Raw genomic sequence first — 144,179 nt, forward strand, 5'->3', positions numbered from 1 at the left:
ATTAATTACATGTATGACCAAGTTCACCTAGAAATGATATTTTTCCCTGAAGGCAACATGAAAGCTATAGTTATATGAAAAAGGAATATGTAAGAAAATGTTGGTGGTGACTTTGACTATAGTGCACAGCAAAATAATTAAAGTTAGAACATAGGCCGATGTAATGAAATCTATCAAGAAACAACATGAGACAAAACAGCAGATACACTTGCAAACAAACAACGTGATTTTATTCAGGAAGCAATATTATCGAAATAAATATTAGGAGAAAGACACATAGGTAGATTGGGAATGCATTTAATGTGAACTTGTGATTAACATTTGTTTTGATCTCTGTCCTTTTCCTCCTTGCTTTAGACTTATCCTTTGATGTGTTCTATTAACACAATTTTGTTTAGTTAGATTTCACCACAATTGCTAAACAATTGAGAGAAAGAAAAAAGAAAAGTAAATTGACAACTAGTTGCAGGTAGATTAGGTCAGAGATTACTAAACGTGAACATTTTGTGGCATGTTTCCCCTGTAGATTATCATGAGTATGAAATGTAAAGGTTTTTTGAAGGGGTTACTAAATATTACCCAAAATATGATAACAATAACGTTTAGGGAGATTTGTGTAAACTTTTGTATGATTCTTTTCTCTCTTTTAGCATCAGCAGAATAATATTTTAAATATGAAGAAGATGTTTTAAAGTGATACTATTTCTCTCAAAGTATGTCTACAAGTTGTCAGAGGTAGATTTACTAGATTAGGACACAGGTTACTTGGGTTGAAAAATATTCATGCCATATCTTGTATGGCAATCAGTTTTAGCTTGTTTTGTTTAAAAACATAAAATATCAGGAAGAGCAGAATTCTTTTCATCATAGTCTTTTTGTTCTGTATTTTTTGCTTCTCTGGGATAACCTTGAACTCTTCTGGTATTTATTTATTGTTTTAAATTGTTAATTGGTCATAATGAGGACAGAGACCTTGTAACGCGATGTCATAAATGGCTTGGTGCCAGCATATTGCTTGTGTTGGGGTTGCATCAACATTGTGTTGATTTTTTTTTCAGAAGGAAAGAAAATTAGAAGCTGATTCTGATGATGTTGTCTTGAATATCCTGACATTTTTTTGTTTACATATTAAATGGGATTTTGAATGGTATGAGACTAGAGGAGAAATAGACTGATTGTAAAACAAAATCTGCATTTTGAGCACAGGGATGTAAGAAACATATCAATATGATACATTAATATGGAATATGGACTACTCTAAATCCAATTTCTAAAATGATGAAGTAGTTACAATATTTTAAAAAGGAACACAGTTTAATGGGACTTAAATGATACTCTACAAGACTATGATACCGATACGTGTTACACAGCATATTAGATAGTAAAATTTGAAGCATAAAACTGGGGATGCAGTAAGCAAAGTGCAACGATGATCCTATTGGATGAAATACAAGGTTTTTCCTTTGATATAGTTAATTTTCCACTTATTATTACTATTTCATAACATGATGAGGGGACATTAATTTTCAATCCTTTTCTGGTGTATTTTTCTTAACCTTAATTCCCTTGCCTGATTTCAACCGGAATGAGCACGCTTTCCTCCTCAACTCTTCTCAAATTCCCCCTATGCTTTCACTGTATTAACAGCAAATGTTCTCTCGCCCCTACGGTTAATAACCCATTTCTTCCATTTCTAAAAATCTCTTTGAAAAGACTTTTTAATAGATTTGATATATGAATGAAAGAAAATGATCCAAATGAGAGAAATATTAGATAAGAAAGAAATCAGGTCTTAGAAAATTGTGTAATTATTTTCTCTAATTATGCAGAGCTAATATAGATATGTTATATTATATTTGTATGCATTTTGTGTGAAAGATGAATATCTTTATGCAGGGAAATGAAAAAGTTTGATCCCTGTGACATTATTTTATTCTGTTACCATGGTAATGTCAACAAACAATTATGCGACTTAGCTAGCTACTCAGAGGTCGTGATCACGCAGAGCCATTTATACCTGTAATGAATGATTTATTTGCACCACAATGTATGAAGGGTAACATTTGGACACCACATGAATGCTTCCAATAATTGAAGATAAATTGGAAGCAGGGCCGTGTACACTGTGGCATGAGCATAAATATGTGGCGCAACATATATCGCATATCAGACATAACTATAATCTAAAAACAACATGAAACTGTTACAAGATACACAGAATAACAAGACAGGAAAATAGTAAAGAAAGGGAAACCAAGAAATCAGAGTTCTGAACTTCCTGATTTTCTGAATTCTCATAGCTTTACCCACTATTGTATATGTTCACACTTCTTGAAGATTAGAATTAATAAACTTTGGAGGAAATATCGTTTGATAACTAATTTATCTTTTTATATCTTTATCTGTAGTAAATTCATTTAACCAAGGTCTCTTTTTTTAAATGACCTTTAAATTATTATTACATGAAATATTCTATGATATTCTTCTTTTATTTCCTCAAAGGACAAGTGTTTAAATGAAGCTGAAACCGTTTAAATGCACTTTCCTCTCTCATGAATCTCTCCTCATCTTAACCAAATTGACAATGATCTTCCCTTCTTCACCCCTTCACCGGCCTCGCCTTCTTTTCTGCCCCCCTCTCTCCCACCCCCTGACTGGTTGCCCCACCCCTATCTCTCCAGTTGTAATAACCGTGGTACCTGCACCATCCACGCCACAATGCAATTATTCGGCGACCCTTGTCCGGAAGAGCCCGCTAAATTCCTTGAAGTCAAACTACGGTGCCGAGTGCCCAGTGAGTAACGAATGAAACAGGAATGAAAACCTCGAAAAAGAACGCTACTAAAAAATGCATGGGGAAGCACGACCTGATACACCTTAGGAGCCGCCTCCTGCACTGACAGCATGCACAACACGTGGAACGTTTCGATCGTTAGATTGCATGGCACGTCGTTTGAACATTTAACGACAGCTGCACGAATTGTGGTTTAGCTCACTGTAACTAACCCAATTACAGCATCGTCTCTTTCTCTCATAATCTCACTAATTCATTGGTACAGGCTTCTTATGAACGTCTCTGCATGCAATATAACTAACTACTAATATTTTTTCCCCCTCAATTAGGTCTAGGCTCTGCTTCTTTCTCCTTCTGTAGAGGATGACGAAGATCACATTTAAAAGAAAACAATAATATTCAGTCAGAAGTCTACACATTCAACAAAAAGTTGATTTCTCTCTCTCTCTCTCCCTCTCTCTCTCTCTCTCTCTCTCTCTCTCTCTCTCTCTCTCTTCTCTCTCTCTCTCTCTCTCCATGCCCTAAATTTCACTCTTTTAAAAAAAAAGGGACTTTGTATTCTTGTAGCCCACAATTAATTTTAACGAAAAACAAGAACAGTTAATAGGTTCTAAACCGGTTGAAAATACACCAAGTATAGAGATACTCCATGCATAAACAAAATAGAATCACACCAAATGATGTTTCAACTTTCTGTTGATTGACTGTAGTTAAAGATATCAACTGAATACTACAAGACATTGACTGACATAATAGGAGTAGAATGTCCTGACACTTTTAGTATACAAAAACAAATTATGTCCTTCGAAGGGCCAAGACTAGACCAAGAACAAAACAATACCAAGAACAAAACAATACTACACATTCCATTTTGGTCCAGACCTAGTCTGCAGGCTCATTGCAGACTCTCTTTTGACATCACTTTGACAAAAATTCTTTCAAGCCTTGAGCCTAGCCAAACTTTGGCAGTCTGTGGCAGGGGCTGCTACAGTACAGAGAGTATAGAGTGCAGTCAACATAGTCTAACTGTTCAGACCCTCTATTATTTGCAAAGACTGTAGGGTCTGTTCATGCAGACTAGTTCAGTTCTTCCCTTTCTACATGGAGTAACTTTTAATTGTTTTCTGAGACAGACAATATCCAGTTAACAACTACTAAATTATTCATACCCTTAATAATTGTAGTAATTTGTTCAAGTATGACTAAGTTCATTTGTCCCAATTAATGTTTTTTTGATAATGGGACACATTTAAATTTATTCAACACATGCCCTAATTCAACGGGTCCACCTTTAATTGTTCAATTACGAAAAACACACAAAACATCAGATTTAGAGGGGGTATGAATAATTTAGTTGTTAACTCTATATACTGAACGGCTTAGCAAATCAGCATTAAATATTGACAAATGGTGTTTTGTTGAAGGTAAGTATGATTAGCACAAAATTAATTTCACTCACCCTACTTTTAGTATATAGGTGCGTAGAAAGATACATCTATGAAAAAAATGAAATAAAAGTAGTTTATCATCATGTTATTGTAGTAATGCTGTATTTGATAGATCCTATGGAATGCTTTGTTAATTTGCATGTCTCTTTTTGTTTCCTAACAACTTAATTTTATAACTCCAAACAGCTGCGACAAGGAGCCCTCATGTTCCATTCAAACAACGGTCGAGATTTTTGGCGACGAGTGCCCTCCCGGTACCCAAAAATATCTTGAAGTTTTGTTTGCCTGTTTAGAAGTTCGTAAGTATCTCCTCATGGTCAACACGACTGTCCATGTTTGTATTTTATGTCCATGTGTTATACTAGTTTTCCAGTCCTGTTCTAGTCTTCCCTCAATTTCTTTTCTCTTGTATTTGCAGTATTTTTTTGAAAAATGATGGTCGACTAAAAGGCTATAGAAAACAATGATAAAAAACAAATTTCAATTTCCAAATGCCATCAGGTGATTCTTTCCGAAGAATTAAATTTTAAAGGACCTGGTTACATTAACTTTTATCAAAAACACAGTAAAAAGAAAAAACAAGCCTCAACAATTTTGCCATGAGGTTGTTTTGTGAAACATCTCAATCGACAGGCCTGTGTTTTATAATACTCTTAAATTTTGCTTACTTCTTTCTTACATAATGTTTCAGTTGGTTCAATAATTACATAGATGGTATACATGTCATGGAGCTTGTGTGATTACAATGTTTAGTCTTTATGTAATGAAACAAACTTGTCTTGTCTTAAAATCAAGACATCTCTTTTATCTGATAAACATTCTGATTTATAGAAGAAGAAAAAACCCATGCAAAACCTTTGGAATCTGTTGTGTAATTATTTCCAAAATGTAAAATATCAATCAACTTAATATGAGCATGTATATTATCTGTTCAGTGCCATAAAAGTGTTAACTGATATACAATTACACAGAGATAACAGTCTTTTGGTTCTCAACGGATGATATCATCTGAAACCTGTTGAATATTTTCATGTGTATACTTTTAGAATAATGTTTGAAGGAATTGATGTAATTGATCTGTCTTTATCTTGTGATGATGATTCCTATTGTTGTCTATGTTTTCCAAAACTACTCTTGGAGAAAATTGTTTAATTGATCTATATCTACATGTAACACTTAAGGCCATGGTTTGCTGTTTAATAATACATATATTATATTTCAAATGTATGTTTTAACTTTGCTAATATCTGTTTTGACTTACAGTACACTATAGTTCAGCTTTTTGAAAACATTTTTATAGCATGTCTTTATACATGTAGTCGTAGTATATATGTACATATACTTTTTTTCTAATAAGAGCTTTCATACCTGTACTTTTAATATCATTGAAGTATTTCAAACTTTCTGTATACTTGTTTATATTGGATGTATTTGTCATTTAGCTGTGAAAAGAGATATTAACATAGTTTTTGGTGTAATTGTGCATGTTTTTAGTTTTAGTGCATACATGAATGTGCATGTTTTAGTCACTGTTTGGTATTTATATTTTCTGGTGTACAGTATGTTCTTTGCATGTTATTGGTGGTTGTACTAAAACTATATTCATGTATAAAACTTTTTGAAAACAGAATTAATGTTTAGAATACTATGGGACATAATATATTTGTATGTAGAAACTAACTTTTTTTGTGGTAAAACGTTGAACATCATATTTACCAGTATACATATCAAATAATCGTGGGGACATTTTCAAACTTGATTTAAAAACTTTTACCAAAATGTATAATATCATCTGTTTGGAGCCAGTAGGGTGTTAACTCATATACTTTTACACAGAAATAATAGTAAGTAGGGGATGATGCAGTCAAGTCTATCGTTTACTAGGTGGTAAAAAAAAGTTGAAATGTATGGAAATCAATATATCTTTGGAAGCTGCTATTCAACCTTTTTGTATCCAAAAGGAGGCAGGGGTTTCATTCATTTTAGTTTATCGTTAACTAGGTGGTTAAAACTGGTTGAAAATGTTTAAATCAACATTTCTTTGGAAGCTATTATTTAACCCTTTTTTTTCTCCAAAAGGAGGCAGGGGTTTCATTCATTTTAGTTTATCATTTACTAGGTGGTTACAAATGGTTGAAAACGTTGAAATTAACACATTTCTTTGGAAGCTGCTATTTACCTTTTTTCCAAAAGGAGGCAGGGGTTTCATCCATTTTAGTTTCTATATAACTAGATCTGCTTATGGGCAATAACAGGTTGTAGGCCATTTCTATTTTGTATTATTTCTTAACATTTGCCCCATTTATAGACATTTGGTGAGGGATATTACTGACAATAACTAGCAAAATATAAAAAGTCTTTTGAATTATGAATCTTACGTTTCTCCTCTGCTTTTTCTCAAATCCATTGCCTCTTTGCGAACAATAAATCATGTGGTGAGTAAAATGCCTACAAAGCTGTTTAAACCAAAAAAATGTATCCAGCTACTTTGAATACTTAAAAAGTATAGAGTCCAGAAAAGCTTAAGTAGTAGATTACAGTAATAACATTCATTCTGAGGTTAATATGATGGAAATTACTTTTATTTCTAGTAAATGTTCAAACACAGTCAGATTTTTTTTTTACTTGTGTTAAGTGTTTCGATCTTTCTTTTGTTCCTGTTGTAATCTCTTTCTCTATGTGTTCATTAATTACTTTTTTAGCTCTCATAGTTTGAATGATTTACTTGTTGTTTTCATTAACTTCTAGAGGTTAAAAAAAATGTTCAAACATTTTGTTTATTTTGTTTAGAATTAACATTTGTCTTGTTTGATAAATGAAAGAAATCCAAACATTTTCTGTTGTTTTGTTGGAATTGTTATTTTGTGAGTAATGATAATATGACAATTCAAGCGTGATATTTACATGAACATCTTTCATGTAATGTGATATATGTGTCCAAATGGATTAAAAAACTTTGTTATGGACTGTTTTAAGAGGTTTTTGTTCTTTTGCAATTAGCTTATTTCATATTTGAGAAACTTTGAGGCAATGACATACTCTGGGTTGTTGTTGTTGTTATTGTGTGAATGATAACGAAAATGACCATTATAAAACGATACAAATCAGAAGGTGATTGTTATTAAAATATGGAAAAGTTACATCATACTTTAAAACCAGAACCAAAAGTTTTATTTTACAGTAGTATTATATATCCTACATGTAGATCCTTATCATTTGTTTTCTTGTTCTCTACCACTTCAGCAACCACAATAGCACCACCTACCACTCCTCCACGGGAGACAACAACAGTAGCTAAAACTACTCCGAAGCCACGTGAGAGGACGAAACAACCAGTGGTGACGCAGTTGCCTGAAGGAGCAACCACTCTCCTACCAGAGGATGCCACAACGACGCTACCACCAACAACAACTGTAGCAGCAACAACAACAACTCGGCCACCTACAACAACAACAGTACCTTCTACAACAGGTTTGTATCTTCCCGATGTGGCATGTATTAACCCTTTACTTGCTTTGTTTGACAAATGGCACAAATGGCACAAATGGGACTGCCATAGATGACTGTTGGCACACATTCAGTACACTCCAAAGTATGAGGATTTTTTTTTTTTTTTAAAGAAATACACATATTTATGTAGACGGTATTCTGTGATTGCTCACTCACACGATATTCATTTGATGATAAAAAGTGTGGTTTGCTGAAGATAACTTGATTCTGGGTTCATGCAGGGGTTGAATAATCTTTGTAAGAAAGTGGGATACCCGTAGACCAAAATGCGGCAGAAAATATTATACACTACCTAGAGTGAAAGTACTAATCCAGAGAGGGAAGAAAATTTCAAAAATGTTTAGTCAAACTGCCTAAAAAAGAACAAGAAAAGAAAATGTTCTGTTGGAGGATCTTTATCAGATCAGCAGTAGTTTGTGGAGAACTGTTGTTCAAGTGACACCAAAAGATATAGCCTTTACAGTAGCTCTTCATGGGCATACAGTCACTAGGTTTTGATGTTTTATAGCAAAACAATGTTCAGAATGAAAATGATTTTAACTTTTCTTTTGTCTTTTTGTTTTCATGGCAGTGGTCACAACCCTAAGAGACCAGAGTTCTGTATGCCCGTGGTCGTTAGAGGGGTCCAATGGGAACACGCCCCAGCAGACACCATTGACGTGCAGCCATGCCCTGATAATCACACTGGTAAGTCCATGGATGTGTTTATACTATGCCCACTTAATTAGATTGTGTTAACACTTGTCCACTTTAGCATTTAAGTACGCACATGTATGTAATCAATGAAGCAGGGGGAGGGGTTCTGTCATGAGAATATTAGCAATTCCTGCCCGCACCATGTTCATGCAGCAATGCTTACGCTGTCTATGAATGATGAGCGCCTGGATGGGTTCACACTGTAGATAATTTTCTTAACCTTGTTTAAATTTGTTCCTGCAGTTCTGTGTGTGTAAGCTTCAAGTGCAAACAGTTAAAAACTTTTTTCTTTTTTTTCCATTCACTGGAGCTCTTTTTTCTTCTTTTTTTTCTTTAATTGCTTCTGCAAAATAGAGCTTTTCTGGCAGTCATCTTAACACTGGTTTAGGCTTTTTGTTTAAAATGGGGTTTAACATAGGAAATTACTGTGAGGTCTATAAGTTTTCTATCGTGTTTTACCAGCTGAGCTCTTTTGGAGTCTTCTAGACTTTAATCATTGTCAGCCCCATCTAATGTTTCACTGATATCACCACAAGAAGGAAAAGTGCAAAGTTTGGAGGATTCCAACAAATCCTTCAAGCAAGAAATGATAATCTGATGAAGGATTTTGTGATACTGAAAGTGGAAAAGACAGTTTTAGATGATGCAGAGATTGAGTATGTGATCAATCTTACTTTGCCAACTGTAATTCTGTGCTGCCCCAGATACGGAGTAGAAATTAGTTTCTTTGACCGACCGACCGAGCAGGCGTTGCTGGGTAGATGATAACATGAAATGCCAGGAAACAGGTGTCATGATGAAGTATATTACCTCGGTAAGCTGTGGAGGGCTATTAATGTGCCGCAAGATGGAATCTTGGTGATGTTTGTATATTTTGTCATTTGCTGCAGCAAGTTTTCTTCTTGATATACTTATCAATATTGTCAGGAGTAGAGGCTTCTCCATTTCTCCAAAGTTTATTTCATTCTGATAATGCCTTTAAGTTTAATGTACCCTGTCATTTAAGAAAAACTACATTCACTTTCGCATCCGACCGGGTACCCATTTAACACCTGGGTGGAGAGTGGCAAATGTAGATTAACAGTCTTGCCAAGGACATTGGTGCAGCAGCAGGACTCAAATCGAACCCCATACCTTGGTATCTGCAGTCGGTGACTTATCCACTAGACCACAACACCTCTACCTTCACAACTAAATAGTCGATTTTCTAACCAATGATTCAAATTACTCAATTGGAACACTGAGGTGTTTTGTCGCAGCGTCTATATATCTGGGGCAGCAATCTAGAATATACACCCCCGCCCTAGGATTATGATGATGTTTTTATACAATATCCTAGTTTTTGGATATAAACAGCCAAATATTTTAGAATCTGAAATAAACAGATGTTTTTATTGACTTAGAAACAGGAAGTTGGATAAGGATTTTGCTGAAACACTTGCCAATAAAAAGAAATCTCCCAATCACAAAGCTAGTCAAAATTGATGAAATTTTAGTCAGAGTAATGATGATTGACAATGAAAGCCAAGGACAAGAAATTAAAATTTTGGTCCAACTTGATTATCGACAATATCGCTGTTGAAGGACATATAGGCAGCCACACAAAATAATGAAAAAATGTAAAAGAAAAAAAAACTACAATGTTTATAGGTATTTTTGAGCATTTGAAGGCTTTTTTATCAATCTAAAAATATTATGGGTATCAAGAATTGAAATTTGTAGATATGACAGGAATTTTTTGTCTACATCCATTTATCAAACTGTCAATTTGAAGACTAAAAATTAGAAAATAAGAAAACAAGAACTTAAACCAAGGTTTTATTTTTGACATCAAGGAAGATCGATTGCCTTTTGCAGTACATCAATTTGTGAGATAGATCATGCAAAGTGGAAGTTTTCCTTTTCAATTAAACATTTAAATGTAATTCAGTACAGGCAAGCTAGGAGAGCTCATAAGGCAGCACACAGACACTCTCCATTTATCCTGCGATAGCTCCAAGGAGTTTCATTTTTTTTCAAGGTTCAAGTTAAAAAATGGAGGGAGAGAGAGTCAAATCCTAAGAAAATGCTATAGTTTTTATCTTTTAAAAACTTCTGCCTGAATAATAAACCCTGACAATAATCTCTGACTACGTCACCCCTCTCGTCTTTGATTTCTAAACTCTAATCTAAACACACATAAAACCTCTATCCATTCATCCTGCAATATAGCTCCTAGGAACTGCTGAAAGGGATTTTAATTTTGTCAAGGTTCAATTAAAATATGGAGAAAGTTATATAGTTCTTCATCTTTTAAACCCTTTTGCCTAAATATTAACCAAGACAAGAATCTCTGACTACGTCACCCCCTCTCTTCTTTGAAACTCTAATCGGCGAGGGTGACGTCTGGAGGAGGCTTCTGGGGTGCTGGTAATTTCCCGTCATTAAGGAAGCTTAGAACGATTACAATCAATGAAGGCAAAGGTGGAGGCTTCGATACTTTTAAGAACTCTTCAAATTGACTCTATCTCGATTCCTACGCTAGCAATCAAGTGATATGTCAGTTTAACCCTGAGAAAGTTGGTATTTTTGGAAACCGGGAGATACAGATAAAACATCTTTGTTGGAATGAGGGATAAATTGTAATTACTTAAATTTACCATTAATTAAAGATTAAGTGATGGAGAATAAATGAGAGGTGATAGAATTTACGTAAAAATCATATTTTCAGAGAGTCTGAATATAGATCCAATTTCCTATTTAAAAAAGAGAAATGTCATATTGAGGAATATTTGAATCCCATGAAACCCCACTTATTAAACAGTTTTACCTTTTGAAATACTATTTATTAGACATCTCTTTTTAGACGTGATTATATCCTTTCAAATTTACAAAGTTCCTGGCAAATGGAGGGAAAATACACCCTTACCAAGTTTTGTGTTTCTTGAGAATGTGACGAATTAAAGCTTTTCAACAAAGTATTCAACAAATGCCCTAATTCAACCAGTCCACCTCTTCATTCTTGTGTTACAAAAACATAATAACATCAAATTTACTTGGAGTATGAATAGTTGAGTTAATAATTGTATTTGGCTACTTGCTTAGGCCTGAGTTCAGAAACTGAACACTGAATCAAAGATTTTTGTTCACTTAAGGAGCAAGTTTGTTCCCCAACTTTGCTTAGAGGTCTTTCACTTTCTCTTCTCGGAGGATATAATTCATCAGCAACAATGTGTGAGTAGATTTAATATGACCTACGTTTAGGATGAGCATGTTAGAGATAACTTGTCTGAAATCTCCTTTACATAACCCTGGCTTTGGTGCCTAAGCAAGGGTGCATGCCTGAATTGTACAGTAAAAATAACTTTGAGTAACTCATCGTTCACATTCAGTTCAGGAGTTAAGCACTTTAGCTCAGAGGTTTATAACCTCCATAAGGAAATGCAGCCTTGTGAGTCGTTGACATGGTGTGTCTCTGTACTCCGTGGCGTAGTGGCAGAGGGCATGTGCCTTTATTAACTGAAGATAATTGAATAAGTAAAGAGATAGATATTAATGAAAAAAAGAAAAAGGAAAGAGACAGAGAGAAAGGAACAAGAAAAGAAGATGATGGAAAGAACTCTCTACCACATGGGCTGTTGTAAATTTGCATATTATTCAGAGAGTAATGCAAGTGCCCCTCCCCCATAAATTCATCCCCTTCCCTCTCAGCCACTCATTCCCTCCTTCTCTCTCTCTCTCTCTCTCTCTCTCTCTCTCTCTCAAACTGTCTATGTCCCTATTCCTCTATCAAAACATTTGGAATACAATTTGGCAACAAAATAAAATTATAAATAAGGAACATTTTTATCATCTTGTGTGAAAAGTTCATCCAACAAGGATATACAGGGAATGAAACAATGTCAGTTTCCCAGTCATAAGCCAAGAAGAAAGGTGAAAAACCTATTACTTTGGGGTTACCCCCACTTCAGCGCTGCCTAGCTGCCCTTCCCTTACATAAGCTGTTGTCTTTCCACTGCCTGCAAACGGGAGGAAAGCACAAATCATGTCAAGAGGCAAGAAAATCAGGAGAGAGGGGAAAAATTAAAAGGGTGTAAGACAAGCCGGAGCGGACGTGGGATGTGGATTTAGAAACATAGGGGTGTATTTTTACGCGCTCCTGCTGATTAATAGCCTAATGGGCCATGTCGTGTACGTCAGCAGCAGTGCTGTTAAGACGAAGGCAATTCACGTAGGGGTATTACGGACGGGCGTAAGGAATGATTAAGAGGGTCGATTAGAGAGCTAGGGCCCCCCTCTGGGAGTTCTAGAGATCCCAGGCACCAATTGAAGCTTGATTGCTCTATAGATGTGCAGAGTACATTAACTCATTTAGCTCTCTACAATCTGCATGTTAAACAAGTTTGTAGGTATTAATCATGTATTTCATAAATTATTGAGTATTCATTAATTTCTTGATTATTAAAGTAGTTTCTTGCAAGCTTCATTGCTCTATCTATATGTTCACAATACATGAACTCATGGTGCTACCTGCACGTATCTGCCTGTTTATACCCTTGAAGTCTTTATAGAGAACAAGCTTACAGATTACTATTTGTTTTAATATCAATTTTGACTACCGGTAGATCAGTTTCATTTAAGCAGATCAAATTTAAAAATCCTCTCCCAGAAATTTGCCGACAATTTTTCATTTATTACTTGTAATTAATTCCCCTATGAATGTTCCCTTGAACTTTGTGTTAGAAGATTTGAAGCTTTATCGAGCCAATGTGGCTGTGAACGTGAGCATGTTGCTAGTTTGATAGAAGAGTTTGAATACACAGTCATGATTATGAAGAATGGATTTCTGGGAAAAAGTATTCACAAAAGAATTGTACCTTTAACATAACTAATAAATAGAGAGAGAGGAAAAGCAAGACAATAAATTATGATAGTATGAACAATACTTCAATTCTCGAAACCAATGGAAATAGAAAGAATTAATTGCCCAAAGAAGGCACACTTGGAGACTGTAGGCACCCTAGGTGCGCCGAGCCCAGCACAGAGCCAAGCTAGTCTTCATTTATTCATTAGGAAACGCCGTCAATAGGTCGAGGAAATTTAATTGGGGAATACCATGCAGGGTGTTTACATACAAGGTGTTTACTCCACGTTCGCCGTAGAGGAATTAGATTAAGGGGTTCGGATATTCACTGATGATTGATGGTGTCATAAAATATCATATCTCAGAATCCATTCTTCTGTTTTTCTCAACTTCGTAGAGTCAAACAATAACAATAATTTTATTTTTTATCATAATCAAGGACTGCATTATAGTCATGAAATTTTAATATATAATAATACTCATAGTTGGGTGGTCCTTTGTTCTGTTTGTTTATTTCTTCTTTTTTCCCTTTCTTCAGCATGGTATACACGTGCTTTAATGTGGATGTACTTGAAAACAGATGAATACAATACTCAAGCACTCTGTGAAACTTTCCCTCCCTCCCTCCCTCCCTCCCTCCCTCCCTCCCTCCCTCCCTCCCTTTCATTTTCTTCTTTTGGACATAGTTTAGCTCGATTTGATAAAGAAGCGTCTCAGAAGAAAAGATCATAAAGGCTTTGTGAAGCATATGTGCAGAGTGTAGTTTGGAACCAGTTAACAATTACAGGGACTTTATAGGGAGATGTAATTCATCAATTAACAGTTTGTGAAGAAATGTAGAATTCTTTTGTCATTACTATCAACATTAATCAACATCAATGTTGTCATTTTAAAGATCACTACTCGTTTGATATATATATATGGCAACATAGCTATCTCTACTAGTACTACTGTCACATATGGAGATTTATTATTCCTGTCATTACCTTCAATTCTTTATGATCCATTTGTTCAGTTGCCATGGTAACTACCTTTCTCAAACAGCCAAACCTTCGAATTATGCAAATTACCGCCAATGATTTTCAGAGATCCATATCATAATAAGTGGAGAAAGATCTTTCCATTTCAACTTATCTTGTCTCAATCAGATTGACCTGTAATTATTTGACATCGGAACAGGTCCAAATTGGCAACTCAAGTTACAGATCTTTCATTGATGTTAAAACCCTGACTTTCTTTGATGATGCATTCATCCTTGACCTGAGTATCTCTCTTCAGGAATGGAACCCACCTACTTTTCCACATTTCCAAATTTAAACCTCATATTGACTTCATATATATATATGCATGATAGTTGAAAATTGCAAAGAAAGGGGTCATTTTCAGGGATTTTTGCAGATTTTGCCAAGAAAATGGGTACCTGTGTGCTTCCTGTAGAAGGGAGGGTTGGGGGGGGGAATAAATAAAATACAATAAAATATTTTATTACTGCAAGAAAGTTGTACACAACACCAAATCCTAAAGGAGCTCCTGCAAACAGAAATGTATTTTTTTAAACCAGGGACGCCATCAAATATCGAGTATCTTATTTATACTGTGTTTAGACTTCCCTATAGATGTGAGGGGGCACCTTGCTTGTGGGCCTATCCTTTTTGCCCTTGTGTTTGCTTCAAGTCGATGACGCATTGATTTCATCATCACAATTCAAAGCTACATCATCCATCACCTATCCTGATCAATCTATCAAATACAAAGAGAGGAGAATCGAGCCAACGCCACCGCCAAGAATTGGCTGAATTTGGCCAAAATTGTTCTTGATGAAACACTGTTTCCTGCTGTTGGCCGTGATTTACTTTGATTTGTGGGTTGTGTAGCTACACGTAGGCAGGGGATAAGATCGCCTTTTTTTGCCCCAAAAGAGGAGAAACGACCAATATACCCAATCTAAAGGTAGCATCTAATATGACTCATTACAAGCTCCAGATGGGGATTTAAAGAGAAGGTTGATTTCTTGTAAAAATGAAGAATAATTTGTGTGATCTTTGCCTTTTTAAATCCTTTTGATATATCAGTTGGGAAGAATATTATAGTAGAAATGTCTCCTTTATATGAGTCGCTCTTCAAATGCCCTTTTAATTTGAAATATGATGAAAAAATAGCAGAACAGGGAGTGGAGGGGATCTAACCAGTGGCTTTATATTGCATAGGAATGTACTTTGTACTTGACTCAAAATTTGACAGATGTAAAGTAGACATGTAAGTTTGGAGAAAAACTATTGTGGAAGGCTACTATTTCTTTGGTTACAATATGATCAGAAAACAAGATTTGAATTAAAAGGACAAACAGGTGGATAAAAAGATGATAGATGAAGAAGAAGCAGAAATAGGAAAGTGGAGAGTGCAAAGGAGGAAAAGGAAATGAGTCTTAAATTGAAAAGAAATATATACAAAACTTACAAAAAGACAATGGTTCCAAAACTAGCAGCTTGAAATAAGAAAAAAGTGGGTGAATGATTATCTTTTCTTGACGAATACTCTTAAGAAGTACAGCTAGTGCACAAAGAATAGACACAAGAGAAGAAGGTGAGGATAGTTGTCACTGTTATAATCAACAGTTTCCAGAAGCATTAGTTCAATTAAAGCCAGTGGCTAATCCGTTCAAGACAGGAAGAAGACAGACAACGAGGGGGTTCACCTTGAACGAATCAAATAAACCAGTCGATGAACTGAAATCCGTCAAACTCCTGAGCCGTTTCACAATTCCGGATACTCCTGTTATATGGAGATTCTTCATCAAGGATCGGGGTAATCTCATCATCCTTCTGATTTCACAAGAATAAAATCGTTCAGTCACAAAGATTAGGCATTTGCCTAGTCTGTCTGACAAAAGGGCACTATCTGCGATATTGTTCTTTTGCAAGGAACAGGATGATGCTATTTTGTTTACGACTTCACTTCAACTCTTGTAGAAAATTGCAGACTTAAATGAGAGCAAACAATCTGCCAATTGAATTGACCACCAGAACAGATTGAGATTAAAGGAATTTGTCTTCTGAGTGAAGGTACTTTCTATATGCTGACTATGAGCTTTATTGTACTTTTTAAAAAGTAGGTGGAGTTGTCGAGAATGAAAAATTCAGCCCCTTCAAACCCCCTCCCTCTAAAAAAAAAAAAAAAAACCCCCCCCCCCCCCCAAAAAAAAAAAAAAATAAATGAACAAGTAAACATAATACTGCCAGTTCTTACTTTCATACTATGCAGAACATTTGTTTTCACATCTCTTTATCCTCTTGTGAAGCATCAGTGTACTTGCAGAAGATGACTTGTCTCATATCCAAATAAAAAGAAAAAAACACATTGAATTTCCAATCTAGTGGGATTCCTTCATTAATACACAGAGCATCCTGAATCTTTCGTCTAGACTTCAGACTCTATTAATGACTGCTAACTTGCTTTGGGTTTAGACTGCTTTAATTTGTGATTGACTCTCTGATTCCTGCGGGGGAATTAAACTGGCCTTCTTGTTCATTACTCAGTAGATAGATAGGAAGTTTCAGAAGGATCTCCCCCTTCAGACTATATAGAGGAAAGACAATATATACATAACTCTCTAAAAGAAACATCGTGTATGTAGGGGCAAGAAAAGTAATGATATAACCATGTTCTTTCAGTAACCTGTTTTTATTTGTCATCGATGTTTCCAGCACAAGCTTTGCTCTCCGTGTATTCATCTCTTGTATTCTGAATTACTTACTGTACTGATCTCTGTGTTTATTTCACTGTACCGATAATGAGAAGGAATCGTTTGTGACTTTCAATCTAAAGTTAAATTTCAAAAATGATCCTATTGTGAATAGGGGGCTAGCACACTGGATGATAACATCATATAAAGAAACTAGTTTTGAAGAGATCAGTTGACGCGACAGCTGACCAATCATCAGTGTGCACTCACGATAAGCCCCGCCCAGTTTCATGATTTCTGTGAACGGGACTTTGATTCATTATTGACATTTTATTCATTTATATTCAAACGTACGTTTTGCTATACAATTTTTCATTACATGATATTCACACTAGAGAAATTTAATTACGTATTGTATTTATGAATGTTGGTAGTGTGAATGGGACTAAACCTTAGCATCAAGCTATCAATATACTCTCTATAGGTTTGTGGTTTTATCATGAAGCTCTACATCACCTCTGGACTTCCGTTTGTAATTTAGATTTCTATCTTCAGTATATCTTGGCTTTTTCTTTGTCTTTGGCTTTGATATATGTCTTCTTGGAATTATTCCTTTTCTTTCTTCTTAGATTCTACTTTTCTGTCTTCTAAGACTCCACTTTTCTTTCTTCTTAGATTCCACTTTTCTTGTACATACTACATGTGCATCTGTAATTGTTATGTACTTCATATTCCAAGTGATATTCTATTTACCCATTTTAGGTTTTCAACAATTTTTTCCCCTGAACTTTATTGGTATATAATCAACCTATCAAGTTGGCTCGTTGTCGTGGCAATATATGCAAATCACAACAAAAGATAATACTACTAATAATGCAAACTGTGATATTGGATTTTTGATAGGGCATATATCCACCATGCAATGTACTCAGAGTCACAGCATTCAAGGAATGTCTTCCCATTGGTAGCCATTCAACCCATGGGTGGAGAGTGGCAAATATAAATTAATGTTGGTGCAAGATTAAACCACTTTCTTGCTTATTTCATTGCAAGAAAATTTAGTGAATTGGAAAATGCAGTGTAGTAATGAAAAGACTTTGCAGCACTTTACAGTCCCAAATCAGGATGGGAATCACAAAAGTTTCATGCATGCTGAATTTTGCAGTAATTTTTTAGAAGTGAAAGTTTCCCATGACTTTGAAATGCGCTACTACAAATCAAAACTTGTACTGAAAGCTTAGAAACATGAATTTTGAAATGCGCTACTACAAATCAAAACTCGTACTGAAAGCTTAGAAACATGAATTTTGAAATGCGCTACTACAAATCAAAACTCGTACTGAAAGCTTAGAAATATGAACTTTGAAATACGTTACTACAAACCAAAACTCGTACTGAAAGCTTAGAAATATGAACTTTGAAATGCATTACTACAAACCAAAACTCGTACTGAAAGCTTAGAAATATGAACTTTGAAATGCATTACTACAAACCAAAACTCGTACTGAAAGCTTAGAAACATGAATTTTGAAATGCGCTACTACAAATCAAAACTCGTACTGAAAGCTTAGAAACATGAATTTTGAAATGCGCTACTACAAATCAAAACTCGTACTGAAAGCTTAGAAATATGAACTTTGAAATACGTTACTACAAATCAAAACTCGTACTGAAAGCTTAGAAATATGAACTTTGAAATGCGTTACTACAAATCAAAGCTCGTACTGAAAGCTTAGAAACACGAGTCAGGTGAGCAGGCAAAGGTAGGGGATATCAGAGCTTTACCTAGCTGGGTTTACTCAAGGGGGGAAACGAGCGTCCCTGCGATGCGTTACGTGCCTCCTCTTGAGCTCGCCCCGTAAGGATGTGAGTCACACCCCTGTCCAGACCCGATGCGGTCCAAGATACCAATCACAACTCAAAAAGTTTCCTCTGCCATTCTCACGGCAACGTTTTTTTTCTCTGTACTTCAAGTTTTCGGTGCCTTAGGAGCCAGGCTTTGAAATTGTTGTCCAATCCTGTCACAGTTTGGGGTCGGCAGGCTGAGTTTAGCTGTCAGTTAGAAATGAGATGAGGGGAGGCAGAGGGAGAGAGAGAGAAAGATAGAGAGAGAGACAGACAGACAGAGACAGAGACAGGGAGAGAGAGAGAGAGAGAAAGATAGAGAGAGAGAGAGAGACACACACACACACAGAAAGATAGAAAGAGAGAGACAGAGACAGAGAAAGGGATAAGGAGCAAGAGACAGAGAAAGGGATGGTGAGAGAAAGCTACAATTCAAGAAAGTTGGAATGATGGGAGATGAGAGAGAAAGAAAAAGAAAGTAGTAATAGAAAAGTGAGGAAAGGGGTGGGGGTAGCAGGACAGATGACAGGTAAGGTGAAGAGAAAAGGATAAAGATATAGTGGTGAGAGGAGAGAGGAGAGGGGAGGGGAGGGGAGGGGAGGGGAGGGGAGGGGAGGGGAGGGGAGGGGAGGGGAGGGGAGGGGAGGGGAGGGGAGGGGAGGGGAGGGGAGAGGGGAGGGGAGGGGAGGGGAGGGGAGGGGAGGGGAGGGGAGGGGAGGGGAGGGGAGGGGAGGGGAGGGGAGGGGAGGGGAGGGGAGGGGAGGGGAGGGGAGGGGAGGGGAGGGGAGGGGAGGGGAGGGGAGGGAAGGGGAGGGGAGGGGAGGGGAGGGGAGGGGAGGAGGAAAAAGAGGAGGGTGAAATAAGGGGAGGAGAGAAGAGTCAAAATAGAAGTAAAAAGAAGAAAAGAAAAGGGGATAGCATGATTGAGAGGGAGAAATATGGGGGAAGGAGGAAGAGTGTTTAACAGAGGGATTGATAGATTGGCTTTGGAATGCCGCCAAACTTACCTTGTTCAGCAGGAATGCGGGACTCGTTGGTGCCTCTGCCTTAGGAAGATTGTGGTATATCTAGACACATATTGAATTATGGGAAGTCTGCAGAGTTTCAAACCACCTGTCCAAATTGATTTTTCACCATGGAGATATTTCTGGTTTGCAGATTCAGTAATGTATACATATCAAGATAAATCAACTAACTAAGTTTTGATGGAGTTACAGACACGGAGGAAAGTGCACACATAGTCATATGATTGTATTTTAATATGGAGATTAATGTGAAGGATTTACTTACAGAATTTGAACTTGAATTTGAATGAGGTGTCCAAGCTAGATATAACCTGGAATGCCGCCAAACTTGGAAATACTTGAGTTAAATTGAATTGAATTGTTAGGGCTCACAATTAGACATGAAGCTTGTATCTTTGGAGCTCAATTTCTGTTAGAGATAAGTTTCTGCTTGCCATATTTGTAAATTAGATATATACTTAATGTACATGTACTTCAATTCGGACCTTAATAATTGACATGAAATTAATTGAATTGAAAAATAGAATGAAAATAAAATTATACCTTATACTCTTAGACGAGATTAATTGAAGTAGAGGTATTTTTACTTAATCATGTGAAAATGTATATGCTTTCACTTTCATTTATTTTGATGATTGATAGAGAAAATAAAAGTCCAATCAAAGTGTGCTTTCTGATTCCTACCAAGAATTAATTTCAACATAAAGTGAATGATGCTGAAATCAATGCATGTTGAAATACTGCGGCTTTTCTCTCAATTCCTCTCATAGCAGTTTCTTTATCATGCGAATTGGAATGCCTAAAATAGGTATTATGCAGCATTTTTTTTATAATCAGTTGATTACTTTAACCTCTAAATGAAAAAATCATGTTCAGATATAAGCATGTTGTCAATTTCAGTTGATCAAACGCTGAATCTTTGATTGAAGTATAAATGTCCTTGTTTAGAAACTCTTGGTGCAATATCTAGGCGATCATATGTGACTTTCATTTCTCTTTAAGAGTTATCACATATAAAATTTCTATTTTGGGTCAGAAACTTGCAGATCGAGCCTCATCAACTTTATTTTTGAAGCGGGAGTGTCATGAAATGACTCCTGAATTTGGAGCTGTATGGCTGAGAGAGATAAACACATATCTTCTACGCTTCTTTTGGTAGCGATCAAACCCTTCAAAGTTTGGCATAAATTGAAATGGAAATTGAATATGTCTGCATGCCTCTTCTTGGAGATGGTAATGAAGTAATTTGCTATTTAGAGCACATCTTCAGCACCTAGCTCACAGCAAATTGAAGATTACTTCTGCAGAAACGTACATCGGATCTTTCTCAAAATCTATACCCCCCCCCCCTTTTCATGATCATTTCTTTGCACTTTTTCAAGGAATGATGATATGGAGAAAAGTGCTTTGGATGTGATCTTCATGCCATTTTTGTGTGTGAAGTATTTTGGGGTTGTAAAATATGCTGAAAATTCGCCACCGATTGATGTGATTGCTTTGATGCAAATGTGAACTATGGAATTATTTGTAACATAGTTACAAAGCAAACACAAAACATTTGATGATTAGTTGCCCCTCTTAAGTGTTGGGGCCCCCAAATTTGCCAAAAAGTTGATGGCAACATTTCACTTAAATTTTATCACTTTAGACTTGATTTCAACCGCGACAACGATCACTGAATATTGTAGGATCGCATATGCTTCAAATATTTTCATTTGAACCAAATTCATGACCCCATACCAGACTAGTTTTGGAAACGCCCCCCTCTCAAAAAATGAAATGGAAGCTCTTATATTACCGATCATTTGAAAGAATGTGTTTTGACTAATACGTGATCATACAAATTTTGCAGAGAAACCGCCTACTAATTGATATATTTGGTAAATTATATCTATTTGGACCTGATAGATATAACGCACGTGTGGGGGTAGTCCCATATACATTTTTCTGTGTACAGTGCTTGTAACTTTATCAAGACTGGGCCAAATTTCTTATCATTTTGATGATTCCAGAACCTTGCAGTACACACCAATACTTATATGCTAGATGATCAACCGTTTCTGATCGATTCCACAATGTTTCTTTCACAATGCAATCGCATGACCAGAACTCAACTTCATCTTTAACATTCAATATTTGACTCTTGTGTTTTGCAGGGCAAGCCGAGTGGAGATGTGAGACCCCCCTGACCGGCCCTACTCGTTGGGATCCGTCTGGTCCAGACCTTAGCGACTGTGTCTCATTTAAACTAAAGACCATCACAGAGCAGGTAGGGCATTGTGGCAGCCATTCCAAACTGATAGAAAAGATTTACTAATGGCACAAGTTCATTTTTACTAGTTAACAAATCAAAGCTGTATCCATGAGGCTCAGAAATATCAGAACCAAAGGAGTCTATTATCCAAGAATTTAGTTTACAAGTTGTTTTTTCCTTGAAATGTGCTAGAGTTGCTTGTTGCCCATTTTATCCCCAATTTTGTCCCCTAAAATTGTTATTCATAATACATGTACATGTACAAATAATTGTTAATTGGAAACCTGTGGTGCTTTCATCTAGACAAAGATGACAAGTTGTTTATCTTGGGGAAACCTCTCCTTCGGCTTTTGGGGAAAACTTGTCAAATCCTTCCAGTGAGGCCCCACTTCATCTAAAACCAACTAAGGTATAATAATATTTATGTAATACAATGTGAGCAATGTTCTTTAACTTATTACTGAATTTTTAAATCTATTGTTTTTAATGCATTTTTATATGATACATTGTAAGCCAATTATTGTTAGTCTTTGGACTTTTTATTTGGTATATTTGTAATAAAACCGAAATTGAATTGAATTGAATTGAAAAAAAAGGTATAATTTAACCCTTTGTCTACGGGAGCCGGGTGGTCATTGTGATAACTCTATGGGAATGAGTGAGTTCAGTAGTCAACAGGTTAAGGAAACCCTTTCCCCAAAATCCCTGCCTTCAAGTAAGTCAGCATATATATAAATCTGATCCCATTTATTTTAACCCTATGATTAGCTGGAGAATGGTGCATCAGTTGCCGTCATCTCAGAAGAGCTCGCCCAAACTATTGAAGAAGGGGAGGAGCTTTATGGTGGAGACATCGTCGCGGCAACCGATATCCTGACGACATCCCTTGGGAACCTAAACAGGGAGCTGGAGAATGCTACGGCTGCTGAGAGGACGGAAAAGACCAAAGAAGTCACAACGGTATGTCAGAAGTTAATCCGCTTCAGAACATAGATTGACTCACTTCCGGTATTAAAGCGGGACCGCACTACGTGTAGCTACTTGCGCCCTCTATACAGCCAACAATGCCTAAGTGGTACCCGTTGATCCCCCAGGGCTTAAATTAATCCAAGGCCACCAAGGCCATGGCCGTGGATGCCCCTTTGTATATTGTTTGTTCAGAGCAAAAAGGGTGGTGAGTGTGTGTTTTAGTGTATAAGTTAATGGCTCAAGAACCAATATGTGCTTCAGGCCTACAAAATTATATCTGATGATATTTTGAGAAACTTCAAGCAAAAAGTATTGTAGGGCTAATAATATCTTTTACTTTTCGTAATGGTTTAAACAGAATTATTAGAAGGATTAGAGTTATAATATCAAATTTTCTCTGTTTTCCTGATGCAGAATTACCTGAAGGTTGGAAGCGCCATCTTGGAGGACACGAACCTGGATTCCTGGGACGACCTTAGCAAGGAAGACCAGACAAAGACCGCATCCACCCTCATCACCTCACTGGAGGAGAGTGCCTTCCTCCTGGCAAACACCCTGGAAGATGATCAGACCTTCATCGATCAGGAGGAGAATGTTGGTAAGTGATCCTCATGCACCCCCCCCCCCCTCTCCTGATATGTTTCATAGTAGGGATCAATGTTGTGTGTGGAATTGTAGTTTAGAGTGGCTGCTTTAGTTTGTGTACCCTTTCATTACTTGGTTCAATATTTCCATGAAACAGGAGTATTGTAAGATGATCATATATATTTTCTCCCCCTGAAGGTGTCCTTTTTTGTTGTTAGGGGCGGGGGGGGGGGGGGGGGGGGGGGGGGTAATGTATACTGAGGTAGGGGAAAGGAGAGAAAGACAAAAATGGGAGAAGGACGACTGATAAGAGAGAGATTGAGAGAGAGTGAGAGAGAGATTGAGTGAGAGAGAGAGAGAGAGAGAGTGAGAGACAGACAGACAGATACACAGAGAGAGATAGAGAGACAGAGAGGAGGGAGGGGGCAGAATGTGGGGTAGAAAAGTAACACTGATTTAGAACAGAGGCAATATCAAGGAGACAATACATAGAGACAAAACTAAATGGGGGTCAAAGTCATTATAAAATAGTTTTTGAGAGATACAGAGTTGTGGGGGGGGGGGGGGATTTTGTAAAGAGTTTGGGTCGATGGTTTGTGGCATGAATTACTGTTTGGCATAGTGCTCTTGAATGTTGGATAGACCTGAACTTTTTTTGTCCAGTTCATCACGGTCACAACAGGCAGTGAGTCGGCAGATTGCTAGGCTCTTATACCAGTCACTAGTTTCCTGTAGGGGATAAGTGAGGTTGGGCTTCAGAGCAGAGAGAGAGAGAGATAAAGAAGAGAGGAGAGAGAGAGAGAGAGATGGAAAGATAGGCAAACAGACGGATGGACAGACATTTACCTGTACATACAAAGATAAAAAAGGGTGTCTGTGAATACGTGGGAATCTGAAAGGGGGAAGTGAAAGAGGGGTACATGTACCTGGGAAAGAAGAGGAAATGGTCTGAAGGAAAGTTGGGAATGACATGTGTAGTGAGGAAATATCAGCATTTAGCCAAAAAGGCCAAAAAGAGAGAGAATCACGCTGAAATACAACAATTTACAAACCTCTTTTTTTTTTTTACCATTTTCAAGGAGGCATTCATGAAGCTTGTTTACTATCTCTCCAATACCATACACTCCCACATGACATGGGAGTTGAACTCCTCTCCAGCTCAAAGGCAATGGTTTCCTAGTGGGAGTTGCCCTCGGAAATTCATCATTTTTGGGGGATTTATGGTGTTTGAAGATGGAAACATTACTTTTTACTCCTGGGAAACAAAAAACCTTGCTTCTAGCCCAGATGTTTCGGTTAAACACTTCATAAACGTCCCAATGAGGGCAAATTTTAGAAGAGAAATTGGACACTTCATCATTTTTGTAAATCTGCAATTAATTAGCATATAATCCTCCCCCTATCCTCCTTTCTGTACACCTAGTTTCAAATACTTACAAAGTGAATTTGGCTTGTCATTTATAAAAATATTTTCTTCAATACAATTCCATATGAGAGGGCAAAATTTCACATACATGTTTATAGTCGAATGTGACAACTCATCATTTGTTTTTGTTTGTTTTGTACCTCTGCATTCAATTAGGGTTTAATCTTCCCTTTAAATTCCTCTTTTTGTACAGTCTTAAATAGTTTATAAAAAGTAAAAAGTTATATATGTAAATACGTTTTTATGTACATGTGTACCGATATGTTTTCAATTAGGTGATTGGTAGAGTTTATAAAAGTGTAAATTTTCTTGCGGAGGGTATGACAAAAATTGAAGCAGAGAGTTTATATTATTTGTAAGAGAGAGAGAGAGAGAGAGAGGGAGAGAGAGAGAGAGAGAGAGAGGGGGGGGGGGGGATAATTGCTGTTATCTAAATGCAATTTCTATTGAAGGGTTTCAATAGAAGTTCTCATTTTATAGTCCTAGAATATGCATGTTATATGCCAAGTTTGAGACACGAAAGTGATATTTTGTGGTGTTTTTTTAACCATTATAAAGATTGCAGATTGCAAATTCATGATATCGAGGTACGTGCACTGTTGTCAAATGGCCCAACCCCAAAACATAATAGCCTAACCCCAAACAACATTTTGAATACGTGCCAACTTTGAAATACAAGCATACATCAGATTCGGATTTAAGTTTATAGATTTATTTTATTGTCCCTATCAAACATATATAGATATGGCCTCCACTGGCTTACCGTACAATAAATGGTTTGAATGAAAGGGGACGACAGCTTTCAACAACAAAAATGTTGTGTATATACATGGTTGACGAAAAAGATTACAATTTGGACCCCTGGGTATACCATTTGTGATGTACAGGTAATAACACATTTGGTCAGGCTATCCAGCTGGATATTTACAAAAGTTGCAATTCTAAAGATATGTTTTTGTTGTATGACCCATGGTATCCTCATACAAGAAGAAGAAATATGAAATATACATAACATATATATATATATATATACGCATTTTATGTGAGTGCATATACGTAAATTTGAATTCAAAATAATTCTTCATAGTATTTGGAAATAACGGTCATAATCTATCTGACTGACTTGCCTGAATTAAACAACAACAACACCAACCTTTCAGTCATCCCATTCGTCTTGTACATTACCTATCCGTATAAATTGCAGTTTTGATAAGTCACAATTAAGAATATCCTAGACATACATGTTCATGTAAGGTTAATGTATTCCATGTTGAAACAAGACATGATCGACAGCTGGGTTATACACGCTGAGAGCTTGAGAGCTAATTAGTTACTTATTAAAAAACTTGCCAGTCACATTTGATTTGTCGAAGGATGTTACGCTGGATTTAAAGCCACGCCGTATGTACTAGATTCACTACCGCAAAATCCCCTCTAGCGTCGTCTCGGGTCAGGTGTAGCAGTATGATCCCATAACTCTCTGCGCTCTTAGTTCTAGCATCAAGTCCTCTGTCCGCAAAGCAGAAATTAGGTATTCCGTAACGCATTGTTGGCAAGTTGTCATGGGATGGCGCAGAAAGTTCATCAGTTCAGTATCGCCTTAAGGGATTAGGTCATCTGCATGAAGATGAACATCTCATGCATATATACTCAATGTATGGATTTATAAATGCATTGATAAAACCAGACAAGCAAACAAATCATATACTAAAATAGAGTGAAAGGGTATTAAATATCTAAAAACCCATTTCCAAATTTAGTAAATGCTAAACAAACAAATTTAGGTAATTCTACACAAGCTCTACTTTTCAGGATTTTTAATTATTTATTTACTTTTCATAATAAAGCGTATGTTAAGATTGATTGCAATAGTTTGCAATTCTCTAAAAACTGGGCCATGAAATCATTTTCAAGAATGTTATCAAAGGTTGTCATGCAAAGACTTGATTTTTCTGTGCAATTCTTATTCATCTTTGGGTGTGCTATTTGTTGGGGGGGGGGGCAGAGTGTAGGTAGGGCTTATGAAAATAGGGTTAGATTATGGTTACACAGGTCATGGTGTAAAGTTCTAAGTACATGCTTCAAATTTTGCCAGAACACATAAATCAACGCATTTCCTGGTTTGTCATGACATTTACAGCACATTCCCTCTCATTAGACGGAATGTTGCAAGCACCTGTCAAATTCGTTGACAAAACCCCTGTAAAGAATCGAAGCCTGTAAATGAGATTGAGTCTTTTGGATACATTTCCCAGACCTCAGGTGGCAAGATATATAACTGCCTCAATTCATTATAGCGAAATACACCATTATATACATTTTCAAGGAGTTTTCACTTTACCCAACAGGTGATGTGATGCATAGTAGTAGTTGTAGAGTAGGTATTACTGGCTGTACATGTGTTTGCAAGAAATTTACAGTCCCTATTGAGTTAATGTGATGTAGAATCTCTTACATAGAGTCACTATTTGAATATTGATGAGATATGTTGAAATTATATATCCTTACTTTGATTTCTATGGCTAGGTTTTTAACTTAACTTTAGCTTGTGGTTTTGAACTTTGAGATTGTCTTGTAGTTTAGGACTGTGTGGTTTTTTAACTTTAAAGATAACTTGAAGTTTTATTTAAACCACAAGTGATTTTATGGCTCAAACCAGACTATATAGTGACACTGCCTAGTCTTTAGTGCTTGTTGGTATTTTTAACGTTTGTCGTTGAATGGTTTGCTGGTCTCCGATCAAAAATGGTCCAAAGATGCCCCTGGGTAACATAATATAGTTTCAAACTCTTACATCTTAATTACTAGGATTTAGAATTCAGTCCCCACCCCCCCCCCCTGTTGCTTTTAATGGAAAGTTATTTCTATTGTTGCTTCTTTGTCGTAATGAATGAATTAGGCTAGGCATAGACATAATCATTTTCCCTCCGACATCTAGAGGTGTCATGTTGTATGAGGTGAAGTGACAGAATATCGGTCAGGAGAGAGATGCAGAGAAAGTCCGTTCTAATTTCTTGGGGTCACCTGTCCCCCTCCATCGAAGCTTGCTTGTCTTGATCGGCTGTCGGTTTGGTCTGGGACTTCAGGAGTATTAGGATATCTTGAGTGAGAGAAAGATAGAGAATAGAAAGATTCTTAGGGGGAGAGAGAGAGAGAGAGAAAGAGAGAGAGGGGGTGACAGAAAGAGAGAGAGAGAGAGAGAGGGGGAAGAAGGGGAGAAATATATGTATGTGTATGGGAGATGGTCTAAAGAGAGAGAGAGAGAGAGAGAGAGAGAGAGAGATAAGAGTTGAGAGCTACTTTATTTCACAAATTTATATAGAGAAAGATGAGATAGAGAGAGAGGGGGGGGGGGAGTAGGGGAAGAGTAGGGGAGGAAGGAGAGACATAGACTTTGAGAGAAGAAGAGAGAGACGGAAAAGAATGATAAGAAGAGAGAATTAGGGCGTGTGTGAGTAAATGCAATACAGGACGATGAAAGAGATGAATTTGTATGGGAGTTACATACAGAGAGGTATATGAGGAGTCAAGTTGGAAAAAGGTGATAGAATCATATCAGGTGAGATAGAGGAGTCGATATGTAAAAGAACTTAAGTTGTCAAAGGGGCTTGAAACAGAGAGGGATAGAGAAAGATAGTGACAGATGAAAGCAAGAGTTGAATGTTGGTTGCTCATTAATATTTTACCAAATTATATGCATCATGTCACCTGTGCAAAGCTGAATGTCAAATGAATGTCAAGTATACCTTGGTTAATATCAGCTAAAGAGCAAGATGAGAGAGGGGACATGCAGGCACCAGGGGTATCGATAGGAAAGGGTGTATCCATTCTGTAGCATGGATTCATGCAGCCTTGCAGGAAACCTGGGCATTCCCTGGCGTGTGGACGTCACGTCTTAATCCAGGTGTCGTCAGTTCTGTCTACCACTCGCAGAGTCCGTTTCCTGCAACTTATTCAACAGGACCTTTAGCCTAGGGCAGATTGGGCGCAGAAGTTTGGGAAGAATGTTGGGCTGCATGTGTTATGGTCAATATGGAACAGCCTTGCTTGTAATAGTATGAGGATTTCTAAGGATTGAAATATTTATTATTCATTTAACATGGAATCATTCTCAAGAAAGTCATGTAATTATGGTAGAGAGGAATGAGAGAGGGGGGAATCATTGAATTTGAATAGAGAGAAAAAGAAAAAGAGAGAGAGATATACATACATACATACATACATATAGACAGACAGACAGACAGAAACAGACAGAAACAGACATAGAAAGAGGAGCAAGGGGAGGGGGGAGAAAATTTGTTAGTTTTTTTCTGGGGGAGGGGAATCGGAAACATTCATAATACAATGCCCCTTTTTTTAATCAGGCAAAGGAGATAAATATGGTTCTTAATAGGAGGAATGAGAAAGGGATAGAGAGGATTAATTGAAGAAAAAGAGGGAATGATTTAGGGAGGGGGCAATAAGATAGGGGCACTTCCCTGCCCCCTTACTGAAATCAAACCTCATCTATTTAAAATGACCAGGAAAGGGCCAATTTGTCAATCGAGTCTGGCCTTCGCTTCATCTCTGAGAAACCTCAACCCTGTCTTGAAGCAAAGGACAAGGTTTTACTTCTGTGGCATTAATCAGACAGCCTGCCCTCTCCAGGAAACCTGCTTGTCAAACCAATCCAGTTAATAATTAAGGAGATTGTGGACGAGAGATAACATGTTTTAAGGTTCCCCTGATGGTCCCCATGAACACCTTGTACATCATCAGTGTCTGCAAGCCTTAGGAATGATGTCTGAAATTAGCTTCTGTGGTTTTATTTAAACTATATTTAAAACGGTTGCATTTTCTCTGTAGAATAATTCCAGTCCAAAGTAGAATATTGTTGAAAGATAACAGTTTGAGGCTACATGAAACTCAGCGTGTCCACACACAAAACAGTTCATCCCGAAACTCTATAACGAAACGTTGTATAAAGAATCATCGTATAAATTTCAGAGTGTCCACACACAAGAAACATTGTATAAATAATAATCGTATCAATTAAAGTTATCAAAGTAATTAAAGAAAGTAATCCTGAAACTCTACAGCGAAATGTCGTATAGGTGCGCAGTTTGCTACTGCAGTCATGAAATGGAAGCGGAAATGAGAGGTCCGGTCTCCTTTCGCTCGAGGTCACGTTAAGCCCTGCCCAGTTAGTTACACTAGTTACACTAGTTACACTAGTTACGTCCACACACAACACCTTCCGTGATAAAGCGTGATTCTTTATTGAGTTCTAGTTCGAAACGATGCCCATACCTGCGTTTCGTTATACAACGTTTCGTTATACGAGGTATCGTTAGTGAGCGTCCACACACACAATTTCATCGTAAAACTGTATAACTATCGCGAAACGGTATAGCTAATCACACCTAATCACGGAAAATGTTGTGTGTGGACACGGGGACTGTTATACATCATTGATCAAGAGCAAAAAGAGAACTGAGCTTTTGGAGATACTATAAAAGACGACAGCTTTTGGTCGGTTTAAATGTAGTCAGAATCATTCAAACCAGTCAACTAATAAATAAATTAATAGTTGTAGAGAATAAAGACAATGAGGTTTGCAGGATGACCACATTAAACTGGTAGCAGCCACAAGCCTTTAGAAACCAAATTTTGTGAGAACTTTTTTGTGAATAAGTTGATCAGATGTAAAAAGAATGTATTAATGTTTAGTGCATTTTTGTTTGTTTCAAAAATTGAATTTACAACTCATCATTGCTGTCTTTTCTTTATTACTTGCAGTTATGGAGGTAGTCGTACGAAATCAGGATGATGACAGTGACCTCATCTTCCCTGACCCAAACGGTTTGTCAGGACAATGGAAAGGTATCACAGATTCCATTACTCTCCCTGCAGATGCTATCAAGGAAAGGAACAAAGATGGTAAGATACACCAGTCTCCTGTTTTCACTGTAGGACATACAAGTCAAACAGAAATATAAATGAAGTTTAAAGTATCATGAACAACTATGCGATTACAAATGCTATTTCAGTTGTTTTAAAAGATGTCATTTGTATTTCTGTACTAAAGTCACTACAATGTAAAAATGCCCACTGATACATTTTATTTTTAGTGAAGGCAATTATTAAAAATACATTTATGGAAGAAATAGGACAGTCTTTGTTTCTTTGGTGAGATCAGGATTTCTCTTGTGGGAAGGATTAGGAATGTACATGCGATCAACATTGTATTGCCCTTTTAATTTTCAAACAGGAAAAACCAAGATTGTTTTACTGGCGTACAATAACATTGGACAGTTCCTGGGCAATGGCAACATAACAGAAACATCGACTGCCCGGACGACCATCAAACCAGCGGCGCAGGTGGCCCGTCGCCCCTGCAGTGACGAGCCTGTGATGGTCTATCAGGACCTCGGGCAAGCAGTCAACTCCAGGGTCCTGTCGGTGTCCATCAATGACCCCTGGGAGACCACACCTCTCGCAAAGCCGGTCAACCTGACCTTTGAGCATGCTGTGACCGGCGACAACGCTTCGGATCCCGTTTGCTCCTTCTGGAAGTTTGATAACACGTGAGTTTTACAGTTATCTCTTAATCTGTTATAAAAATATTGTGCCCCCCATGAAAACATTACTACATTTGTAACCGTGTCACCTGATTCCAGACTTGGACTACATCTTGCAGTGCGGCGGAACAGGTTGTACAGATGAAGACCTGGCCCTTGTAAATGAGACGGCCTTTGCAGCCATCGGGCGATGGAAGAACTTAATTTAATTTAATTTAATTTAGGAACTTTACATTAATCTTGATCTAAGGAGACACTAACGAACGAACCTGGTTCCAAAATTATCAACCAGACCCTCTCATTCCAGTGTATATGTGTATTTGTCAATTTATTACCTTTTGTGCCCACAAGAGCAACATATGAAATAATACTTGATGCTTTGGCGCACAGCAAAGAAGTTTCACAGATAATATTGAATTCTGCATCAAGGGTTTTAGAATACCCCCATCTTGCCCTGAGTTACGACTGATAATAGCCTTTCAATCCAGTGCAACCTACAATTGCCTACTGTAAATGTAGACCTTTTTGTGTGCATGAAATATTTACAAACTCTGTACAAAAAGTCGGCCATGGCAGCCAATGAAGTTCCGTCGGGTTGACCAAGGCTGGTAAAGAGTTAATTATCTACATGTATATTCACTATCTAAATCAGAAGGCGACGATTCACAGTGACTCAAATTTCTACCGTATTGTTTTTATTTTTTTCTCTCTCACTCAGGTCGGGTGAATTCCATAACGGAGAGTGGTCGGACAGAGGCTGCAGGATGGTCCATAACAACGAGACACACACCATCTGCTCGTGTGACCACTTGACAAACTTTGCAGTCATCATGAATGTCAAAAGAGGGGTTCCTGTAAGTCAAAAATTCAACTTTCATGAAAGTGATCATTTTGTTTTATTTATCCATTTTAGATTCAGTATTTTGGGAAGCATTATTATTAACCTAAACGTGTGTGTTTATATTTGACTATGTCTCAGAAATTCATGGATTGCAAAGTTTCCCTGTTGAATTCAACTATTTTGTGACATGTAACTTTCAGAATCTTACTGGCTCACAAACATGTGACAAAGTTTCATACATGTTTCTTATTTTTACAGTATGATACCTTTGTATTGTATAAAAGACAATAAGAGAAATGTCAAAAAGTCAAACCCTACAGACCAAGCCAAGACCACATGGAATAGATTGTAAAGGTCACAGGTAGATGTCAATTCTACCTGTATTTAAAGTCAAGATCTGGTCTTGGAATTACATTGTGAAAGAACTGTCTGAAAGCTAGCTTTTGGAAAGTTGTTTATGAACTGAAGTGCACCGTAATGGTTTGGAATGTGAACGTGAGATTAACTTTGTCTTGCTGACAGTCACATGCTCTGCACAAAGAAATTGATTTATGGGACTACATACACATAAAGTTTGGTCCAAACTTTTTGTATTTTTTCTTGTCATTTGTCTTATATGAGGGCCATTTGAAGGGCAATCTTTTTCACGGGATATGACTTCTTTTATGATATTCCTCACTGACGTGGAAAAAACAAGAAAGATTACAAATTATTTGTCTACCTTTACCAGGACTGGACATACAGATATGGCTTGAAAGTTTGGTCCTCAGCTAACTTTTAGTAGTTTTTCTTGTCATTTGTCTTATATCAGGGCATTTGAAGGGCAATCTTTTTCACTGGACATTTCTTCTTTTACGATATTCCTACCTCCTAGTTGATGGGGAAGAAAAAAAAAGAGTTTCACAAATCATTTTCCACCTTCACCAGAACTGGACCTTCTCTTTAAAATGCACCTGTAGTCCCACTCTAAACAATGTCTGTTTTGTTCTTTCTTGTCTCCCTACAGCTCCAGAAAGGGCATGCCTTCGCTTTATCCTTCATCACATACTTTGGTTTCATCATCTCGATTCCATGTCTCATCCTAGCTCTCATCACCTTCTGTATATTCAAGTAAGTTCATCTGAAGAACATTTAAAAATGGATGAAGTATCCTTTAGAGGGAGAGAGAAGGATGTTATATCTTTGGGCTTTGAATTAACTTCTCAAATCTCTATCCTGAAACCAGTGACACAAAATTTACCGATGATAGAGAACAATCATATCGTATGTTCAGTGAAATCATCTTTCCAAAATGTACTATGGTGTCATTTTTTTTAATATCATCAAATTGATTGTATTGGATGATAATCAAGAGAAGGCACTATGAGATTGAATTTGAATTGAATTTGAATTTATTAACAACAACACATCACAATAATGACAGATAATAATAATAATACTGATACATGTATACATAACATAAGAGTAATGCCGATTGAACAGTAATGGTTCTAAAACAATATTTTGTAGACATACATCTGCATACTATTAATCATTATTATGATTCATATGCTATCCCTTACTTCTTGATTTCAGGAACCTTCAGAGTGACCGTACGACTATCCACAAGAACCTGTGTCTCTCACTCATCATGGCGGAGGTTATCTTTGTAGCTGGCATCACCCAAACAGCTAATAAGGTATGTCTCAATAAAGATAATACAGAGAAACCTGTCTATAAAGACCACCCAAGGGAGACAAGAAAAGTGGTATATATAGACAGGTTGTCTTTATGTACAGGTGCCTATAGTACTTGTTTCAATTAGAAACCATTTTCAAGGGAAACAAAAAATGTGGTCTTTGTAGACAGGTTGTCACTATTAAAAGGCAGGTGGTACTATAATAATAATAATATTTAAGATTTATATAGCGCTGGTATACAAGTACAGTTTCTAAGCGCTTTACAAAACAAGTGAAATGAAAAGTACGGTTAAACTAAATATGTAATAAGGATCAACAAGAAAAGTGAAATGAACAATGCGCTTAATTTTGACGAATTACTTAACTAACAATGTATAACAATAACATGATAATGAAAAATGAAAATGTAAATACAATAATTAAGTATCATTACTGAAACTGCAATAATTATGTACATTAGACAATAAATAGATTACAATAAGATAGGACATGTGGTTATAAATACGGTATGATGATGGACAATTACTTCATGTTGAATAGATAGGTCTTAAGTCTACGTTTAAAAGTGTCAAGAGTTGGGGATTCACGGACAGAGACGGGGAGATTATTCCAGAGTTTAGGAGCACATACAGAGAAGGCACGATCTCCATAGTGGGTGTGAGTTCGAGGACCAGATGATAGTTGAAGATGAACAGATGATGATGAGCGGAGCCTGATGGAGGAGGTTTGCACCTTTGGTGAAATGAGTCCATTGATGTATACTGGAGCAAGTCCAGTACTGTAGCTTGAAACCTGCTTAATTCACCACCTGTATAGAAAGGCCACCTTTTTGTCTACATTCAGTGGCCTTCATAGAAGGATTTCATTAATTCTGATTAAGTTGTAGAAGGAAAAATTATATTGTTAAGAAACTACTGAAGTATAAATAATAATATTAATAATAATAATATAGATATTTATATAGCGCCGGTATCCGCCAGCTCTGACACTCGTAGCGCTGTACATATTACAATCTCGAACAACACTTTCTTAACTAAAATCCAGGTAGACTAAAACAACACAAAGTATTATGGTACGCCAAAATTATAATTGTCCTAATTAAATAGCAAGATGCAAGGGAGAAATACATGTATTCTAATGATTTTGCTCCTTTCTTTCTTTCATTCCAGACGTTCTGTGCAGTGATAGCGCTGCTCCTGCACTACTTCTTCCTCTCAGCGTTTGCCTGGATGTGTCTGGAGGGTATTCAGCTCTACATCATGCTGGTGGAAGTCTTTGAAGCAGAGAGCTCAAGGAGAAAATACTATTATCCATTTGGATACGGTAAGCTGGAGGAATCGTGTGGTTGCTTTCTCTGCAGCCATGAATGCGCTACCAGAACATGTGTGACACAACGTTTAAAGCGGTACTGCACTACTTGTAGCTAGTTGCGCCCTCTATATAGCAAACAATGCCTAAGCGGAACCCGTTGGTCCCCCATTATCCCCTTTTTATGCCTCCGTTACGAAGTAGCCGGAGGCATTATGTTTTCGGGTTGTCCGTCCGTCCGTCCGTCCGTCCGTACCTCCATACGTCCGTACGTCCGTCCGTCCGTCCGTCCGTCCGTACGTCCCGTTCTCGTGATCGCGTTATCTGAAGAACCGATTGATGGATTCCTGCCAAACTTTGGTCATGTATGTTACTTGCAGAGCCGATGAACTGATTAGATTTTGGGGTCACGAGGTCAAAGGTCAAAGGTCACAGGGCTTATTATGTATGCAAAAACAGCTCGTGATCGCGTTATCTGAAGAACCGATTGATGGATTCCTGCCAAACTTTGGTCTTGTATGTATCTTGCAGAGCCGATGAACTGATTAGATTTTGGGGTCACAAGGTCAAAGGTCACAGGTCACAGGGCTCATTAGGTATGCAAAAAGAGCTCGTGATCGCATTATCTCAAGAACCGATCGATGGATTCCTGCCAAACTTTGGTCATGTATGTATCTTGCAGAGCCGATGAACTGAATAGATTTTGGGGTCACGAGGTCAAAGGTCAAAGGTCACAGGGCTCATTATGTATGCAAAAATAGCTTGTGATCGCATTCTCATTAGAACAGATTGATGGATTCCTGCCAAATTTCGATCATGTATGTATCTTGCAGAGCCAATGAACTGAGTAGATTCATGGGTCATGAGGTCAAAGGTCATGGGCTCATTATGTATCCAAAAATAACTTGTGAACGCATTCTCATTAGAACTGACAGATGGATTACTATTTAACTCAGGACATCTTGCAGAGCCAATGAACTGAGTAGATTTTAGGGTCATCAGGTCAAAGATCAAAGGGTCATATATGTATATGAGAAATTGCTTGTAATCACGATATTCTGAGAACCTCTTAATGGATTACAATTGAACTTGAATTTGAAAAATTTCTTCTGTTTTGGTTTGTAAAATTGCTCTATGACGGAGGCATCATTTTCGACTGCGCGCAGTCGAAGTTCCATCTAGTTCTTATTTTAATTGAGACCTGATTTGACGAAATAACCACCGGTCAGTGACCATGCAGGGAGGACTAATCCCTCCTGGCCAGACTAGTGCAGATAGGCTTTAACCCCTTCGGTGTCTTTGGTGGCATCCAGTCGAGAATTTGAACGCTGTGTTTGGATTTAGAAGGTCTACTTTTTTCTTTCCTATCTAGAAACAGAAATAGCTACCTTGGCTATAACTTATAAATCCATGAAAAATGTTCTTCACCCAATATATCAATGAAACAACGAATTTTGAATAAAACACTAAACTTTTAAACGTTAAGTTATGACAATAATCCAAACACATCGTGGCCCAATAGGGGTTGATAAAGATAATGGTTAATTGATGCCTTGTTTAAAAAGTAACATTGATATAAATACTCTGGATACATTTTACTTCCTTCACAAAATCAAATCTTTACACACTTTTGTATCTTGATAAAAAGTAATTCTTTTAAAAGTAATTGTTTTTATATGATTTTCATTTTAGTTTTACCTCTAGTGATTGTTGGTATATCAGCAGCGGTGGATTTTGAAGGCTACGGTACACCAGATTAGTAAGTACATTTCTTTCTTGATTTATAATTAGCACCCCTTAATAATTTTCTCTAAAAGTAATTTCAGCCATGTTGGTCAGAATGTATGTTTCGGTATATTCATTTTTGGGCCTCGGCTTTGCAGCAGTTGGTAAAATTTGTTCTTAACAGACAAAAAATATATATATTCAATGCAAATTCTCTTGTTGTGAAAACTTGATACAGCTCTTTATCTTTAATATTGAGTGCTATATAAATGAGATTATTATTATTATTATTGTTTTTATTCACTTTACCCCTCACAGATCGCCTTTTAAAACAAATATAAAACTATAATATCTTACCCTTTTCTCCTTCTTGCAGTTGCTGGATGTGCGCAGAGAGCAACTTACAATATGCATTTATAGCACCGGTCTGCCTCATCATATTTGTAAGTATTGTGACAGCAACTGCTGCTCTATAAAGTACTGAAGTGTGATGTCATATTGGCCAAATTGTCAAGGTTGCTGGTTCTAAACAATGGTGCAGTGAGCACACCAGCACCAAACAATGAATCTGCCCTGCTCCATGCAGCCTGCTGCTTGAATGATTGTGCGGTGAACCTCGTGCAAGGCTTTGTTGTTTAGAACCAGTAATCTGGACGACAAGCCAATATGACGTTAGCACTTTGGTACAAAAATTTTTTTAATTAATTTTGTAAAAGAGTGATTGATCTGCTAGAAGCTAGATTCCAAATAAACTCTTGATTGTACTGTTAAACTGAGCCTTAATAATACTTCAATTTTGAGACATATACATGTTTGTAGTCATATTTTGCGATTCAAGATGAATTTTTAAAAATATTTTAACTTTAAGTTTGTGGGACACTATTATCTCAAGTGAAAATTTGGCATACATTTGCTTCTGGAAGGGTAAAACTTGGACACAATACTGTACGATATCAATAAGAAATCACAGTCTATATTTTGACATATAATCAAATTTTACAAGACCTTAAGTCTAGCTTGAATTTGTCTGTCTCTTGTTATACTGTACAGGGAGGGCTCTCTTTCATTAAACTTGTTACCAATAACAAGTTACAATAACTATTATATAAGCTACTGAAATCGTGGCACTTGATTGGCTGAGAGCAAATTTGTCATAGAATTAAGCATTTGTCATTGATAACAAGTTTTATGAAACAGGCCCCAGAGCCTTTAAAATGTGTATATGAACAGAGTTGTGTTTATTTGCTTATATCCCAGTTTTCACCTGTTTTTAGTCTTCTAATTCTTACCATCATTTTTCCATTCATGCAGGGAAATATTCTATTCCTGTCCATGGCCCTCTTTATTATGTGCCAGCATAGCTCACTACAGACCAACCCAAAAGAGAAAACACCAAAGGAGAAAGCAACGTAAGTTCTCTCCATCTATCTCTCTATCTATTCATCTACATGTGCTCTCGCCCATTCTTTAAAATAGAAATTTAGCAAATGACACAAATTCTTATTATTATCTGTTTTCTACTGAATTATCTTTTTTCGTTTACCTAGGCAGCTTAATACAGGCGCCACCTGATTCCCGAAGGCGATATGTTAAATGAATATATCTATTAATTCCACACCTTTTCTTTCACAATGCAATCGCATTACCAGAACTCACCTTTATCTTTAACCATAGCTGTTTTTACAAGTTGAAACAAAATTGCAGCATTGAATGACCCCTGTACCTCAGCTCCTCCTTAATCAGATAAACCCAATGTGATGATAAGTTTTATTAATACGGGGGAAATTGGAAACCTGTGTTTGGCCGGGCAGAAGAAAAGGCAAGAGTTGACCACATCATGACATACAGGAAACTAGAATCTACTTTGCTATCAACACAACTTATGAAATGGCAAGAAAACAAAGTTTTGTTTTGGAGAGTTTTGGGCATGTAAGTGATATGCTTATCACTGTCTAGTATCAATAGTCTCCATGGGCTTGGTCAGTTGGCAAAACATTACCCTTTAAGGCAGTGAAGTTTGGTCAGTTTTAAGCAAAGTCACAATATACACTTTTAAAAATGGATAATCTCTCTTTGATACACTCCAAAAATGAAAAAAGGGGAAGAAAAAAATAGATGATCATGAAATACTGGGATTCAAATGGGAAATTACAATATTATTATATTAAGGAAAAAGAGATAAGAGTAACATTACAAAAACAAAATGTAAATCTTTGATCTTTTTTATCATGAATTCATAATGTTGGATCCAAGATTCTCTGATTTTTTTTTTTTTTTTTTTTTGGGGGGGGGGGGGGGGGGGGGTGAAGGAGCAAAGGTGTCAAGAAGTGAAGATATGCTAATTTTATAAACAAAACAAAAACAACAAAAAATTGCTTCCATTCTTACCTCTTGTCAGAAGCATTATCTTTAATTTTAAATTTTTTGGTTTATCCCCCCTGTGTGCCCCAAATTTACCTGCCACTGATCCCAACCGTTTGCTATCGAGGGAGTGTTTCACAAAGACTAAGATCGACTACCGGTAGTTCCTCTAACTATTCCTGGCATTGGTTTGTCAAGGGACGTACAAATCGTGGTCACAAATCACAGAATTTACCTTTTTTGATAGTTCATTATTGAAGTTAAAAATATTATCTATAGAACATATTTGAGAGACCAATAGTGAGAGCAACCAGTGGCATGAATGACCTGCTGTAGTTAGTCCAACTTAAAGTTGATCTTAGTCTTTGTGAAACACCCCCCAGCTCTCAATATCCCACTTCAGGGATTGGTTTCACAAAGCCTTTTTTCAATGACAATTGACTAAAATCAGTGCCAAATCTGATGATAACCAATCATTTGTGAAACACCCCCCTGATCACACACAGGTGGTGGATAATAATTCAAACCATAGAGAGAACTAAAAGAAAGACAAAAATTAACAAAAAAATTGGGGCAATTTGAAGTTTTTGTGTTCATTCTGACAGATACTTGCTTCCTCCCACGACGAGGACGGTCACTCGACCCCTCTCTTCCTGTATATTCATATCCAGCTGTATGATGGGGGAAATGGGAGAGGCAATGACCTTTGACCCCCCATGAGACCATGATTCAATGGTAGTCATACTGAATGGAGGATAGGGACCTCTAGACCTATCAGAGTGAATTGTTTTTAGTCTGGAACGGGAAGAGTTTTGAAGATGGTGGGAAGATATAGCCATGACCTAAATTAACCCCTCCCCATCCCCTTCCTACACAATTCCTGACCAGGAAGAATTGTCCATGCGTGATGGGTAGCCCTATATCTCAGACCCTATAGGTAAAAGGGTGTTTGATGGTATCTTTGAAAACCTTTGTATCTGTTCAAAACATATTAAACAACACATATAAAAACAAAGACATGTTTGAAATAATGATCCATGTTTCAGGGTTTACACTCCTTATCTTCAGCCTAAATTACAACAGAATTTTACCTCTAGTTTTGTTACAAAAAATATCTGGTTTGTAGTCTACCTTTAGCTAATCTACCTTAGACTGCCTGAATTCAAAGTCTGATAAATTGTTTCTCTCCTTAGTCAATGAAATATGTTCTCTTTGAAGCTCCTGATCCAATCTCTAAGCTCCTGATAATCTGGGATTGAATCCATTAAAAATGTGCTTTAGTGAAAATTAATCCAGCTTGTTAATGTGATTATAATGCAATACAAAGCAACTGACTTCAAAAATTAACTGTAAACTTTTATATTACAAGGCTTTATAGACCGGTATTAATACAGCTGCATGTCAAATATTCCTCCCCCTCCATTCCCTCTAAACAGTCGCAAATACCACAGACTCTCGGCATCGATAGAAAAACGTCTTCGTCGATCATCCTCCATTTTCTCCAAGCATGGCAGAAAGAGATCAAAGTTTGTATTAGTTCCTCTTTTATTTGCTTTAATCCTTTCAGGACTTGATTGGAATCCCTCCGTCTCTTCATCTTTCTCTCAGCTTATCCTCTCTTCAGTCATTAACCTCAGGAATACGGTCTTGTCATGGAAACCCTCCTCTATTTCTTTCTTTCAGTTTATTAATGTCTACTCTTCTCTCCATCATTATCCTCAGGGATGTTTTCTTGTATAAGGAAACTCTCCTTCACTTAATCTTCATTTAATATCATTTCTTCTCTCTTTCTTTAACCGCAAGGATGTGCTCTAATGGAAACTAGCTCTCCTCCTTTTTCTTTTTCTTCTTTTCATTTCCATTAACTCCATGGATTTTTCCTTATATTTTGGTGCAATGTACTTCAGCTGTTTACTAATCAAATAACCTCTTTTTCCCTAAATAGATATCTCTGCACTTGAGTGGAATTGTACATACATTTTTTTATTGGTGAAATGAATGAGTTTGAAGAAATGTTGTACAAATGTAATCATTGGTGCCCTATAAAGCTCTAGGTGAGATTTATCAGTTGTATAAGTTTTGTACTTGTATTAAAACTCTTAATGAAATGAAATTACAAGTTAACACCTGTCTATTTACCAGTTCACAATATCCTAATATATCTGTATTTATTTGTTGGTAAAATATAATAATCTCTTACGGTTTTATGGTTGTTTTTATCTTTATGACAGAATCTTAATCTATCTTGTGCTTTGGGTCTTCTTTTGGTTCTTTGAGTGTAATGGATTTGCATGTTGTCCGTTAAGAGCCTGTTTAGAGTCTGTTTTATGGATACAGGTTGGCGAGTTCATACTCGTCTGGCTCCGTCACAGCATATAATAGCTTCCGTGCAGTGAAAAAAATACTCGGGGGCTCGGGGCGAATTAGCCCCCGAAATGCCTAAAAGAGCCCCCGAAAATCAGAAAAGAGCCCCTGTAAATTTGCATACAGTTCAATGCAAAACAAATTTTAGAATGGTATTTTCATGCAGGCAAGCTTGAAAAGTAGCCCCTGAAAAATAAATATTAATTTTTTCCCTGCTTCAGTGATATTACTCCCATTGTAATTACATCATATTTGAATATGACAAGAGCAATGGTTTACCTAAGTTTTGTTTATCAAAATCAGTAGATGGGTACATAGGAGGAGATTACTTGAATTTATGAGCGTTATAATCTCCTGACATCAAGATGACTTTAAAAAGTAGCTGTGTATTTATTAAAGAAATGGATTCTGTTTCAGAAATATCTTTTAAAGTGTGGGAGTCACGAATATTCAATTTTTAAAATATCTATGAAGGAGTTGGCAACTCTACGATTTCCTTGACAAGCTTTTCTTATTTTGTTTTGTATAGAATTTTTCCTTCGCAATTCCAGTTTTGAGTTTTGATGAAGGGGATGAATATTTATTACATTAACGATGACCTATAATGATTATGCATTCAAAAATATAATTTTGGGTCACATTTTTTAGAAAACAATTTTTTGAAAACAAAAACAAAAACTAGAATGATTCATGTTTTTAAAAAAAGGGTAGCTCTCACGACAGAAATCAAAGATTTTGCAACTTCATGTAATCTTAAAAAGGTGATCTTGAAGCATTTGTAACTTTCGTATTCTTCAGCAGAATTTCTTGAAAATTTGTTTTCCAGTGCTTTATCATTGATATACTTGATTACTCTTACATTATTTTCTTATGATTTTAATCTTTCTAGGGAGGTCGATCCTCTAGATTATTCCATGGATAATTCTGACAAACTAGCGTAAGCGAGTATATTCCTGTTAAAATGTTTCTTCTTTATGCCTGTCATTCCTCTTCATATTTTCAAACATTAAGGGCCCGTTCAGATATGATGTGGTAATCCGCAAAAAGGCTGCCACATTAAAAACAAAAAATTATAAATGAGTGGCAGCTGCGCATAATAATAACTATTTCTTATATGGCGCTTTTTCAGGAGGGCCCTATCAAAGCGCCTTACAGATATATATACTATTACCCCGGTCATCGGATTCAAGGCTTACCCGCACACAATGTATGCACATTCTCCACTCCCTGGGGAGCATTCCAGCCAGGCGTCATTTTTACAAGCGCACACTTGCTAATCTAAGCACATTAGCTTTCGCATCCTACCGGGTACCCATTTAACACCTGGGTGGAGAGTGGCAAATGTAGATCAATGTCTTGCCAAAGGACATTAGTGCCGCGGTGGGACTTGAACCGCGGACCTTGTGATCCACCGTCTGGTGACATATCCACTTGTCCACGACATCTCTAACAAAGGTCTTACTCGTACTCACTGAGCTCTGTATTTTAAGATACAGACATATGAAGCGTATTACTCTGTTCGTCATCGTTGTAGAAAAACCCGCAGCGGTTTTGCCGTCTCATATCTGAACGAGGCCTAAATATGTACAAGTGCATCAGTGGATATCTTCTTGGGTCTGTGAATTTTGTGGATCACTCCTTTCATATTTTGCCTGCTGCTTTCAATGAAGTGTTACACCTTACCAGTAGTCATCAGCTCCATATTCATTTCTTGAATGAGTAATGAGTAATAATCATTGATTGAAGTATATGCATGATTGTGTGTTGATACAACATATACATGCACATATGTGTTTTGTTTTGTTTTCCACTTCAAAATTAAAATTTCATTATAAAAAGTCAACAAGGTATGAATTCTGAGGCATTATGATCATTTAATCACTATTAGAGGTCATAATGATGATCAACATTGATTTTGCAGTGTATTTTTTAATGTTGAAGAGCGAACCAATCGGTTTCGAAAAATATCACATTGAGGCATCTGTTTATAAGGAATTTTCATAATAGTACAGGATATCATTTTTTTGAATCCAGCTATTCTGTTACATGAAGCAACATGTGAAACTTTACACTTATATTTGAAGTCAAAGATGATATAGGACTGTCAGAATTATTTTCAATCTACAAAAGCCTAAATATCATACTATGACGTATACATTTTTCCATAAAATTCTATTTTCTATGTTACATGGGTTCCTTGCATACTCATACATATATCTCACAACATGAGAACGTTTCAGACAGTTTTCATTATGCTTTCTATCTGGCAAAATATTATTGCTGTTTCTACAATGTAGCTACATATACATGTAAAAACATACATATATATATATATATATATATATATATGTAAACTTTGAAACCAGAAACCTTTGTGCATTTCTTAGGTCATAACATAGATTTGTGAAAGTTTAGTGAATAACAGTATTAAGTTTTTGCATTTTTCCAAATTTTCTGGCCTTTTTGTTGACAAATTGTGAAAGTTTCTGGTTTAAATAGTAAATCAAGTTCATATATAAAGATATTCATTCATACAGTTCATTCAAACAAGATTTTGAAAGAAAATAGTTAATAGAGTGGTAGCTTCTTATTGTCTTTTCTTTAATATAGCTCAGAAGTAGAAAACATTCATTTTACAAAAATCACAAGCCAGAAGTTATAAATACGGTTTAATAGTGCATGCTCATAAATTCATGTTATGGAAATCGAGACATCAGTATTCAAAACATTTTCATATTCATGGTTTTCATAGTTTTGTGATATCTTGTGGATGTGTGATACATGTTATTCAAATGAAACATACACTTTGATGTGCATGGGTGTTTCAGTGGTGATATATTCCTATCTTTGTGAAATAAGTGTGTTGTGAATGTTTATTGGTTTTTGTACATTTTTCAAGCTCATAGAATGTTTTTCTTCTCTCACATATTATGTGTTAATTGTCTTGATTTTATTATTATTTTTGCCTTTAAGATTGTGTTGAGGTTGTATATGCCCACATGTTCACTGTTTGTACAATTGGCTCTCTGTCTTAATAAGATTTCTAGTTTTATATGTGATTTTTTTTTTCTCCTAGTTTTTCTTTGAATGTCATTTTTTTAATTTTCATGTATAAAGTAGAGTTGTACATTATTGGAAGACAAAAAATCTGAACAGGAAACTATATTGTCATTCAGATGATCATGGAATGACAGGGCATGAAAAGGAAAATTGAAAAATATATAAATAATTTGTAAGGCCTGTATGGAAGTTTTTTCCTTGCACACCAGTTTTATACAAGTGCTTCAACTATTTAGTTTACTCACACCTTGCTTTTACCTATACTATTTAGAGTGTGATTTGGTAATACCTAACAGGGAAATGGTCCTATCTCTTTACATAAGTAATCGAAAGCTGATGTTTTGAAAGTAGAATACTAAGCAGTGCAATCTAAATTAATATGTGAAACTCTTGATTACATAGGGGCCGGGTAATAATGATAATGTAAAATGCTTTAGACATGCAGTAGATTGAGCGCTATAACATGTGACAGTTATTATAAGGGGAAAGTATGTCAGAACACTTATCACTCTATTTGATGCTCTGATAGCACTTATCTGGGACATATTTACACTCGTTATTATAAATAATTCACACTTGGAGCTTTTAACCTTGCTATTAATGTGCTAACAGAACTAACATTTTTCTCCTTTTAACACTTCTATTTGCATGCATGCTAACACCATATTATAGTCTGGGAAATACCAAGGGCGAGGCTCTCAAGTGAGTACTGGTCAGACTTCCAGGAATATTAACAAATAATTATTATTATGATGAATTAATTGCAGCATCTTTCGTAACAAATATTTATTTTTATGATGAATTAATCTTACTAGCATGTGTAGTACAGTGTATAGACTTGATGAAATGTATTAAGATTTGTTGATTTGCATTTGCACTTCAGTTACCATTTGCTACAAACGAGTCCGGCATAGCCCAAGATTTACACATATGTCAATATTTGAAATTGGCAAGAGTATTCTCTTTTATAATGGTTGTGTATCACTTTTGTAAAGTTTTCAAACATCATGAAATTTGGCATGGAACAGGATCATTTCATGCCAAATGCAGATAAAGTCCTACAGTCAAAGGATTCGCAGCATTTTTAAGAAAATGAAAGCCAATGAACGGCACCATGTGTAACAAATTTTAATATACCGGGTACACGTATATACATGTATATTTGTATATATATATATATATATATACAAATCAACAATCTTTCATGAAATTAATTTTACAGATGCTTTCATGGACAAAATCAGTCCCAAGGCTGACTTTGAGGACAAAATGAATTTGCAAGATTGGTTTCATCAGAGAATCTGTGATTTTTTAGAGATTTATTTCTAAAAAAGTCAGCGTAATTCCTATATTTGGAGGGGAGTTCCTTTAACAAAATGTATTCTACATGTATATACATTTACCTAAGGTTGCATCCATTCAATGCTATATTTTTTGGCCCATAAAAACGATACCATACTAAATGGTTCAACCAGACAGTGCCATTGATAAGAAGAGTTTGGTCTACCCGGTTTGAGTTGGACACAATATGGCGACTACTGCTTTGTTGGGCAAGCGCAAAACAAAAGAATGTACGCTATGTTGTGACCCAGTGAAACCAAGTTGGCCAAACTATGTGTATAGATGGCTCTGGTACCAGATACTAACTACTGCCCTCTGTTGTCTTCCATGTGTGTACAGGTCATTGGTACGAGGCGCATTGGTCTTGCTATGCCTGCTTGGAGTAACGTGGGCGTTCGGTCTGCTCTACGTGAGTGACGACCTTCTCGTCTTTGCGTACATCTTCACCATCACAAACTCATTCCAAGGCGTCTTCATATTTGTTTTCCACTGCTGTATGAATGATAAAGTAAGTTATAGAATGAAGTTGTATAATTGTATTAGAATCAATATCCAGTAGAGCTCAAATTAGGAATAATACCTGAGGGGTGGGTGGGAGGAGGGGGGGGGGGGGAGGGTTCTCCTGTAAAGATTGATAAACACTGCTTTACGAATGATGACATAAGTTATATATGTTGTATAATGGTATTAGAAGCAACCCCATAGAGCACATATTAGCAACAATAACACTTAAGGTGGGATGGTTGGGCAACAAGGTTTCCTCCTATAAAGATTGATAACCACTGTTGTATGAATGATAAAGCAAGTTATATGAGTTTGAAAATTATATAAGAATCAACTCAAAATAGAGCTCAAATTAGGAACAATAACAATTGGGAGGGGTGAGGGCTTTTCCTGTAAAGATTGATAACCACCGTTGAATTAATGATAAAGTGGGTTGTCTGTTTGTATTAGAAGGTGTATGAATCCAGTTAATCTTACCTTGGAATCATAAAGTGACTCGGTAACATTGCCTCAGATTCTGAAACAAAATCCTGGATTTAGCTCATGCTGCAATCATAATTATAAACCTTTAGGTCAGTCAGCAATCCCATGTCTTTTACAAGCTAATCGCCTGTCTGATTATCAAGATGTTTATGATTGGTAATCAAAGTTTAATTTTTCGTTTTCGTAACAGTTTTTATAGCACTACAGTCTATCAGGGGAAATGAGTATTGTAAAACCAGTCACTCAAAGGATTTTAGCTTTTGAGGCACTTCATGGTCATTTTGAATCGCAATTTTTTTAGGGCTTCAATATTCCACCATATCACATCATTTAACATTGTTTAACGATGCCTTTAAGCCTCTTCCGATTAACTCCTAATGAATTATTCTTCCTCTGATTTCAGGTAAGAAAAGAGTACAGACGCTACGTTCGTAACAGTACATGGATACCCGACTGCATACGAGAGCAGTACGGAGGAACAATCCTCACAAACTCCAATCAGCAAAACTCATACAGGTCTAGCAGTGCTGCAGTAAGTCATCTTCATCAGTAGGATCCAGGGAAAAAATTATTTGAAAATTTTTTGGGGCTACTTTTCAAGCTTGCTTGCATTAAAATTACACTCCTTCATTTGTTTCGTATTGAACTCCATGCAAATTTTTTGGGCTCTTTTATGACTTTCTGGGGCTCTTTTTGGCGTTTTCGGGGCTAGTTTGCCCTGCTGAGCCCCCGTTTATTTTTTTCACTGGTAGGATCTTTCATAGCCCTTTAACCACCATGCTCCAATAATAATTCAAATTATTCCGCTTTTATAGATATTAATTACCCCGGTCTTTGGACTCAATACTTGCCTGCACACACTTTGTGCACAATGTCCACTTCCTGGGGAGCATTCCAGCCAGTCTGAATGGGGTGATGATAATAATATTTGTGAATTAATTTTGCACAATTTCTATACAAATGTACTCTATTTGGCATTGTGATATAACGAGAATAGATACAGAAAATGATCTTTATTCCTTGATGAGAAGATATTTATAATAACAAAAACACAATAATAGTTAAAGTGCTCTTTCTTAGATATGAAATTGAATAAAAAGATATGCAATAGCTTACAATAAATTGTTTCTGTAATTAAGATTATCTCCTAAATAGGTGGGTCTGTAGAATATTTTTTTTTAAAGATGTTGATTAAGGATGCATATGTCATTGAGGGAGAGAGATTGTTTTATTAAAAGGTAGGATGTAGGACTTGGAAATTAATTACAGAATTAAAGTTTATTTCACATCTCTTTTTATATTGTTGCACCTTGCTATTAAAATAAACCAGAAATTATCTTTCTCAATCATCATCAAGTTTTTCAAATTTCTGTTTTATTTCACCTACAGCAGAAGAGACCAGACAGTAAAAGATTCAGTAATACAACAGGCTCATACAGTGTGGACAATCGTAAAATGTCAAATTCATCAGTGTACAGAAATTCAGGTAAATTAAACTATAGTGTATGACATTTTCTCATAAATGGAATGTCATTAAAATTGCTTAATTATTTCATACTGTATTTTCCATGAGTGTGAGAAGCTTTATAACCTAACCAGGTATTCTTTCATTATAAAAAAAAGCTATGATCGATTCTATTGGATATTCATCCTAATTTTCAAATTTGACTGAAGAAACAAAATGATTTCGTTGTTGTTAATGTATTGCAATTTGTTTGAATCCTTTTTTTGACAACAGAATGCAGTATTCCATGAATTGAAATATCTGTATAATCTATATTCACAAGAGATGAATATGACCAAAAAAGTTGAAGAGTACTAATGATTTACAAATATACTTAATACTGGAATAAATTTCCAAATGTGTAATGTTGTCAAAAAGAAGAAGAAGAATAAAAGCAATCATACTTCATTACCTGGTTGGTTCCATGCATGCTCATACATCTAATGTCACTTTTTTTTTCTTCTTCAAAATTGTACATTATAATTGTCATTCTTCATGTCCTTATACCGTTTTATGTCTTCCCTGTTACATCTCCATGTTATGTGTATGCCTGTGAGAAAAGAATCATACTAATCCATGTACGTGTCATACCCTGAGAGTCAGAGCGCCATTTAACCCTTTCGGTGCCGTTGGCAGGAAATTCCGCCAAAGAAAATTAGTGTTCAACAATTGGTTTGGACCCAGAACTACTGCTTCTGTTTTCCCTGGCTGAAACAGTACCGGTAGCCTTATTTTATAGTTTATTGGCATGGAATATATCTCATGCTCAATTAAACAGTAAACAAGGATCTATGGTCAAAATTCCAACACTTGAACGTTCATCTACGCCGATTGTTTGAAAAGTTGGTGGTGCCAAAGGGGTTAACATTATGTCATATGACATGAGTTTATACGCCTTTCTGGCTTTTAACAGCTATGAATTCTCTGCCTTCTGTGTCTTTCTGTGCTTCATGTTTCCCTCCCATCTACATCGACAATGCTTACATCTTCTTTTCTTTTACTCTTCTCTTTCTCGATATGTGTGTGCTCTTCTTCTCCTTCCTCCTCTTTGTAAGTAGTTTAGAATCTTGTCTTTAATCGATTGTAGATGTATAAAGTAAAGTGGAATTTGAGAACCTATTTTATTGAATTATTTCATTCCTATTTTTTAAAGTTATTAATTTATATGGCGTGATATAATTGTTGAATTGTGAAGGTATTGGCCTTATATCAGTGTGAAGTTTATGTAGCTACAGTTTTGAAAATTATATTTTTGCAATGCAAGGGAATATACGTACCCAATTATATATCTCTCACTTCTCTTTGGTTGAATTAAATTCAGTATATAAATATATATTTATATGGTTTAACATGTTTTAATTGGTTAAGTAAGTTAAGTAATGCAAACAAGAGGATAAAAATAACCTAAAGGAATAGAAGATTTCCTTTTCACCAGATCAGAAGTTAAGATGTTGAAATTTTATTTGTTGTTGTATTACATGGTAACTCTTTGAGGTAATTTATTTTTTACTGAAGTTTCTCTCTGACAGAAAGAAGCAAATGATAATGAAATTGAAATATATGTAGACAGATACAGATAGAGTATTAATACTTGAAATTGAGTAAAATAGATAAAATTACCTTTTATTTCCTTCTGTTATTTTCTTTTAATGATACACATGTTTATTTGTTTATTTACATTATGTTTCCATCCTCTTCTCCTTCTTTCTCTCCTACCATCTATCCATCCCATCTCATTCTGGTTACAGTCCAAACGGGCCAACCTGTAGGGGTGACATACACATCTCCAGTTTAAAATCATGCACACCTTCATTCATCCATCCAGCAAGAGTTTTCATTCTTCATCTTCTCAAAGTACACACAAAGTTCCCTGATTTCTGCTTTTCCAATCATATATATACATATTTATTTACACTTCATTTTTGCTTTTGCTTCTACTATATATTCACGCTTAACTCTATGAGTGGCATTGACGTGCATACTTATCATTCGTAAATGGGGTGGGGTATATTGTCATCGCCCCCTTCTGAATGAATAGAAAGTGTATGCATGTTTATGCCACTGATGGGTACTACTACAAAGACTCACATGATAATGCAGCTAACTATACATCATGTATGCTGTTCTGAGAGGAAGAAAAAATAGAGATTGGGACTTTTTAGTTTCAACTGCATGGAATAAACTAAAACTCCCTCATTTAAAAGATGTTCTACTGTATTTATCTGGGATATTTTGACTAATAATGAGAGGGCGATTTTCAAAATAAATGATTTTTTCAAAACTTTCTATGGCTCCTTCACCAAAATTACTGCATGAATAAAAGCTTTACAGTTTGATTAACTTTTGAAATAATATTCAATTGAAATGAAATGTTTGCCTTTGAATATATATAAGTCAAGTCTGAATCAAAGTTTTGCCAAAGTGTTTACCATACTTGCAATCATACCGGTAATTATTAAAATTATAGCGACTGGTTTTATTTGCAGCAACATTTTCTTTCAATAACAAAGACTAATAGTCTGTATGCTACAGTACCTTTGTAGTTCTTCCCAAGGACCCATGACACACATATATATAAAATCCCAACTAACTATGACTGAAATATCCTTTTAACAATCAAATAAAAATGCTTTAAGTCCAGAGTGGAAGTCCACAAACTCAATCTACATAATATTCACAAGTTTATTTTTGCACTAGTGTTATAGTTATAGTTAAAATGTTTAATTTCGCAACATTATTTCTAACTCAACATTGATTTGAGAGTGCGCTTTTGATGGAATTGTGGATGATCTGTTCTTGTTGTGCAGGTTTTGTGACAGTAGTAGTGGTAGTCGATTTGGACGCACCTATGGCACTGCCTGTGTATTTACCATGATGCTTGGCAGAGCGAGATATGGGCTGCACATAGAATAGGGTTCATGTTGGCAAAGGTATTCAAAAGCGCATCATCACGTTTCCTTTTCATGCTTTTTCGCTCATCTTTAAGTCTTCTTCAGATATGATGCAGCAAAACCAAGGTGGTTTTTTGGTGATGTTTGAAAAGTGGAATACGCATTACATCGCTGTGAGCTATATAGCACAGAGCCAGTGAATATGCAGTTACCATTCATGTTTATGTAAAACACCTGTTTTTTTTTTTTTTTTTGGGGGGGGGTGGAGGGGGGGGGGGGGTGGTTTTGCGAGTCATATCTGAACAAGCCTATATAGGTAGTGTCAACCATTTGCCAGGAACGGGAAGGGGCAGTAGAATAGATGTATCACCCTCAGAAGAAGATGATTTAGTTGCATGGGCCGGATCTGAGTAGATAATATCCTATACCTGGGTGATTTGTTAAATTGTAACTCAGAATCTTTTTGCGTAGAATCCCTCTATGAAATTTAGTAGCCTGTTAGAAAGGAACAGACAGACACAAGTAATAAATCCTGCTAATACTGATCTTATAAATTAAAAAGAATAGATGAATTAAATTCATGGATTTTACCAAACCTAGCTTTTTGTTAGATGCATATTTTGATCAGGTCATGCAAAATATTAGTAATATATAGATACAAAATTTTCAATTTTTAAAACCAAGCGGTTATTTTTTTATATGGAGAAGATTTATATGCCACTACCTCACCTATGAGCAGAACTGGTTAGAGAGAGAAATTACCTAAATTAGGAATATGCAAATGGTTGATGCGACCTTTAAACCCAAGCATTTCTGAACCACACCACCTTCATGCAGCATGAGAGACAATGGATTGAAATCATCAAACCTTATCATGCCTTGCCTACCATATCATCACCATTCTCTACCCAACTTTGAACCCTGACTTTTAAAAGTTTTATATCATCTCCATTCTCTACGTAACTTTGAACCCCGACCTTGAGAAGTAACTTTTATTTTCTATCTCACTCTCGTTGATCTATATTTCTTGTTCCACTGTAGGATTATCCCCAAAGTATTGTTCAGATGTTGTTTTTTGTTTGCATTTTTGCAGAATATCTTTAAAGAATAGATTTTTACCAGGATAAAAATGCACTGATATTGTTTGATTTGCCAATATATTCTTTTCATTTGCTCATTATGATTTGCGCTATTAAAATCATTTACATTTTTATTTTTTGATTAGGTATCGATAAGCTCCTGCATGTTTATTTGATACCTTCATTCAATCTGCCTTAAAAAATGATCTTCTCTAACATTATAGGAAAAGAATCGGTTGGATTTCCACAAGAAGAGAAAACCCAAGAAGTTTCTCCTAAAAGAAACAACAAATAGTTTTGAAATATCTTTGAAACAGTTTTGAAATAGGTTTGAAACATGTTTTTAACTATGTGATAAATACAAAATATGAATATACAGATTAAAGTTCACATCTTAGATTGGTGCTATATGAATTCAGTTTACTTTCTAGATATCATCATTTTCAAGATGGTGCTCACAATGTGTTTGTAGAATGAAGTCCTACATCTAATTTTTTGTTTAATTCTTTAGAGCTCACTATATTTTGTTTTGCATTTGAAATTATTTATTTTCTGTATTTGCATGGTTCCATTTTTATTTTGTTTTCCTTACATTTGATAGTACTTTTTTTACACCCTGCATTGTTTGTGATTAATTTGTCCAAAATGTGTGTTCTGCATGTTTGTCACTTGTTACTTCTTATAAAAGCTGAACACTGTTTCTTAGAATATGAGATCATTACAAGTAGACATTATTAATTTCCTTTTGTATAACAAATTATACAGGTTCTTTGGATTTGCTCATTGTACTTGACATAGGCAGCAAGTTACAGTTACAAATAGTCAAATATTTTTCCCACTAGAACAAAGTGTCACACCAAAACATTTTTGTAGGAATCAATCAATTTCTTAATTTGAAATTCAAGTTGTGTATATCATAAAAGTTCTTGCCCAGTGTGTTTTTTGTTCTGACTGAGATACTGTATGAAGATTTCACTTGTGATACACGAAAAAAGCCCAAAACCACCCTAAACTATCCTGATGTTTGTAACAAGAATTTGAGTGCAATAATCTGTATGGTCTTCTCTATTGTGTGTACAGGTCAATACGAACATGTCAAATTCAACTCCGAGATGAGCGTTCCTGAGGAAGAGCAGGTAGACTTTGGTGCAGCGAAGGTCATCGCTGACGAGGGAATCAGCATGGATTTTGAAGAACATCCTGTTCACGAGTCTACCAGAGTCGACGCCGCAGAGGGCGATGAAGCACAGGACAGCAAGCGCTTGTCCGTCAACACTAATGAATTCCTACCCTTGATCCTTGACCTGGACATTGATGATGAGAAGCATGCCAAGCTGATTAACGTGGGTGCGGCGGAGGAGCGAGAGCCGTCTCCGATCGAGATACATCCTCTCATCCGGGAGTCTGGTATCGGGGGATCACGCACCAGTAGTAGCGGAAGCGAGGACTTTGCTCCCGCTTCGCCGTTGTCGCAGGACACGCCCACCAAGGCCCACGTCTTTCCCAACAGCGGAACGTTCGGCATGACCGGCAGCATGCCCGACCTCATCAACCCGCTCACGGCCCACGCCCGCAAAGCCAGGATGGATCTGGTACCTGTTGCGTACAACAACACAAACAATATTGCAGATGTTGCTGCGAGTGATAACGTACACAAAGGATACCACACGCTACCGCACACGGCGCCCTCAACGAAATCTCAAAATTCACCCACGTATAGATACCCGCCCACCGACTCTGAAATGAACCCATCACCTTGGCATAAGCGAGCTTCGAGAATGGACGATATCGATTCGAGTGACAATTCAGAAAAAGAATTTCTCTCGTTAAAATCGCCAGCATCTCCACAGTCGCCCAGATCAACGAGGTCCGCTCTGGAAACTGTGATATAAGACATGCTTCTCTTCTGGAAAGCAATCGTGTTGTTAGACAAAGACTATTAAAGTGACATGTTTCTTAATATTTAATTACCACCTTTTTCTTGTATTCGAAAGAAATTGTTTGAAATATTTGTTCTCTTAGAGTCAAGCCAGCTGTTAGTATTGATAATGAAAGTAGTTTATGGTCTTTCTACCCTGTATTTTGGGGAGGAATGATAAGTAATTGATATTGTAACCTGGTGAATGTGATCTCATTTTGAATGATTGTGCTTTTCCACCGTGTGTGAACACATGTATTTTCATCCTGAATTATTTTTTTTGTCATTTCCGTCTTGAGTCCATGCCCCTAACAAGGGAAAAACCACTGTAGTGTATTACAGTTAGAATTTGTATCGTAATATTTAGGCTGCAATATATGAAGAATTATCAAACATTAAAAAAGGGTTTTTAAAACCTTGTCAAGCAAAGTCGTGTTATAAGACTTGCGGTCACTTTTATGACTAGTTAAAGAAAATTACCAGTATGAATGTATTCATCATTAAATGAATACTGTTTTTTAATGAATATATTAAACTGTTCATCATATCGGTATGTCAAAACTGAAGAATTTTGGATATAGTTAAAAAGTAGTGGAACTGAAAGATTAAATTACTGAAAAGATAAAATGGTGAACAAGTCTTTGCTTCAGAATTCTATCCTTACTGTTTACATTAAACTTCTTTTCATCCAGTATTTATTTATCCAAAATGGCCCTCCTATTTACTTGAAAAATTATACTGGAAGAAGATGTATGATAATTTTTTTGGCTTATAAATAAAATTGATGTCTCCAAAGTTCCCAAAGTAAAATCATCATGATCATGCCTTTTGTATAGCAAAACACCATGGACAGAATTGGTTAAAGGTTAACAAAATATACCTCTTAAATAAAAATAAAAATTGTGCCAAATTGTATGGGATTCAAAAAAAATCTTAGTTGTAAATAAAAAGTGCATACATGATGCAACCCTTTTCTATAATGTGCTGTTTTTATCACATTGTTATAATTTTCTTTATTTAAGGTAAAAAAAAAAGATGCAGCATTAAACAAATTCAACAACCTTGTTTAAAGGAAATTCATAGCATTATAATTCAGTTGAGTTTTATATTGATCTAAGAAATGTTAATCACCATATTCATATCTAGGATGTCAAGTAATGTTTTGCAAAATCATAGATATATGTCATAACTAGTTAATACTGTTCAGTCTTCTCATAGAGAGGAGGGGGGGGGGGGGTGAATAGGGGTACTGTTCTGTTGCCACCCTATGGGGTTTGTGTGAGTGGCATTATGCTAAAAACGAATATCCACCAAAGAGATGAACAAATAATTGTGATGATTTATATCAATAATCTGTGTGCCTGTACTGCCTTATTTTTGTTAATTTTGTATTTTCTTCTTAATCCTCGTGTTAAGAGATAATTGGGATCCAAGATGTTAGAATTAATATTTATGTTACTGACTTTTGAAGAGAAAATCAAACTTTTTTGGGGTAATCTTTTAAAAACCTCATTCTTGAAGATCAAAATCATCAGTTTTGTTTTTAGTTCCTAAAAAATATATTAATTTCATTATCATTTATTGAAGTATAAACCTTGAACATTGCGATCCACCGCTCTTAAATTCTTAATTACTTTCATTAATTAACTATGATTATTATGAAATTCTACATCTTTCCTTTACTTGGTTTTGGTGCTTCTTGTTATGCGTATTCCTCCTTTTTGTGGGACATCAAATTGGTGCTCAATGTTAAATCTATTCACGTTTCTCCTCTTTGTACTTGATGGCAATAATGTAAACCAAATCTTTTTAATGATATGGCCTTCATTTTGAAAATGAAAAATCATATTTGCTACAAGTTTTAAAGTAGTTTTAAGAAATATATAAATTTTTTGACAATCTATAATCTACAAGAAGCAGATTTTATTGTTTCTATTATATTCCATGCATCACAATGCAGATATCTTTGCACTTGATATTTTTTTGATCATTCATTTTATCCTTTGAAGTATTAAATCAAATTTACACCCGGACATTAATGGTTGCACTTTTTTTTTCATTTGATAATAATTGGGTTATTAATTAAAGGCAGTCATACTGCATAAAATATAATTGCATCTGTTTTTATTCATGCCTTTGTATGACAGTGGCAAAATTGGCCGATCTCTCCACATTATCAGCCGTGAAATTGGTAAATATACAGAAATTATTAAAGAAAGGGAAAAAGAATGATTTACATGTAGGTGTATAAATATTTCAAAGTTTTGTTACAAATGTGTAGATATTGTAGATATAAGGTAAGAGTATATGTATATATGAATCTATCCACACTTTGTAAGTAATGATTTGTGTACAAAGAAAACTGCTTGTTTGTTTTATAAAATGATAATAATGGCAATATGTTAATGAGCTTATAGTGTATGATTGTCACACAGAAAGGTTATGTAATATGTTATAGATTACCAGTTGCTGTTGGACTTAATGCCTTGCTCAGAGCTTCATTTTTGAGGTGTTTGTCACCAAAAAAAGATGTTTTGAATCTGTTTCTTTTATCTGTTTCTTATGCCCTAGCAGTCACTGTCTTGTTTTCTTTTTCTGATTATTTTCTTGGAAATTCCAGGTTTCTCAAGTTTTATTTTGGATTTATTTTTTCTTCTTGCTTTTAAAAAAAAATTGACTTTTGTTCAAAAACCTTATTTTATTGATACGATTTCTTTTAGAATATTTTTCCTCCAATTCCTAGAAGGGCCTTTAATTGGTGCAATTTATAAAAAAATGATTTTGATAACAAGTTATTCTTCATTTTGTGATTATTGTAGTGAAGTTGGAAAAGATCCATTCAATTTTCATTTGATAAGTTGCAAATGTTTGCAAGTTTTTTTGGGCGAAAATGTTATGAAAGGTATAAGCGGGAATGAGCTGCAAATGATTTTGAAGGAAAATAATTTTTAATCTGAAATCAGCTTTAATGTATTCAAAACAAAAATAAAGCAAAAATGTTTCTTGTCATATTTAATGGATTGAAGAAAGAAAAAAAAGGGCAAATTCCATGTGCTGTATTAGCATGCCTTGGTTTTTACTCTATAATGTAAACATGTTAATGAACAGAATATTTCTTATCAACTAAAAGGGCTTTATTTTCTATTCTGCTACAAATTTAGCCCATTTGGTTTCGCCTAGCCATAGGTAACAATAAAGCACATATTCTTCAGTTTCGTGCTTGCCCAACATAGCAATGTACACCATATTTGTACCTTACTGAAATCAATGTTGAGAAATGATTTGGTATAGATGACTTCGCTCCTTTATTAAAAAGTTAATTACAAATGCAGTAGACATTGTTAACACAAAATTTATGGAATACATTTTTGGGTAATTTTTGAAAGCATTTTGTGTTCAGTTTAACTACGATAAACAATGATGTGTTTTCGTTTTTGCTTTAAAAGCATTGAATAAAAGCTTAATGCTATGTTGCAGCAAATCTTTTGTCCCACTGCATTTATTTTTGTTTACCTTTATAAAGTTAGTCCTTTAATGTAAAATAAAAGGATGAAATATATGCTGAGAGGATATCCCAGAGATAACATATTCAAAAGCTTAGATAACATCAGCTAGTGAACACAACAATAAAATCTGTAAAATCTGATACACAAGATGGACATTTAATGGAGAGAGAGAGAGAGAGAGATAGACGGAGAGAAATGAGGGGGGGTGGAAGTAATTAAGATCGAGGATCTGTAGCTGTTGCTATGGTAACACGCAGTGGCAGATCCAGGGGGGGCCCGGGCCCCCCCCCCCCCCCCCTTGAGAAAAAAATCATGTAAAATCACGTGATTTTTACGATTTTGGGGGGTTGGGCCCCCCCCCCCCCTGGCGCTCAAGGGGGGTGCAAATTGAAATTTTTTTGAGGATCAAAAAAAAAAAAAGTGCTCACTACCACCCCCCCCCCCCCCCCCCCCCCTGGCAAAAAAAAAAAGAAGGAAGAAAAAAAAGGGGGGAAAAGAAGGGGAAAAAAGAAGGAAAAAAAAAAGAAGGAAAAAAAGAAGGACCCCACCCAAGGCCCTAAGGCTGACGGCTGGATGCCAATCTGGCGGTGATTTAATGCTTAAAACCCTTGACCTTCTTGGGTCTCGGCCCCCTGGACCTTACGCCAATTAGTGTCCTGCCAGTGTCACAAATAAGGTATAACAATATGTTCATCTGACCGTAATTAAATGCCTAAAACCCCTAAGTTTCCGGGGCTCCACCTCCTCGACCCAACCAGCGGCCCTAAGGCGGGCCCCTGCATGCTCGTCTGACCGATATAAAATTTCTAAAACCCCTGAGCTTCTGGGGGCTCCGCCCCCTGGACCCCACGCCAATTAGTTACCTGCCAGTGTAAAAAATAAGGTATATAATCATGCTCATCTGACGGTAATTTATTGCCCAAAACCTCTGAGCTTCCGGGGGCTCCGCCCCCTAGACTCCACGCCAATTCGTGACCTGCCAGTGTAACAAATAAGGTATCAAAATATGCTCATCTGACCGTAATTTATTGCCCCAAACCCCTGAGCTTCCGGGGGACCCCACGCCATTTTCTAACCTGCCAGTGTCACAAATAAGGTATAAAAATATGTTCATCTGACCGTAATTAAATGCCTAAAACCCCTAAGTTTCCGGGGCTCCACCCCCTCGACCCAACCAGCGGCCCTAAGGCGGGCCCCTGCATGCTCGTCTGACCAATATAAAATTCCTAAAATCCCTGAGCTTCTGGGGGCTCCGCCCCCTGGACCCCACGCCAATAAGTTACCTGCCAGTGTAAAAAATAAGGTATATAATCATGCTCATCTGACCGTAATTTATTGCCCAAAACCTCTGAGCTTCCGGGAGCTCCGCACCCTAGACTCCACGCCAATTCGTGACCTGCCAGTGTAACAAATAAGGTATCAAAATATGCTCATCTGACCGTAATTTATTGCCCCAAACCCCTGAGCTTCCGGGGGACCCCACGCCATTTTCTAACCTGCCAGTGTCACAAATAAGGTATAAAATTATGTTCATCTGACCGTTATTTATTGCCCAAAATCCCTGAGCATCTTGGGGCTCCGCCCCCTGGACCCCCACCAATTCGTGACCTGCCAGTGTCACAAATAAATTATAAAATTAAGCTCATCCGACGATAATTTGATGTACAAAACCCCAAAGCTTCTGAGGGCTCTGCCCTGGGAAAAAAAACGTGTAAAAACACGTTGATTTTTCTTTTTTTTGGAGATAGCCCCCCCCCCCTGGCGTTCAGGGGGGGGGCGATTTTCGAGGGTCCCCAAAAAATGAGTGCTCTCTACCCCCCTCTCCCCCCTCCCCAATAACAAGGTCTTTACATCGGAGTGTATTGCATGATTGATCACTACAATTTGATTTCCCAAGAAATATCTGAAAGATCTATTTTATTCTTACCCATTAATCTAAGAGGCTCCCACCAAAGTATATGAAGCAACATATTCTTAGCATATCAAAATATGCAGCTTCTTGAAATACAATAAATAAAATGGATTATCAAAACCTCCATTTCATCTTTCCTCTTTTCAGTCGACTGTTCTGGTAAGAATCCTTGTGTGAATGGAGGCACTTGTGTAAACGTGGCATGCTCCTGGAATTTGAGATTCGCTAGGTTTTTTTTTGTGAAGAAGGTAATGATATACACAATCCATCTTACAAACAAATGAAGAATTCACTATTGACAATAACAAAGCGTTTTGCATCATTTCACTTCTGACTTGGCTCAATATTCAGGTCTTCTGCACCTTCCATTTTCTCATAATCATCACAAATGTGACGTCATTGTAAATGGGAATACACGGGCTTTTCAAAGATACCAACGTCATGTATCATATTAATAAAAGAGAGATATCAACGCTAAATCATGAATTTCGGAACGTCTTTTGAGGAATTTATTATTAAAACGGGATTGCAATATATTTCATGCACTCATATCTATAGGAACGTTGGTGTTACTAAAGAACTTCCTCTGCTATATCAGTAGGAGTGAATTTACTTACATTTGTCAGATGTCCAAATTCACATTCGTTTTCTTCAAAAATACTCTCAAATTCGGGCTTTCGAAGACACAGATGCAGAATTTAACCCCCCCCCCCCTCATAATAATCGACCTGGGACAAATCCAGGGTATTCTGTTTAATAAGAAAGTTCTCCCTGTTCAAGTACAAGGTAATCTTTAAACTATCTTGTATATATATATCTATATATATATTTCGTATTTTGTGTTATCTTTACTTATTCTTTTGTTTTGCTTTATGTCGTTGCACAAGCAGTTATTTCAATTCTGTAAACCAAACGTTGAAGGATATGCATTTTCTATTTCTTCTTCTTTAGTTGACTGTTCTGTAGAAACCCCTGTAGGAATGGAGGCACTTGTAAACAATGATGGAATATTCTGCAAAGCAGAAAATAAGTATTTCCTACTTCATTTCTATAACTGAAAATTACCTATGATATAGAACTACCCTACCGTAACACTAGCAGAACATCTGCACCTAAAGTAAATGTTTTTAATATGATGATGAAGATGTCTTGTACATGCACTGTCGATTTCCTGTTCATTTCCAATTCCCCCTCCCATCCATCCCTTTCTCCTATCTTCCTTCTGTCCCTCTCTCACGCCCCTCTCCCTCTCTATCTCAGTCTTCCTCCCTCTTCATGCAAGACTTTGATCATACGTACACTTTATCTTCCCCATAATTTTGATATACTTTTCTTTTCAATTCAATATTCTTTACAGATACAAAAAAAATATATACATCATACATAAATCATGTATTAAAGGTAGTACGCAAGATATAACAATAACTTTTTTCCTATCTCTTCTTCTTTTCTACATTTTTTCTCCCTTCTAATGTATGTTTTTCCTTCATCTCTAGTTTCATGGTTTTGCAGGAGTGTTTTATAGCCCTTGGAATTCCTTTGGCATTATTCTTCATCTACGCTGTGTTTGTTTTTGTCTTGCAATGTTTATGAAGGTAAGGTGAAAACTGTAACTTGTAAATTTCTAAGCACATTTACACGAGAACATCATACATTTATATTTGTGCCAGACCAAAACAGAATTCTTATTTTGAATTTGATTTACAAAAGACAGTTTCCTTACAGTTCCGATGATCATATATCTTAAATTGTATATCAAGATATCCTTCACAATGGTTGATCTTAAATTCTCTTGCAGGGGAGAGGTGGCACAAGTCCGAAAAATATTTGACAAACAGTCCCCCCCCCCCCCCCCCCCCCCAAAAAAAGAAAGAAATATATATATATATAGGCTTGTGTGTGAGTGTACCATATAATGTCCAAAATAGAACAAATGAATCATAATGATAATAATAGTGATGATAATAATAGAAATAGAAATGACTAGATAAAATCTTTGAAAAACTCAAACAAAAGGTATTTTTCACATTTTTTAGTATTTGTTGAACATTTCTTCATTTTTAGGAGGAAAAAAACAGAGCCGTTGTTAGCCCACTAGAATGCCTACTTTATTATCTCTATCGTTTGTTGTTTGGTTAATGTACATGAATAGACAATGCATTAATAATCAAGGAGGCACTGGGTGAAGACAAAAGAGAAGAGAAGGAAGAAGGAAAGAGAAGATAAGGAAGAAGGAAAGAGAAGATAAGGAAGAAGGAAAGAGAAGATAAGGAAGAAGGAAAGAAAAGAGAAATACCTTTAGAAGGGAGATGAGGAAAACTTTTTGTAGTAATGTTTGGCCCGATGTCACATTTAAATGGAAGTTGAAGTATCAATGATATGAAAAGGTTAATTTATTACAATTCGACATTTCACATACAAAATATATAATTGAATCCAGTATCAGGAAAGAGATTGTCACATTGACCTGATTCTCATACTGCATTGATTGTGCTAGACTATGTTTTCTTCCTGTTATCATTATCCGCTACATGATGCATTTTCCTATAATGTCCCAATTGATAATTTCCAAACATCGTTACATTATATAGCTAGCACCTTTGTTTCAGAAACTATATATCTTCAAGTTCATTATGGATTCCAACATTCTTTACTAGCCTCAATACCATAGCAGTATTTAAAGATAAACATATAAGTTCAAAAATGGCTCAATAGTGAAACGCCAAGGTATAAAATGTGGAAGATCTTTCATTTCTAAAAAGAAACAACAGTTTTCACTAGAAACTAAGACATTACAATCTGGACTTAAGAAAAGTCTTTCTGCATGTCAACTGTGCACTATCAACACACTGCCATAGATCTGCATGTAAAAAATAAGAAAGCAAATAACATTTATTTTCATTTCAGCAAACAATATAATATGAGAATATTGATATCTTATAAAACAAAAATATATAAATACATGTAAAGTTCTTATAGGATAGACAGCATGATATTGTAACCATTGTTGGATATAATTGGTGAGTACCAGATATACACCTATAGCAAGCCTATAGTTATACATTTATTATAAAAATAGGTTATGCATGAACGTGTCTCCCTATCAAGTATGACAAATAATAATTGAGTTGTACATAATGCATATAATGATAATAAAATTTGTAAAATAGAATAATAGGCATTTCTGTAGCGCCATCTATCTAGATAATTCTATTTCGAGGCACATTTATTATTACCCCGGCTTTAGCCTAGCAGCCGTTTATACAGCGCTCCAGCATTTCAAGGAATTAATTTCTGCCAGGTACCCATTTACATCACCTGGGTTGAGTGTGGCAAATGTAGATCAATGTCTTGCCAAAGGACATTAGTGCCGCAGCGGGACTCGAACCGCGGACCTTGCGATCGACAGTCCGGCGACGTATCCACTCGACCACGACACCTCTAATCAAAATTAAATGCGGATACTTTGAATAATTGTTCACACACCACTCTGACTAAATGTTCTTTGGTTTTACATGATTTTTTTGTACTTTTCTCAATAAACTACATACATTTTTGGTTAAATAGTTTGAAATGTTGTTCCTCTTAGAGATGTGGAAGAGGTGTCAATTCTCAGAAGGGAAGATAGTTGGCAAAAACGTTTTATGATCGAGGCTCATCAAGATGTTTTATTTTGATCGCATATAAGGATTTCTTGTTCCTCATTAGGTTTTGTACAGTGTAAACGATAATTTTGTATGAAGATTTACTGCTATTGGGGGAGGGCAAGATGGCAAAAGGCACAAATCGAAGGATCAGTGACACAAAGACGTACCGTAACTCCATTTTGGCCATTTTGAGAAAAAGTGGTATAAGTGTCATTGAGCACTTTGGCCTTAAGGATTGAAGTCTATGTTTCACTAGCTATTGCCTTCTGGAAAGCCCACATTTTTCTGAACATTTTGATATCAAATACTCATTTTGGCAAAATATGGAGTTAGATCTTTGTGTCAGTAACCCCTCATAATGATGAACTTGATGTTGATTTTCACTCGCATCGCACGTAGACATCCTCTGTGTGATCACAGTTGTGGTTTCCTATGCCTGAATGTGGGCAGTCAAAGAGGGCAGCCTCCTCACCAGAGCAGTGGACATTGTCGAACCAGATTGGAACGGCATCTGAGAAAAAGTTGGTTGACGACGTCCGGAGCAGCGGATTGCTGTAAAGGATGGCCTTGCCGCCGTCGTAGCCAAGCTGTCTGCAGATTACACCAGCGTCGGTGTTGTCCCAGTTGTCATCACAAACAGTCCCCCAGCGACCGTTGAGGAAGATCCGTACAAACCCCTCTGAGATGGTTCTTCCGCCAACCAGACTCACTGTGTGCAGAAACGTTTTAGAAGGGAGATCCTATAATGTGCTCCAGCGACATTTACTTTGTGATTCATTCCAGAAATAGCTACGGTCTAAGTTAGGGCTGGTCTTTAGGTTTGGGTTCTAGAGTCAGGATTTGATAATATGTTGGATGTATGATGGAAGTGGGAATTTGATAGGTGAAGATAAAAAGTACAATTGGAAGAAGATTTATTTACTAAGCTATTGAATATTCATCTATGCCTGTCATAACACCTATACAAAATCTGCCATTTAGGGCATACGCAAAATTAAAACCTTAGGCATCAAAATATAAAGCTACCAAAGCCCTACAATATTGGCTTTTGATGATTACATAATAGTGCAAGAAGAATAATAGCTGGTTACGCCTGATCCTTTCAATTTAGTACAAATGAAAAGATAAAATGGAGGGAAGAAAAAACATATTTTTAATCTCACCTGCAGCACTACAAACAGCAGCTGCATCCGAGGAATGTGAACAGCTTAGCGAGCTCCCGCTCCCTTCCTGACAGTCGGCCAACGACAGCTCCGTACCCAAGCACCTCATGTGGTGCCAGTGAATAGGCCCGACCCCCGCACCGTAGCTACGGTAGATCGATGACGGCAACGCCTCGAAGAAGCCCAGCTGTCGACAGAGGACATTGGCATCGAGGATGTCCCATCCTTCCTTGCACACCGTGCCCCATTGGTTGTCTGAGAGGACCTCTACGCGCCCCTGACGTGCGTTAGGTCCACCAGCCAGCCGCACCGAGTCTGAAGATAATCAACATGATTGAGGAAGGGATGTTTATGAAAAGTTTATAAAACAAATCTTGGTGAGGGAGTTTTACTCATAGGCTAGAATTTGGGCCAGATTAAACTGCCTAATAGGTGAGGGAGTTTTACTCATAGGCTAGAATTTGGGCCAGATTAAACTGCCTAATAGGTGAGGGAGTTTTACTCATAGGCTAGAATTTGGGCCAGATTAAACTGCCTAATAATTGAAATAATTCAAGTTTGGAAGTGGTTCAAGAGGTGTTATTAAGATAAGATGTAGTCAGAGATTACTACATCACATGAATAAAAGATCTTGTCAACTAATAATCTAGATATTTCAAGGGATTATACTTTTCTTCTACTTAAATCTTCAGTTGTTTCTATTTTTGAAACAAAGTGTTTTGCAATGTGCAAATTTGAATTAATTCCCCTACTCTTGGAATAAGAAATGAGCAACAGCAAATGTATTGATTTAAATATGGGTCAATTCCACTCTCAATCCAAAGGCCAAATAGAGGAACCTCGTTATAACGAACTTCCTTAGGACTAGAGAAATCACCTTGTTACATCATGGCTCGAAATACAAAAAATACAAAGAAGTTGGACCAGCAAAATGACCTTGTTAAAGAGAGCTTGAGAGAACAGTATTCCTTATAATGAAGTTTCACTGTAATGATATGTTTGGAATTTTGAATAACGAAAAGAGCATACGGTCATTGAAATCTTTGTACATGGAAAAAATTGGTTTAAGAGTACATGCTTACAAGAGGAGCTGCAGACGACTCCTGCATCTTCCTGATGCCCACAATTATGGAATCCTATTCCGGCGTGGTGGCACATGCTCAGGTCGGTCTCATCACCATCACATGACACACCGTCCATGTAGATCGGCCCTTCACCTCCTCCAAAGTAGGCATTGGTGGTTGCCTGAGAGAGAGAGAGGGAGAGAGAGAGAGGGAGAGAGAGGGAGAGAGAGAGAGAGGGAGAGAGAGGGGAAAAGAGAGAGAGAGGTAGAGAGGGGGAGAGAGAGAGAGAGATAGAGGGAGAAACAAGAGATACCATGAGAGAGAGAGAGAGAGAGATAAAGAATGAGAGCACTAATGTACTATTAAAAGCAAATGCTGTGGACGCATGTTTTTTAACAGTCTGTCCATAATGCCTCTTGCTCGAATATAACAATTCCAGTTACTAAACTTTGTGAGTGAGTCAACTTTTGGTATTTCATAATAACAAACATTTGATTTCATCATCAAAATATATTTGAAAAGAGACAAAACAATAGACCACATCAGTGCCCGATGACAGTTGCCAATTATCAGCAATTTGAGTATTTTAGGGGGGCGCAGCCCTTCACCCCTCCCGTCTTTTGTATGGCTATGCACTGTAACATAGTGTGACAATTTTGATATAATAATCATTCCTTTACATTCTGTTCTTCCCTACTAATGACACAGACTGGCAACCTATGAGACAACTGATGCACCGGCAATGATAGAGAAAGAGAAAGAGTGATCGATAGAATACTTTTACACTGCTGCCAACGGAGACACAAATATGTTGATACCAATTTTAGGTGGTCACACAGTATGAAAAGGTAGCCATTGACATAATAACCATTTAATCTTACCCTCGATGCCGACTGGTAACCTAAGTGACGACAGACGACTGATGCATCTATGATATCCCAACCATCATCACAAATCGTACCCCACGTACCCGCCAGGAACACCTCTACTCGACCTTCATTGTGGTTGTTTCCTCCAGACAGACGAACTGGAATTAAGAAAATAGATATATATCTTCAAATTTATAGACGTAATATGTCCATTATTATAGAATAGAATAATGGACATCTTAAGAGTGCACATAGGCACCATGAAAGGTGCTCACCGTGCTCCACTATTACCCTGGCTCTACTAATCTGCTGATTTTCGGTGCTCATTTAACATCTGAGTGGAGAGTGGCAAATGTAGAGTAATAATGTCTTGCCAAAGGACACTGATGCTGCCCTGGGGTTCAAACCCACGACCTTCGCATCTCAGGTCAAGTGTTTACACCACTCAACTTTGACACCTCTAACAAACTAATGTAGAATAACTTTGTTAAATCATTGGTTCTGTTCCTGTTGTATGCCCCTGGAAATAAATTTAACATGGAAAATATATGAATAGCTGTTTTAGTGGTAAGTTACATAGAAATGAAGCAGTTGCCTAAGATCAAAGCACTTGGAGAGACATTGGTAGAAGAAATCGATAAGGTCACTTAACCTGTTTTTGACGAATCACTGTTGATATTGCCATGTTGTTGTTTATAGTGGCTGAACTTTTGCATTGGGTTGCTTTTATATTTTGTTTCAGGTTGAGTCAATCAGATATACAAGTACTGAATTCCATGTTTGCTTTCAAGTTCTAATTTGCCTTGCCCACACAGATCTAAGTATCCCTATAAGTGTGCAATTACAAACTGTTTAATACCAATAAACAGTTACTGTTGGAAAAGGAATTGAAACTACCCCGGCCTTGTTTAAAGATAAAGATCAGTTCTGGTCATGCGATTGCATTGTGACAGAAACGTTGTGGAATCGATCACAAAAGGTTGATCATCTAGCATATAAGTATTGGTGTGTACTGCAAGGTTCTGGAATCATCAAAATGATGAGAAATTTGTCCCAATCTTGGTCAAGTTACAATTAAGCACTGTACACAGAAAGATATATATCAATAAGTAAGCGGTTTCCTGGCAAAATTTGTATCATCACGTATTTAAAAGTCAAAAACATATATTTTTTAACAGGATTTGTAATAAGAGTTTCTATTTTATTTTTCGAGAGAAAGACATTTCCAAAACTGGTCTTTACCTTTAAAGTCAGTCAAATATACAGAGCATTTTAATACGTATCAAAATGCAGGAATTAATAACCACCTAATGGCTTCATTGCTATGCATGACAAATATAAGGACTCCTACAAAAAAATAACATATTTGCTGATAAGGGTGCTCTGGACCGCAAGTGAAAATATTAAAAAAAAAAAAAATACAACACTCAGTCAAACCTGGTGATTGGCAAATCACACCAACGTCATCACTGTGCAAGCAGTCGCCAATGGTGGCGCTTCCCGTCCTACAATCGGTAAGATCACTCTCATCACCTGTGCACTCCAGGTAGCCAGCGTGAATCGGTCCAGTGCCATTCCCAAAGCCAGCCTACAATAATACAGAGATAGATATCTCTTGTTGTATCAAATCGTTTTGAGGTACTGCTGGAATATCATTTAGAGGAAGGCATATGGTCACATAACAAGTGAACATCTCCTCAAAGTGGATATCTTTATAACTTTAAACTTAACAGGGACACCTAAGATATTCCATTCTACAGCCACTGTCCTTGATTTGTTTACAAACAAATTTATTCAAAATGTGAATTAAAAAGTTTAATGTTATTGATTATGAGTGTCTACAACACAAAGAATAGCCACAAAATGGCTATTCAATTGCTCTTGTATTAAATAAATGCAGAAAATTGCTAGAAAGCAGTTACAGCATGACAACATATCGTCTAGAATATGAAAAAATTCCCCAAGACAAAAAGATGTCCTGACAAAAATAGCTCAATATTTAACGCTCAGTACTTCACTTGAAATAGGAATTTAGGACATTTTTATGTTTAATACCACAAAATGTAATTCTTAAGAATAAGTTAAGCAATAAATGCTGGCATAAGGTCCAAATGACAGGGATATCACTTTGACTATAACTTGAAAGATGTATATACCTTTGGAACAACTTCAACCGCACCAGGGTATCCGACCTGTCGGCAAACCACGGAAGCATCGTTGATGTCGAAGGACTTATCACAGACAGTTCCCCACTCGTTATCGATCATGATCTCTACACGGCCCTGGTAATGGTGCTGGCCATCCTGTAATCTGACATCACCTGAAGAGCAAAGACAAATTGAATGGAAGTGACTATTTGTCCCCTTATCGAGCATGGTGCAACTTATTAAAGTAAGCACTGTGCCCCCCCCCCCCCCCCAAAAAAAAAGTAAAAATTTAGACTTTTGTAACTGATTAACCCGAAATCAGCAGGATGCATCGAAATGCTGATGGAAAAAAGAGGGATGAGCGGGAGAAATTATTTGAGATAGTCTTTTACGTACTTCCAGCAAAGCAGACGATACCGACGTCTTCAGAATGCTGACAATCATGCTCTGCCCGGGCATTGCCCCGTGGGCACTCCATAAGATTATTTTCCCCGCCTGTACACCGCATGTTGTCAAGATGAATAGGGCCAGCCCCGTCTCCGTAGTATGCTGCCGGGACCACCGATAGCGCCATCAGGAAACCCATCTGGCGGCAAGCGACAATCGCGTCAAGTATGTCAAACTCATCGTCACAGACGGTGCCCCAGGCTCCAGCATGGAAGATCTCAAGACGGCCCTTGTTCTGGTCCAAGTCCTGGTTGTTGACAAGGCGAATGGCCTCTGTGATAGGAGATTGACATGCCATTAAAATAAATATTAATACTTGAAATGCATGATTTGAAACTCACGGTAATGAAATGGGGATAATGAGGATGTTGAATGAGGACTATTGATAACAATGAGTTATGTAATTATATTAATGAGGATGGTCATGGTGATAATGATGATAATAATGATGATGATGGTAATGACAAATGAAGTATGATAGAATTAATTTTTTAATTACTTTTTAAGAACAGAACAGATTAAATCAAATACATTTGTTTGTCACATCATGTTGTAAGATGCTACAATATTTCTTTTGGAAAGATCTCTTTTCGGAAAGATTTAATTTTACAGGAAAAATACTCCCAACTGCTGATTTACCTTGCCCAAAGATATAAACACATTGGCCTTCGATTTTTCAGTATGCAGATTTTAAATAATTGTGACCTAGGATAAAGGACAAAGGTATGTGGAAAAAATTGAACAAGTGCATAAAAATAGAAAAAAGAAACAAAAATTTGATGTGTAAAATATACTGACCTGGTCCTCTGCACACAACACCCGCATCCATTTCATGGTTGCAATTGTGAACTCCAAGAGTCTCATGAGCACAATCAATAAGCCTATCTTCAGATTCTAGCAGAGAAAGAAAGTAAAAGAGAAAGAAAATTGTATCAAGGGAAATAGGATAGTCTTGCAAAATCGATAAGCCTATCCTAAGATGTTAACAGAGAAAGAAATTATATTAATGGCGTCCTCATAATTATCAAGATACAGAAAACAGCCAATACCAATACTTGGATATATAATCTAATCTTCATTAGATCTGAAATCATTAAAACATTAAAACTTTTATAACTTTATGATAAGATAATTGATCTTGATACTTGATGTATGAAGCAGTGTATTACATTTTTTAATACCATTCATATACAACATACAGTCACTTGCCAATAATGTCTTATCCCTACAAAATACATCAAGGTGATCATACCTTATTCAAAACATAAAACAATATTCCCTTACCAAAGTCTACTCTTGTGTCGCTTTTACAATCTCTCAACATTTCACATTTCATTAAATAGTCGAACAGCGTTTTAACAACAGAATTCCCCTAAAGTTGATTCAGTCTATTATGTCACATCCCTATATGTATTCATACCATCACACTGGACGTTGCTCAGTGCTATGGCACCGGTGCCTTGGCCGAACCTTGCCCCACTCGTGGCCTCGATGGCGGGTCCAAAGCCAAGTTCTCTGCAGACCACCGCAGCATCTTTAGTGTCCCATCCTCTGTCGCACACTGTCCCCCAGAAACCGTTGGTAAATATCTCCAGACGACCTTCGTTTGGCATTTGACCATTGACTAGACGAACTATGTAATTAATGAGAAAGAAACAGCTTTGTTAGGAAGGCAGTCTGTTATTTGACCAAACTTGAAAAATCTACTCAATAGAAGCAATGTCACAGAATGCCTTTACTTCGATGGTAAGCGCTTTATAAACACTGTTTTTATTATTATTTATAGACCACATGCCAGATGGCCCACAAGACCAACAATGGTCAACTTTTTTTGAGGGTTCATGAGACCAACGTTGCTGTGTGCCTTCAGCTATCTTTTAAAGGGTCCACAAGAGCAACAAAGTCAAGGAGCCCTACACATTGCATCCCATTCTATATTTTCTAGTATATTGCTTTTGTTTCCTTCTCTTTTCATGGTGGCAGCGGTAGGATTTCATAACACTACAGTCTATTGGGGAAAACGAGTACCGGTATAGTAAAACCGGTCACTCAAAGGATTTTTCATTTTTTGAGGCACTACTTGATCATTTTGAAGTACAATTCTTTAGGGCTTCAACATAACTCCATATCACAGACACTGATAACACGTAAGGGCGTGCATCTTAGATTTAACACTGTTAAACGATCCCGTTAAGATGCTATGCCTTCCCAGATACACTTATGACAACAAAATAAATCAAATATGTGGGACTTTGAGTTGGTCTCCACCTGTGTATACCTGGAACAGAGCAGACAACACCCGCATCGTTCTGATGACCACAGGAGTGTTGACCTAGCACGCTGTGATAGCATTCAGATAGTTCACTCTCATGGCCAGAGCATCGTACGTCAGACATGTGAATGGGGCCAGATCCTGGTCCAAAGCGATCCTGACAAGAAATTGAGATATCCAGTTTGTTTTATTTATGACATATGAGCGTGGTACAATTCCGAAGACTCAAGACACATATACAATTATCTTTGATATCACGTGTGTGGGCCTACTGATGCAAGTATAATTCTTTGTATTTTTCATTTTGTTCATACTATATTTCTGTTGTATATTTTATGATTAGGATATCATTGTTTTATATTCTAGCTGTAAACTGACCCTGTCAGCCAATGTGCTGCTGGTCAGTTTTTATAGACCAATAAATAAATAAATTACTTAATAAATAAGGTACAATAAAAAATAAAAAAGGCAAAAAAAATGCTTAAAAACAAATATATTCTTGACATAGAGTAGTTCAACAATTAGTTGAAAATACATGTACTTTTAGAAAAAGTTTGTGACATAAATGGGTGTATTGCGACTATATGAATATAATTACATTAGAATAAAACAATGGTACCCCCCCAAAAAAAAAAAAAAAAAAAAACTTAAAAAGGTTTCTTCTTGGTACTTAACAGGAGGGTCATTCCTCCCTAGGGAAGGAGGGGGGGGGGAACATTTTATCATACAATTACATACATTCAATTTATCCTGTCCATGATTTGTGCAGTAGGTAATCAGAGCCTGCTATAATTTCACTAGCTTTTCCTTCTGTTACTTGTATATATCTATATATTTGATTTCAGGTGTTCCCAACCTTCCTTCTATCTTTTCTCTGAGCAAAAGTTCAACAAGTTCAGTGAATCTTTGTTCAAAGGATAGTCAGTTGATACCATAATTATTGCGAAATAATGATAATAATAATAGTCCGTTCTTGTATAGCGCATAATACTTAGTCTCTACGCTCTTCCAAAGTGCTTCAGAAATTATTACCCTAGTTTTAGCTTTGGCTACCGATAACAGCGCTCACTGCATTTCAAGGAATCATCCTACCAGGTACCCATTTACCTCACCTGGGTCGAGTGTGGTAATTAAAGATTAATGTCTTGCCAAAGGACGTTAGTGAAAACTGCCCCTAACCCCTCCCACCACCAATGTAATTGATTTGTCACCTTTGTGGGAGCCTGTTCGACAGCTCCTTCGAAGCCAAGCTGTCTGCAGACGACCTCCGCATCATCAATATCCCAAGCATCATCACACACTGTGCCCCACAGTCCGTTCATGAAGACTTCTACTAGACCCTCGTTGGGGTTGTTGCTACCGCTCAGACGTACTGCAAGAAAGCAACAGATTATTCTTTGTTGACAGGGGTATCGTCAGAAGGGGGATGTCGGGGTGCGACAATATTCAATCAGTGATTGTTGATAAGCATGCAGTGGCATGAATGAAGTTGTGCAAGTGACAAAGACAGTTCTACAACTTTCTCTCCTGCAACAATGGCTCAGAGGTCAGTTTCCTTCATTAACTAAAGTCTTAATTTCCACCCTGAAACAAATGCTATACCTTACCTAAAGTAACCTTACGTTTAAAACCTAACACCAACATAAACCCCTACTGCAATCTCAGCCCTAACCTAACCTTTTCACAAAACAAAGCCCTGAGCAAATGCAGAGTCACCTATAAGATCATCCTCTATGTCAATCAACATAAATCCACACATCAAGTCTTATTTCAAGAAAAACAAAGATGATTACCCGTCTTAGTCTAGAACAGTGTTTAAAATTTGCATCAAATGAACAGCTACAAACATTACCAATTTATTTTAAAGAGTTTTAATTTTACCTCTTCAAAAGACAGATGCTAATCTCGATGTGGGTCAAATAAAACAAGGCAAGAGCTTGTATTTTTTAACCAATTAACTGTTGTCCAATCTTTGTTAATTCACAAACCAACTCAATTAAATTTGTAACACTGGCATGAAGATTATGCCGTGTACAAACTGGACATTTCTGATCATTCATTCGAAAGACACTATTACCTTTTGGCATACAGACGACTCCTGCATCTTCACCATGGTTACAGCTGTTCAGACCAACGCCCGAGTTGGGGCAGCTGAAAAGGGTTGCTTCCTGACCTCCACAAGAAATGTCTGATAGGAGCACGGTACCGATGCCGGGCCCATAGAAGGCCCGGTTGTTTGCGGCTATCGCCCTTGGGAAGCCGAGCTCCCGGCACACCACAGCGGCATCCCTCACGTCCCATCCATCGTCGCACACCGTCCCCCACTGACCCTGATACCTCAGTTCCACTCTACCAGCGTTTGGGGTTCGTCCATCCACAAGTCTCAGCTCAACTGTAGGTTCAATGATAATAATAATACAAAAATTTATATAAAACAGATACAAAGCGTTTGGGTTTGAGTCTTTGAGACATCATTGTAAATTGTTAAATTTCTCAGGAAAATTAGATATCAACGTTATTTCTTCTCCCCACATTCTGCAGAAAATATGTAATGACATCTGTGAAAATTTAAGGTCATAATCCCCTTTACCTCTCCATGCATAGTCTATAAGTGTTTCACTCACCTTTGCAGATTACAGTCCATTTTCCATATCCTAAACTTTTCAACAATCTGTGCTCTTTTTATCTAATGACACATACATACACTTGCAATCTTTAATTGTCCAAATCATAGTACATGCAATTTCCATCTAGCTTTGCACACAAATAAGAAATAAGAATATTACTTCTAGTTCTAATGGGAATTCAATGTGCTTTTTAATATGGAAAGACCGACCACAATCTATAAGCATAATGAATGATACATAAGCAGCAACGTCGAGGAGATGAAAAGTCATCCACTAACCATGCATGTATAAAATATATTTGAGCATCAAGAGCACCTTTAATTCAGTCATATCAAATTAATTAAAAGAACAATCATTTCCATCAGTTTGGTGACCGTTCTGTTGGTCAATATAGTGTGATTCTAGGCAGCTGGGATTTTTTTTTCTAGAAAGTGTTGAGAATTTGTATAACCCTTGCTGACAAACTTGAAACTCTACTGGCTTGTTTTTACCCCAATAGCCGTATTGAAGATGAATTCTTTGGAAGTTGTCGACAAATCTGGAATATTATCATTACTGTCATCATACTTACTGACATCTTGGCAGACCACTCCCGCGTCTTCTAGATGCTGGCAGTTATGTTGGCCCAGCCCGTTATGGGGGCAATCCACAAGCCGAATTTCCCTTCCACTGCACCGTAGGTCATCAAGTAGGATCGCACCTGTGCCTTGCCCGAAACTCGCCTGTGATGTAGCTTCCAGTGTTGTGGCGTATCCCAGTTCTCGACACGCGACCGCAGCGTCATGCACGTCCCATTGATCGTCACACACGGTTCCCCAGGCGCCGTTTTGCAATATTTCAACTCGTCCTTCGTATTTGGAGCGACCACCGACCAGACGGATCGTATCTAATTTTGGAAACAATATGTCGAGATGGTATTCTTCATAATACGATAAGAACTGGAAGAACATACTGAAACTTTTGTGCTATAAGAGGCGTACCTTAGGTCAATGGTGAGCATAGATAATAATTACATGTAATATTTGGCATAAATGTTTTCAACTAATGTGCTTGCCCCCTTAGAACCTGCTCATAAAGAGCACCTGTCTGTAAAGACCACTTTTTTGTCTCGGTTAACCCTATGTTAACTGGGGGGGGGGGTCAATTTGACCCCCCCTGTAGAAATTTCGCGACTACTCCCAAACTGCGGCAGATTTTCCTTTCATGAGTTTTTTCTTTCGAGTCTTACGCATGTTTTAAAACGATTTTCTCGAAAATCGGATGTATAGTTACATAGTCACGGGACCTTTTGTCTTTGAATGTCAGCCCGAAAATCGCTCATTTTTGTGATTTGTGTACAAAACATATGGAAATCTTATTTTCCTAAAAAGAGATAAAACATTGGTTATTTAGTCTTGTTTGAGGTTTAGGTGTTCGTTTTGGGGTCAAAATAGTTGAATTGTAGTTATAAATGAAATAAAACAACAAAACAAAAGTTAAAAAACAATGAAATACATAAGAAATTATCGAAACAAGAGATAACATACTGTAAGGAATAAAGTGGCTCTTTCAATTTTTTGTGTAATATTATTATTCCAAATGGTCTAACAAATATATGTAGTGAAAAAGAATGCTTAAATATGAATAATGTATGATTTATGGGCAAAAATGTGAATTTTGTGACCTTATTTGCATAAATTACCATAAATCTGCAAATGAAATTGAAATTACCATAGTATTCAATACACTTCACTTGACATGTATGCAAATTTTCACGGCGATCGGCAGTGAAACGGCCGAGATCTTAGTTAAACCTGGTCTGTAATAGCCCAGTTAAAATAGGGTTAAGTGGTCTTTATATACAGGTTTCACTGTTCAATACTAACCTGGCTGGGAGCAGATGACCCCTGCATCCTCCGAATGGTCACAATCATGAGTACCCAGCCCAAAATGAGAACAGTTCAACAGACTCGTCTCTGATCCTGTGCAGTTGATGTTGTCCAAATAGATGGGTCCTTGACCGCGTCCAAATCTGCAGAAAGCCAAAGCGAAAGCCAACACAGTCTCAACATTAGTTACTGCCACACCTGGGGCGGTATTCTGAACATTGTTGTAAGTTTTGTGTTATCTTTTGTTGTATCTTCCAGAGATAACACAGCACTAATATTGTTGTAAGTTAGTATTCTGAACATTGTTTTATCCCTGTGTTATCTCTTGAAGGACCGCCTCTATCTTATCTTTGACCATTGATGACACGCCCATTTTTATGGACCCTACCAATCAAAATCTATTTTATATAAGCATGATAAGTAGGTCAACCAATAGGAATACTTTATGCCATATCTGAAGATGCGCCTAGCGTATACTAAGGTTGGGCGTAATTAGTTATTTGAACACTTATTACGCCCGTCATCATTATGCGCTGTTGAATGTGGATCATGAAGACAAATCACGCTTTCACTATATTGGTTAAGATGAGAGCATTAAAATCGTCATATCCTAGCATGTAATATCTTAGAAAGTTCTCATCTGTGATGTTTCCGGTCAACACACAATCTTCTTCTAACTCGTCTATTGGCACGAAGTTGGTTCTGGGCAAAAAATATTGCCGCCATTATGTCACCACGAAAGATACAACAACCCCCTACCTGTTGTAAATATTGTTGTAAATACCATGCAAGATAAGATAAGATAAAGGATACAACAGCTTTCAGAATACCAATTATCTTGACATATTATCTCCCATGCGCATATGCAAATGAGGATTATATGCCACTTTATTAATAATACGCACAATTACAAGCGCACCAAAGTATGAGTGCAGGCGCGGCCAATAAGATGAGAGAAAAGATACAACAAAAGATGACACAAAAGTTACAACAATGTTCAGAATACCAACTTTATCTTATCTTCAAAGATACAACAATATTAGAGATAACACAGGGTTCAGAATACGGCCCCTGGTCCCTGTAATATAGAACTTTATGATTAATTGGTCAATTTCAGGATATGTGAACAGTGACTAATAGTCAATTAGCAAAGATTCAAAAAGTATTTGAAACATAAATATGAAACTTCATGAGTTTATTCTTTATGAGATACTCTATCCTTATACTAGGTTTCAGAATGTTTTGTCGCTCCAAAGCCAAAATTCTGGAAGGCCGGGTGGAATCTACCCAACTTCGGCTGAGAGAGCACCAAAATAAACAGGCCCTCTTGGGGTTAAACTTAGCCGTACATTACCTTGCCCTGTCTGTCACAGCGATGGCTTCCCCAAAACCCACAGCTCGGCAGATCACATGACCATTTTGGAGGCCCCAATTATCATCGCAGACCGTACCCCATTGGCCATCAAAGTACACCTCCACCCTCCCCTCTGCAGGGGAATTCCCGTCGGCAAGACGCACTGAAAAGATGAACAATATTATGACACTAGCAGGACCCGCGGAAATCCGCGGGATTCTAGAGGTGGGCGGGGGGGGGGGTGTAAATAGATATATAGAGACTGTCTAAATTAAAACCACCAAGAACTTTATTTGCCATTCAGGCCATTAAAAAAATATACATGTTAAGCGTCCCCGCCCGCTTCCTTTTTGGGGGCCGCCTCCTATTTTTTTTTTTTGAAAGAAAAAAAAACAGCGTCCCCGCCTGCTTCCTTTTTGGGGGGCCGCCTCCTATTTTTTTTTTTATTTTTTTTTAATTTTTTTTTTTATTTATTTTTTTTTTTTTTGAAAGAAAAAAAACATGAAAAGCACTGCTAAAATGTATTTCTGATTTTAAATAAGAAAAAAAAAAATTGTCGGCCGCCATCTTGAAAAATAGCCTGAATGTCAGGGAAAATGTACGGAGCGGCCATTTTGAAAGAAAAAAAAAAAGGGCCTCCTCCTTCCCATTTTTCGAAAAAACAGGATGCTAAAAATGTTTTTTTTTAAATTTGGCCTTATATAAAAATTAAAAAAACGATCCAACTGTACCGGTAATTATTCTTTAAGCCACTGGAACTGCGTAGAGTTCCGTAGTGTGGCGTACCGACTATGCAGAAATTAGGCTGCGTATTAATGGGAAAATAGTCCCTGCGTATAACGTAGGTTATGCGTAGGCTGGCGTACAGGTTTGCTTATGGTTGCTTACTGTGTGGAAAGCTTTTACTGCTTTGTCGATCTGGCGTAGGGTAGCGTACTGTTGCGTAGGCATGTAGCGTAGTGTTGCGTAAAAAAGGCTGCTTTCTGCGTCAAGTTTCTACGCCGAAAGTACGCAAAAAAAATTAAACATGTTGAATTGTTTTCTTTCATCTTGCGTACCCCTTTTCGTTCCTCAGCATATAGTAACGTAGGCCAGCGTAGTTTGTACGCAACACTACGCAACTCTACGTATTGACCCCACGCCAATTAGTGACCCGCAAGTGTCACAAATAAAGTATTAAAAATATGCTCATCTGACCCTAATTAAACACCTAAACCCCCCGAGCTTTCGGGGGTTTATGGACTCTTGAAACCCGTGGACCCCACGCCTATATTATATATACACTCAACTCGCTGCGATCTGATCTCGATCTCCCACACCCCCCCCCCAACTTTGAAGAACGTAACCCCCGAGCTTTTGGGGTTTTTATGGCCCCTTGAAACCCGTGGACCCCACGCCTATATTATATATACACTCAACTCAGGACCCGCGGAAATCCGAGGGATTCTAGAGGGGGGCGCAGGCAAAAAATTAAGTTTTTCATTTCGGGGGCTCCATTTCAAATTTTTGGGAAATTTTCGGGGACTACTTTTTCCAACTTTCGGGGGCTCTTTTTTCTGGGGCTACTTTTTCATTAATTCATAAAAGGATAGGCCTACACTTTGTTGAGATTTGTTTAGTAGGCTCAGGACAGGTTTCAGGCTTCCTATACTTCATAATTGCCTATTTAAAAAAAAAACATTTTTCTAGTTCAATAACTAAGTTTTCATGCATTGATTTGAAGCAAGAACTGTAACATAATAGACCCTAGATTGTGATTATTTCTGACCATGAATTTCGATAATCATTTTTCAAAGTAAAATTTTCACAAGAAAATCAGACAGTCGTTTAAAAACGTAAACATTAGTAATACTTTTACTAATTCTAAGATCAGGTTTCGTAAATCTATTCACGAAACTATATTGAAATCGCGGCAATAATGATGCAAACCAACAGATAACAATTTCAAAGTGTCAAATCTCTTCGACTCGAGCTCAGCTCAGCTGAACTCACACACACACACACACAGTGTAACTCCAGAAAGCTCGAACACCGGCGCCGCAGGCCTCGGACGCCTGCGGTGCGCGGAGCCGGTGTTGGAGCTTGCTGGAGTTAAATTGCAGCTCACACACACTGCACAGCAGCACTGCACTGACTGAAGGCAGCTTGCGACTGAATTGTCAGTCCAATGGTTTTCTTGTGAAAACTTTCCTTTAGAAAATGATAATCAAAATTTAGTAGCATGGCCGTAATAATCACAAAATAAGCTTTCATTTCATACCTCCATTCACGACACCTATATAAAAATCGCGGCAATAATGATGGAAATAGGTCCCTAAGTTTGGACGTGGACGGGAAGCTTCGTGTGTATCTCTGTGGCTCGTGCAGCTAGTATACAATGGATATCCTATAGAAAGATGCTTTACTCGGGTAAGCCCGACCCTGTGCGTCGTGCATTTAATACGCAACTTAATGTGAGTGGACAGTCATCGGTCGTGTGTCTACGGATGTCATGTTGAATATCCATGAGGTATCTCTGTCGTCACGCATATCCTGCATTATGCATATCGCGTCTGTTTTCGCCCTGGACGTCGACACGGAGGAGGACCTCGGGCGGAGTATAGCCGATTCCACAGAGTAGACTCTCCCGCGGACGATGGCACAGGGCACGGGTACCCCGAGGGGAGGGTTCAGGAGGAGATAGCCGCACCAACTTCGGTCGGCGATCTCATTAAAAAACAATAGAATACAAAGGCTCGCCGAGACGTCGCGCCCCCCGCGGAGCCTTAGCGTATTATTATTATAGACTGTCAAATTTGTACATTTGGCCCTATCATTTTTAAACACTCTCTAAAATTTCATTTTTTAACAAATTTTACACATGGCTTAGTCTCATAAAAAGTATATAATTTGTGTTCAGTATGTTGCCTTTTATGCTCTAACTAGGATGAATTTACTTGTGGACATTTTTGAAGATTTAAACAGTTATTCAGATACGGTATTAGGCCTATATAGCTTTGAAAAGCTATTATGTTGCCGGGGTATTAAAAAAAGATGAATACATTTCTTTAATCGATTTAATCTATTGAAGATAATTAAAAACATTTTTTTTCATTTTCAAGCTCTGAATGCGGCAATCCTACCATTCTTATCAAAAGACTTTTGTATATATTTGTATATATTTGTATATTTGTAACTATTTCAATGAATGAGTTTTTCCTTAATTTCATGCAGAAATTAACAGCATAAATAAATACAATAACGAAAACAAGACAAACCATTAACGGAACATATGACTCCTGCATCTTCACTGTGGCCGCAATTACTGGTGCCAAGTCCGGCATGCTGGCATTCAATCAACGACGCTTCATCTCCCGTACACTCGACATCGTCCAGCACGATCTCACCTGATCCCTGACCGAACACTGCACGAGCCACCGCGTAGTTTGCCGATGGAAATCCCAGTTGCCGGCATACGACCGTTGCATCGTCGATGTCCCAGTTATCGTCACAGACCGTTGCCCATGAGCCGCCATGAAGGATCTCTACTCTTCCTTCGTTCGAGCGCGAGCCATTCACAATGCGAACTGTAAAATGACAATGTCTTGTTATTTCCAAAAGTTTACTGGACAATATTCAAATGGGAAAAATGTTTCATACAAATCTATTGCACGCTGACAAGCCTTACCCATCCAGCACCCCAAAAATCCCACCAGAAAAAGCTTATTAAAGATTAAACATGCAGTTTGGAAATAATGTCCCAAATCAAAATCTCACATCAATCAGACGATATCCAGATAATATTTTTCCAATTGGTGAGGCCTACTCAATCAAACAATTTTTTCACTAATGACAACATTGTAAAGTTAAATGAGCAATGACTACTTTCCTTCTTCATAAGGATTGCCTTTTCCAGAAACATAACAACTTTAACATTTGATTAAAGTGCGTGTCAAGTAGCACCATGCATTTTGTTAGCTCTCGATATTTGACTAGACTATTCATTCGATCCCTCACCTAATATACTGTGTGGGAAATGTGCATCTAGAAAAAAATTTGTGTAGAAGATATTAGTGCTCTTGCCTAAAATTTTCATTATGGTTGCCAGTTTGTGAACTACACAATTGCCAAATTGAACTTTTAGTGGTCACATACAGCAAAATACACATATTTAACATTAAATAAGAAGTACAGTAAGATCTTTTAGTTGCCACTTGGGCAACAATGGCGGGTCATTCAGGTCAGAGCAGAATTTTAAGAGGTCAATGGCACCTCAGCAACTGTAGTATTCAAATCTGTACATATCCAGTATCCGTTCTAGGGGGCGGGGGGGGGGGGGGCTTTGGGGCTTAATCCCCCTTTTAAAAATGTCTTGTGATACCGGTAAATGAATTTAAGTGAAGCACATGTAGAAAAAGAATGCAAGAACCTCTACATCCACCACAAAAATATTCTTCCTGAACTGGTTTATACCATTGAGATCACAAACGACACCAGCATCCTCGCTGTGGCCGCAGTTGTTGGTTCCGATAGGAGGATGGGAGCAGTCAAGGATATCATCTTCAGATCCTGTGCAGCTAACATCATCCAGGAGGATGTCTCCACGTCCAGGACCAAAGAATGAAGAATGTGGAGCTGAGATGGCATTTCCATAGCTGGGAACAAAGTGAGCCAAAGCATTTGTCAAATTTTGTCATTCTGGAGTATTATCTTTTTTGGATTCATGGGCTCGAGACATAGGAAAATGGTTGTACCTCCTGTTATATAGCTTGGCTAAGCAATTCAACTTTAAAATGTTCCTGTACTACTTCTACCCATGAATATATATATATATATATATATATATATATATATATAGATAGAGAGAGAGAGAGAGAGAGAGAGAGAATTTACACATTAAATCGAGAACAAGAGAAAGTGAAAACTTGCATCAATGAGGTTGGTAAGAAGTGTTGTATGCTATGCAATTAGGCTCTCTCTGGCTAAAATAATAGGCCCGAATTCGCAAAGAAGGTTTAGATGTAACCCACGGTTTAAACCCTCATTTACACAACCCATGGTTTAAAATAAGTGCAATATAAGCGTGACACGTAGAGGTCCAATATTAGACGCGCGCAAGGCAATTAAGGTAGGCCTTTTTTGCGCTAATTTTGAAACCATGGGTTAAATCTAAACCTCCTTTGTGAATTCGGGCCATATTGTTTGAACACAGCTCCTGAATTCATTAAGGGCACTGGTCATTAATGACCAGCTCCTTGTTTTTGCCTAGTATATACACATGTAACCTCACCCATATGCACCCTCACCCACACACACACACACACATTCACGCTTACCTACACATGCATCCTCACCCACACATGCATCCTCACCCACACATGCGCCCTCACCCTCGCACACATTCACGCTCACCCACACATGCATCCTCACCCTCGCACACATTCACGCTCACCCACACATGCATCCTCACCCTCGCACACATTCACGCTCACCCACACATGCATCCTCACCCACGCACACATTCACGCTCACCCACACATGCATCCTCACCCTCGCACACATTCACGCTCACCCACACATGCATCCTCACCCACACACACATTCACGCTCACCCACACACACACCTTCCACATCTTAATCTTCCTCCTTGACATACCCTAGTTGTCTGCAAATGACGTCGGCGTCTCTCAAATCCCACAGGTCATCACAAACAGTTCCCCATCGGCCACTGATCAGGATTTCAACTCGTCCTTCATTTTGCCGAGAGCTTCCAACCAGACGGACCTCACCAGTTGCTATTTGAGAAAGAGCAGATAAGAGAATTTAAACCATTCACCCCTTTTGTCCCATTTTTGTTTCCAGTGGACACTATTCAACACATGCAGGATCTTGCATTGTTGTTTTGGTTTAATTACATTCAACATTTGTGTAGGATTATATTACTAGTGCCTGCTTGTTTGCATACAAAATTTTACATTTATATTTTAAGTATGTTATGTCAGATTGAACACTAACCTCCAAATTATAAAAATTGGCAGACAAGTGATGTGTATGATATTCAAGTGCATTTTGAGGGATGCACGGGTTTCAGAATTGATGCCAATACTAAAGTACTTTGTGACAAATGTAGAATAACAAAGCTACATGTTTTAATAGCTAGATTCCAATCTCCTTATCTGTGAAAAACTGTATGCATGAATTTGATGAAACAGGGGAGAGCACCCCTATCCTACTCATCCATAAAACAACCTGGCATGTCTCGTTTCTGTCAGCTTAGTGCAGAAGCCACCCAATTCCTGTTGCCAATAGATTATATAAGTAATCAAGAAACTAAGAAACAAAAAACTAGGAAATGAAAACACATTGAACAATACGAACCTCGAGAGCAAACAACACCAGCATCCTCCTGGTGACCACAATTGTGGATACCTATCCCGTTATGAGAACATTCAGCAATTGTGGCTTCGTCTCCGCTACATTGAACATTGTCCATCAATATGCTCCCCGAACCCTGGCCGAATGATGCTGCGGTGACTGCTGACAGGGCAGGACCAAAGCCGAGTTGACGGCACACTACATGGGCATCCTCGATGCCCCAAGAGTCATCGCACACCGTTCCCCAGTCTCCTCCGAGGGATATCTCGACGCGTCCCTCCATCCCACTCCTGCCACCAGCTAAGCGGATGTTAAGAGGACCGTCACCTTTCAGAAATGAAATTAACATTGCATCAGTTTTAATTCAACAGTGCAATTGATACATAAATCTCGACATGCTCCTCAATCCCTCTCCTGACAATGGCTAAGAAGTTCTTCAGAGGACCATCACCATGCATTCACACAAATATCAATGCTACATCAGTTTAAATGAGGGTAGAACTGATACAAACTTATTTCACCTTTGACAATATTAACAATCTAAATACATCTAAACAGCTCAGTTTCTTTTTAAAAGAGCAAGAACATCAACAATGATGTTAGTATGAAGACCTATGGCATAAATTATACTTCAACAGGCTAGTGAATCTGCATGTAAACCTAAGACATCTAACTTGTAAATGCCTTCAGAATATGCCTATAATCTCATACTATACTACTCCGTTTTCGCCTCCTATAATAACTTTTAAATTCAGACCTATTATATAGTGTTACTCAGTACGGGAGCCTATTCACATAAAAGCTCTGCTTTTTATTTAGGCTTCCCACATTTTACATTGTTTTACCTTGCCTGTTACATCTACATATTTCAAAATTTTCGTACTTATTTTCCGTACATTATACTTGATTTGAAATATTATATTTTTGTATTTATTTCTTCTTGTGTGAAAGCTACTCTTATATAATATACGCTTGTACAAAAAAAGAAAAAAAAAGAATATAAACTGTTTTTTCATGTAAAATGTGGAATAAATAAAACTTCAACTTCAGGTGCTACTTTGTTTGGTGGGACATGGGGGTTATTTTATATCAATGAAACTGGTTTCCTTTATATTCACATTGGTATTAATTATTGTGTATGTTTGTATGATTCCTTTTAGAAGATTCCTTTCAAATTTTTATTCTTTCACTGGTAACCTACTTGCTATACAGACTACTCCTGCATCCTCTGCATGTGCGCAGTTGTGAACTCCAAGTCCGCGGTGTCCGCAATCCATCAGGGAATTCTCGTTTCCTGCGCAGCTAACGTCATCCAGCCAAATCGTTCCCGAACCCTGGCCAAAGTGAGCCGAGGTAGGGGCCGAGACTGCAGACCTGAAGCCGAGCTGGCGGCAGACTACCGTGGCATCATTGATGTCCCAGGAATCGTCACACACCGTTCCCCATTGGTTGTTGATGCTGATCTCTAGTCGACCCTGGCGAGAATTCTGTCCCCCTACGAGCCTCATGTACGTTCCCACAACAGGACCTTGATAGTTTTAAAGATAGAGAGAGAGAGAGACAAACACATATACCTCTTGAATCTTTTCCCTTACAAAATCATGGACTATAAATGTACCGTTATATAAATGTCTTACTTTATTATTTTATCATACGAATAGCATCCATTTATTTCAATATCTTGTTATAAGTTCAGACGATTAGAGAAAAACTTGGACTACAACAAGACATTTTCCTTTCTATGTCAGACTTACACCCACTTACTCTCCCCTTATCTACTTTCTATGTCATGTAAAAGGGTGATGCTTCCTGATGTAGATTTTCCAAAGAATTTGCTACCTTTTTATCAAACAACATGAACACAACAAAAAATGTATAGGAAAATCAAATTAGTCGGGTTTGTCAAAACTTAAATATGATAAATGGGCATTGATGGATAGGAGCCATAAAGGGTGTTGATACAGTCTAAACGCACTTTTGACTCTTAATAGAGAATGGGAAGATGACAGCTATACCTGATATAATTGAAGCACACACGACTCCAGCATCCTCGCTGTGTGCGCAGTTATGAACTCCAACCCCACGGTGTGGGCAGGTGAGGAGGCTTGACTCTGTGCCTGAGCATCGGAGGTCGTCCAGCAGGATGTCACCGGAGCCTTGACCAAACGAGGCTGATGAAGTGGCGGATGTAGCTGCAGAGTAGCCTAGCTCTCGACAGACCACGTTGGCATCATTGAGATCCCATAGGTCGTCGCATACCGTACCCCAGCGATGTCCGACTAGTACCTCTACGCGACCTTCAGATGGGCTTCCTCCACCAACGATGCGAATATTCATTCCCGGCATCGTCGTCACTGTGAGATATAATGGTGTGCAGTTTAGGGATGATATACATATGTCTCAACATTATACACATTCAGAAGTCAAACAAATCCACAGAACAATATTCTCCCAATTCAGTGAAATCAAACCTAAGGACGTAAGTGATGTTAAACAAAAGGGAAAACTTAAACCTCATTTGAACTTCCTATGTTGAATTACCCTTATTAAACAATCACAATTATTTTCAAGAAAGCATCCTACCAGGAACTGCAATTGCAATAGACTTGAGCATTAACCAATTGAAATATACAAATGATACAATGACATATTACATAATCCAAACAGTATTCCCATATGTAATAAAATATATTGCAAAATTTTGCGCTTTATTCAATTTCTTGAAATTTGTTGTGAACATGTCTTTTCTTCCTAACTTGGAGGGCCACTGATATGTGGTTATTGTCAAGGGCCTGCTCCATAATTACCCTGGCCATATTAAAACTCACAAGAATTTTGTCTACTGTATAGTTACAGAATGAAACTGAATAATTAGCTGACAGAAACATATTCTATGTTTAACTTCTATTCTAATCATCCAAACATTTCCTTTCCATTCAGGCCCTACCTCCTGTGCAGACCACGCTTGCATCCTCTTGGTGCCCACAGTTATGGACCCCAATGCCATTATTGGAGCACAGTTCCAAAGACCTCTCGTTGCCAGAGCACCCAACATTGTCCAACAGAATTGGAACTGAGCCCCGCCCGAAGTAAGCTGAAGATCTTGCGCTACCGCCTGAAGGGTATCCGAGTTGACGGCATACCACATTCGCATCTGGTGTCCCCCAGTCATCATCACAAACAGTACCCCATTGGTTGTTGAGAAAGATCTCGACCCGACCCTCTCGGTTGTTGAGTCCACCAACCAAACGGACTCTGGATTCTGCAGACATACATGTTTTTGAAGAAAGTAATTTGTATAAATTATGGTTTTGCAAAATCTTCAGCTATATCTCATCTTATTTCGAATATGAGGACTTTTGAAGAGCGATCGTTTTAAGAGGACATTTCTAAAATGACATTCTTCCAAACTGGCATAGAGAATATGAGAAGCTTACATATTAATTTGATCTCTTTAAGTAAAAGATTGGTTAAAGTAAGCCCACCTTGTGATGATGGCGCACAGCTGACTCCAGCATCTTCGCCATGAGCACAGTTATGGCTTCCAACTCCATTGTGAGGACAAGACAGGAGAGAGCTCTCCGCACCAGTGCATGCAAGGTTGTCAAGTAGAATACTGCCACTTCCTTGGCCGTAGCTTGCACCACCAGGAGCAGAAATGGCACGACCGAACCCAAGTTGTCTACATGCTACGTTGGCATCGTTGACATCCCAAAGATCATCGCATACTGTCCCCCAGGCACGGTTGACAAAGACCTCGACCCGTCCCTCTGTAGGGCTCCTGCCACCAACCACACGTATGTCTGTGCAGGTAACAGAAAGGAACTAGGTGTACTAATGAACTAAATGGACTTATTGCTAAAATCTTGAAAGGGTTTATCATTTGCACAAGTTGCAACTAACTGCTATTGGTTAGTGTTTACAGCTCTCATCAGGCCAACCAAACATAAACACAGGATTATTGATAGAGTCAAAATTCAGAACACACTTACCTGATGATAGACTACTACTACAGAGGACTCCTGCATCTTCACCATGACCACAGTTATGGCTTCCTACTCCGTTGTGAGGACAAGACAGGAGATTGCTCTCTGCACCAGTGCATGCAAGATTGTCAAGAAAAATACTGCCACTTCCTTGGCCGTAGCTGGCACCACCAGAAGCAGAGATGGCACGACCGAACCCAAGTTGTCTGCAGGCTACGCTGGCATCGTTGATATCCCAAAAATCATCGCAGACAGTTCCCCAAGCGCCATTGACAAAGACCTCGACCCGTCCCTCTGTAGGGATACTGCCACCAACCACACGTATGTCTGTTTAGGTAACAGAAAGGAACGTAGGTGTATTGATGGACTAAGTATTGATTTAAGAATAGAATAAATGCTAAAATCTTGAAAGGAATCATCATTTGGACAAGTTGCAACTAAACTGACAAACCATGTTGGAAACCGGTACCTGGTGTACTTGGTGCAATGGGTCAATGGCACAACCAGGCATATCATGCTTTCTGCTTTCTGTACACCTGCCTAGAAACCTCTACCCTATGTTCAATTTCTGGATATGGCACTGGCCTCTCAGGTTGATAAAGAAAATGCACCAATATCATTGACTAAAGCGAATACACCTTGCTACTGGTGCCAACATGCAAATGAAACTTCAACTATTTACAGTATTTGATCATCACAGTCTTTGTATTCATCATGGAAATATATAATAATAATACACATAATAACAATAATAGTAAAATTTATTCAAAACTTAATACTAATGTACTAGTTTGTGAGGATTTTTTCCCTTCCAGACACCCATTTACATCACCTGAATGTAGAGTGACTAATGCAGATTCAAAGGACATTAGTTCAGCAGTAGAACTCAAACTGCACTCAACATGAAACATTACATCTGGAACTAACATTAATTTGGGAAATAAAAACACCCTTCCTTTACTAAGGTATAGGGTTTCCACTGGAAATGTCTCGATAAGGCCGTCTATGGACTATAGTCCTCAAAAATTCCAATAGTTCTAAATGCCTATTAACTTTGGTCCAATGTCCTCTTACAGTCATTGGTCATATTCTAGGCAATACATGTATGTGACATCTTTGGTTTATTCTGTTGGGCTTTCAAGAAGGTTAAAAGGGTAAACTTCTTAGCCACTTTCATTGGACCAATGAAACATGGGAAAGGATGCAGGATTGCAGAGGATCAAGCATTGAAATACAATGAAACCTAGCTGCTTCAGCAACCTCCTGCATAGAAAGACCACAACTTTAAAGACCATGGTTTTTGGATCCCTTGAATAGTGTTTTTCGATGAGATAAATACTGAAGGAACCTGTACAAATACACCTCCTGCCTATGAAGGCCACTCTACTGGCCTCTCTTAAGTGATCATCATACACAGGTTCCATTGTAGTTGTGTCTTACCTGATCCAAAGCGGCTACTGCAGATGACTCCGGCATCTTCAGAATGTCCACAGTTGTGGCTCTCAATGCCCGGATGACTGCAGGATAAGAGCGATGTCTCGGTCCCGATGCATGCAACGTTGTCTAGCAAGATGGACCCTGACCCCTCACCGAAATGTGCATCCGCTGATACTGCTGGACCAAGGCCAAGCTGACGACAGGCTACTTGAGCATCGTTGAGATCCCATAGATCGTCACAGACTGTACCCCACTGGTTGTTGACGTAAAGTTCAACGCGCCCCTCGCTGGAATGGCTTCCACCCACGAGACGAATGTTACCATCTCCTTCACATTTTGAGGGGAAAAGGAAGGAAGTAAAAAAGGCAAAGTTACAAAACACAGTGGTAGATAGATAGATAGATATCGAGAGGGGGGAAAGAAATTCATTATTTAGCAAACTTTATTAAAGAACTCTTTTAATTTATAATAAGCCAGGTAGGAACTCTACACTGGGCCAATATTGGGTCAATAACATCACAGATATGATGCAAGGCCAGCATATTTTTGTCCATTCAGCCAATTGACTGAATGGTGACAAATAAACGTTGGGCCAAGGTCGGCACAAGTTTGACCAACTGTGGCTTATTGACCGAGACTGCCAACTGTGACCCAATGTATATCGTCAACTGATAACCACATGTTAGTACAGCCAAGGCCCCAAAGTCCATCCAATATTAGCTCACCAAATGCAACATACATTGCAATCCATTGCAGATGTTTCAGGAATTAATAATTCTGCAAACAGGTCTAAGGACAATGTGTTACAAGATATCAAATTATTCAAACATATTTGTGGCTTATACACCCAGTAAATAAGATTGATTGACGATCTGTATAGAAAAACAAGTCAGAAAAAATCTTGGAACCAGCAGGACTTGAACCTGCCATCTACTGCTTGCCAGGCAGCGACTCTACCACCAGGCCATCACTGGTCCATGGCACAGTCACGATGAACTAGAAACAAATACCCAAGCTCTCCTGATTCATTCTGACTCATTAATATTCATTAGTCCGCCATAGGACAATAACTTTATAAATGCAATGCTTTCTGGGAGAAATTTCAATTATTCAAACATATTTGTATATTTGTATAAGCCACAAATATGTTTGAATAATTGAAATTTCTCCCAGAAAGCATTGCATTTAAAAAGATATCAAATGTTCAACATCAAACCGATAATGGCAGAAATATCACTGAGACTCTTACGGAGCCCTCATATTTTTATGAGAAAGATGGAAGAGACCTGGAGGATGTTTCCTTTTCAAATATTCTAATTTAATAATGAGCTGTAGAAAAGCAAGCAACTACAGTTTACCTGACCCTGCACAGACAACTCCTGCATCTTCGGAATGTGCGCAATTGTGAGACGATATGTAGGCACAACTAGAAAGTGATCGCTCATCTCCAGAGCATGCAACATTATCCATCAAAATCGGACCCGATCCTTGGCCGAAAAATGCTGAAGATCTGACAGCTAAGGCCCGGTCAAAGCCGAGTTGATGACACACCACTCCGGCATCAGATAATCCCCACAGGTCATCACAGACAGTACCCCATTGGCCATTCAAGAAGACTTCGACACGCCCTTCAAGTGAGTTAGATCCGCCTACAAGTCGCACTGATGTGAGGAAGAAAATTTAAAAGAATTTACTTTACATTGGATAAAAAAATTGAGATTAGCATATACCTGGAAACCAAACTGCAGGAGTGACAGCATTTTTCCAGTAGATCCGGTAATAAGTAAAAACAAAAAACATCATTTTAATTTACTGTGTGATAGCAGTATGTACCACCGGTATACATTTCTAGAAACCAATTTTCATACTTTTCAGCAAACTGACCATTACTATTACCAGTGGTGTAGTGTGAAACCGTTCATTAAGGGGGCATTGGAAGGATTGGGAGGGGTGCAGGAAGGGGGTGGGCACCAGTTCCAATCAGAATACAAAACATGAATCTACAAGGCTACTAATTAGGGGGATGGGAAGGGTATGGATAGAAGTGGTTCAGGCCGGACCAAGCATGTTTTTTTTCATCCTTTTCTCCTTCTTCATGTGACTCTTTTCTCCTTTTTTCATATCCCTCTTTTCTTCATCTCCATCTGCCCCCTGTAGCTATATGCCACTCATCATGGTCAAAGAAATGTTCAACAATTTCAATCAGGAGGTACGTGTGGGTATATATACACCATTAAAAGAAGGGAAAACCCCACAATCTCAGAATCGATGGCAGGTATATATACAAGTCTTTCGATATAAAATTATATTTTATTCCACCTGATCTGATGCAACGTTAATGATATTACTGATAATTCCATTCATTTTTTTTCATGCAACAGATCCATTTATTTTCTTCCAATCCATAAAAGGAAATATCTTTTATACAAAAAAGTTTCATAGTCGATGGTCATAGTCGATAGTCATTTGTTAAATAGTCATAAAAAATGCATGTAAATAAAAACAAGTTTTACTGTAGGACGAAGAGTAAGTGGGGGACAGTATAGGCTTGGATTGTTACATGTCATACAGGACGCACTGCACGGAAATGCCCTTATTTAACTTTAAAAGCTGCCACAATAACTGCACACATTCAATTTAAAATATGATTAACACGATTGATTATGCACTCCTCGACTCCATTGTAGCCACTCATTCCTAACCTAACTTGGAGAGAGAGAAAGAGAGAGAGAGAGGGGGGGGGGGGCGTCCCCCAGGCTACTCATTCCACGCTAGCCTAAGGTTTACGGACTTGGTGACGATATGGAATATGATATTGATATCACCTAGCCCCTTAAGGGTTATTCCATATGCACTAGCTAACTAACTTCTAAACAAACCTAGATTTTGGTAGACCGAAAGCTTCAGTCTCCGATATAGACGGTTGTTCCCCTGAGATTACATCTGGCTCCTCTGAGTCTACCGCGCCTCTCTACATAATGTTGACAAATGTTAGTTTTACAGAATGACCTATACCAGACGGTTATTTCTGTCTAAGATTTTGGCTACTTACGTACCTCATATCATCGAGGGTATATGGCGAGGATCACACCATTTTTGCCGTTTTATATCAACATCACACTCAAAGCTCAAGGCCCATATGCACTACGGCTAGCTTCTACTGAACAGCATCCATCGAAATGCACCTGTGTGCTCCGGACCAGTGCGGCCCGAGCTATACTACAATTTACAAATCAGCGCGCGCATTTTACCAGCAAATAAAAATATATGCCACACCCCTCGGCCATAATCCAAGCCCTTGCAGGATTCTGCACTTTAGCTGCAGGCACCTGTCTTGAACAGGGGCGTAAATCCCGGGGGATGGGGGGATGCATCCCCCCTCGCTTGAAGCAGGGGGGGGGGGGAATGGCCTGAACAAATATCCCCCCTGAGATTACAAAAAAAAGAGAGAAAACAAAAAAGAAGAAGAAGAAGAAGAAAAAAAAATGTGATTGTTTCAATTTCAGCATATTAATGCATTATTTTGTTATGTATGTATAACTGTATAGCCCAGGCGCGTACGCAGGGGTGGGGGTTTGGGGGTTAACCCCCCCTTGGTATTTTTATGTCTTTATTTTTAATGAAAACCCCCCCTAAAACCCCCCCTTTGTTTTTTTTATTTTGTTTAATGATTTAAAAAAAAAAAAAATTATACCCATGGCTGACCTAAAAAAAGGTTCCCTTACCCCTCCTCCCCCCCCCCCCATGAAGAAAAATGTCAAATTTTCAAATTTCGAGACGAAAAAATATTTTTAAAAAGTGTCCTCTTACCTTTATTTGAATTCAGATAAAGAGTCGAAAACGGTGCTACGAATCTTCTTTCTATAATATTAAAATCGAACGTCTAAGCTCTTCGCGCTTCGCGCGGGAAGGGGGAAACTGAATCCAGACAAGGAGTAAGAGTCGAAAACGGTACAACGAATCGTCTGCTTTCTCTAATATTTTAAGGAAACGTCAAAGCTTCCGCGCTTCGCGCGGGAGGGGGAAACTTCATTGAGACAAATTAGGATTAAGAGTCGAGAACGGGTCAACGAATGTTCTACTTTCTCAAATAATTTAATGAAACGCCAAAACTTCCGTGCTTTGCGCAGGTGGGGGGAGAACTGAATTCAGATAAGGATTAAGAGTCGAGAACAGTACACCGAATCGTCTACTCTTTCTCATAATTTAATGAAACGTCAAAGCTTCCGCGCTTTGCGCGGGAGGGGGGGAAACTGAATTCATACAAGGATTAACAGTCGAGAACGGTACAATAAATCGTCTTCTTTTCCTAATAATTTAAGGAAACGTCTAAGCTTCCGCGCTTCGCGCGGGAGGCCTATCACCCACACCCTCCCTAATGAGCGCGCAAGCGCTCTTTAAGTGATTCGCTTGCTCACTACCGCCCCTCCCTAAAATAAGAAAATTTAGCCTTTAGTCGGCCCCGGGTTTATAGGGTTAAATTTGTAGATATTGAGACATTTAATTTTGTCGGTAATTGGTGGATATTTTTGTCGGTAATCGTTGGCTTCTACACCCCCCCCCCACTGAAAAAGGTCTAGCGACGCCCCTGATTACTACTACAAAAGAAAAAGGAAATCAAACAGAAATAGATAAATCAAATCAAATCAAATTAAACCTTAGATCAGTTGCGTATAGAAGCGGGGCGAAGAGGGGCACGCGCCCAGGACGCGGCACTAGAAGGGGGTGCACAGAGGAAAGAGAAGTAGAAGCAGGCCCGTAGCCACGGGGGGGGGGGGGGGAGGTCACGTGCCCCCCCCCCCCAAAAAAAAAAAATCCAAGTTCGATTGAACTTTGTGTAGACCCCTCCCCCAGGACGTCTTTCAATTACATGTATGTGCCCCCCCCCCCAAACATCAAACTCTGGCTACGGCCCTGAATAGAAGAGAAGGTAGAGACGGTATAGTTCCTAAAGGATTATGAATTCTGCGCCCTAATCCTAAGTAAAGTCCATATTTAAATGCGAAACTCCTCTTAAGCTCCGATCATCCACCCCACCCCCCCCCCCCCCACTCCTCGGTACGGATTTACGCCCCTGGTCTTGAACGTTCATGTAACTCACTAACTGATCTTTTTCTTTTAAAGGAAAATAATGTTTTCCCCTGACTTTTGTTTCTATTCTCCATTCTTATTATTATTATTATTATTTATTCGGCAAAGAAAAACATTACATATCAGTGTACACAATACAAAATAAGACATAATTATCAACCATTGGAACGCCAGGGACAGAAAAAGTTAACTAAATTACTGTGGCATAAAGCCTCCTGTCCCAATTCCAATGGATGATTTACATAAAACAGAAATAAGAAGTTTAGCCTTGGGTTACCTTCAAAGTTGAAAAGTAATTAGGGCCTATTAAACAATTATAAGTGATGTAATTAAATGCAAGATGCGGTATCATTATTTCAGATACATTATATAGTATTAATCAATTACAAACAAATGTATGGGCTAATTAACATTTGACACATTGAATAAGTGTAGGAGATGTTGCTGTATAGGGCAACATATTGAAATATAAAATAGCATATTAAATAGCATATTATAACCGTATCTCCCCTGACAGCAAGGAATAGAAGATACTATAGAAAATGAAAGGAAACTAAAAGAGACAAAGGGGGAGAGAGAGAGAGAGAGCAAAGAGAGAGGGAAAAGTAAAGCAAACAGAGAGGAGAGAAGTACATATTTATCAGTGATACATTTTCTTGAAATCAAAATTACAGTATATATTTAGGCCTGTACCATAACAGGATTCGACATGACCACACAATCCCAATATATATATATCCCATTCAAGGTTACAAATATTCATAACACTGACCTATACCAAAAGATAAAATTCCAATGAAATATATATAACCCATTAAAGATACAGGTTACAAATATCTATAATACTGACCTATACCCATGATACCGGAAGAACAGTTCCATAACAAAAGAACATCGTTATTTTGCAATTATAAACACGTGAGTGTTAACAATATAATAAGCGGGGGAAATATTAAGGAGGAAAAGAAGCAAGAAGAGGCGGAAGCAGTAGAATTTAGTATTCAGTTTAATATAAAACCACTCAACCGCATATCATGCTCCAGCCTCCTCTCCCCTCTTACCCTTTCAATCATTTAAATCCCACACTGGCGGAGGTGACACCCAAGCGCAGCAAGCCAGGTCGACAAGGAAGTCTCGACCACCCCCGTGCGCAAGGACTCGGGGAGTTCGTCCCAGTAACGAGGAAATGCGTTAATTGCAGAGCCGTGCATCCGTTGAGTCCGCGCCCGGAGGCGTTATTTTTTTATGCGGCACAGATTGGGGCGTTTTTTTAAAAGGGGTCTTGATTTCCAGACTAATACTGGTCGTGTGCGTACTAGACAGTATAAGTAGTAGAGGTCTGTTTTTAATAGTGTTACATGTAATCCACTACCGCATGGAAAATCATTACATCAACAATTAAAATCAAATTGGAAATCTGAAGAGGAGGCAGCACATGAATAAGGAGAACATCACAATAATTAGTCAATAAAACTTAACTAACTGAACTGACGAAGAGGAATGTTATCTAAACAAATAGTTCGCGATGGATATACAAACTTCTTCGCAGCGCTAATGCGCTAGCGAACATGACTAGTCTCACGTACGTGCAGACACTATTCAGAAGGGAAAGAACGTACTTCCCATAGGTTTAACACGCGCCATGCCCCAATCTGTGCCGCATAAAAAAATAACGCCGCCCGGAGATGAACGAACCTCACCTCATCAGTTCGACGAGCATTCACCAATATGGCACGCCCGACAGTGCCGCATTCAATAACACGGAACAAAGACTTAACAACATAAGAGATCAAGCAATATTTTCGGCGGGATTCAAGGGATTGCCAATTCAGAAGTTGGAGCCTATTCTCGTAAGACATTTGTTGGCGTCTTTGCCTAAGGGCAACTCTAGTAGCTCGACGTTGTATCGTTTCAATTTTATTCGAAAGTAATTTTGTGTGTAAATGCCAAACTGGTTGTCCATATTCAAGTATGGGTATAACAAGAGACTTAAAAATAGAAAAGATGGTGTGAGGAGCCAGTGACCTGGTGACTGATAAAACAAAGCCCAACATACGATTTGCTTTGCGGGTGATATATTCTACGTGGTTATGCCATGTTAGTTTATTGTTCAGCATTATGCCGAGATATCTAAACTCTGTTACTGATTGAAGTAGGGTATTGTTAAGAGTATAATTTGGGATACCGGGTTGTCTGGAACACGTGATGCGCATTACTTTCGTCTTTTTTTCGTTAATGCGCATTTTATTAATTATACACCATTCATTGAGTTTGTCCAGGTCATTTTGGAGAATGTGCATATCTTGAACATTTGAGATGGGTCTATAGACTAATGTATCATCTGCAAAAAGTACACATGGCGATATGGTTTGGGTTAAAATGTCATCAATAAATAAATTAAATAGGGTGGGGCCCAACACACTCCCCTGGGGCACACCTGATAAAACAGGAAACCAAGATGATAGTGCACCTCTGTGAATGACTCTTTGCTCCCTATTACACAAAAAAGACCTTATCCATTGCCATAATGATCCTGAAATAAAATACCTTGAATTAAGTTTTTGCAATAATACATCATGAGGCATTAAATCGAAAGCCTTTTGGAAATCGAGAAAAATCGCATCAATCTTTGGAGGGGATGGTACATCTAAGATACGTAGCCAACGGTTTGTAACGTTTAGCAATTGAGTGACGCACGATTTACCTTTAACAAAGCCATGTTGATTAGGGTTGAGTAAACAATATTCTGTTGTATGGTGTTGGATTTCGTTCGTTATTACTTTTTCAATGATTTTACACACTACGGATGTCAGTGCAATCGGTCTATAATTACTAGGTAAGGAGCTATCACCAGCTTTATGTATCGGGGAAACATTGGCCTGTTTCCAAGACATTGGCAATTGACCAAGAAACAAAGAAATATTAAATAACTTGCATAAAACGGGTGAAATTGGAACAGAACACATTTTCAAGAGGTTTGGGGTTATGTTATCCGGACCAGGTGATTTATCATTACGCAGGTTTCGTATCACCTTAGAGACATCACATGTAGAAATATTGACATTCTGTAAATATGGTACGAATGCACTGTGTTCCGACCTGGGTTCGGGAATATCATTACAAGTACTATTTGGAGTGAACATGGTACTGAAATAATTGGCAAACACCTGTGCGATCTTGCTCGGTTCATGTTCGGGTAATCCATTGTTGTCAATTGAAAGGGGAGCACGGTTTTTCCTCTTACTACGAACAAATGCAAAAAACCTTTTCCTATTATCGTCACTATCTGATAACAATTCATTCAAATACGAATAATACGACTTGTTTATCAATACTTTCACTTGGTTACGAAGTTCCCTATACGCCTGCCAACTATCGTTGGTATTCAACTGTTTCGATATCTTAAACATTCTATTTTTCTTACTAATCATTTTCTTAATGTCAAGTGTTATCCAGGGGCTTAAACGGTTATTGCGGCTTTTTTTGCGGGGAATACAATCACGAACCGCTGCATCAAAAATATCCATAAAACCATCCCAAGAATTATTATTCCAGTAATAAATAAATATAAAAAGAAAAAGGAAAAATAAGAAGAAGACGAAGAAGAAGAAAGACAAAAAAAGAAGGAGAAGATGAAGATGAAACAATAAAAAAGAAGGAGAAAAAGAAGGAGAAAAAGAAAAAAGAAAAAGAAGAAGAAGAAGAAGAAGAAAAAAAAAGAAAAAGAAGAAGGAGAGGGAGGAGAAGAAAAAGAAGAAGAAAAGAAAAGAAGCAAAGAAGTAGAAGGGAAAAAAGAAGGAGGAGGAAAAGAAGAACTTGAAGAAGAAGAAGAAAGAAGAAGAAAAGAAGAAGGAGAAGATGAAGATGAGACAAGAAAAAAGGAGAAGAAGAAGAAGAAAAAAGAAAAGAAGAAAAGAAGAAAAAGGGAAAAAAGTAGAAGGAGGAGGGTAAGACAAAGACAATAAGGGGCAGGCACGTAGCCAGAGTTTGATGGGTTTTTTTTTTGGGGGGGGGGGCACATACATGTGATTGATCGAAGTAAAAAAAAAAGGGGTCTAAAAAAAGTTCAACCGATCTTGATTTTTGGGGGGGGGGGGCACGTGCCCCCCACCCCCGTGGCTACGTTCCTGATAAGGGGGAGGAGGTGTCGGACCACTTTGCCGATGATTAGATATCGGTGGATCTTTGGGGTGGAGCGGGCGCTCTCAAGCTTTAGTAATTGCAATAAATTTATGTAAGGGAACATGGGTTTCAAGCTTTCAATATGGGGGGGGGGGGGGGGGGGTGAGCACTATTTAAAAAAAAAAATTGCTCCCGAAAATTTGAAAATTGCGCCGGTCCGAAAATAAGTGGGGGGGGGGGGGGGGTAGTGAGCACATTTTTTTTTTTTGGCCCTCGAAAATTTGAAAAATTGCACCCCCCCCCTTTGGCGCCAGGGAGGCCCAACTCCCTAAAAAGGTAAAATTTACGTTTTTTCCCGGGGGGGGGGGGGGGGAGGGGGCCGGGCCCCCTGGATCCGCCATTGTGGCCAGGCACACGTACCCCTTGCCCCTCCCCCGATACTTTACGCCTCCAGATAAATGAATGTGTACATACCTGCTCCCGGTGTCGTCCGTCGATTTCGTGATATGGTTTCATGAAGTTGACCATCATCGCTGGCAAAGACGGAATGGAAACAGAACATGAACAAACAACCAGACAACATTTGTGTGGCGACCGCCATGACGTTCCTCCTTATATGAAAATGTGCTCCCTCTGAAAACCAATTAACTCCTCAATTTTGGAAATGTTAACTCCTTCCAAATGAACCGTACAAAAGTAGGCCTTTGTGCTCAAATGGTTGGTCCGCCTGTCATAAATCCCATAAGTCGCTCGGATGTTTTTGAAGATCTTTACTAAATGGAGAGCTCGGATATTAAAAAAAAATACTGAAAGGAAGCGAATATTAATGGTCAAGGGGTTGGTCTTTGCTCAGAAATTCATTATGAAGAGTGATATGATATCTATTGCAGGGAAATCCGTTAGCTAATTCGAAATCGACACAGCATCGTTCTTGCATTTAGTGGTAGCAAACAGCTCTTCGAACCAACGCGACACGTGAATCCCGCGGATAACTCGCTAATAAAGTGTCAGTTAAAGTATATTTGGTCTATCTTATAAGGGAATCGTATGTCAGACGTTAAAATCGAAATATTCAAAATAAGGAGAAAACCTCGAATGCATTAGAGGGAAGAGGTGATCCGAGTAGACTAGCCATGAATATAATGCGGAGAGAATTTTTTAGGCAGAGAAGATGTCCCGGGATTGGTTGACGTCTTTAGGGATGATTTGCTAAAATCCCCGCTTTTTATTTCGAAATGGAACAGATGAGAGGGGAAGGTACTCTTTCACTTTTTGAGATTTGATAACAAAGTTTGAACCCGGTATTCACCTTCGCGATATAATATTTCGAGGAAAAAAATACAAAAGTTTGTAATTCTAAACCTGTCTAGTACCTCACGCACTGATATTTGCTTCAGGGTATTTCAAAATAAACCAGGTCAAATTGAAGGGGAAAAACAGAAAAATAGAAGATGGTTAAAGAATATAATTCTTTGACAGGTTTATAGGTACTTATCATTTGAGGATTTAGAGGACACGACCTCCTTCACCTTAAAAAATAAACCTGATTTCTGTACCTTAGAGGGAAATTCAACCTTAAGAGCAAATAATTCTGAAAGCTGACAAATCAGGGAAACAGACTGGTGAAAGTTCGAACGAAATCGGAGAAAAAGAAGAAAGTTCTGATTTTGTTTAAGTTGTAATCATTATACGGTATACGTAATATATGGGAACTTTAAATTTGCTGAATCGGTAATGGTACTGTCTTGTAAAGTGCTGGCCAACTTTCCCATTTGTTTTAATACACAATGTCATCTTTTTCAAAGTGTATTACTCCTGAGGTTCCTTTCTCTTTAGAGAACCAATAATGATATAATATCCATAACTTTTTCTGAGTAGTGCCTCCTAAGAAGAAGGCACTTTGGAGAAAATTTATTTTAAAAAATATGTTTTTGCAAATGACAAACGGGAGAATTGTCCATGAACTCCGTTACAATATCTTGACAAAATTGCCAATTTAAGATTCGCACAGATTTAGTAAGATCATATTTTTAACATTCCCTTCACGTACAGAACATAATACGAATATGCCCACCTAATTGTGTTTTTGTGCACCGTCTTTCAAATCTTATATCCAGGATCGAGGCACCTTAAAAGACTTCTGTTTTAACTTTTGTTCTTACCTTTCATTAAGGTTAATACTTTTAAATAGTCTAGTATCTGGGATAAAAGTAATATAACAAAATAATCACCACAGGCGACTATATTGTCTTTCGGATCGAGTAATCCCTGATATTTGATTCAACTCCCTGCATTTACTCAGACAGCCCACAACACGGACAGTGATGAATAAGTTTGTAACATATATATAAATCGCGAGATCAAACTATGTTACGCTGATGTGTGTCTCTATGTGTGCATGTATCGCAATATGCATCAGTTTAAACACGAATTAATGAGTTACATTTGATAGATACCATCATAATGTGGGTAATTCCATAAATTAGGGACCCACTTTGTGACATTTTTGGTGTCCCACTTACATAAGGAACCCACAGGTATTTGTGGCTCTGAGTAAAGTAAAGACTTAAATAGTGGAGTGAGATTGTACCTATATATTAAACCAACACACATACAAAAGGTAATAGCCAGATGGTTTAGCCCTAACCCTTCCCGAAAATGCACAAAATTCCTATTCTCTATCGCTACACGAATTGATCTAAAATCATAGATATTGTCATTTATTTATCAGATATAATTTCAAACAAAACCCGCCTCACTTATAGCTAGACCATAATAATTTATCTTGCATCACTTTGAGAACAGTTGGACTGACTGTGGAACATTTATTAATGTATGTTGCAATCATTTGTTTTATTTTAGCGAAAAAGAAGAAGTTCAAAAACAAATTTTGGAAATAGGTAAAAGGCTGCATTTCTTTGGAATTTTACGATGTTTATTGTGCCAACCAGTGTCAACCATCCGTTCAGAGAAAACCATCTCCCAAAAGGTGTAATTCTAGACGGTTGTTTTGTAGTTTTGAGTCGTATCGGGTGCGAAGGAAAAGGGAAAGGAGACCGTCATCCGAACTCACGAGTGACACGAAAGAAGTTTGAACCAGGATATGTCGAGAGAATAATAATCTTATTAATAACATGAATTCGTGTGTCAGGATGCGGGTAAGGACAAAATGAGAGGCGGGGGGGGGGGGGGGCGGGCCGGGGATGCGCAAAGAACCCCACCTCAAAGGCCTAATCATTTCAGTCATATTAATTGCTACTTCATGCTGCCTAATAAATAATTAAAAATTAGTTCTGGTAATCATTTGAAGCAAGGGTATGTCTATTTACCTGTCGTGTCGGCATTTATTGAAGAATTTGTGTTGTTGAAATTATATCACCTCTCCATAGTATTGGAGGATGAAAATAAAAGAGGAGAAGGACAGCGAGGGGGTATGCCTGCATACCTCACCGATACACCTAAAATCGCTACACCTCTCTCATGCCTCTCTTCCCTCCTCCCAAACAGGGCAAGAATCGCCACCGTCACACATTTGCCATCAAACTTTGTTGGGAGCTTGTGATACTTTGGCTCGATCACAGAATTTTCATCCCTTCTTCCCCATAAACCTCCATTTAAAGATACTAAGTCCCTTTTGCAGACAACCTCAAATTCTGTAGAACTCAGTTTGCAGGAATTATGAATATGTCATGTATGTCCTATCTGTGAAATTTAAACGTTAGCAGTGTCCTAATATTCAAATTATGCAAGGAAACCCGTTTAATGGCTAGACTTCACTGTCAGACACTATTGAGTGACTGACAGGCTTTTTTCTTCGTTGGTAATAACATACCTGGTACATAATATGAGCTGTAAAGGATTTGTCTACATCCATAACCCACTTCTTGTAATGGCCAAAATTAAACAGATTGAATCTTTGCGCAGCATAAATGTACGACCATGCGGTACAATGGTCTGAAAATCAAGACTATTACTTATTGGCTCTATAGCCCCTAAGTCGATTTGACAACTAATAGTCGTTATTTTCCCACTTAAAGACATTTTCAAGCCCCCTTTTTTAACGGGAGTTCTAAATTAGTACTATCTTTCAAATGCCATTGGAATTTAACCTTTTCATTTTTGGGGCCTGCAAAAGGGACATAGTACCTTTAAAGTAAGCCTTTGAACGACAGTTTTTAGTTTTCACTAAGCCTCGTTCACTTGATAACATGCAAAGTTTTACGCTTGGTAACATTCATTATTATATACAGCACCAAAGTGTGCCCCTCAAAACCTTTTTTTTTAAGGGTGGGCGAAATTATAGAACACACAAATGAAATACGAAGCCTCTCTTCCCAACAACGCACAGAGACTATAAACAGGATGTGAAAAAGGAAAGTGGTCGAGTTTGAATTCTAGTTTATAGGAAATGAAATGGTGTAAAAGGGAAGGATGAAGAAGGGTCCCACACTTATGTTTCTTGTAATCTAAACAACGCTCAGTTGCGTAGCGCGACTCCACCCAATGAGGGGCGGTAGAACGATGCAGGGGGTCGACGGAAGGGGGTGGGGGGAGGGGGTCGACTTACTAGAAAAATGTTACGCGAATATACAAAACTACTTATTATGGGGCGGGTATGATTTACAGAAGAAAAAAAATGAAATCTCGAAGATAAGGAAATAATTTTTTCGGAAATAGGGAATTACAAAGAGCATTTGGAACATTTTGTTTAAATTTTTTTTTTAAACACCAGTCTCCACATTTTTGGGAAAAATTGTGCTCTGCTCTTTTTGTGCTTCTTCTCTTATCATGTGTAACCTCTTGATTTAGTTTTTCTTTCAACTGTTTTTTCATTTCTCACGTATTTCGATTTCTGAAATATCCAATGCCCCCTCTCTCCGTGCTTCTTCTTCTTGTTTAATCTCTTTATTCACTTTCTGTTTCCGTTTCTGCTTCATTCCTTTCAGAAATGTCTAATGCCCTCCTCTCTTTATCTCTCTCGCTCTATCTCTTATTATCTCCTCTCTCTCTCTCTCTCTCTCTCAATTTAAAATGCCACACTTCTTCCTTTCATTTAGATCTTCCCCTCTCACAATAATAGATCACATTACATTTCCAGTTATGGACATCAACTTATAACTGAATTTAAAATCAAACAATCTTGAGATATGATTTTATGTGCGTCATCACACATATATAGATTTAATGACTTTTTAAGTAATTTAAAAAAGATACAAAATTACATTGAATAATGTAATACATTCAAAATCAAGACTGTCTTTATCTGTGGGAAAATAGCTTTATTTTTATTCACAAAGATAGAAACTTATCTCCACAGATCAAAGCTTTACATTTATTCCTTTTTTACATAACGATGTGATTAACTTGCTTCTCAGATGAGTTGATTGATTAGCCAATATCCACACTCTTCCTTTAAGATCAATAACATAGTAAATCATTTGGACTTACAATAGAACCTATTTCTAAAAAGCAAAAATATAGTGACAAGATTTTGCAAAAAAGCTCAGAAATAATTTTCATCTTAAAAAATACAAATGTCAATCTTTTCCAGAATTCACCTAATAAGGGATGATACTTTCATTCATTCATACATTCATTTTATTGCCAATTCTCGTAAAAAATACAATCAACAATATATTGTACATATAGGAAACAAATATAAACCATACAAAGAATATGGAGGAGCCAGCAGAGGCCATTGGCCTTTCAAAGGCTGGGCTCCAATGGCCGCAGATACGTATACAAAGTAAAGAGAAAAGAAAGAGTGGGTAGTACATAAACAAATGTGTACAGGCTAATAAAACATAATTAAGATAGAAATTCCTTCTCTAGATGACGTTTATATTTCGTTTAAATGAGGCAAGAGATGGGCACATTTTTATATTGATGGGTATGCATTCCAAGTATTGTATTTTAACAATGGAATATATAAATCATTAAAATGTCTTATGTTATGTGAATGAACATCCTTTGTTATTTTGAACATATTATCAAATATGGAAGGTAACATTATTATTATTGAATGAATCTCAGATTCAGACCCAGTCATCTGCTGTAAGAAGTTATACAATCAAATATGCTTTAGCGAGCATCTGTATAAAAGGACCACATTTCTCATTTGACCCTGCTAAAATCGGAACATGTACATAAAGACCACCTGCCTGAAAAGATCACTCATTAGTCTCTCATGACGGGTGTTACACTGTATTACTTCATGCTAAATAACTGTGTTATTACTCCACCTTATGATGGCGCACAGCTCACTCCCGCATCTTCGCCATAACCACAGTTATGGTTTCCAACTCCATTGTGAGGACAAGACAGGAGATTGCTCTCCGCACCAGTGCATGCAAGATTGTCAAGAAGAAAACTGCCACTTCCTGAGCCGTAGCGGGCAAAACCAGGAGCAGAGATGGCACGACCGAACCCAAGTTGTCTACATGCTACGTTGGCATCGTTGATATCCCAAAGATCATCGCAGACAGTTCCCCAAGCGCCATTGATAAAGACCTCGACCCTTCCCTCTGTAGGGCTACTGCCACCAACCACACGTATGGCTATTCATATAACAGAAAGAAACGTAGGTGTATTGATGGACTAAGTATGATTTTAGAATAGAATAAATGCTAAAATCGTGTAAAGGATGATCATTTGCACAGGTTGCAACTAAACTGCCATATTTGGTTTTCTTTTCAAGCAGTGGAGCATTGTTCATATCGTCTGTTCAGAGCCATAAGGGCATTAACTCTGAACAAGTCCACGTACACCCTTCTGCCTCCCCATGGGCAAAAAGGAGTAAACACCTCTCCCATTTTAAGGTACAGAACCAAATGTAATTAGCCTGCTTTGTTTGCAATATTGCAAAATGTATTGTTATTGTCATCAGTGAATTCTTCATTTGATTTGAAGATGAATTGTGTTTAATGACACTAACAATGCATTTTGCAAACCTCTGACTTGGCCCCATATTCACGTGAAATGCACATTTCATGATAACATGGTCATTTAAAATGAGGCATCATTGAAATGGGGAATAAACCGGCCGGCTTTTTATTTTTTACCAATGACGAGTCAAGGAGAGTGGCAAATGTAGATTAATGTCTTGTTAAAAGACATAAATCTTTCGAGCCAATCAATTGCAGCTCTAGATGACTAGGCTAGGTCAAAAAAGTTGTACACCGCCCCAGTGACAAATCAGCGCGCGCCTTTTACCAGCAAAAAAAAAAGCCATATAAATATGCCCCACAGGCACAGCCACAATCCAGGCCCATGCAGGATTCTGCACTTTGGCTGTTCAGTCGCCTGTCTTGACCGAACCATAGGTCCATGATGTAACTCAGACACAGATCTTTTTTCTTTTCAAGGAAATGAATGGTTTATCTCCTAGCTATTATCATAACGTTTTTTTTTGCCAAGCCAATTATTCCTTTAATATGCTTCAACAAGGGGAAGGAAGGAAATGCACATTTCATGATAACATGTTCATTAAAAAGGAGGCATCATTGAAATGGGGAATAACAGGCCTTTCATTTATACCAATAATAAGTCAAAGAGAGTGGCAAGTGTAGATTAGTGTCTCGTTAAAGGACATGAGTGCCACGACAGGGATTAAGAACCCGTACCTTGTGTTTCATAGTCCACACACTTCAGCACTAAACGACGACGCCTCCACTGAAGAGTTGTATAATGTGATCACCGAATGACAACCGGCAAATGGTAAGCGGTTGCAGCTTTTATCACGCCAACCAAACATATACTGCACATACGATTATAAATATTCAATAAAATAGAGTCGAACATCAAGACACTCTTACCTGATGACAGACTGCTACTACAGACGACTCCCGCATCTTCGCTATGACCACAGTTATGGCTTCCAACTCCGCTGTGAGGACAATACAGGAGATTGCTCTCCGCACCAGTGCATGCAAGATTGTCAAGTAGAATACTGCCACTTCCTTGGCCGTAGCTGGCACTACCAGGAGCAGAGATGGCACGACCGAACCCAAGTTGTCTACATACTACATTGGCATCGTTGATATCCCAAAGATCATCACAGACAGTTCCCCAAGCGCCATTGACAAAGACCTCGACCCTTCCCTCTGTAGAGCTACTACCACCAACCACACGTATGGCTATTCATATAACAGAAAGAAACGTAGGTGAATTAATGGATTAAGTACTGATTTTAAAATGGACTAAATGCTAGAATCTTGAAAGGGATCATCACCATTTGTACGTGTTGCAACTAAACTGACAAATTAGGTTTTCTTTTTAAGCAGTGGAGCATTGTTCTTATTGTCTGTTTGGAGCTTTAAAGGCTTTAACCCTGAACAAGTACACGTACACCCTTCTGTCTTTCCACATGCAAAAAGGAGTAACCCTTCTCCCATTCAAAGGTACAGAACCAAATGTGATTATACTTGCTTTGTATGCAATGTTGCAAAATGTATTGTTATTGTCATCAGTGAATTCTTCATTTGATTGAAGGATATTTGTGTTCAATGACACTTACAATGCATTTTGCAAACTTTTGACTTGGCCCCATAATAATGTGAAATGCACATTTCATCACAACACTGTCATTCAAAATGAGTATTGATAATCCTGTGTATATTATATATTTGGTTGGCCTGATAAGTCAAAAGTTTGCAAAATGCATTGCTATTGTCATCAGTGAATTATTCAGTTGATTGAAGGATAAATTGTGTTCAATGACACTAACCATGGGTGTCGATCCGTAACTGATACCTATTCATCAGGGGGGGGGGATGATCTATTCATTCATCCCCCCCTGATGAATAGGTATTACGTAAGGATCGACACCCATGACACGAACAATGCATTTTGCAAACCTTTGACTTGGCCCCATAATAATGTGAAATGCCGTTTCATGATAACAAGGTCATTAAAAATGAGGCATCATTGAAATGGGGAATAAACAGGCTTTTCATGTTTACCAATGACAAGTCAAGGAGAGTGGCAAATGTTGATTAATGTCTTATTGAAAGACATGAGTCCCACAACAGGGATTAAGAACCCGTACCTTGTGTTTCATAGTGCACAGATTTTTCCACTAAACGACGTCGCTTCCACTAAAGAATTGTATCATGTAATCACCAAATAACAGACTGGCAATATAGTCAGCGTTTGCAGCTTTGATCAGGCCAAACAAACATATAATATACACAGGATTATCAACACTCAATATAATATAGTCGAACATATCAAGACACTCTTACCTGATGACAGATCGCTACTATGCATACAGACGACTCCCGCATCTTCCTCATGACCACAGTTGTGGCTTCCAATTCCGCTGTGAGGACAAGACAGGAGATTGCTCTCTGCACCAGTGCATGCAAGATTGTCAAGAAGAATACTGCCACTTCCTGAGCCGTAGCGGGCACCAACAGGAGCAGAGATGGCACGACCGAACCCAAGTTGTCTACAGGCTACGTTGGCATCGTTGACATCCCAAAGATCATCGCAGACAGTTCCCCAAGCGCCATTGACAAAGACCTCGACCCTTCCCTCTGTAGGTCTACTACCACCAACCACACGTATGGCTATTCATATAAAAGAAAGAAACGTAGGTGAATTAATGGATTAAGTACTGATTTTAAAATGGACTAAATGCTAGAATCTTGAAAGGGATCACCATTTGTACGTGTTGCAACTAAACTGCCAAATTATGTTTTCTTTTCAAGCAGTGGAGCATTGTTCATATCGTCTGTTCAGAGCCATAAGGGCATGCATTAACTCTGAACAAGTCCACATACACCCTTCTGCCTCCCCATGGGCAAAAAGGAGTAAACGCGCGCCTCTCCCAATTTAAGGTACAGAACCAAATGTAATTAGCCTGCTTTGTTTGCGATATTGCAAAATGTATTGTTATTGTCATCGGTGAATTCTTCATTTGATTTGAAGATGAATTGTGTTTAATGACACTAACAATGCATTTTGCAAACCTTTGACTTGGCCCCATATTCACGTGAAATGCACATTTCATGATAACATGGTCATTTAAAATGAGGCATCATTGAAATGGGGAATAAACCGGCCGGCTTTTTATTTTTTACCAATGACGAGTCAAGGAGAGTGGCAAATGTAGATTAATGTCTTGTTAAAAGACATTAATCTTTCGAGCCAATCAATTGCAGCTCTAGACTGACTAGACTAGGTCAAAGAAAGTCGTACACCGCCCCAGTGACAAATCAGCGCGCGCCTTTTACCAGCAAAAAAAAAAAAAGCCATATAAATATACCCCACAGGCACAGCCGCAATCCAGGCCCATGCAGGATTCTGCACTTTGGCTGTTCAGTCGCTTGTCTTGACCGAACCATAGGTCCATGATGTAACTCACACACAGATCTTTTTCTTTTCAAGGAAATAAATGGTTTATCTCATAGCTATTATCATAACGGGTTTTTTTTTGCCAAGCCAATAATTCTTTTAATATGCTTCAACAAGGGGAAGGAAGGAAATGCACATTTCATGATAACATGTTCATTAAAAAGGAGGCATGAAATGGGGAATAACAGACCTTTCATTTATACCAATAATAAGTCAAAGAGAGTGGCAAATGTAGATTAGTGTCTCGTTAAAGGACATGAGTGCCACAACAGGGATTAAGAACCCGTACCTTGTGTTTCTTAGTCCACACACTTCAGCACTAAACGACGACGCCTCCACTGAAGAGTAAAATGTTGTATAATGTCATCACCAAATGATAGAATTGTCATGATAATGAATATGTATCAGATTATGCAAATGTGACACCTGTGACCTCAGGAGGTCAGATCGCATGTGCGCGATGGATATGCGATACGCGTGACTTGATACCCAGTGCGGGGAATAAACACCAGACTATGGTTTATGGAATTCAACTACTTTGTTAGTTTGTTTGCACTTAATATGTGACATTGGCGACGAGGATTAATGTTTCTTGGATGTTGAATCTGTGGCTACGAGCTGGAAAAGTTTCAACATGGCATTCGCTGGAGCGGAATTGTTAGCGCTTCGAGGAGTTCCACACTTCGATCCGACGGGTGGTGCAAGTATTGTCAGCGGCAAGTGGAAAGCTTGGCTTGAAGAGTTCGAAGCCTACGCCGATAGTCGCGGCCTGTTTCTGGACGGATGTACGCCGGCCCAGGAGGCGCAACGGAGAGCACTGTTGCTGTACACTGCGGGGCCTGTGGTAAGGGAGACTTTCAAAACACTTCCAAATAAAGGGGAGAGGAATGAGTATCAAAAAGCCACAGATGCCCTAAATGCTCATTATGTTGTCAAACCTAATGCTACGTTTCAAAGACATTTGTTCAGGAAAACAAAGCAGGAAGATGGTGAAACGGTTGCCCAATTTGTTACCAAATTACGACAGGTTGCTATTGGATGCAATTTCGTAGCTGGGGATGTAGAAAACCAAATTCTTGACCAAGTAGTTCAGTACTGCAGAGCTGATAAACTTCGCAGGAGAATGCTGGAGAAAGGAGGTGAGCTCAAGTTAAATGATGCATTGTCCATGGCTGCTGCTCTAGAAGCTGTTGAAGGTCAATTTAACTCCATGTCATTGAGAGAGAGAGAAAGGCCTAGAGCTGGTCAAGTGAATCAAGTATCATACGAGAATGACAGAAAAAAGAATTTGGAATGCTACCGATGTGGGAACAAAGGACATTTTGGGAAGGATGCATCATGTCCAGCCAAAGGAAAGATCTGTCGGAAATGTGGAGGCCAAAACCACTTTGCGACGATGTGCAAAAGTAAGGCCAAGAGCACAAGTGAGGCGAGAGGAAAATTCAGAGATGGGAAATCCAGAGATGGAAAGAAGTATAAGAATAGAGTTCGCCAAGTGGAAGGTGAACCCGGAAATGATAGTGATGATGACAACAGCCGTGGCCGTGATCAGAGGTACTATCAATTTGCTGTGAATGGTGATCATGAGAAAGTCCCAATAATCATTGGAGGTGTCACAGTCCCAGTGATAGTAGATTCGGGAAGTGATTGCAATGTAATAGATCAGATATTGTGGGAGAAACTGAAGAAGAACAAAATCATCTGCAAATCTACTAAGAGTACCAAGAGGCTTTATCCGTACACATCACCATTAACAACTGTTGGATGTTTCACAGCCACCGTAGAAGTTGGCAAGATGAAGTCGACTGCAGAGTTTGTTGTCATTAAAGAAAAGGGAGAACCTTTACTGAGCAAACATACGTCTAGAGAGCTGGGAGTGCTCCAGGTGGGAATTGTACATGTAAATGCGGTACAGAGTTATGCAGGTTTAAAGCAGGAGTTTGAAGCAGTCTTCAAAGGAGTTGGGAAGTTGAAGGGCCGACAGGTGCGGTTAGCAGTGGATGAAACGGTGAAGCCAGTGGCCCAGCCTGTGCGAAGGACTCCATTTGGACTGAGAAAAAAGGTCGAGATGAAGATTGCGGAATTGATCGATCTCGACATCATTGAGCCAGTTGAACGCTCCACGCCATGGGTAAGCCCAGTTGTCATAGTTCCAAAGAGAAATGATGAAATCAGACTGTGTATCGATATGCGTAGAGTGAACGAAGCAATCATAAGAGAACGTCACCCCATTCCCACTATTGAGGAAGTCCTACAGGAGCTGTCGATTAGCAAGGTCTTTTCGAAAATAGACCTGAAGTGGGGGTACCACCAACTGGAGTTACATCCGGAGTCTAGAGAGGTGACAACCTTTGTCACTCATTGTGGGTTGTTCCGCTATAAGAGACTGTTGTTCGGAATCAATGCTGCTCCAGAGATTTATCAATATGAGATACACAGAGTGATAGCTGGGATAGAAGGAGCTGCGAACATATCAGATGACATCATTGTGCATGCATCGACCCAGAAAGAGCATGACAAGAGGTTGAAGCAGGTGCTTAGCAGACTGCGGGACGCAGGACTTACTGCAAATGCAGAAAAGTGTAAGTTTGGTGTCTCTGAGTTGGACTTCATGGGGCACAGACTGACTAGCGAGGGACTCAACCCAGGATTGGCCAAGGTGAAAGCAATTGCAGAGGCCCGTGAACCCCAGACTGCAACTGAGATGAGAAGTTTCTTGGGGCTAGTCAACTACTGCGCAAAGTTCATTCCGAACTTTGCTACATTGGCAGATCCACTGAGAAAGCTGACCAGAAAGGACACGCCATTTCAATTTGGTCATGAACAACAACAAGCGTTTAAGGCGCTGAAGGAAAGCTTAATGAGTGCAGAGACCCTGGGCTACTACGATCTAAATGCACCGACAAAGGTCATAGCGGATGCCAGTCCAGTTGGCTTAGGAGCAGTGCTGGTGCAGGTGCATGCTGATGGCCCGAGGATAGTAGCATATGCCAGCCGCTCGTTAAGTAATGTTGAAAGGAGATACTCTCAGACGGAGAAAGAAGCCCTTGGACTTGTGTGGGCTTGTGAAAGATTCCATGCGTACCTGTATGGAATAGAGTTTGATCTAGTGACTGATCACAAACCGCTTGAAGTCATTTATTCACCGAGATCTAAGCCATGTGCGAGAATAGAGCGGTGGGTTCTGAGGCTTCAACAGTACAAGTACAGGGTAGTCCACATCGCAGGAAAGTCCAACATAGCAGATCCATTGTCAAGATTGCTGAAGGATGATCAACCGAGAGAAACTTCTGTGTTGGAAACAGAAGCAGAGAGCTTTGTGCGTTTTGTGGCAGTCCAGTCAACGCCAGGTGCGGTGACAACGAAGGAAGTCGAAAGAGAATCTGAACATGATCCTGAACTCGAAGTTATCAGAGAGTGTATTCACAGTGGACAATGGGATGATTGTCCATATAAAGCATACATTCCCATCAAGGATGAACTCTGTATAATTGGTCAGTGTGTGCTGAGAGGTAGCAGATTGGTGATTCCACAGGCACAGAGGCCAAAGATGGTGTCATTAGCTCACGAAGGACACCTGGGCATTGTTGGCACCAAACAGAATTTGAGAACCAAGGTATGGTGGCCAGGATGTGAGAAAGATGCAGAGAAATTCGTCAAGACTTGTCATGGTTGCCAAATCACAAGCAGGGGTAATCCACCAGAACCAATTCGAAGTACTATGTTGCCAACAGGACCTTGGGTGGATGTAGCTGTTGATTTCCTAGGACCACTTCCGACAGGAGAATCTATACTTGTGGTAGTTGATTATTATAGCAGATACTACGAGTATGCAATCATGAAATCAACCACTGCAGAGAAGACAGTCAAAGCCCTGGCTGAAATCTTTGGCAGACATGGGTTACCTGTGACGTTATACTCAGACAATGGACCCCAGTTCATCTCAGAAGTTTTCGCAGAGTACATGAACATTACAGGAATTCACCACCATCGGGTGACTCCTAAATGGCCCCAAGCCAACGGCGAGGTCGAAAGACAGAACCAGAGTATAGTGAAAAGGCTTAGAATTGCACAGGCAGAAGGCAAGGATTGGAAAGAGGCCTTGCTGACTTACGTCGCAGTCTACCGGGCTAGTAGTCATTCGACAACGGGAAAAAGCCCGGCAGAAGTGTTGTTCGGGAGAAAGATCCGAACTAAACTACCACAAATCCAGGACATTAGTGAGGATCAGGAACTCAGAGACAGGGACCTCCAAATGAAAAGTGGTGCAAAACACTATGCAGATCTGAAGAGGGGAGCCGTACATTCTGACATAGTGCCAGGAGATAAGGTGATAGTAAGACGTGATGAAAGGAGGAAACTAGACACGCCATACTTTAGCCAGCCGTACACAGTGACAGCAAGAACAGGAAGTATGGTAACTGTGAAATCTCCTGACGGAGTCCTGTATAATAGGAATGTATCAAGTGTAAAAAGATACATGTCCCGAGACACTCATAACGAAGCTGCCAATCCAGAGAGGACAGACGGCAATCCTGAGGCGGTGACCGGTATTCCTGAAGGGTCGGACGGTAATCCTGAGGCGGAGACCAGTACTCCTGAGGCGGTGACCAGAGATCCAGACTCAGAGGCAGCGAGCAACACATCAGGCGGTGACCAGAGACATCAAGATGGTGATACCCAAGCAGAGACAACAAACACCAACGTTCCTATGGCAGCTAGTAGACCACAACGCCAGAGAAGATTCCCTAAGCGATATGATGATTTTGTGTGATTCCAGATCAATATGGTGGGGAGGAGCTCTTTGTAAAATAGCGACAGTGATATATGAAACTACATGTGCCAAGGAGAAATGTTTGGAAATCATTGGTTGAAGCCAAGTTATGATTTAAAGGGTGTACGCCTTGCGCTGCCCATATTTGTGAAATCGACATGTTGGAGAAATCACCATGGAAACCAAGCGTACGAGGAAGTTGTGTTATGTGCTAAAATAATAAGTTCTGATATATATGTTTCAATATTACACATACATTAATCAATGTAAAAGGGTGTACGCCGAACGCTGCCCTTATTGTATGTGATAGGTGTTGCGAAAACACAAGTTTGAGTTGGAGCATCGATCAGTTTTCAAAAATGGATTCAATCATCGAAGAGAGTATTTCCAGAAACTTCAGTTTCAGCTAGTCGTATGAACGCTTGGAGATAACAGATGATTTACACAAACTCAAAACTAGAACTCAAATAGTATCCAGTGAACAGTTGAACTTTTATTTGGACCACAGACTAGATGCATGAAAGATATTGCATGAAAGATATTATATTGCATGTTATGTTTTATGTTGTTCAACAAAGTTGTTTGGAAGATAAAACATTTGGGAAAAGTTTATCGACCAGATAAATTTGTTGGTTGTTAGAAGTTGTTCTTAAAAAAAAAAAAAAAAGAAAAAAAAAAAGGAAGAAACAAAAGCAAATGCACCAAAGCATGTTTATTTCAGTAATTCACATATGGCTGAAACACAAGAACAAAAGAAATATTACAAGAATTTTCAGTGAAACTATAGTATAAAAATAGACCAGGATAAAGTTTCATTCTGGCAAAGGAGGGATGTCATGATAATGAATATGTATCAGATTATGCAAATGTGACACCTGTGACCTCAGGAGGTCAGATCGCATGTGCGCGATGGATATGCGATACGCGTGACTTGATACCCAGTGCGGGGAATAAACACCAGACTATGGTTTATGGAATTCAACTACTTTGTTAGTTTGTTTGCACTTAATATGTGACAAGAATATCAATGGTTAGCGTTTGCAGCATTCATCAGGCCAGGCAAACATATAATATACACAGGATTATCAATACTCAATATAATAGGGTTGAACACATCAAGACACTCTTACCTGATGACAGACTGCTACTACAGACGACTCCCGCATCTTCGCTATGACCACAGTTATGGCTTCCAACTCCGCTGTGAGGACAAGACAGGAGATTGCTCTCCGCACCAGTGCATGCAAGATTGTCAAGTAGAATACTGCCACTTCCTGAGCCGTAGCGGGCACTACCAGGAGCAGAGATGGCACGACCGAACCCAAGTTGTCTACATGCTACGTTGGCATCGTTGATATCCCAAAGATCATCGCAGACAGTTCCCCAAGCGCCATTGACAAAGACCTCGACCCTTCCCTCTGTAGAGCTACTACCACCAACCACACGTATGGCTATTCATATAAAAGAAAGAAACGTAGTGAATTAATGGATTAAGTACTGATTTTAAAATGGACTAAATGCTAAAATCTTGAAAGGGATCACCATTTGTACGTGTTGCAACTAAACTGACAAATTAAGTTTTCTTTTCAAGCAGTGGAGCATTGTTCATATCGTCTGTTCAGAGCTTTAAGGGCTTTAACCCTGTACAAGTCCATGCACACCCTTCTGTCTTTCCACATGCAAAAATGAGTAACCCTTCTCCCATTCAAAGGTACAGAACCAAATGTGATTATACTTGCTTTGTATGCAATGTTGCAAAATGTATTGTTATTGTCATCAGTGAATTCTTCATTTGATTGAAGGATGAATTATGTTCAATGACACTAACAATGCATTTTGCAAACTTTTGACTTGGCCCCATAATAATGTGAAATGCACATTTCATCACAACACGGTCATTCAAAATGAGTATTGATAATCCTGTGTATATTATATATTTGGTTGGCCTGATAACTCAAAAGTTTGCAAAATGCATTGCTATTGTCATCAGTGAATTCTTCATTTGATTGAAGGATGAATTATGTTCAATGACACTAACAATGCATTTTGCAAACTTTTGACTTGGCCCCATAATAATGTGAAATGCACATTTCATCACAACACGGTCATTCAAAATGAGTATTGATAATCCTGTGTATATTATATATTTGGTTGGCCTGATAACTCAAAAGTTTGCAAAATGCATTGCTATTGTCATCAGTGAATTCTTCATTTGATTGAAGGATGAATTGTGTTCAATGACACTAACAATGCATTTTGCAAACTTTTGACTTGGCCCCATAATAATGTGAAATGCACATTTCATCACAACACGGTCATTCAAAATGAGTATTGATAATCCTGTGTATATTATATATTTGGTTGGCCTGATAACTCAAAAGTTTGCAAAATGCATTGCTATTGTCATCAGTGAATTCTTCATTTGATTGAAGGATGAATTGTGTTCAATGACACTAACAATGCATTTTGCAAACTTTTGACTTGGCCCCATAATGATGTGAAATGCACATTTCATGATAACATAATCATTCAAAATGAGTATTGATAATCCTGTGTATATTATATATTTGGTTGGCCTGATAACTCAAAAGTTTGCAAAATGCATTGCTATTGTCATCAGTGAATTCTTCATTTGATTGAAGGATTAATTGTGCTCAATGACACTAACAATGCATTTTGCAAACCTTTGACCTGGCCCCATAATAATGTGAAATGCACATTTCATGATAACATGGTCATTAAAAATGAGGCATCATTGAAATGGGGAATAAACAGGCTTTTCATGTTTACCAATGACAGTCAAGGAGAGTGGCAAATGTTGATTAATGTCTTATTGAAAGACATGAGTCCCACAACAGGGATTAAGAACCCGTACCTTGTGTTTCATAGTGCACAGATTTCTCCACTAAACGACGTCGCTTCCACTAAAGAATTGTATCATGTAATCACCAAATAACAGACTGGCAATATAGTCAGCGTTTGCAGCTTTGATCAGGCCAACCAAACATATACTGCACATAGGATTCATATGGCTCCGTTTAGTCTCATTTCACAACGCCCCCTATCGTCAGAGCATGATCAGAGTCAGCAGCCTAACATGTTAGCCTAAGGACGTTTTTTTTATTAAATTGTTAAAAATTGATTTTTTGTTTAAACGAAAAGCACATCCACCCCGACGTACGTTATCACTAGCTCTTTCATTGGAGCCCTCATGTCTCATTGACTGTTGAAAGTTCACCCACCGTAATTTTTCAAAATAGGTTGCAAGCTCGTCATTGCCTATAATACACATGTGAAACAAGTCAACTTTGGATCGACTCAGTTTATACCAAGCGAGTTGAAGATTATAGGTCGAGCACACGAAACGTAAAAAGCATGAATTATCATAGATCACTTCTGCCTATTTCAGTCTGTCCATTTCATCCAACCCCCCACCGTAATTTTTCCATTTAGTAAAAGCAAACATTTTGCCGAGTTTAGCAAAAACATGAATATTCATGAACGGTCAGACAATACGGCCTTTTAGTACGTAACGTATAGTGAATGGGAATGTGCGATGATCCGTTCAGGAGGTAGAGGTCAGTGGTTTGTGCTGGCAATGTTCACTGCGAGCGAAAATGAGACAATCGGAGCAATATGATTATTACTCAATATAATAGAGTCGAACATGATCAAGACACTCTTACCTGATGACAGATCGCTACTATGCCTACAGACGACTCCCGCATCTTCGCTATGACCACAGTTATGGCTTCCAATTCCGCTGTGAGGACAATGCAGGAGATTGCTCTCCGCACCAGTGCATGCAAGATTGTCAAGTAGAATACTGCCACTTCCTGAGCCGTAGCGGGCACTACCAGGAGCAGAGATGGCACGACCGAACCCAAGTTGTCTACAGGCTACGTTGGCATCGTTGATATCCCAAAGATCATCGCAGACTGTTCCCCAAGCGCCATTGACAAAGACCTCGACCCGTCCCTCTGTAGTCTACTACCACCAACCACACGTATGGCTATTCATATAACAGAAAGAAACGTAGGTGTATTGATGGACTAAGTATTGATTTTAGAATAGAATAAATTCTAAAATCTTGTAAGGGATGATCATTTGCACAGGTTGCAACTAAACTGCCAAATTATGTTCTCTTTTCAAGCAGTGGAGCATCGTGCACATCGTCTGTTCAGAGCCATAAGGGCATGCATTAACTCTGAACAAGTCCACGTACACCCTTCTGCCTCCCCATGGGCAAAAAGGAGTAAACGCCTCTCCCAATTTAAGGTACAGAACCAATGTGATTATACTTGCTTTGTATGCAATGTTGCAAAATGTATTGTTATTGTCATCAGTGAATTCTTCAGTTGATTGAAGGATGAATTGTGTTCAATGACACTAACAATGCATTTTGCAAACTTTTGACTTGGCCCCATAATAATGTGAAATGCACATTTCATCACAACACGGTCACAAAATGAGTATTGATAATCCTGTGTATATTATATATTTGGTTGGCCTGATAAGTCAAAAGTTTGCAAAATGCATTGCTATTGTCATCAGTGAATTCTTCATTTGATTGAAGGATTAATTGTGCTCAATGACACTAACAATGCATTTTGCAAACCTTTGACCTGGCCCCATAATAATGTGAAATGCACATTTCATGATAGCATGGTCATTAAAAATGAGGCATCATTGAAATGGGGAATAAACAGGCTTTTCATGTTTACCAATGACAAGTCAAGGAGAGTGGCAAATGTTGATTAATGTCTTATTGAAAGACATGAGTCCTACAACAGGGATTAAGAACCCGTACGTCAGGGGCGTACGCAGGGGGGGTGTTTTGGGGTTCAAACCCCCCCCCCCTTTTGGTATTTTAATGTATGTAAACCCCCCCTAAAAAAAACCTAAAACCCCCCCCCTTTGGCTTTTTTTTTTTTTTTTTTTTTTATTTAAAAAAAAAAAAAAAAAAAAAAAAAAAATTATACCACCGGCTAACCTTACCCCCCCCCCCCCCATACGTAAAAAAATGTCAAATTTTGAGACCAAAAAAAAAAAAAAAAGTGTCCGCTTACCCGCTTACCCCCCCCCCCCCCCCCCCCCCCCCCCCCCCCCCCCCCCCCCACTGAGCGACTTTTCTGCCGGCTGAGTCGTTGCGATTTTTTTTTACCTCCAAAAAAAAAAAAAAAAAAAAAGTGTCCGCTTACCCCCCCCCCCCCCCCCCCCCCCCCCCCCCCCTCCCCCCCCCCCCCCCACTGAGCGACTTTTCGGCCGGCGCGATTTTCAAATTTTCGGGAGCAAAATATTTTAAAACCCCCCCCCCCCCCCCCCTTGAAAAAATCCTGCGTACGCCCCTGCCGTACGTACCTTGTGTTTCATAGTGCACAGATTTCTCCACTAAACGACGTCGCTTCCACTAAAGAATTGTATCATGTAATCACCAAATAACAGACTGGCAATATAGTCAGCGTTTGCAGCTTTTCAATATAATAGAGTCGAACATCAAGACACTCTTACCTGATGACAGATCGCTACTACAGACGACTCCCGCATCTTCGCTATGACCACAGTTATGGCTTCCAACTCCGCTGTGAGGACAATGCAGGAGATTGCTCTCCGCACCAGTGCATGCAAGATTGTCGAGTAGAATACTGCCACTTCCTGAGCCGTAGCTGGCACTACCAGGAGCAGAGATGGCACGACCGAACCCAAGTTGTCTACATGCTACGTTGGCATCGTTGATATCCCAAAGATCATCACAGACAGTTCCCCAAGCGCCATTGACAAAGACCTCGACCCTTCCCTCTGTAGGGCTACTGCCACCAACCACACGTATGGCTATTCATAATAAGAAAGAAACGTAGGTGTATTGATGGACTAAGTACTGATTTTAGAATAGAATAAATGCTAAAATCTTGAAAGGGATCACCATTTGTACGTGTTGCAACTAAACTGCCAAATTAGGTTTTCTTTTCAAGCAGTGGAGCATATCGTGCATTCGGAGCTTTAAGGGCTTTAACCCTGAACAAGTCCACGTACACCCTTCTGCAAAAAGGGGTAACACCCGTATACGCCTCTCAAAGGTACAGCTAGAACCAAATGTAATTAAACTTGCTTTGTTTGCATTGTTGGAAAATGTATTTAAATGTCTATTCAAGTAACAGAAAGGAACGTACGTTGGTACGGTGTTGTGGAGATCAAAAATAAATCGGACAGATTCTGGACTAGCTAACTGGTCATAATTATGTCGAAATGATGTTTGACAAGTTTCGACCTGGTTAGTCATTCATTTACGGTAAGGCAGGCCTCATGATTTTTTCGCGATGTCATTTATCTTAAGTAATCATAGATTTGCACTCTTAATTTTTGTATGAAATCTTATCATAATTATGATACCTTATCGAATCGTATTCTGTGCGTGCGTATTATGGATATTTATGACTAGCGCATGACGTGTAGGTATATTTTGAGTCAATCAATTGCAGCTATAGACTGGCTGGGCTATAGGTCAAAGAAAGTCGTGCACCGCCCCAGTGCGGGCCAATCTACACTACAAAATTTACAAATCAACGCGCGCCTTTTACCAGCAAATAAAAATATATGCCACACCCCACAGGCACAGCCAAAATAGCTTTTTGATTTTTCTACATTGAAAAATAGGATACCCTCTTGTTCCAAGTATTACTAATATCGTATGGTACATGCAGGCGCGGTCCAGGATTTCTTAGGGAGGGGGCCCAACTTTTTTTTGTTTTTTTGCTCCCGAAAATTTGAAAATCGTGCCGGCCGAAAAGTCGCTCAGTGGGGGGGGGGGGGGGGGGGGGGGGGGGGGGGGGGGGGGGGGGGGGGGGGGGGGGGGCACTATTTATTTTTTGGTCGTCGAAAATTTAAAAAATTTGCACCCCCCAAAAAGGTAAAAAATCACGTGTTTTTACATGATTTTTTTTCTCAAGGGGGGGGGGGGGGGGGCGGGCCCCCCCGCCCCCCCCCCCCCCCCTGGATCCGCCACTGGGTATATGCCATTTGCTATTTGATCTTAATTGTGAATTGAATTCAATATGAATTATGAATTTAATTTAATCTGGATTTGAATTGGATTAGATCTGAATTATGAATTGAATTTGGTCTGAATTGTGAATTCAATTTAATTCGAATAATGAATTTAATTTAATTACTTAGTCTGAATTATGAATTGAATTTAAGTATGCATTTTGAACTATCGTACTTCGTGTTATCTGTGTTTAAGTCAATTGTACTATTTTGTATCCATTTGTATGTTTTTGATGTTTATAATCTGTAATCTTGTATTGAAATGCAAACGAAACGAATTTCCAATAATTGGACAATAAAATAAATATTGAATTGAATTGAGTTTCTTCTCTCTCTCTCTCTCTACCCTTTTCCCTCTCACATATTCGTTAAATGGGCGCCTCTAGATAAATAAATGTGTACATACTTGCTCCCTGAGTCGTCCGTCGATTTCGTAATATGGTTTCATGAAGTTGACCATTATCGCTGGCAAAGACGGAATGGAGACAGAAGATGAAGAAACAACCAGACAACATTTGCGTGACGGCCGCCATGACGTTCCTCCTATATGAAAATGTGCTTCCTCTGAAACGTTCAAAAGTAGGCCTTTGTGCTCAAGAGGTTGGTCCGTCTGACATAAATCGCTTGGACTTTTTGAAGAACTTTCTTATTTTAAAAGTCTGGGATATTGAAAATGATAAAAGGAAGCAAAAAGTTAATCCGTAGTGGTTGGTCCGTGCTCAGAATTTAAAACAACTTTACTGTGAAGAGAGATATCCACTGCAGGAAAATCTTTAGTTAATTCAGAAGTTAATTCGAAATCGAGAAAACATCGGTCTTGCAATAAAGTGGAAGCAAACATCTCTTGAAACCCATGCGACAAGTGAATCCCGCGGATAACTTGTCAATAGTGTCAGTTAAAGTTTCTTGGGTCTATTTTATAAGGAATCGTAATCAGACGAAAACATCGAAATATTCGAAAAAGAGAAGAATCAACGAACACGTAAGGAGGAAGTGACTGGAGCCGAATAACAAAGAGTATAATGTGAAGAGGTTTGACAATTTGCAAAAATCCCCGCTATTTTTTTCTCGAAATGATCAGAGGGGAAGGTCTTCTTTCACTTTCACCTTCGCGATATAATATTTCGAGGAATAAAAAGCTTTTGTATTCTAAAGCTGTCTGCCCCACGCACTGATATTTCCTACAGGGTCATTCAAAATAAACTAGGTCAAATTGAAAAAAAGAAAAAGGTTAAACAGTATAGTTCCTCGCAAAGTTTATGGGTACTAATTGTTTGAGGATTTAGAGGACACAACCACCTTTGCACCTTTTTAAAGCCTTAATTCTGTACCTTAGAGGGATTATTGGGTATCTTTGTCTCAGATTCTGAAATAAAATCCTTGATAAAGCTAAGGCCCAAAAAAATAAATCATTTGGTTGTCCTCGATTGCTTTTCTGGAGTAGGGGCGGGCGAGCGGATTTTTTTCTTCATTTTTGGGGGGTCTTTTTTGGATTTTTTTGAAAAGAAATATTTTTAAATTAAAAATTAAAAATATCATTGGGATGTCAAGCATTCAAACAAACGAAGTCAATAAAACACTTTAATATGGTAAATGACTATAATGTACAATGAATATCAAGACCAACACAGAAAGTATTTTTGGCTTTAAAATACAGCACCTTTTAAATCCCAACTGTACTACTTATAGCTATTTGCGCCCTCTATATAGCAAACAATGCCTAATCTGTGACCATTGGTCCTCCATGATCCGCTCTATCTTATGTTAACTGAGAGCTGATTTGATTTCCTGTAAACTAGTACAGTTGGGCTTTAAAATGAGTTAAAGAATGCTTAGAACCTGATTTGAATGAACGGCATTTGACATAGAAACATACAAATGGCAAGTTTAATAAATACAGAATTGCGGACTGAAAAAGACCAAACTGGCAGCGGGACGGATTTTGATCATTGCAAAATGCATGAAAAAAAAAAGGGAAAAAAATACAAGCGGCCCGAAAATGACGAGCGGGCTGTCGAGGACAACCAAATGATTTTGTTGGGGGCCTTAATGCTGCAATCATAATTTGTAAACCTTTAGGTCAGTCAGGAATCCCTTGACTTTTACAAACCGATTGCTTGTAAAAAAAATAAGACATGTTTGAGTTTAAACCCTCACCCTACTCCCTCTGTAATAAACCTAACCTCTCTTTACCTATAGGCCAAGAACAAATTATTGTAAAAAAAAACTTTCGTATACAGAGCTTCTTTTCAATATAATAAATTATCCTCTGATTTGCGTTAACTACCCACATTGCCACCTTTAAGACTAAATTAAACATACTATAATCATCCTATTGTTATACCTCTTTATGTATGTATAAATGTATTTTTCCTTTCTTTTTCGTTATAATTATTTATATTATATTTTCGACTGATACTTTGTAACTATTTATTCTGTTTAGTTTGTAATATTATATATGTTTTATACATTGTATAAACTGGCCCCATAGAAGACCAGCAGCAACAATATAGCTGTAGCTGAAAATGGGCTACCTGCCGTATGTTGTGCCTTTTCTCTGTGTGATTACTTTTCTGTATTTTTTCTGATTTTATTATACAGAAATAAAAAATAAAAAAAACAAGCTGCAAATGTAACGCAACATGCATCCGTATAAACACGAAGTAATGAATTACTTATGATAAATACCATCATAATTATACACATTCATGTATATGATTAATAAATTTATTAAACAGCCCAGAAAAAGGGTTATCGCCAGATAGTTTAGCTTGAACTCTTTCCCCCAAAACACAAATTCATATTCTGTACCGCGACACGAATAGGTCTAAAATCATAGATGTCGTCATTACCAGGTATACTTTTTAGCGAATTCCACCCCATTGATAGCTGGACCATAATAAATTGTTTTGCTTCCTGTTGATAAGCAGTTGGACTGACTGTGCAACATTTATAAATTAATGGTGCAATATTTGTTATTATTATACTCATGTTACTTTTAGCCTTCAAGAAGTAAAAACATTTTTGTTTAAACATTGATAATAAACTTGGGGTAACCCCGACATCTCTTTCGAAGTTTATCATGTTTATTGTGCCAATAATGCCCCTGGATTGGCAAACTGGATTTTTATTTCGAAATGATCAGAGGGGAAGGTACTCTTGCACTTTTTGATCTGGATGGGCAGACGTCCAGGGATGATTCGCAAAAATCCCTGATTTTTATTTAGAAATGAATAGAAAGAAAGGTACTCTTGCACTTTTAGTGCTTTGACCCCAAAAAGAGATCCCGGTATTCACCTTCCTGTCATTTTGAACGTACCCTATGGTTGAGATGCACACAAATTAGTGAGCTTGTCATTATGAAAGTTAATCATTTAGTAAACGCTTTGATCAGACTAGATCGCGAAGAAATAAGAGGAGGTGGTGTAGCATTTTATGTCAACGAACATTCACAATTGAAAATCTGAAGAGAAATATCATTAAAACAAATTGAACCATTATTTTTAGCAATCATTAATCGAAAAAATAAAAATATAATCGTCGGATTAATTTATAGACCCCCTTATAGTCATACAAATTTATTTTGTGAAGATCTGGATAAATGCCTTCATACTCTTACCGGAGAAGGTAAACACTTATATTTAATTGGTGACTTTAATATTGACCTGTTATCCCATGGTAGCTACCATGATACACTTATTCATATTACTTATTCTAATAGTTGTTATCCACATATAAATAGACCAACCAGAACTGATGATCAATCTTCAACCCTTAAAGGTACTATGTCCCATTTGCAGGCCAAAAAATGAAAAGGTTAAATTCCAACGGCATTTTAAAGATAATACTTATTTAGAACTTCCCTAAAAAAAAAAGGGGGGGGGGGCTTGAAAATGTCTTGAAGTGGGAAAATAACGACTATTAATTGTCGAATTGACTTAAGAGCTATAGAGCCAGTAAGTAATAGTCTGATTTTTCAGAACAATGTACCGGATAGTCGTATACGTTTTATGCTGCGCAAAGATTCAATCATTTTAATTTTGGCCATTACAAGAAGTGGGTTATTGATGTAGACAAATGCTCATGTACCCTTTAGAAAAAAGCCAGTCAGTCACTCAATGGTGTCTGACAGTGAAGTCTAGCAAGTAAACGGGTTTCCTTGCATAATTTGAATATTAGGACACTGCTAACGTTTAAAGGGAGTGGGTAGTCAGTTTCCATGTGCAGAAGGCCGTAATTCGCTGACACCAGACTTGGTGGAAATACCATTAATGGAGGTACAAATCTGCACACAGCAAACCCGTTGGCCAGTCAAGAATTACCCCCTAGTCTCTCAGGGCATGCTCGGAGATTCTTCGGGCGAAGGAAAAGCAAAGCATTACATAAGGTCTAATGGTCATAAAATTCGAGGCTAACCCTGGTGATTGACAACACTTGTTACTGGGTAAACACCCGAGCGGTGTCGAATTCCCCATGAGAGCTGAATTCTATGTGACTTTAATATTAACAGATAGGACATACATGACATATTCATAACTCCTGCAAAGTTCTACAGAATTTGATGTTGGCTGCAAAAGGGACATAGTATCTTTAAAGATAATATTTTTTTCTAATATCTTTGATAAAAACATTACCAGCGAATAATATATTCTGATATATCTGATTATTTGCCAACTTTATGTAATAATGAAGTTAAAATTAAAAATTCAGCTAAATCAAACATGTACAGAAAAGAAACACCCCAATATATTGAATCATTCAAAAGTGATCTATCAACAGGAGAATGGTTGGACGTCTTTAATGAATCAGATGCAGATATGGCATACACAAGTTTTGATTAAAAAATTACAGATATATAGTGACAAAAATTCCTCTAGTATCAGCTAACAAGAAAATGCCATGGATAACAAAAGCAATTCTACGATCAATACACACAAGGAATAAAGTCTATAAGGCTTATCTAACGACCTCTACTATTCATAACAAAAACAAATATAAAATATACCGAAATAAAATTAACTAACATCATTCGCAATTCTCGTAAAATGTTTTATTTTGATAACCTTAATAGAGTGAAACCAAATATGAAATCTGTCTGGGAGATTATAAATGATTTGATTGGAAACAAAACAAAAATTGCTCAATGTTAATTTTACAATAGACTATACAGTTATAAAGTCTGAAGATGTAGCCGATACCTTTAATTCCTATTTTGTAAATATAGGACCTAATTTAGCAAATAAACTTAATACACCCAACGAAAGTTGTATTGCATTTCTTCCTGAATTTTCAAATTCATTACTGTTTTATAATCTCACTGATCCTAATGAAATACCCGAACTTTAACAAGTAGTTATAGCAGTGAGTAACGGGACGGCCATAGGTTTTGTACACGAATTTTTTCGTACTTATACTATTTCTAATTGACTCGTGTACATTAACTTTGACATTGCAATAGACTGGATGTTCTAAAAAAGATAATGATTGATCATGAAGCTGAGATGAATAATAGCTAATAATAGAATGTTAGACCACAAATAGAGAGTGGGTGCTCTAGAAAAGTTGGTGATGAAGCATAAAGCTGAATGATCCGTCAAATGCGTTGTGTATAATACGATACGGCGTTGTGGCGTTACATTGCGGTGTTACGGAATGTTACGGCGCTAAACTGCGGATAATGTCCAAGCGTTACGCTTGTTCACTATGCGATAAGACCTATAGTCGCAAGTTCGACATCAAGAGGCACGCACAGAATGTACATCCTGATATGAAAGATCATGGGTACGAGACTGAAAATTCCAACGCTGGTGAAGAAACTAGTGAAGATGATTACTCCGAACCACCCTCTAAAAAGCAAAGAGTTGTAGAATCTAGCGATGAATCTGAAACAAGTGATTCAGAAAGTGAAGGAGAGGATGAATCGTCAAAGTCAGAGACACCTGACATGAAAGAACCTGAGGACAACCCTGCTTATCAAGAATGGTTAGAACAGGCCATGACAAACACCGAGGGCCTCAGGGACGAAAAATATCAAAAATATATCTCCGATGGTATGGATGAAGAAGAAGCTAAAGAAAAGGCTCACGTGAAAGTTCTATGGGCTGTCAAACGCAGCTTTTTAGATCTTTACTCCAACTTCTTGCAGCAGAATGTGTACCTTGGAAGCGCTGACATCAATGATGAAATTATGTCTGATCTCACGGAAAAAGTAGAAAATGGCATGAATCTTCGGAAAGCCGTGAAAAGAGTCTTAGCAAGACACGGTGCACAATTCGAGGGGTTATTCCAGTATCAGGATGAGAATGACGATGATAGTGAAGAAGAGACGGAGACGGAGGGTGCAGATGGAAGCGACAACTAAGGCTTGACATCACCCTGAAAAAGAACACTTCGTAGACAACCCTAATAATAGATGACAAATTTACTCTATTTCAACATGTTGTACATCAACCTTTCTGAGAAAAAAACACTTTCTATTGTGTTTTATGTTTTAAAGATATTTATTTATAAACACTAATTGTTTGTTGTACAATTGTGTTAACAGTTTTTACATATTCACGATGAAGTAATACAATAATCTGACTTGGGTTCTATTTCTCTAGTTAAAAATGTTTTGTATATTTTATCTCTGTTCCCTAGTAACATGACTAAATAGCAATTCTTATCTTTGTATTCAAATCTGGTTTTGCATAAAATTGTCCACATTGAAACGGAAACAAATATAGTAAAATAAAGTAAAATATAATTATGTACTACATAGTGTTTTATTTCATGGATGTGTGTATTCTACGTCACAATAGTCGTACAACATACAAAGTATGTCCAGAATGAATAGAGTCGGGATGTTGAAAGTATGAAATAGAGTCGAGATGGTGAAAGTATGAAATAGAGTCGAGATGGTGAAAGTATGAAATAGAGTCGAGATGTTGAAAGTATGGAAATAGAGTCGAGATGGTGAAAGTATGGAAATAGAGTCGAGATTAATGAAAGTATGGAATAAAGTCGAGATGGTGAACGTGTGAAATAGAGTCGAAATGGTGAAAGTGTGAAATAGAGTCGAGATGTTGAAAGTATGGAAATAGAGTCGAGATGGTGAAAGTATGAAATAGAGTTACGGAGTTAATAATAGAGTGTTAAACCTCAACAAGAGAGTGGGTGCTCTAGAAAACTTGGTGATTTAGCATAGAGATGAATGATCCGTCAAATGCGTTGTGGATATAACGACACGGCGTTACGGCATGTTACGACGCTAAACTACGGATTAATTTACGGCGTGTATGTTTGCTGTATTGTGTTAACTTTTTGTTTACCGATGAAAAAATACAATAATGTGACTTGGGTTCTATTTCTCTAGTTAAAAATGTTTTGTATATTTTATCTCTGTTCTCTGGTAACATGACTAAATTGCAATTGTTATCTGTGTATTCAAATCTGTTTTGATGATGTTTTGAGAGAGTCCAAACATAGCCCTGAACTATAAGTATCAAAGTGTTGTGTGAAAGTCCAAAGAACTCGACGGTACGAACAGGGCGGAATAAAACGAGCTTCATTTGTCGAAAGGCTGTTGAGAGGTTCATAAACTCAATACACGATCAATAAGAAACGACGGTTCTATTGTTGAAAAGAGGTAATTCAAATACAAAAGAAACTAGACCTATACAAAGTCAATACCTTTTATACACATAGACTGCAATACGCTTCCCCGTGTTGCCGAATACACGTTCCTTTATTTAGTTGATCGAACAATAGATATTGATGATCCAACCTACAACGGCGTTGTAAACGTTCCTTAGAAAGTAAAACACAAATTATCCCGGTAGAAAGAAAGTCAAAAAGTCAAACTTACACAGACACTCGTGTTAAAAGTCAGTTCCACAAATAAAATACCTATTTCACTATTCAAAACGTCAATAATTCCTAAAGATCTTTAAAATAAAAAAAATTCAAAATGTCAAAATTCACATAGAAACACGTGTTGTAATTCACTTTTTGCTTGAAAAAAAACTAAGTCCAACAGAGAAAATCACTAAGTAAAATTCATAAAGTCACAATCACATTGACACGCGTGTTATAAGTCAGTTTTTATCGAAGTTAATGTACACGAGTCAATTAGAAATAGTATAAGTACGAAAAAATTCGTGTACAAAACCTATGGCCGTCCCGGTACTCACTGCTATAACTACTTTAACACAAAATCTAAAATCGAGTAAATCACAGGGTCACGATAGAATTAGTGTTTTCCTTCTTTAACATATTATACATTATCGCTCCTCCTTTAACTCACATTTTTAATCTATCAATTAATACCGGGAAATGTCCCGAGTCCTTGAAAAAAGGTCAATCCACTTTTAAAAAAAGACAATGAAAGTAAAAAAATTGTATACTCTTGGAGTTTTCTTGGACTTAACAAAGGCTTTCGACTCTATTGATTTTGCAATATTATTTGAAAAATTAAAGTGCTATGGAATTAGGGGATTATCTTTATCTTGGTTTAAGAATTATTTCCATGGCCGAACTCAACATGTTTTGTACCAAAATATATTATCTGATCCATTAAGTGTAACATGCGGTGTGCCCCAAGGCTCAATACCTCGGCCCCCTGTTATTTTTATTATTTATAAATGATCTTCCCAATTGCTCAAGTGAATTGAAGTTTATATTGTTTGCCGACGATACCAACATTCTTTACTCAACAGATAATTATTCATCAATTAATTATGATTTGAACAATACATTGACCAACGTGTCATACTGGTTTAATAGTAATAGATTGTCCTTAAATACTGAAGTCCAATTTAATATATTTTTACAATAGAAAATCACATATTCATTCCAACATTTCTAAAGATTCAAAAATATCAATGAATAATAAAATTATCCAAAGAGTCCACACTGTTAAATTTTTAGGCGTTTTAATTAATGAAAGTATGTCATGGACTGACCATATTTTGTATATAACTAATAAAGTGTCAAAGAGTGTTGGTATCGTTGGAAAACTCCGCACAATTTTACCTCAAAGCATATTGATATTGTTGTATAATACATTTATTTTACCATATTTAACTTATTGTAATACTGTTTGGGCAAATACCTACAAGTCAAAATTGAACTCTCTTTTTTGTTACAAAAGAAAGTGGTTAGAATTTGCTCTCTAACTTTTTATCGTGTCCATACTAGACCATTATTTATGAATCTTAAGTTTCTTGATGTGTATCAACTAAATAAATATTGCATCTTAATTCTATTATTTAAACACAATCAAGGTTTTTTGCCCAGTTCACTTAACAATATGCTTTCACTCAATAATGCAATTCATTCCTATAATACAAGGAATAGAAATAAATACCATCTATGGGTTGTTGATAAATCTTATTTATTATTTTCTTTCAGACATAAAGCACCAACAATATGGAATACTTTGCCAAATAACATAACATCTATAATGAATTACAATGGATTTAAAAGGAGTGTAAAGCAGCATCTTATTACATATGATTTTGGGTAGAATACTTTTCCACTTTATATATATGTGTGTTTTTGTAGGGATTGTATGTTGTTGTTTTTTGTTGTTGTTTGTTTTGTTATACGAGTTTTCTTTGGGGCAAAATAAGTTTATGTAATTTCAAATCTTTATTATGTTCATCACAATTTGTTTAATTATTTTGGGGGAGATATCTCGGCAAACTCATTTATTTGGGTTTTTATAACTCCCCTTTTTCCATTATTGTTTAATATTTTAATGTACTTATGTATATTTTAGTGAAAGATTTTGCATGTTAGTATTATGTATGTGTTTTTTGTAATGTGATTTTTATGGAAATGAATAAACTTAATTGATTGATTAAATCCTCACGAGAAAAGCAATAACAGGCCTATTTCTATTTTTCTCAGCATATCCAAAATCCTTGAAAAAATTATTTACAATAGGCTCTAAAAGTTTTAAGGTACTTTGCATTTCCTAAATCTAAACCAATATGGTTTCAGAAAAGAACATTCAACCGACTAAGCTTTAGTACAATTATATGATAAAATAACGATTTCTATGGCCAATAAAGAACATGTAATAGGAGTACTTAAGGACTAATCAAAAGCCACCAATTTTTACTTTAAAAACTTAACTGTTATGGAATTTTTGGAGTTGCATTGTCATGGTTTGAGAGATATTTATCTAACAGAAAACAATATGTTATGTATAATGATGTTTTTTCAAATTTCCTGCCTAGCAAATTTGGAGTTCCACAAGGGTTAATATTATACTTTTAATATTATACTATTATATATTAATGATTTAACCAATGCAACACCTTTATTATCATTTGTGCTATATGCTGATGACACTAACATCGTCTGTTAACATCATAATTTAAACACTTAATTAGTGGATACACTTAACAATGAGTTACTAAAATTATCTCTATGGTTTCTATGCAATAAGCTATCCCTGAATATAGATAAATCAAATTTCATGTATTTAAAGCATGCAAATTCTCATGTCATTGACTTTCCTTACAACATAATTATAGATAATTTCCCTCTCCGAAGAAAGAGAACACAAAATGTGGGTGTCATTATAGATGAAAATCTAATTTGGAATGAAAATTATACGTCATATAATTACCTCTATTTCTAGGAATGTTGGTATATTATATAAAATGAAGAAATTCACCCCATGTAATACGCTTGTTACTGCTTTACCTTACATCAGGCGCGTACGCAGGGGGGGGGGGGGGGGTTAACACCCTCTTTGGTATTTTTATGTGTATAAACCCCCTACAAAAAAACCCAACCCCCCCCCTTTGGTTTTTTTTTAAATAATAAAAAAAAAAAATTAAAAAAAAAAAAAAAGTTATTCCCATGGCTGACCTAAAAAAGGTGACCCCCCCCCCCCCAACGAAGCAAAATGTCAAATTTTCAAATTTCGAGACCAAAAAAAAAAAGTGTCCTCTTGAAAAAAAGAAGACGAAGGTTAAAGAATATTCTTTAACCTTCGTCTTCTTTTTTTCAATATGACCTCGTTACTATAATAGTTCTTTGCAGAGTTTATAGGTACTTATTGTTTGAGGATTAAGAAGACATTAATCTCCTTTGCATCTCTTAAATCCTTTTTTCTGTACCTTAGAGGGAAATTCAACCTTAAGAGCAAATAACTCTGAAAGGTAAAAGAAAACTGAGAAATAGATTGGTTAAAGATCAAATAAAACCGGACTACAACGATAAGAAAAAAGGAAATATCGACGTTAAAGACTTCAATGTTAAAATAACCTCATTAACCCCTTTAATGAATAAAACAAAATGTTGGACATAAATATGTCGGTTGTTGTTCTAAACAGATGCAAACTAAAAAGGAAATGCCATAAATTGCAATATTTGTTATTATATCCTGCATCAAAAATTGTTGGCTTTTGATTGATTGAGAGCTCGTCACATGACCAGAAATATTTGAACTATTTTTAGAAAGTACTATATGAGAGTACTATTTGGGAGTACTATTTGGGAGTTGAAAAAAAATGTGATTTTTTTTTTTTTCTTCAAATCTTAATTTATTGAAAACAAAATATTTTAAATCTTTTTAGATAAAAATTGACATTTTTTTTGTTCTAAATTATATTTTTCCCCAAAAATGTTGTGTTTAAAAAAAAAAATTTTTAATAAAATAAATTGTTGATGCAGGATATAAAACAAATATACAATGCCTTCTTTTCGAGGTACTGGTTAAACTATGGGCCTCGGTGACTCCAAAAGTACCATTTGCTTCGGGGCTGAGCCCCTCTGAAAATAGTACTATTTGAGTCACCTCTTGCGCATAGTTTTAACCAGAACCTCTCAAGACACTGTATATTTGTATATTATTATACTCATGTTACTTTGGGGAGAGGAAGTAAAAAAAAAAAAAAAAACATATTTTGAACATCGGTTATAGCCTGGGGGTAACCCCGAAATCTCTTTTGAAGTTTAATTTGTTTATTGTGCCAACCACGCACAACCCTACGTTCGGAGAAAATGCCCCTGGATTGGCACACGTCCCGGGACGATCTGCAAAAATCCCCGCTTTTTATTTCGAAATGATCAGAGGGGAAGGTACTCTTGCACTTTTTGATCTGGATGGGCAGACGTCCAGGGATGATTCGCAAAAATCCCTGATTTTTATTTCGAAATGATCAGAGGGGAAGGTACTCTTGCACTTTTTGATCTGGATGGGCGGACGTCCAGGGATGATTCGCAAAAATCCCTGATTTTTATTTAGAAATGAATAGAGAGAAAGGTACTCTTGCACTTTTAGTGCTTCGACCCCAAAAAGAGATCCCGGTATTCACCTTCCTGTCATTTTGAATGTACCCTATTGTTGAGATGCACACAAATTAGTGAGCTTGTCATTATGAAAGTTAATCATTTAGTAAACGCTTTGATCAGACTAGATCGCGAAGAAATAAGAGGAGGTGGTGTCGCATTTTATGTCAACGAACATTCACAATTGAAAATCTGAAGAGAAATATCATTAAAACAGATTGAACCATTATTTTTAGCAATCATTAATCGAAATAATAAAATATAATCGTCGGATTAATTTATAGACCCCCTTATAGTCATACAAATTTATTTTGTGAAGATCTGGATAAATGCCTTCATACTCTTACCGGACAAGGTAAACACTTATATTTAATTGGTGACTTTAATATTGACCTGTTATCCCATGGTAGCTACCATGATACACTTATTCATATTACTTATTCTAATCGTTGTTATCCACATATAAATAAACCGACCAGAACTGATGGTCAATATTCAACCCTTAAAGGTACTATGTCCCATTTGCAGGCCAAAAAATAAAAAGGTTAAATTCCAACGGCATTTTAAAGATAATACTTATTTAGAACTTCCCTAAAAAAAAAGGGGGGGGGGGGCTTAAAAATGTCTTGAAGTGGGAAAATAACGACTATTAATTGTCAAATTGACTTAAGAGCTATAGAGCCAGTAAGTAATAGTCTGATTTTTCAAAACAATGTACCGGATAGTCGTATACGTTTTATGCTGCGCAAAGATTCAATCAGTTTAATTTTGGCCATTACAAGAAGTGGGTTATTGATGTAGACAAATGCTCATGCAGTGGCGGATCCAGGGGGGGGGGGGCGAAACGGCGGCGCGCGGCCCCCCCCCCCCCCCCCCCCCCTATTGGCGGCGCAAAAAAAAAGAGAAAAAAAAAGAAAGGAGAAGAGAAGAAAAAAAGGAGAAGACAAAAGAAAGGAGAAGACAAAAGAAAAGAGAAGAGAAAAGAAAGAAGAGAGAGAGAGAGAAAGAAAAAAAAAGAAGAAGATCCCCCCCCCCCCCCACCTCACTCCCACTCCGGGGTCGGAGGGACCGATTTTGTGTTCCCAAAATTTCCGATAAAGGGTTACTTTCACGCAACAAAGTCCGGCCCGTAATACACACAAATCCGGCCCGCACTGACTCTACACACCGAAGATAAAGGGGTGCTTTCAAACTAAGAGAGGGAACATACATGCGCATATCCTAGATAACACTGAGTGGGTGGGGGGGGGGGGGGGGTGGGAAGGGGAAGAGAAAAGTCGGGTGAGAAAGGGGGAAAGACAAGGAAATGGCGCTAAGTGACAGTAACGACGAATAAGGGAAAAACTGTAATCGGGAGATTTGGGGTCATTCCAGAAGGCTTGGGAAACGTTATTGAATAGATGGGGCCGGGCTGGCCGCATAAAATCTCGAGCCACGGATTCAAAGTTAAACGTTACAAACAGTCCCTGCTTTTTGAAAAAAATTGAAAAGGGCACAATATTTTGGATGTCTTTCAAATAGAAGCTATATACTAAACAGTCATTTTTAAAATTAACGGTAGGGCCGCTTCACAACTCTTATTTTGCCCTTCATTTGGATTCAGCTCATACCAACTCGCTTGTGCTTATATTTGAACTCATGTAGGTAGTGATAATGGACAGCGGCGGCGATCCTGGGCCCGATAGAGAGACACGTCCCCCCGGAAATTTAGATATATAGCTAGAAAGAAATATACATGTAGCGGAAAGAACGTACATATTGGACTAAAGGATTTTCTAGAATGCATAATTTCAGCATTCTACATTGCAAAATCTCGCTTGGTCGCTCCGCTCCGACCCTCGCCCGATAACACAAAACTAAGATATGACGCGATTATTTCATGGTTGGTGTATACATAGATCTTTTTTCCCCTTTCATTTCTACTGACCTAATTGTATGCTATCACAATCATGATTGTTTCATTTTCCCTTTAAAGCATGCGTAGCTAGAGCTAGGGGCGGTAGGGGCAGTAAGAGGACATTGGAAGAAAAAAGGAGCAGACAAAGAAACATTTTTGACAAGTCTAAAACGGTACAACAAATCATCTTTCTTTCTCTAATAATTTAATGAAACGTTAAGCATCTGCGCTTTGCGCTGGAGGGGAAAACTGAATTCAGAGAAGGATTAAGAGTCGGGAATGGAACAACGAATTATCTTCTTTCTCTAATAATTTCATTAAACTATGAGAGGTCAGAGCTTCCGCGCCTCGCGCGGAAGGTGGAAAATGAATTCAAACAAGGATTAAGAATCGAGAATGAGACGACGAATCACCTTCTTTCTCTCATAATTTAATGAAGCGTCAGAAGCTTACGCGCTACGCGCGGGAGGAGAAAAACTGAATTCAGACAAGGATTTAGATTCGAGAATGAAAATACGAATCATCTTCTTTCTCTAATAATTCAATGAAACGTCAAAGCTTCCGCGCTTCGCGCGGAGGGGGGAAACTGATTTCAGACAATGATTAACAACCGAGAACGGTACAACGAATCGTCTTCTTTCTCTAATAATTTAATGAAACGTCAAAGCTTCCGCGCTTCGCGCGGGAGAGGGGAGGGGGGGGGACTCAATTCAGACAAGGATTAAGAGTCGAGAACGGTACTCTTCTTTAGTGATTTAATGAAACGTCAAAGCTTACGCGCTTCGCGCGGAGGGGGGTATAGAAACTGAGTTCAGACAAGGATAAGAATCGAGGACGGTACGACGAATCGTCTTCTTTCTCTAATGATTTAATGAAACGTCGAAGCTTCCTCGCTTCGCGCGGAGAGAGGGGGGGGGAACTCAATTCAGACAAGGATTAAGAGTCAAGAACGGTACTCTTTCTCTAATGATTTAATGAAACGTCGAAGCTTCCGCGCTTCGCGCGGGATAGGGGGGTATGGAAACTGAATTCAGACAATGATTAAGAATCGAGAACGGTACAACGAATCGTCTTCTTTCTCTAATAATTTAATGAAACGTTAAGCTTTTGCGCTTCACGCGGGAGAGGGGGGAACTCAATTGTGACAAGAATTAAGAGTCGAGAACGGTACTCTTCTTTAATGATTTAATGAAACGTCAAAGCTTCCGCGCTTCGCGCGGGAGGGGGTATAGAAACTGAATTCAGACAATGATTAAGAATCGAGAACGGTACAACGAATCGTCTTCTTTCTCTAATAATTTAATGAAACGTCAAAGCTTCCGCGCTTTGCGCGGGAGAGGGAAGGGGGGGGGGGGGGACTCAATTCAGACAAGGATTAAGAGTCGAGAACGGTACTGTTTCTCTAATGATTTAATGAAACGTCAAAGCTTCCGCGCTTCGCGCGGGAGGGGGTATGGAAACTGAATTCAGACAATGATTACCAACCGAGAACGGAACAACGAATCGTCTTCTTTCTCTAATAATTTAATGAATCGTCAAAGCTTCCGCGCTTCGCACGTAATGGGGGGGGGGGGGGGAAGGGGACAGCGAGCTGCTGAATATGAATTTGCTATATCTTTCTCGTATATTTTGGTGATAAATAACACTTTCACAAAATACATATTATCCTCAAATTTTTGCTCGCTCGCTTCGCTCACTAGCCGAATTGTGAAACCAGAAAATTACTTTTTCGGGCAAGAGGCTTCGCCCCCCCCCCCCGATGAAAATGTCAAAAAACACGGTATGGTGCTTCTAATATGACCTTGTCAGTATGGGTATGTTAAGTTGAAAAACTGTCTGCTCAATTTTCAAATTTCCGGCCCCCCCCCCCCCCCTATTGGAAAATCCTGGATCCGCGCCTGCTCATGTACCCTCTAGAAAAAAGCCAGTCAGTCACTCAATGGTGTCTGACAGTGAAGTCTAGCAAGTAAACGAGTTTTCCTTGCATAATTTGAATATTAGGGCACTGCTAACGTTTAAAGGGAGTGGGTAGTCAGTGTGCAGAAGGCCGTAATTCGCTGACACCAGACTTGGTGGAAATACCATTAATGGAGGTACAAATCTGCACACAGCAAACCCGTTGGCCAGTCAAGAATTACCCCCTAGTCTCTCGGAGCATTCTCGGAGATTCTTCGGGCGAAGGAAGAGCAAAGCATTACATAAGGTCTAATGGTCATAAAATTCGAGGCTAACCCTGGTGATTGACAACACTTGTTATTGGATAAACACCCGAGCGGTTTCGAATTCCCCATGAGAGCTGACGTCTATGTGACTTTAATATTAACAGATAGGACATACATGATATATTCATAACTCCTGCAAAGTTCTACAGAATTTGATGTTGGCTGCAAAAGGGACATAGTATCTTTAAAGATAATTTTTTTTCTAATATCTTTGATAAAAACATTACCAGCGAATAATATATTCTGATATATCTGATTATTTGCCAACTTTATGTAATAATGAAGTTAAAATTAAAAATTCAGCTAAATCAAACATGTACAGAAAAGAAACACCCCAATATATTGAATCATTCAAAAGTGATCTATCAACAGGAGAATGGTTGGACGTCTTTAATGAACCAGATGCAGATATGGCATACACAAGTTTTGATTAAAAAATTACAGATATATAGTGACAAAAATTTCCTCTAGTATCAGCTAACAAGAAAATGCCATGGATAACAAAAGCAATTCTACGATCAATACACACAAGGAATAAAGTCTATAAGGCTTATCTAACGACCTCTACTATTCATACAAAACAAATATAAAATATACCGAAATAAAATTAACTAACATCATTCGCAATTCTCGTAAAATGTTTTATTTTGATAACCTTAATAGAGTGAAATCAAATATGAAATCTGTCTGGGAGATTATAAATGATTTGATTGGAAAGAAAACAAAACAAAAATTGCTCAATGTTAATTTTACAATAGACGATACAGCTATAAAGTCTGAAGATGTAGCCGATACCTTTAATTCCTATTTTGTAAATATAGGACCTAATTTAGCAAATAAACTTAATACACCCAACGAAAGTTGTACTGTATTTCTTCCTGAATTTTCAAATTCATCACTGTTTTATAATCTCACTGATCCTAATGAAATACCCGAACTTTAACACAAAATCTAAAATTGAGTAAATCACAGGGTCACGATAGAATTGGTGTTTTCCTTCTTTAACATATTATACATTTTATCGCTCCTCCTTTAACTCACATTTTTAATCTATAAATTAATACCGGGAAATGTCCCGAGTCCTTGAAAAAAGGTCAATCCACTTTTAAAAAAGACAATGAAAAATTGTATACTCTTGGAGTTTTCTTGGACTTAACAAAGGTTTTCGACTCTATTGATTTTGCAATATTATTTGAAAAATGAATGTGCTATGAAATTAGGGGATTATCTTTATCTTGGTTTAAGAATTATTTTCATGGCCGAACTCAACATGTTTTGTACCAAAATATATATATCTGATCCATTAAGTGTAACATGCGGTGTGCCCTAAGGCTCAATCCTCGGCCTCCTGTTATTTGTATTATTTATAAATGATCTTCCTAATTGCTCAAGTGAATTGAAGTTTATATTGTTTGCCGACGATACCAACATTCTTTACTCAACAGATAATTATTCATCAATTAATTATGATTTGAACAATACATTGACCAACGTGTCATACTGGTTTAATAGTAATAGATTGTCCTTAAATACTGAAGTCCAATTTAATATATTTTTACAATAGAAAATCACATATTCATTCCAACATTTCTAAAGATTTAAAAATATCAATGAATAATAAAATTATCCAAAGAGTCCACACTGTTAAATTTTTAGGCGTTTTAATTAATGAAAGTATGTCATGGACTGACTATATTTTGTATATAACTAATAAAGTGTCAAAGAGTGTTGGTATCGTTGGAAAACTCCGCACAATTTTACCTCAAAGCATATTGATATTGTTGTATAATACATTTATTTTACCATATTTAACTTATTGTAATACTGTTTGGGCAAATACCTACAAGTCAAAATTGAACTCTCTTTTTTGTTACAAAAGAAAGTGGTTAGAATTTGCTCTCTAACTCTTATCGTGTCCATACTAGACCATTATTTATGAATCTTAAGTTTCTTGATGTGTATCAACTAAATAAATATTGCATCTTAATTCTATTATTTAAACACAATCAAGGTTTTTTGCCCAGTTCACTTAACAATATGCTTTCACTAAATAATGCAATTCATTCCTATAATACAATGAATATAAATAAATACCATCTATTGGTTGTTGATAAATCTTATTTATTTTCTTTCAGACATAAAGCACCAACAATATGGAATACTTTGCCAAATAACATAACATCTATAATGAATTACAATGGATTTAAAAGGAGTGTAAAGCAGCATCTAATTACATATGATTTTGGGTAGAATACTTTTCCACTTATTATGTGTGTTTTTTGTAGGGATTGTATGTTGTTGTTTTTTGTTGTTGTTGTTTGTTTTGTTATACGAGTTTTCTTTGGGGCAAAATAAGTTTATGTAATTTCAAATCTGTATTATGTTCATCACAATTTGTTTAATTATTTTGGGGAGATATCTCGGCAAACTCATTTATTTGGGTTTTTATAACTCCCCTTTTTCCATTATTGTTTAATATTTTAATGTACTTATATATATTTTAGTGAAAGATTTTGCATGTTAGTATATGTATGTGTTTTGTAATGTGATTTTTATGGAAATGAATAAACTTAATTGATTGATTAAATCCTCACGAGAAAAGCAATAACAGGCCTATTTCTATTTTTCCCAGCATATCCAAAATCCTTGAAAAGATTATTTACAATAGGCTCTAAAAGTTTTAAGGTACTTTGCATTTCCTAAATCTAAACCAATATGGTTTCAGAAAAGAACATTCAACCGACTAAGCTTTAGTACAATTATATGATAAAATAACGATTTCTATGGCCAATAAAGAACATGTAATAGGAGTACTTAAGGACTAATCAAAAGCCACCAATTTTTACTTTAAAAACTTAACTGTTATGGAATTTTTGGAGTTGCATTGTCATGGTTTGAGAGATATTTATCTAACAGAAAACAATATGTTATGTATAATGATGTTTTTTCAAATTTCCTGCCTAGCAAATTTGGAGTTCCACAAGGGTTAATATTATACTTTTAATATTATACTATTATATATTAATGATTTAACCAATGCAACACCTTTATTAGCATTTGTGCTATATGCTGATGACACTAACATCGTCTGTTAACATCATAATTTAAACACTTAATTAGTGGATACACTTAACAATGAGTTACTAAAATTATCTCTATGGTTTCTATGCAATAAGCTATCCCTGAATATAGATAAATCAAATTTCATGTATTTAAAGCATGCAAATTCTCATGTCATTGACTTTCCTTACAACATAATTATAGATAATTTCCCTCTCCGAAGAAAGAGAACACAAAATGTGGGTGTCATTATAGATGAAAATCTAAATTGGAATGAAAATTATACGTCATATAATTACCTCTATTTCTAGGAATGTTGGTATATTATATAAAATGAAGAAATTCACCCCATGTAATACGCTTGTTACTGCTTTACCTTACATCAGGCACGTACGCAGGGGGGGGGGGGGGGGGGTTAACACCCTCTTTGATATTTTTATGTGTATAAACCCCCCCCCCTACAAAAAAACCCAACCCCCCCCCCCTTTGTTGTTTTTTTAATAATACAAAATAATAATTAAAAAAAAAAAAGTTATTCCCATGGCTGACCTAAAAAAGGTGACCCCCCCCCCCCCCCAACGAAGCAAAATGTCAAATTTTCAAATTTCGAGACCAAAAAAAAAAAGTGTCCTCTTGAAAAAAAGAAGACGAAGGTTAAAGATATTCTTTAACCTTCGTCTTCTTTTTTTCAATATGACCTCGTTACTATAATAGTTCTTTGCAGAGTTTATAGGTACTTATTGTTTGAGGATTAAGAAGACATTAATCTCCTTTGCATCTCTTAAATCCTTTTTTCTGTACCTTAGAGGGAAATTCAACCTTAAGAGCAAATAACTCTGAAAGGTAAAAGAAAACTGAGAAATAGATTGGTTAAAGATCAAATAAAACCGGACTACAACGATAAGAAAAAAAGAAATATCGACGTTAAAGACTTCAATGTTAAAATAACCTCATTAACCCCTTTAATGAATAAAACAAAATGTTGGACATAAATATGTCGGTTGTTGTTCTAAACAGATGCAAACTAAAAAGGAAATGCCATAAATTGCAATATTTGTTATTATATCCTGCATCAAAAATTGTTGGCTTTTGATTGATTGAGAGCTCGTCACATGACCAGAAATATTTGAACTATTTTTAGAAAGTACTATATGAGAGTACTATTTGGGAGTACTATTTGGGAGTTGAAAAAAAAATGTGATTTTTTTTTTTTTTAATTGATTTTTTTTTTTTCTTCAAATCTTAATTTATTGAAAACAAAATATTTTAAATCTTTTTAGATAAAAATTGACATTTTTTTTGTTCTAAATTATATTTTTTCCCAAAAATGTTGTGTTTTTTAAAAATAATTTTAATAAAATAAATTGTTGATGCAGGATATAAAACAAATATACAATGCCTTCTTTTCGAGGTACTGGTTAAACTATGGGCCTCGGTGACTCCAAAAGTACCATTTGCTTCGGGGCTGAGCCCCTCTGAAAATAGTACTATTTGAGTCACCTCTTGCGCATAGTTTTAACCAGAACCTTTCAAGACACTGTATATTTGTATATTATTATACTCATGTTACTTTGGGGAGAGGAAGTAAAAAAAAAAAAAAAAAACATATTTTGAACATCGGTTATAGCCTGGGGGTAACCCCGAAATCTCTTTTGAAGTTTAATTTGTTTATTGTGCCAACCACGCACAACCCTACGTTCGGAGAAAATGCCCCTGGATTGGCACACGTCCCGGGACGATCTGCAAAAATCCCCGCTTTTTATTTCGAAATGATCAGAGGGGAAGGTACTCTTGCACTTTTTGATCTGGATGGGCAGACGTCCAGGGATGATTCGCAAAAATCCCTGATTTTTATTTCGAAATGATCAGAGGGGAAGGTACTCTTGCACTTTTTGATCTGGATGGGCGGACGTCCAGGGATGATTCGCAAAAATCCCTGATTTTATTTAGAAATGAATAGAGAGAAAGGTACTCTTGCACTTTTAGTGCTTCGACCCCAAAAAGAGATCCCGGTATTCACCTTCCTGTCATTTTGAATGTACCCTATTGTTGAGATGCACACAAATTAGTGAGCTTGTCATTATGAAAGTTAATCATTTAGTAAACGCTTTGATCAGACTAGATCGCGAAGAAATAAGAGGAGGTGGTGTCGCATTTTATGTCAACGAACATTCACAATTGAAAATCTGAAGAGAAATATCATTAAAACAAATTGAACCATTATTTTTAGCAATCATTAATCGAAACAATAAAGTATAATCGTCGGATTAATTTATAGACCCCCTTATAGTCATACAAATTTATTTTGTGAAGATCTGGATAAATGCCTTCATACTCTTACCGGAGAAGGTAAACACTTATATTTAATTGGTGACTTTAATATTGACCTGTTATCCCATGGTAGCTACCATGATAAACTTATTCATATTACTTATTCTAATCGTTGTTATCCACATATAAATAAACCAACCAGAACTGATGGTCAATCTTCAACCCTTAAAGGTACTATGTCCCATTTGCAGGCCAAAAATTGAAAAGGTTAAATTCCAACGGCATTTTAAAGATAATATTTATTTAGAACTTCCCTAAAAAAGGGGGGGGGGGGCTTGAAAATGTCTTGAAGTGGGAAAATAACGACTATTAATTGTCGAATTGACTTAAGAGCTATAGAGCCAGTAAGTAATAGTCGATATAAAATTTCGAGGAATTAAAAAAAAAAAATCTAAATCTGTCTACCCCACGCACTTTTATTTGCTACAGGGTCGTTCAAAATAAACTAGGTCAAATTGAAAAAAAGAAGACGAAAATTAAAGAATACAATTCTTTGCAAAGTTTATAGGATCTAGAGGGCACACCCTTCTATGCACCTTTTTCAAACCCTATTGCTGTACCTTATTATGGAAATGCAAGCATAACTTTAAACAAACTGGACTTTGTAATTCCTCATTTTTCCTGATCGAGGTGTCATATGAAAGGGCGGAAAATGAACTTTCAAGAAATGTGATTTTTCTCGTTAAAATTCCGATACCGTCCGCCAAATGACTTTTGGTACTCTCTCTTTAAATTGTTTTTAATCACCCATGCGTGAAATATGCATTCATATGAGTTGCATCAAATTAAAGAGGATCTAAGCTTTACAAATATGGGTCATTTATTAAATATAATTTTGATTAAGTTATGATAAAACATCGATAATTCTCGGTTTCGTGTTTTCTGGGGCGCACTGTAAATGAAATAAAATGGTGTTAGAAGGGAAGGATGTTACCAAGAATGGTCCGATAATTATGTTTCTTGTAATCTCAACAGCGCTCAGTGGCGTAGCGTAAATGAGGAGGGGTGGGGGTCGCCTTACTAGGAAAAAATGTTATGCGAATTAACCAAGCTACTTATAATGGGGAGGATTTGATTTGCAGAAAAAAACGAAATCTTGCAGATAAGAAAATAAAATGAATGCTGGAAATAGAGAATTACAAAGAGCAATTGGAACATTTAGTGTCTTTAATTTCATGAGAAAAAAATACTAGTCTCAAATACATTGAAAAAATTGTGCTCCGCTCTTTTTGTGCTTCTTCTCTTTTCCTGTTTAACCTTGTGATCGGGTTTTTCTTTCAACTGTTTTTCATTTCTCACGTCTTTTGATTTCTGAAATATCCAATGCCCCCCCCCCCCCCCCCCCCCCTCTCTCCGTGCTTTTTCTTTCACCACGTTTAATCTCTTTATTCACTTTCTGTTTCCATCTCTGATTAATTCCTTTCAGAAATGTATAATGCCCCCTCCCTCTCTCTCGCTCTTTATCTCTCTCTCTCTCTCTCTCTTTCTCTCTCTTTATATCTCTCTCTCACTATCTCCTCTCTCTCTCTCTCTCTCTCTCTCTCTCCCTCAATTTAAAATGCCACACTTCTTCCTTTCATTTAGATCTTCCCCTCTCACAATAATAGATCACATTACATTTCCAGTTATGGACATCAACTTATTAC

General features: G+C 37.6%; 3 protein-coding genes across 11 annotated transcripts; 1 reads left to right on the forward strand and 2 right to left on the reverse strand.

Annotated features, from left to right (window-relative positions):
- The first annotated feature begins 7,606 nt into the window (after positions 1 to 7,606).
- Positions 7,607 to 58,176, forward strand: LOC100891565 (adhesion G protein-coupled receptor L2). Of its 7 annotated transcripts, none has more exons than XM_030996331.1 (21): positions 7,607 to 7,713; positions 8,324 to 8,439; positions 22,000 to 22,112; positions 22,866 to 23,057; positions 23,481 to 23,664; positions 30,856 to 30,996; positions 31,328 to 31,643; positions 32,356 to 32,491; positions 33,485 to 33,588; positions 34,054 to 34,156; positions 35,327 to 35,480; positions 37,158 to 37,224; positions 37,567 to 37,633; positions 38,502 to 38,599; positions 40,988 to 41,077; positions 42,805 to 42,852; positions 45,648 to 45,677; positions 46,656 to 46,824; positions 47,707 to 47,835; positions 48,693 to 48,789; positions 53,858 to 58,176. In XM_030996331.1, exons 2-21 carry the CDS (start codon positions 8,355 to 8,357, stop codon positions 54,667 to 54,669), a joined length of 3,135 nt encoding a protein of 1,044 aa, XP_030852191.1. In that variant the 5' UTR covers positions 7,607 to 7,713; positions 8,324 to 8,354; the 3' UTR covers positions 54,670 to 58,176. The 7 variants fall into 7 exon arrangements, with proteins under 7 accessions (XP_030852191.1, XP_030852192.1, XP_030852193.1 ...); XM_030996332.1 differs by having other exon boundaries at positions 48,696 to 48,789; XM_030996333.1 differs by lacking the exon at positions 45,648 to 45,677.
- Positions 58,177 to 63,648: 5,472 nt separating this feature from the next.
- SRCR12 (scavenger receptor cysteine-rich protein type 12) lies at positions 63,649 to 99,156 on the reverse strand. The gene is given in 27 exon segments (NM_214597.1): positions 63,649 to 64,469; positions 64,924 to 65,238; positions 66,006 to 66,168; positions 66,869 to 67,014; positions 68,294 to 68,444; positions 69,013 to 69,176; positions 69,400 to 69,723; positions 70,249 to 70,344; positions 70,871 to 71,083; positions 71,729 to 71,879; positions 72,934 to 73,094; positions 73,800 to 74,114; positions 74,921 to 75,235; positions 76,215 to 76,360; positions 77,572 to 77,734; positions 80,829 to 81,137; positions 82,024 to 82,205; positions 83,207 to 83,345; positions 83,929 to 84,252; positions 85,127 to 85,453; positions 85,941 to 86,279; positions 86,873 to 87,187; positions 87,411 to 87,728; positions 87,918 to 88,238; positions 89,352 to 89,675; positions 90,707 to 91,009; positions 99,036 to 99,156. Coding segments are annotated over 27 exon segments (6,462 nt in total). The 5' UTR covers positions 99,145 to 99,156; the 3' UTR covers positions 63,649 to 64,140.
- Positions 99,157 to 103,707: 4,551 nt separating this feature from the next.
- Positions 103,708 to 121,922, reverse strand: LOC586948 (deleted in malignant brain tumors 1 protein). 3 transcript variants are annotated; one of them, XM_030996146.1, is made up of 6 exons: positions 121,142 to 121,918; positions 119,203 to 119,523; positions 114,822 to 115,142; positions 107,804 to 108,130; positions 106,376 to 106,696; positions 103,708 to 105,118 (listed from the first exon to the last, which is right to left on the reverse strand). In XM_030996146.1, exons 1-6 carry the CDS (start codon positions 121,266 to 121,268, stop codon positions 104,805 to 104,807), a joined length of 1,731 nt encoding a protein of 576 aa, XP_030852006.1. In that variant the 5' UTR covers positions 121,269 to 121,918; the 3' UTR covers positions 103,708 to 104,804. The 3 variants fall into 3 exon arrangements, with proteins under 3 accessions (XP_030852006.1, XP_030852007.1, XP_030852008.1); XM_030996147.1 differs by lacking the exon at positions 106,376 to 106,696 and having other exon boundaries at positions 121,142 to 121,922; XM_030996148.1 differs by lacking the exon at positions 107,804 to 108,130 and having other exon boundaries at positions 121,142 to 121,919.
- Between the last annotated feature and the right edge of the window lie 22,257 nt (positions 121,923 to 144,179).

This window comes from Strongylocentrotus purpuratus, unplaced genomic scaffold (genome assembly GCF_000002235.5).
Source record: "Strongylocentrotus purpuratus isolate Spur 01 unplaced genomic scaffold, Spur_5.0 spur5_scaffold_3, whole genome shotgun sequence".
Taxonomy (NCBI): Eukaryota; Metazoa; Echinodermata; class Echinoidea; order Camarodonta; family Strongylocentrotidae; genus Strongylocentrotus; species Strongylocentrotus purpuratus.

Coding starts and splice junctions, on each gene's coding strand:
- LOC100891565 (XM_030996331.1), top strand. CDS start 8,355: ATGCCCGTGGTCGTTAGAGGGGTCCAATGGGAACACGCCCCAGCAGAC. Junction 41,078..42,804: donor CATGGCAGAAAGAGATCAAA/GTTTGTATTAGT, acceptor TAATCTTTCTAG/GGAGGTCGATCCTCTAGATT. Junction 47,836..48,692: donor ACAGGTCTAGCAGTGCTGCA/GTAAGTCATCTT, acceptor TTTCACCTACAG/CAGAAGAGACCAGACAGTAA.
- LOC586948 (XM_030996146.1), bottom strand. CDS start 121,268: ATGGCGGCCGTCACGCAAATGTTGTCTGGTTGTTTCTTCATCTTCTGT. Junction 119,524..121,141: donor ACGGACGACTCAGGGAGCAA/GTATGTACACAT, acceptor TATTATGAATAG/CCATACGTGTGGTTGGTGGC. Junction 115,143..119,202: donor TAGTAGCGATCTGTCATCAG/GTAAGAGTGTCT, acceptor TTATATGAATAG/CCATACGTGTGGTTGGTGGT.